The sequence below is a fragment of the Mesocricetus auratus genome, unplaced genomic scaffold, assembly GCF_017639785.1.
Source record: "Mesocricetus auratus isolate SY011 unplaced genomic scaffold, BCM_Maur_2.0 Super-Scaffold_15014, whole genome shotgun sequence".
NCBI lineage: Eukaryota > Metazoa > Chordata > Mammalia > Rodentia > Cricetidae > Mesocricetus > Mesocricetus auratus.
Genome location: NW_024429186.1, coordinates 31,507,151 through 31,650,063, shown reverse-complemented (window position 1 = coordinate 31,650,063; position 142,913 = coordinate 31,507,151). Strand labels below are relative to the sequence as shown.

The following is a 142,913-nucleotide window of genomic DNA, read 5'->3' as shown; positions in this document are numbered from 1 at the left end:
CCTGCCTTCCTTGTACCATGACCTATTAACTGCACCGAGCATTCATCTCTCCAGGTCATTCAATGGATCTAGTGACGCCTCCCACTTTGAGAGAGAGAGTTCAGGACTAAAAGCAGCATGTATGAAAGCCAGCTCAGGGTCGCAGTCATATAATAAACACTGCATGTCAGGAGGCAGACCGCATGAGGCATGATCTAGAGCATAGGTTCTGAATTGGTACCTGGGCTAAGGTCTGGCTCTTCCATTCAGTGGCTCTGCCATGTTGAGCAGGTTAGTGGCTGTTCTAAGCTGACCTCACGGGGCTTGTAAGGACTGAGCGGTGACGTATGCAGAACGTGGCGCAGAGTAGACCAGCATCCCCACAGCAGACACCACATCCATTCGAGAGTCTCTAATTCTCAACACCCTTTCCCCCTTTTATACTTTGTAGTCTGAACTGGGTAACCCAGCACCTACCTTGTGTTGTCTTAATTAATTCATTTACCGACAGCACCTCATGTAGCTCAGGCTGGCCTCAAACTCACTAGCCAGCCCAGGTTGACCTCAGATTTTTGATCCTTCTGTTTCCTCTCCCTAAGTGCTAGGATCACAAGTGTGTTCCACCATGCCCAGATCTTAGTTTTCATTTTTCAGTGAGTTTTCCTGTGGGGTCCAGACTCCTGAAGGCTCCTCGTGGGATAGGAGCTTCTTTACTATTCAGTTTAGGGATTCACATTTGGGTTGTGCTTGGTAAATCATTGCTGCCTTGAACTGTGTTAATTTTGTCTCTCCTCTGACTTCCTAGGGATTTACCCAGATAGAGTTGAAACACTTGCAGAAAATTGCACTGGCCTGCCTGGATCCCCGGAGACCTGAGCTCCTGTCTCCACTGCAAATCACTAATGGGGAAGCTGAAGGGCCTGCCTGCTTCCACAGGCCTCTGACAGAGATGGAGAGGAGCTACGGGGCCCCCACTCCTGACTCCTCCCCAACTCCACTGCGGCTTTGTGGGACAGCTGTGGTCTTAGAGACACCCCGGCTTCAGATGCTGGCCTTGGTGACTACACTGCTGCTTTAGTGCCTAGTAAGAAGATGTGTTGTGGTCACAACAGGTGATAGCGGTGAAAACTTAAAGGGTACAGAGGGAGGGGGAGAGGAAGGACTTGGCTGCAGATTTTTCAACTCCCCTGGCTGAGTATAAGTCATTAAAAAGGGGAACTTCCTACTCTCCCAATTCTTCCGTTATTTTTATACTACCCTCAAAGGCCTTCAAGATGGAATAAATAGTTGGCTTTGGTGTCCAGCAGAGTACAGGCATGAGAATGCTAATCTGTGAATCTACAATTGTCCTTGAACATATCTTTGCTTTCTTCCTTCCTTCACTAAGTTTTTGTTGATAGTTTGAGATGGTTATCCTATCATGTAGCCCAGGCTGGCTTGGAACTTGCTATGAGGCTCAGCTTGGCCTCCAGCCCATAATCCCTTTGTCTCAGGCATGTTCCAGTAGTTCAAGCATCTGTTGAATGTCCTCCATGCAGACCCTGTGCCAGGTACCGTGGATGCAACCGTGAGTGAGAAAGGCCTGGACTCTGATTTCTAGACTGATAGAGAGTAAGGGCTCAGGAATGGCCGGCTATATAGTGCTAATAGGGATTTCACAGAGTGGTAAGGAGGTTCCTAAGAAGAACCCCAGACTCAGACTTGGCCATTCCGGAGGCTGAGCCTGCTAGACCAGCACAGGTGTCTAGGTAGGGAGGAGGGTGGTGGAGGGAAAACTGGGAAAGACAGGCTCAGCTGTGCTGCGGCCAAAGGGAGATGCTGGAGTAGTGCCTCACACCTGAGATCCCGGAATTCAGGACACCAGGGGAGGAGGATGGATGCGAGTTAGAGGCCAGTCTGGCCATAGCGTGGCCAAAGAAACCAATGACAACTGCAAAAAGAAAACCTGTAAGCCCTGAGCATCTCAGTAGTTTAATTCAAGAAAAGCTCATTTTTCGTTCCCATGAAGTTTGCTGCTGTCCTCCATGGGTGACTCAGTGACCCAGGCTAGCGATGACTCCTGGGTCACACATGGTGAGTCATATTGTCCGTGCCACACAGAGTGAGTGAGGCATGTGGGGGAAACAACTAGCAGCTTCAAGTGACTAGAACTTACTGTGTGTAGAGTCAATGTGGGACAGCTCAACAGAGAAATTACAGGGAACCAAATCAGGCTGAGGTCAGTCACATTGGGCCCGGGAAGCTACCTCAGATGCTGAGGAGTTTGAAGAGGACAGGAAAGACTTCTTAGGACACAAAAGAGGAAACATCTTAGAAAGATGATGTTCAGGGCTGGAGAGATGGCTCAGAGGTTAAGAGCACTGCTGCCCTTCCCAGAGGCCCTGAGTCCAATTCCCAGCAACCACATGGTGACTTACAATCATCTGTAATGATATCTGGTGCCCCCTTCTGGCCTGAAGGCAAACATGCAGACAGAACACTGTATACGTAGTAATAATAAGAAAAGACCACGCTCTTATTTGGGGGTAGAGATGGGCAAAGAAGATTACAGACCAGATCAGCAGGGGCTATGGAGATGGCTATGTTAGTGTGAAGACCAGAGTTCAGATCTCTGGAGCCTGTGTAAATGCTAAGTGTGCAAAGCTGAGAAGGCAGAGATAGGCGATTTCCAGAGGGAACTGGCTATCTAAGCCAGTCAATCGGAGAGCTCTGGGTTTGATTGAGAGATCCTGGCTCATTGACAGAGGTAGGGTCACCCATGGGGATTTTTCAGCATCAACCACAGGCCCCCACGTGCACTTGGGCACACACACATGCCACCACGAGCACATGTATCTCCACACGTGCACCTCACACACAGGAACATGGAAAAAGAAAAGAAGAGAACTTTTACAATTCATTAGGTGAGAAACAGTGGTCTCCTGAAGAAGGGAGGGGCTGTGGGGATGAAAGGGGCAGATGTCTCTGGAGTCTACGGAGGACATGGGGGGGTGAAGGAGGTAGGGCTCACATTTTGGGGGCTGAGCAACTAGACAAGGGTTCTGTTCACCTAGACAGGCATTGCAGAAATAAATTTAGGGGAGCAACAACGTGGTTTATTGATGACACCCCCAGAGGACATTTGGACCAAGGAGCTGAAACCCAAGAAGGCAGGCAGCTGATGTTATTTGCAAGTCATGAATATATGCGTGAAAGGTTCAGGCATTACACTGGCCTGCCCTGTTACCTGGCAAGATGCACTCAGGCAGCACTCTGGCCAGCCCAGAGTTCTGTGAGAACCACACAGGTGCAAAGGACCCCTTTAAAGGACTGACCCCTGCCCGCTTACACTCTCTCTTACTCTCCATCTCCTCTCCTCTCTTACTCTCATCTCTCTCTCTCTCTCTCTCTCTCTCTCTCTCTCTCTCTCTCTCTCTCTCTCTCTCTGTCTCCCTCTCTTTTACTCTCATCTTCCTCTCCATCTCATCTTCTCTCTTACTTTCATCTCTCTCTCTCTCTCATATCTTATCTCTCTCTCTCAGCTCTGAATAGTTACCTCTCACCCCTCTTTCCCTCCCTGTCTACCAATAAAACTCCACATGGGATCGTTGAGTCACATTTTGTGTCTCCTTACTGGGTACACCTAGACATTTTAACAACATTGGTTCCCTCACCGGGAACCTAGACATTTTAACAACAATGTGTGGATACTGAAGTCATGATGTTGCAAAGTTGAATGAAAAACTACCTGCTCCAGGGGAGTCAGGAGCCTGCTGTGGGGTGGGGCTAGACGCGTAAGCAACTGGAATTCAAGGTGAGTGGTCCGACACAGAGATTACACACAGTCCGAGAAGACCAGGTGAAGCTAGGCAGGAACCAAAGTGGAGTGAGAACCTGGCTGGTGGGTCCAGGAAAGGCAGCCCACACGGAGGGCACATGGGTGTGACGGCACAGAGGCGTGAGATTGCTATGCCCAGCCAAAGAAACCTGCTTCCTGGAGATCTCCATGTGCCTGTCTGTGAGAGGCAAGATCCGACCACCAGCAACTCCTTAACACGTGCTGGTCCCAGATCCCTCATTCTGGTTAGTTCTCAGTATAGTGACGTTGTCCTTTTCACACTAACTCATTTATTCATTCATGCATGCACGCGTGTGTAAGCCCATGTACATACAGCACATGTGTGAAGGTCAGAGCACATCTTGCAGGAGTCAGCTCTCTCCTGACTGAACTCAGATCCTCAAGCACCTCACCTGATGAGCCACCCTGCCAGCCCTAAAATTTTACACATGTGAAGCAATTATGGTTGCTTTCAAACATACTAAAAACATGGAGAAAATAGCAAACTTACATATGACTGTCACCCGGATTTAGCAGTTGCTCACAATCGACCAGCGTTTGTTCACGACTTCATCCCCCGCCCCTCGAAGGCCTGGGTACCATTTTGAAGTTTGTATTGTGAGGGGAGTAGGCAGAGGAATATAAAGAACTGTGGTGTCCCTTCCTAGTCACAAGAAATGTCACTCAGGGCCGTTGCTTCCCTCCCTGTGTTCCCATCTGCTTCCTGGCCTTCCACACTGTTCCTAAGCCAATTCCTGACATCGTATCATCTCCCTCTAATAGACATGCCCCAAACATGCACCACTTCAAAGGTGGGGCATTTCGAAATCCCCAGGGAAGTGTTTTGCAAATCCAGAAACTCCCGTAACTGTTCAAGAACTTCTGGAAATAAAAATATGGACATTTGGGTTAATTCAGATCTGAATCTTTTAACCAACTATACTGCATAAACCAAGAGTGGATTAGGAGCCAGGTCCCAATAGCTCTTACACCCCTGTGTCCTTCAAAGACGCTGTGCCCACCACATGGACTGTCCTCCCCTGGCTCACCCGACAGGCTCCTACTTAGCAGGGGCCCCTGTCAAACACCTCAAACAGCACTCATTAGGGACATGCAGAGTAGTGGGTGGAAGTTTCTTGTGGGGTTGGGAGAAGAAGATGTGCGTGCGTGTGTGTGCGTGTGTGTGCGTGTGTGTGTGCGTGTGCGTGCGTGTGTGTGTGCGCATGTGCGTGCGTGTGTGTGTGTGTGTGTGTGTGTGTGCGCGCGCGCGCGCGCGCGTCCTCAGCTCTACTGAGTGCCCTTGCTGTGTGGGAAGTTTCATCCAAAGGAGAGAAAGTGGGAGAAGGGATGAGGTGGGAGATGGGGGCAGGGCGAGGGTCGGGCATGGAGAAGAGAAAGATGATAAAGGGTAAACAGAAATAAATGATCATAGAAGATCCATGCACACCAGGTGCCAGGGACTCGGCTCCCGGGAAAGGATTTTCTCGGAGGCCCAGGACCTATCCTTCAGTTACTCCAATGATGAGGGCAGCTGGGGGCAGGTGCTGTGACTGCAGAGGGGCAGGTGCCACCAGCGTGCTTAGAGCGGCAATGTGCTGTGAGGCAGGCGACAGCAGTGTCGTCTGGTCCCCCCAGTCCCTCCCGGGACCGGGTACCAGGCATACCTCAGCACCCTGCAGGTCGAAAGTAGCTTTCCTGTTTGCCTGGGAGCAATACCAGGTGTGGGAGGGGCCCCTGAGGAGATGGAGTGGAGTAGTGGGGTCCCTAGGTTTTCGTAAATTCACAGGGGTTGTTTGTGGAGCTAGAGTTGGGGCAGGGTGGCCAAAGGCTTGGAACATGTGCCACCTCTGCTGAGGTTCGGTCTGACTTCCTCCAAGCTGGCAATCTGGGGGTGATATCACCCACGGGGAGGAGAAAGTTGAGGACAGAGAGACAAGGGTGTGGCAGCTCCCCCAGGGGCCACAAACCCCAAGTTACAGAGGAAGTCTAGAGCTTTCCTCCAAGGATCTTACTGTTCCCTCTCAGCCAAGTGCTCTAATCTGGGTGGAGCAGGCACGCCATGGATAGGATTGCCATTTGCCCGTTCAGCTGTGGCAGTTACTTATTACTTAACCGTCAGTTCAGCGACGGTTGGGAGTACAGAGTGAATCCTTCCAGCACGTGGTAGCATGGATTGATTGCAAAGTGGCCTTGGGGTCCACTGGGGATCTGACCCAGGGATGGAGCTCTTTCTTCCTAGAAAAGACACAGGCGGGGGCTTGGCTGGTCGATTAGAACAGACAGAATGACTAGTGGCCACAGGAGACAAGGAGATGAGGTCACTGGTGGTGTGGTTACCACGACTTAGTGTGCTGGTGAGCTTGCAGTAAAAGGACATAGTTAACTCATACGGGGAACAGGGTTCCAGGCATTGTGCTAAGTCATCAAAGGTGGGCTCTAAACACATCATCTAATTCAAAAAGCACGAGATAATTCCCAGTTGCGGATGAAGCGTGAAATCACAGGGACGCAGAGGTGACATCACTGGGCTGAGGTCATGTAGCTTCTGGGCTAGGGTTGTGTTCTGCCTTTGTGAAGAAAAGGGAACATGCATTGCACTTTTCTGAGGGGAAAGACTCACTGATGTCAGGGCTTCTCTAAATAAAGCACATTTCAGGGCTGTTGCCGACATCACCATCCCCTCAGCCAAACACCCCAAGTGTTGAATTCACTCCCGTGTTCCTGGCTTCATTTTTCAGCACGTGGCACAAAAGACTCTCCTAAGGTAACATTCGACTATCAAGGAAAGATTAATCTACACTGGGCAAGCTGTTTAGCAGGCAGCAGGCTAAGGAACAAGTTCTAAAAATGTCTTGCTCAAAACCCAGTTATGAAACATGGGAATTTGCTTCTCTGTAGGTTTGTCTGTGCTGAAGCTGGGAGGATGGTCATGGCACTTGCCACTGAGCCTGAGGATCTGAATTTGATCTCTGGAACCCGTGTAGTGGGAAGAGAGAGCCAACTCCGCAGGTTGCCACCTGACCTCTACATAGGTGCTACCCTATGCGTTCACCCCTCCACTCTGCAAATAAATATTTGAGAACTTTTTGGGGGATTTTTCGAGACAGGATTTCTCTGTGTAGCTTTTTAGAGCAGGCTGGCCTTGAACTCACAGAGATCTGCTGCCTGCCTCTGCCTCCCGAGTGCTGGGATTAAAGGCGTGTGCCACTACCGCCTGGCCTTATTTGAGAATTTTTTAAAATAAGAAAGTTTGGTTACCTTGGAAACCCATACCAGGATATGCTTGGCTTGAAAAGTTCCTCTCTCTGTAGAACTTTGCTGTGATGTCGCCAGGGTCACTGTGGCATCTTCGAAGCAGGAAGGACAGATTCCCACCAGCGTTTGACTGACAATGACCCCAGGAGATGGTGGAGATCATGTGACAGTGTTTTCTTTCTTCCTATGGCCCAATTCTGAAATTCCCCAGACGTGGGGCCTCCCAGTGCTGGGCAGCTGCAGTTTCTCCGGCATCGCCTTGGCATCGTAACCCCTTCACACAAAGCAGATATTGTTGAAGAACGCAACCATCCTGTGAGTGCTTGGCATTGTCCCCCGCCTGGCGTGCGTGTGGAAGAAGGGATTTGCTCACTGAGAAGAGATCCTATCATCACTCAGGCCTGCTTGGAGACGGGACTCCCAGGAGAATGAGTTTGCTCAGAGGTGAGGATGGGGTGGGCCAGGTGATGTGATTTCCTGGGGAAACCTGGTAATGCCACCAGGATATTGCGAAAGCCCCTTCACCCTCACTGCCATCGACTCTCACCCAGCCTCTCTGCTATTTCCCTAGGTTCTTGAATTTGTGTTAAACGATGGCAGACCTGGCCCACAGTGTCGGGCATCCTGACGTTAGAGGTGTAGAATTGCAGTCTCACTTTTTTATTGTTGGCAGCTGTCTTAGTCAGTGTTCTATTGTTGTGAAGAAACACTATGACCATGGCAACTCATATGAAGGAAAGCATTTAACTGGAGCTTGCTTACGGTTTCAGAGGTTTAGTCCATCATCATCACAGCGGGAAGCATGGTGGCACACAGGTGACATGGTGCTGGAGAGGAACTGAGACTTCTACATCTGGATCCACAGGCAGCAGGAAGAGAAAAACCACTGGGCATGGCTTTAGCTTTGGAAACCTTAAAGGCCACTCCCCAGTGACACACTTCCTCTGACAAGGCCATGCTTCCTAATCATTTCTTTTTCTTTTCTTTTCTTTTTTGTTTTTCTGTTTTTCGAGACAGGGTTTCTCTGTATTGTCTTGGAGGCTGTCCTGGAACTTGCTCGGTAGACCAGGCTGGTCTTGAACTTACAGAGATCTGCCTGCCTCTGCCTCCTGAGTGCTGGGATTTAAGGCCTGTGCCACCACTGCCAGGCTCCACAGTAACTCTTATAGAGGAAAACCATTTAACTGGACTGGTTTATGGTTTCAGAGGTTCAGTTCATGATCATCATAGTGCGACATGGTAGCATGCAGGCAGACATGATGCTGGAAGTCCTATATGTTGCAGAGGCAACAGGAAGTAGTCTGTCTCACTGGGCACGGCTTGAGCATCTCAAAATCCGCCTCCACAATGACAGGCTTCCTCTAACAAGGCCGCCCTTCCTAATAGTGTCACTCCGATTGGGGGTCATTTTCTTTCAAACCACCATGGGGTGTGGGGAACATTGATTAAAGAAAATTAAAACAAAAATGATTAAAATTACAAATTTTATGTTGCATACTTTAAGGGGGTGGGAGTGTTGAGACGGGGGTCTCCCTTTGGAGTTCAGGCTGGTCAGGAAATGGTAACAGTCCTCCTTCTCTTGCTCCTTAAGTGCTGAGATTATAGGTGAGAGTTGCCATGTCTGGTTTTGCTTATTTTCCCACAGTAAAAACAGACAACAGCAATGTGACCAAATGTTCATGAGGGAGTTTGGGTGGAGAGTTTGTGAGGCATAATTATCTTTTTTTGTTGTTGACTTTTGTTGTTGTTGTTTTCTGAGACAGGGTGTCTCTTGGCTTTGGAGGCTGTCCTGGAACTAGCTCTTGTAGATCAGGCTGGTCTTGAACTCACAGAGATCCGCCTGCCTCTGCCTCCCATGTGCTGGGATTAAATGTGTGCTCCACCACCGCCCAGCAGTGGCATGATTGTCTTTTAAGTTCATTATAACACTCATTTTATTCTGAAACCTCTTCCTTTCTTTCTCTTAAAGGTATATTAATTAAAAAATTAATTTGTACACGCTTTTCCTGCACATATGTCTGTGTACCCACAGAGGACAGAAGAGGGCATCAGATCTCCTAGAAATGGAGTTACAGATGAAGCTGGGAATCAAACCTTGGTCCTCTGGAAGAGCAGCAAGTGCTTTTAACATCTCTCTAGTCCTGTTGAAACTTTTCCAAGTTACAAAAAAAATTGCTTAAGAAAATATCCAGTGAGGAGACACATGCTGTAGTTAGTCTGATGTCCCGAATTTGATTCCTGGAGCCCACTTAAATGGTGTAGGGGACTGAATGCACAAAGTTGTCCCCTGACCTCTACCTGTGTGCTGTGACACATGTGTTCCCCCACAGTAACAATCAATAAAGATTTTAAAAAGAAAAGTAACAGAAGAAGGTTCTGTTAGTTAAAAAAGAGAGAGAAAAGAAACGAACACCTACACTGACTCGTCTATAGTTTGGATCCAGAATGTTCCTCAAAGGCTAGTGTGGCACAGGCTTGCTCCCCAGCATGGGGTGCTGTTGGGAAGAGCATTGTCAAACCACAACCTGTTTCTCTTCCTCCCTTTTACTGGTTCCTAGCCATGAAGGGGCTTCTGTTACATATCCCTGCCATATTGCTGCCTTGACTACAGGTCCCAAGCAAGGTATCTTGGGCTGAAACCTTGAACTAAAACACACCCTTTCTCTTTGTAACTTGGTCATCTCAGGTACTTGCTATAGTCCTGGGAAGCTGGAAAACTCAGCACAATGTTATTAACCAGACTACAGGCTACACTTAGGTTTCTCCTCTTCTTTGTGCTATTGTTCTGATTCAAGGTCTCACTGTGTAGCCCTGGCTGTCCTAGAACTCACTCTGTAGACCAGACTGGCCTGGATCTCACAGAGATCCACCTGCCTCTGCCTTCCGAGTGTTGGGACTAGAGGTGCACACTACTATGCCTGACATTTTTTAAATTACATGTTTCCATATGTGTTATGCATCCATGTGTGTATGAGTGTTTGCACGTGTGTATGTGTGTGTGAGGGTGCACATAGACATGTGCACACATACATGTGGAGACCTGAGGCTGACTTTGATAGCCTCCTGGGATCCCTCTCCAGCTTATTCACTGAAGGCCCTGTCTCCCAGTTGAACCCGGAGCTCGCTGACTTGGTGGGTCTAATCTGCTTTCTGAGTCCTGGAATTGCAGGTGTGGGCCCATGAGTCCTGGCTTTTTACCTGCGTGCAGGGAGCATGGACTTCAGTCTTCGAGCTTGTGCCTTGTCCTCTGAACCATCTTCCAGCTTCAGTTTCTATATAAATCTCTTTTTCCTGTCCCAGGATCAGATCCAGCCACACTGCATATAGTTGCCACATCTCTTCTGGGCTGTGAAAGTTCCTCATTTTTCATGACCTTGACATTTGACTGGATGTCATTCACTTTGGGTTGTCAGTTTTCTCATGATTAGACCGTGGCTGTGGATTCAGGGGAAGAACACCACAGAAGTAAAACGTTGCTTTCCTTTGAATTGTGGTAGGAAGTATGTATGCTGGGAACCACGATGCATGCTCTGCAAGAGCAGAAAGTGCTCTTAACTATTGAGCCTTCCCTCCAGTCCCCAGGATGGCATTTAGAAACAAGTTCTGAGTGCTGGGAGGTCTCCTTGCTGATTGTACAGTCACTTCTAGGGGATGGAGACAGGAATTATGTGAATAGATATTAATCCATATATACATATATTTCTGTGTCTCTGTGTATGTATATATATGTACATTAGTATATATGTATATATAAGTGTATGTATATATACATGCATACATATATACATATATATAAATTAAAATAAATTCATACTGGCCACTCTGAATTTGATCAGCGCCCTGCAAGATTCATATGCACTTCCTTCCCCTTGGACAGTAGAAACCTACCTATTATCTACAATTTCTTCAACTCTTGTAGGCATGGAGAATATTTGTGGAGTTACCCAGCCATATCTGTGTGAGAGCCTAATCTATCCTTTTGTCTTTAGCCTTACAGATTCCAATCCAAACACCATTTCCAAAGTTACTTGGGCCAGTTCCCTTTTCCCGTCACAACTGGCCCATCTTCATCTCTTCAAAGCATCTCCATATCCGGCTTCCTCTGTGTTGCTGCTTTGTGACGACGAGAGAAGCAGATTGAACTGTTTGGCTCTGGTCACATGATCAATGAGATCTACGATGAGAGCTGATTTCTGTTGCCACCCACATAGTACCTAAAATGCTGACTTACACTGCCTGCCTGGCTTGGGACATGGTCTCTTTATATCAAGCAGACAGCTTGATGTAAAGAAGGGATTGAAACTTTTATTTTTTTCCTTTAAAAAAGTTCTCTCCTTGCTTACTAGTTACTGTTTTCATAGTCTTCAGCACAGTTCTTGGAATGCAACAAAATTCTATTAGTATTTTCTGAGTGAGTGAAGGAAGGCTCCTACGAGAGACTTCACATACAAGTTCTTTGCCGTCTGCAGAGAAGTACACAGCGTGAGGGACTGCTCATGGCATTTGCTAGCTGGTGTTCTGGCCCTGGGCAACTCGCTTAACCTCCCCACGCCTTAGTTTCTCCATGCAATAGTTAATCTTGACTGTTGACTCTCGAAGTTGATGGCACTTTGAATCAATCACTTTAAAGACGATGGTACCATTCCATGGACTGAATAAAAAGGGAGAAAATGAGCATAAGAACTTGCTGCTCTCTTTCCTAGTTGTAGACACAATGTGACTAATCACCTTCTGGTCTCACTGTACCTTCCTTACCACGATGGACTGTATCCTTTGGAACCATGAGCCCAACAGACCTTTCCTACCCTTAAGCTGCCTTGGTCAGGTGTTTTTACTGCAGCAATGAGACTAACATAGCCCATCTGCAACACCAGATGATCTTTGACTTGTTTTGAATTTAACTGGGTGGTTTCTAAAGCCCATTTGCAATCTGTAATTCTCTAATTCCAATACTCCCTGATCACTATTTAAAAAAAAAAAGAAGTCTTAGGAAGATCTCTAGATTGATTCAGGTGACAAAAGTATCAAAGGCCACCATGTACCAGAGCTAGGCCATGAGCTTACATGTTCATATGACTGAAACCCAGTTGATTGCCACCGGCCACTGGGATGCTGGGAAACCTCTGAGGGTTGGTGGTGTAAAGTCACAAGATGCTTGTCACAGACAGAGTGAGAAATAGTGGCAAGCATGCCACTATTTGCCATCACCAATTTAGACACTCAAAAAAATGTCCCCTGGAACTTCTAGAGAAACCACTTGCATGGGCTACAACTTCTGAGCAGTAAGCACCAGGTTAGACAGGCTTATGGTAACCATGATCACCCTCCTGCCTTTTTTCTCTACCAGGAAAGCACAGACCACTAATTAATTGATTGATTGGTTGTTGGATCTGTGAGAAGTGAAAAATGGACTCAGAATTGTTCTAGTTCCCTAAGACTCAAACAGCATATATTCTTGAGGAAAATGAGGCCACAGTGATGTGTAAGCATTTTCTAAGTAAAATGAATCCATTTATCCAAGAATTTGACAAATACCTCCAACATGCCAGGCAGTTCAACTAAACAGCATGGACCTGAGAACATAAATGATCTCTTCTTTCCCAAAGATTTATTTCTATTTATTTCACGTGTATGCGTATTTTACTTTCAGCATAAGTGCTCTGTGTACTTGCAGTGCCCATGGAGGCCAGAAGAAGGCGTCAGTTCCCTGGAACTGGAGTTAGAGACAGTTGTGACCCTCCATGGCCAAGCTGGGAACTGAATCCCAGTCTTTTGCAAGAGCAGCAAGTGCTCTTAAAGGCTGAACAATCTCTCTAGCCCCACAGATGATCTTTTCATAATAAAAGCCCCCTGCCAACCACCTCTTATGTCCTTAAGAAAGGTGAACAAACCATCTCCGAGTCAGTGTGTGGGTCTCTGAGCCTTCTGGATAAACCCTTGCTTCCACTGGTCTCAAGTAGTGAGCAAATGGTAAGTTTGTTTCCCAGAATCCTTGGAGGAAACATGTGAGTAATGCTTATTAGATCTCTTTGTACTCAAGGAAAGCCAGCCAGTCATGGAGAGACCTTCACATCTCTCACAATCTCCCTCAAGGGTACACCCCAATGATTTGACAACCCCCTACTAAATCCCATGCCTTAAAAGTTCTAGAACCTCCCAATGGTACCAAGAACTGGAGATAAGACCTTTAACACTTGGGACTCTGGGAGACACTCCAGATCCAGCAGGAACCAACTGTGTCATGTGTGGGGGTATGACCCTTTCCTGACTGTTGGGTGTATGCCAAGGTCTCTACAACACGGTGCAAGGTGTGCATGTATGGATGCTCCCATCATGCATGCATCCCATGCATGCATCGTGCATGACAGTCCAGAAATATTTACCCCAGAACCAAAATGGCAAACCTTGTCCTTTCCCCCAGCAGTTGGTCCTCCTGGATTGACAACACAGTCTCCCATCATTTCCTACAGGGCTGGCCTTTTCTCTGCTGTCCAGGCAGTTCTTGAAAAGGCTGAGCTAACTCAGAGTGATTGCTTTGGGACTGGAAATAGATGTTTTTCCTGTCCCACATATGACACAGTGACTTCCTCAATAGAAACATCACTTCGAGAGGAACAGGACGTCCTTGCAGCAGAGCCAAGAAGGTCACATGACTAGACAGTTGGGGGCCTCCTGGGACCTTGTTTCCCCTTAAGCTGTTGGCAAAGACGTGGCCATAAAAGACAGTCAGTGATAGATGCTGGCGAGCCATCGTGGACTATTCCCTCCCAGGGTTTCTGCCCAGAGAAGTTTCTGAACTTCACCAGATGGCTGATGAATGAATGCTGGTAATGGATGTTGGAGAGAATGTGTAGAACATCTCTGATGATCACAGGTTGATGAGCCTGGCAGGCAGGAGCTTCCACATGTGACAGACGACCAGGGAATCCCCATGACTCTTTTATCTCTGATCTCATGACACCCTTAAAGGAGGTCGTAAGGTTTGGACAAGCAGCCCAATATGCTGACTGGGGAATTCCTTGGCCTCGTCTGGGGCCAGCTGGAATGCAGAATGGGAAGCGGAGGAAAGCATCCAGGGTCAGCCAGAAGATAAAGGCATGTATGCAGGATGAGGCTGACACTGCTTCCAGATCCCCCGACCTCAGGGACACGTGGTCAGGGGAGAATGTGGCTTTGACATCTGTGCGGCCCTGGGGCTTGGGGAACTGAGGAAGGTCTTCAAGAGGCCCCAAAGCAAGGGGAAATTAGCTGAGTCAGAAGCCGACCAGAGGAACCTGAGCAGGGGAACTTGGGCTGTTGAGTTCAGGGAAGCTTCATACTGAAGAAATAGTTGGGTGTTTTTAAATCATGACTTCCTAGTCCTGTGAAAACCTAGTAGGCACTGGGTGATTTCACATTTGTTTAGTGAAATCTTCCAACAGAATACAGGGTGAATCCCCAGGTAGATTAAGAAAACCCTCCAGGGGGCCAGCAATTTTCTGTGGCTACCTGTTCTGTCTGCTCACACTGGAAGCATAGTCGACCCTCACACCCAACGCTCCCCAGGGGAAGACAGTCAGTTATTCAGTCAAAAAGTGGTGTATTCCATAAGAGAACAGTAACAAACGGATAAACCCAGAGGACCCATGCTTTTGTCTCATGGAAGAATAAGAGCTGACCATCAGTCAGGTGAGGTCACAGGACTTCAGCCTATGCCCAGGACACAGCAAAGATCGCATAACCTACGAAAGGGCATCAGTTGTGTGGGTTAGAAGGCGCAGTAGCTGACCGCGGAGCCCACACCAGCTAAGCAAGGAAAGGGTTTGTTTAGGGTTGTTGGGGAGACCATAGAAGAGTGGGCCCTTGGCAGAACTCCTATGTCCCCACAGCCACACAGCAGCCTGGATTTGCAGGGAGCTGCTGTCACTGCCAACTGTGACTAGTGTTCGTCTTTGCTGAAGATGAGGTGCCACTGTCCTCTCCAACCAGAACCCTGCCATATCTGCTATGACCTAGACCCACAAAATGTGTCTCCTCATGTAGCTCGCTTCCATTTCAAAGTCTCATGTGGACGTGTGGCAGTGGCGAAGTCTAAGCTATATGGCCTGCATCCAGGAGCAGGAGAAGCAGGAGATGATAAGAAATGCGCATGCAACTCTGTGTGTGTGTGTGTGTGTGTGTGTGCACTCATGAATGTCCTGTCAAGACACAGAGACTACTAAAGGCTTTTGGGAAGTCAAGAATGACTGTAAGGGGTGTATGCCGTAGCCTGGGATACTCAAGAGAATGCAGGCTGTAGAAGCACCCAGTTGGGTGGGTGAGTGAAGGAGTCCTGGTGGAGCCTCCCTCAAAAACATGAACTAGTTAATTTCAGGCAAAATGGAAAAATTAGAAATGCCTGTGTTCTAGGTTCATTACCAGCTGAAACAATTATTGTTTTAAATAATATTTTATTTTTTAATTTTTAAATAATTTTTATTATAAAAAGCATTGCAAATTTAAAAAAAATCACACCGGGTGGTGATGGTGCACGCCTTTAATGCCAGCACTCGGGAGGCAGAGGCAGGTGGATCTCTGTGGGTTTGAGACTAGCCTGGTCTACAAGAGCTAGTTCTAGGACAGGCTCCAAAGCCACAGAGAAACACTGTCTCGAAAAAACAAACAAAAAACAAACAAACAAACAAATCACATGTGTTAAAGAAGCTTTCCTTGAGAGGAGCCTTCCCGCCAGCCTGGCTCCAGAGCCGCTTTCCCGCCAGCCTGGTTCTAGAGCCGTATCAGTCCCAAATAAACACACAGGAGGCTATATGAATTATGAAGCTGTTGGCCTTGCTTGTTTCTTACTGGCTAGCTCTGACTTAAGTAATTACCCCATAATTGTTAATCTAAGTATGTCTCTTACCGGAGAGGTTTCCGGGCTTCCTACCCCAATGGCGTTACATCTCGACTCCCTGTGTTTCTCCTTCCCAGAGTTCTCCTGGACTCCTAGTCCCTCCTATCTTGGTTCCCTATAGGCTCAACAGTACTTTATTGACAAATGCATAGGACTTCCCCCAACATCTCCTCTTTTCTGTTTAAACAAAAAGAAAGGTCTTAACTTTAACACAGTCAAATTGTGTATAACAGAACAGTTATCAAATAAGAACATAGTTACAATATTTTAGCAAGATTTAAAGAAAATATCATCCATCCCATCCTTGTGAGTCCAAAGTTCTATATGTATCTTTTATCATAACTAAGGAAAACTATAATTATAACTATCTATCTTCAACTCCATCAAAGACCACAGAAGGATAATATATAAACACTAGGATTGACAGAGGTATCTTACTGCCTGGACAGTCACCCGAAGTTCCTCTGTAACGTTGGGGCATCCATCTTCAGCCCATAGGCCACAATGTGTCTGGAACACTTCTCAGCAAAGCAGGAAATTTTAAACTGTCCATCTGCGCTGGCAGTCTGTCAGTCATTTTTCTTTGTCCTGTAGAAAGTCTCTTAGACTCTTTCATGAAGCAGGAACCCTATAAGACTGAGTTCAGCAGTCACTTTTCTGTGGGTCCTGCATGTCCAGATTATACAACAACAGTCAAGCAGTACAGACAAGAGCAGTTTCTTGCCTAAATGGCTAATCTTGCCATGTTGAAAGCAAACTCCATAACAAGTTTCTTCGATGCCCATTTTCCTCTCAGACATAATTGGTGCTGCCAGGAGCAGACATTTCTCATTGTCAAGAAAAACCCTAAACCATTTTAAATGCCATTTTCTGAAGGTCTTTGAAAGGTTTGAAGACTATCTATCTCAAATACATCTCTATATATCTAGAAAACCTAACTTACCTAACTATAAATTCTATTATAAGTAACTATCTATAGTCTGTATTCAATTATGTATTATGTTTTAAAAGAACAGTATAAGCACAATACTTAATCAAGAGGAGAAATATAAGCATCACAAAATTGACCTTGAATTTGTATCAATAAATGAAAAACAATACCCATACCATAATTCCCCTTTTTACCATTAAAAGGAGATTGGCTGTGATCATTAACCAATTATAAACAACCCCATTTAAATGAAAACAAAGATTTATAAACAAGATGGGAATTGGGACGTCGCTCATTCCAAACTGCTTCCTGCTGGAAGGGGGCGCTGTTCATACCATGGGGATCATGACAAAACTCAGAAACCTGTATAAGTCCGTATTTTGGGGGTCTGTAAAACTGCATCATCTTAGTTGTTTCAATTGTTGGAACATCTGATCCACTGCTTCTGGGGGGTCTTGGTTTGTCAAACCACAGAAGACTGGAAGGAATCCTCAGCTTTTCATTTTCTGTGGAAACATAAGTAAAATCTCCTTTTCTGAGTAACATATCCTTATACTTAAATTTTGAAGTCAAGGCATTTTCAAAAGATATAAGTTGAATTAATTCAGAAGCATTTATAATCAAGTGTACTTTAGCATTTGTTACTTCCTTAGCAATGAAAAAACTGAAAAACATAATAGCGTACAGTATCCAGACTCTCTGTGTATTTTCCATCTTTACGTGGCTTATTTATTTATATATTATTACTTTATTTATTTTAATTTATTTTTCTCTGAGACAGGGTTTCTCTTTGGAAATCTGCCTGCCTCTGCCTCTGGAGCAATTCCTACCGGCGTGCGTGTGCCACCACAGCCGGCTTCTTTATTTTCTCTCTCATCTTACGTATATTTTTAAACACACTATAAACCTTTAGAGATTTTCTTCATCCAAGTCTGACTTTACTGTAAATCTTTATGTTTTTCTGGCCACGTGTCTTATTTGTAAAACCGAGGCTGTTTTAAACTGCCGGTTTTTTGTCAAGATGGCGGGCGTAAGCGTGACTCCAGCTTACCGCCTCAGTCCATGCTGACCTCCAGCAAAAGCTGCCACTTCCAGCTGTACGTACACACCTTTTAATCGTTAGCAGAGTCTCTTAAAAGAACCTTGCTGGTTTTTTTTTTCTTTTTCTTTTTCTTTTTATGCTGAGTCAGGAAGACTCCAGTAAGCGAGCCGCATGAATCTCGGCTTGTGGCTAGCAAAATAGAGCACACCTGAGAAAAATGCTGCTACCAAAAATCTGTGCTTCTCTCTATTCTTCTGTTTCTAAAATTCCTTTAAAGCTTTTGTCATTCTGCGTGGAAATTCATGATCCCACTCCTGATCACCATTTTGTTAAAAGAAGCTTTCCTTGAGAGGAGCCTTCCCACCAGCCTGGTTCCAGAGCCGCTTTCCCGCCAGCCTGGTTCTAGAGCCGTATCAGTCCCAAATAAACACACAGGAGGCTATATGAATTATGAAGCTGTTGGCCTTGCTTGTTTCTTACTGGCTAGCTCTGACTTAAGTAATTACCCCATAATTGTTAATCTAAGTATGTCTCTTACCGGAGAGGTTTCTGGGCTTCCTACCCCAATGGCGTTACATCTCGACTCCCTGTGTTTCTCTTTCCCAGAGTTCTCCTGGACTCCTAGTCCCTCCTATCTTGGTTCCCTATAGGGTCAACAGTACTTTATTGACAAATGCACAGGACTTCCCCCAATACACATGCCAAAATGTAACCAGACCCTAAGTCCATACAACTCCATAAGCCATAAGCGGTGGATGCCACCACTTGCTTTGTTTTCCATTTTAAAATTTTATTTTAATTTTTATTATTTGTGTGTGTGTGTGTGTGTGTGTGTGTGTGTGTGTGTGTGTGTGTGTGTGTCTGCACATGAGTGCAGGTCAGAGGATAATTTGTGTGAGCTGTTTTTCTCCCACCGTGTGGTTTCTGGGAGACTGAACTCAGGATGTCAGTCTTGGCTGCAGTCACCTTCACCCACCCAGCCACCCCACAGGCTTTATCACCACTTGTTTATCTTGAAGATAGCCCAAAGAGATGTGAGTGGCCCCGAGTGTTGTTTTACACTCGGTAGTTCTAGCCCCTTCTGAACATTGTGAGCAGTGAGGACAGTTAGCCACGGGACTGCTAGTCCTGACGGTGTGCGGATCTCGGACTGTGATTGGGAGGAACATAAGCACAATGTGAACAGCACCGGCAAGTGACCTGGGAGCTCAGAGGTGCCCTGGGGCTTGGGGTAGCCAGGGTGGCTTTTGGAGAAGGCAGGAGAGAGCTGGGTCTTGAGCAGTGAGTAGGATTTAAACAAGTATTGAAGAGGGACAAGTGGATTTAGAGGCCAGAGTGAGGTCGGAGAACAAGGCTTTGAGTGTGTGGAGGTAGGTTTAGAGAGGATCCTGGGAAGATAGTCAGTGCTAAGACGGGGTGGGGGTGGGGCAGACATGACAGGGCTGGCTTTGAATAGCACTGAAGTTGATTAGTGACAGAAACTTGAATTTCGACCATACGCACTTTGGAGATTCTTGATGGTGTCATGGATTAGTCAGGACTATTTTGGTTTAGGGTGATTGACACATAACTTAAACTAACTTAAGATAAAAGAACTTATCTTTTCATCTCCTCACAGAGCCCGAGGGCGTAAATTCGATACATGGCTACATCCTGGTTCTCAGAAGAGCTTGGGAGGATTCGGTCTTTCTCTCTGTACTGGTTTGTCTGTACTAGTTGCTCTCCCCGCAGGCTGTCTCCACGTGATGGTTCCTGGTGACTCCAGGCTATTCTATCACAGTGTTTGCCTAGTGTTTCCAGCATCATTTTGAAGACTGAGATTTCCCCTCCTGTTCTGCAGAACTGTAACCATGGCAAAGAGAATGTAGGGTTTCTCACCGGCCACGATTGGCATGTGGCCCAGGAGGACAAACACAGCTGACCGCAAGAGAGACCATCACTGCTATGGTGTGACTATGGCTGCATGTCCCCTCAACTACACTTGTGTGTAATGCCAAAAATGTTACGTTAATAGTACTAAGTGGGTAGAGACAGGTGGAAACACATTCCCATCTCTTAGAATGTGATGCTCTGAACTGCCTCAGGAACAAACTTCTCTTCTTTGTAAAGGCACCTGCCCAGGTATTTTGTCATTATAAATAAAGACTAGTACGGTCACTGTGTCTGATATTATTGGTTCCCAAAATGTCTTCAAAACTCACGTTATGGCTGGGCGTAGTGGCACACATCTTTAATTCCAGCACTCAGGAGGCAGAGGCAGGCATATCTCTGTTCAAGGTCAGCCTGGTCTACAAAGTGAGTTCCAGGACAGTGAGGGACTCAACCATCCATCCATCCATCCATCCATCCATCCATCCATCCATCCATCCATGTGTTGTGTGTGTTGGTAAATGAATTCATGTGCACATACAAGGAGGACATAGTAAAAAGTATGGTGTCTTCCTTAGTGACTCTCTACATCATTTGCTTGAGACGGTCTCTCATTGAACTGTGAAGCTCAGCCAGCCAGGGAGTTCTCAGGATCCACCATTCTCTGCCATCACTCTTCAATACTAAGGTTACAGGCAAGTGCAGCTGTTCTCAGTGTCTTAGTCACTGTTCTATCACTATGAGGAGACACCATGGCCAAGGAAACTCTTATAAAAAAAGCATTTAATTGGGGCTTGCTTACCGTTTTAGTGGGTTAATCCATGATCATCCTGGCAGGAAGCAGGCAGGTATAGTGTTGGAGCTTTACATGCTAATCTGTAGGCAGCAGGCAGAGAGAGACGGGAACAGGCATGGGCTTTTGAACCTTCATGCTCACCCCAAGTGACACATCTCCTCTAACAAGGCTGCATCTCCTAGTCCATCCTAAACAGTTCACCTGTCAGGGATCAAACATTCAAATTTATGTGGGTTAGTTTCGTTTAAGCCACCACACCAGCTTTATATGTGGGTGCTGGGGATCTAAGCTCAGATGCTAAGCTCCCACAGCAAGTTATTTTACCTACGGAGACACAGCTACAGCTCTCCTGTTTTTGTTTTACTGAGACAGGGTCTCACACTGTAGCCCAGGTTGGCCTATAATTTGGTGATTATCCTGCCTCAGCTTCTTGAGTAGCTGGGGTTACAGGGTTGTGCCACCCGGCTCATGGTGAAATGGAACAGTCAAGTAACAGTACTAAGGAGAGGGGACTTCCACAGGCAGCCTGGTCAGGAGGGCTCTGCCTTTATGAATGGATTAATGGATCAGTCTGGGAAGAATTTTCTAAGAAAAGAGGATGTTCATGCAATGTCCCCTGTCATACACAGGCTCATTTGCCCTCTGCCATGTTATGTCACACAGCACAGAGTCTCTTTCTGGATACCAGTGTCATGCTATTAGACTTCCCAAGCTCCAGAGCCATGGTCAAAATGGATATGTATTGCTTTGTATTGGTGGTAGATTATCCAGACTCAGGCATTCTATTATACACCCCACACACAATGGTCTAAGCCAATGCTCTATCCTCATGCCCTTGGCTGCTCCCTGAGTGTTGGGATTAAAGGTGTGCGCTACCACTGCCTGGCTAGGTGTCTGCCTTCTTGTGGGGCAGGTCCTGTGTCCTCTCGGTGAGAAGGCACAATTTGTTCACTGAGGTATCTCAGAAAGCACAACAGATGTTAACTGATACTTGTGCCAATTAGGTTTTGTAGGTAATGAACAACTAACTGTATGAGCTTGTGTTCTGTTGCTATAACAAGACAGGTGTTTACGTAATCTTGGAGGATGAGAGTCTGAGACATAATCGCGAGGTTCTCATAGACTTAGAGGCACCTAACTCATTTCAGAAAGAAAGGCAGATTTCAAAAAGTGAAAACATAGTGAATGTTTTCCTTATGTCTGAGTGAAATCCTGAAGTTGGGTGTGTCTCCAGAGCAGGGACTCTTTTTATAAAGATTTGCCTTTGTACCTAAGAAGTGTTTGTTGATTGATGAAGGCTAGCATTGATCAGGTAAGATCAATGTCATTCGAACCTGTGACTTTGGACTGCTCCTGGGGAGTTCCTTGGAGTTTGGGGCTTGCTGAGGGAGGACAGGCTGAGTGAGTATCCAGGCACACAGCCCACAGGTCATTGCTATGTGTCCAGCAATCCTTCCTTCTCCTGCAGGACTCATTACCATGAGGCCTGGCTCCTAACCCCACCCCGGTGATCTATTATTCTCTCTCTTGCCTTTCGCCTGATGGCTGGATGTTGAGATGCAGGTGTGGAGGACCCCAGGTCCTAGCTGAAGGCACATACCGTCATCTTGAAGGGGATTGAGTCCCTGACCACCACCTTAAAGGACACTGGGTCCCTGAATGACTGTGTTTTTCACTGGCCTATCACAGGAGTGAGAAATAAATCTGTGCCAAAATCGGGGTGAACACAGAGTGGTCATTAGCTGCCATATTAATGGGGAATATGTTTCAACATGGGCAGGGAGAGCAGACCTGAACATTTCCCAGTAGGGCAGAATAGAGCTGCCTTTTCTCTCCACAGAATGAAAACAAAGAGAGGTGCTCACAGTCAGTGAAACGGGAGAGCGCTGATTGCCTGGAAGGACTCAGGTCCCTGATTAGCATGAATATTTTGTGGTGACAGGGAAATCTAAGGGGACAAATGCAAAGAGGTCAGGCCTGGGGTTTGTTTAGAATCTGTTCTTACAGAATCGGCTACCAAAATCAGGAAGTACAGGCTGACTTGAGGAAGAGTTTCTGAGGGGATCGTGGCGGGGGTCCAGGACATAGTCTCCATCACCTTCTGGACTTGGAAGATGATAGGATGAATTGGGGAAGATGAGGCTGACTGAGCTGGAGAGAGGCCACGGACCGGAAGCCATGATGGGAGAAGAGGCGAGGGCCGAACACTGAAGAGGTTACTTCCTAAAATGAAGAGAGCCGGAAAGGATCCGTTTCCCTCAAGCGTCGTGTTGTTGATGTTTTAATACATGCTGCTGCATTTGGATCACGGTCCTCTGCACCCAAGGCCTAGACCCCGCTCTGACTGGTTCAAGTGCAGCAGCGACAATCCTGCCCTTGACCAATCTCCGTGCGGAAGAGAACGTGCTGATGCTCTACGGGGAAGCCAGGAAAACGTTCCCCCTGAAACTTTAGGACTGGTGGCGGAGGGAGTGAGAGAGGCCTCTAAGGGGAGATCAGAGAGTTGTTGCTGAGCACAGCGGGAAAGGGAGCCAGGAAAGGGAGCCAGGCGGCACAGCAGAAGGTGTTCTGAGAGCCGGTCTCTCGCAGGAGGATGGTTCTGGCAGGTTCTCCGGTTGTACGTTTTACCGTTTCTCCACTCCAGATGTGTGCTGTGAATGGTCTTTGGATTTCAGCTTCTTGGGTGGGAACTGGGAAATCTCCAGGCTACAGCCATCTTGGCACCAGAGAGGTTAAATGGTGGAACCTAGTTTACAGAAAGGGTAAGAATGTGGCCTGGGGTTCTGGCAATCTCCTTTGTGTACCAGGCTCTGTGCTAAGTGCCCTCCTGGCTCCTCTCTCTCTATTATCTCCGATCATCACCAAGGTTGGTGCTAGTTCCAATTTCTGCATTGCTGAGGAGGAAACGGAGGCTCCTAGGAGTGAGGGAACCGTCCCACTCCAGGATACATGCCAATAAATACCAAATCAGGAACTTCATCTGGGTGGCCTGATATATAGGCTTCCAAAGACTATCCATCTTGGAGAAACCGAGGCAGCACCTGAGAAGTACTTCATTTGAGAGAGAGAGAGTGGAACTCCATAAAAGCACACCCCATGAGGGCTGCCATAGGGACTTGGGTTCTGGAAGCTGTATCTTCAGTAGACAGACCAACGACTGGCTGTTGACAGGAGATATTCAGATTAATGTAGAGACGTGGTTAATGATGACCTGGTCCTTCTGTCAGGCACAGTCAAGTTTCCTGCTGAGGCTATCCCCTTACCTCAGAGTGTGCTAATGGCAGCCTCTCACTCTCCTCAGCTCTCCCCAGCATGTGGAGAGTGGTGAGGGAGGTCTTATGTAGCTCAGGTTGACTTTGAACTAATTCGGCCACCTCCTGAATGCTGGGGTGCAGGGTGCACCGCCACAGCCACCTCCTGAATGCCGGGGTGCAGGGGTGCACCACCACAGCCACCTCCTGAATGCTGGGGTGCAGGATGCACCGCCACAGCCACCTCCTGAATTCTGGGGTACAGGGGTGTACCACCACAGCCACCTCCTGAATGATGGGGTACAGGGGTGCAGCACCACAGCCACCTCCTGAATTCTGGGGTGCAGGGTGCACCACCACAGCCACCTCCTGAATGCCAGGGTACAGGGGTGCAGCACCACAGCCACCTCCTGAATGCTGGGGTACTGGGGTGCAGCACCACAGCCACCTCCTGAATTCTGGGGTACTGGGGTGCAGCACCACAGCCACCTCCTGAATTCTGGGGTACTGGGGTGCAGCACCACAGCCACTTCCTGAATGCTGGGGTACTGGGGTGTACCACCACAGCCACCTCCCGAATGCCAGGGTACAGGGGTGCAGCACCACAGCCACCTCCTGAATGCTGGGGTGCAGGGTGCACCACCACAGCCACCTCCTGAATGCTGGGGTGCAGGGTGCACCACCACAGCCACCTACTTACCTTTTCACAGCATCTGATTTGTTTGTATATTTTCCTGCCTCTCTCAGCAGAAGAGAAACTCCAGAAGAACAGCGCTCCCTTTTTGCTTTGAGTCTGATTGACAGTGCCTGGGACCAATAGCATGTAAGTAACTGCCGAGTGCATTCTGTTTTCCAGGCACTGTGCTGGATTCGATTCTGGGGTCATCTCCTGGGCCCTCTGAAGCCCACACTGGTTTGCCCACAATAGGCCCTGGAACCAACTTCGGTTGGTAAGAAAAGCAGAGAGTGGAGGCCAGAAGTACCCTGTCCCCATTTCTCCCGGCAGGTCCTGGGTGTTAGAAGCCCTGAGGATAGACAAAGTTAGCAGGCCACAGAATTCACAAGGTCAGGTGTTGTGTGTGTGTGTGTGGGGGGGGGGTGTCCACCCCCAGGCTGCTGATAATGGCACCACCTGATGCCAGCACCTCACACCTCTCTTGGTGTAAACGTCTTTGGGGTGTAGGACAATCACAGCCCCCAGAGTTCAGAAGTTACCAACAAGACAAAGAGGAACTGCGGCTCTGTAGCGGTTTGTTTGCTTGGCTCTCCTCTCGGGATCAGAGATGGAGAATGCAATGGGGTGTGGCCTCAAGGAGAACCAGAGTTCGGTGTCCAGCTTCTAGCCGAAGGCAGTCTCTTCCTAGCTGTGTGCATCCTAGAGGTCAGATAGACAGAGCTACAAAGGATGCACACAGCTCTGGCGATCAAGAGTGGCTTAGACCGGCTCATGAGGCTGTAGTTTCTAGGTGGATGCTCCCTGTCCAGTTTTGACCTTTGACCTGACACGCAGGGTGCCCCTTTCCACATTCTTCCCAATTTGTGGTTTTCCCTCCTTGGTCTGAACCAATCAACCCTCCAACCTTCCTTTTCTTCTTTCTTCCTTTCCCCCTCTTTCTTTGCTTTTGTGATGTGTATTTCTTTGTTTCGCTTTTTTGGTGCTGGGTTTAGAACCCAGGGTCTCGAGCTTGCTAGGACTGACCTGTGAGTACATCCATTGGGGCATTTTGTTGTTGACGCTGATTGCTGTGTAAGGGCACAGCCCACTGTGGGTGGTGCCATCCCTTGGCAGATCCATGGCCGAGCCTTATTCCAAGCCCTTCACTATTCACTTAAAATAAATACCTTATCCCTTAATATCTGCTTGTCTCTTTTGGCAATTAGCAAGCATGTGATGCATGCACATAGAAGACCTGTGATGCAACACCCACACGGATAAGCCGGACAAAGTCCCAGACCTTTTGAGTCTTAGAGTCAGTCAGGAGACAGAGTAAAGCATTCAGCCCAGGGTGGGACCTGTTTCTGAGTTCTTAGTGTACCCTCACTTAGCCTCTAGACATATGTGTTAGAAGCCCATGTAGGACTTGTTAGAATTATAAAAATGTAACACAGGTGTCTGGAGGCCCTCCTGTGGTAATCCCCTAGGCTCCTCCCATATGGTGTCAGCGTTACTCCACTCCCCTCGCTATGTGGTTTTGGACACCCTTGCCAAGCGCTCTGCTTTTGTTATGAAACCATCAGCTATTTCCTCATACCTTCAGCGTCCTAACGTCAGGGTTTGTGCTCGGCAGCCTGTAGGCCTGTGTGTCCCGGAGGTGGCCAAGTGTTAGGAGCGAGAGGAGGTGGTGAGATGAGAGTGTATGCACTTTTGTCCTCATGAAGGCTGGGGTCACTTCTGGCCTTAGAAGCATGGCAAAGCTTCTCAGTTGGGGTTGGTGGACACCAAAGCCTGAACGGACACCATGACAACCTAGAGTGACTCCGGACTGGCTGAAGGGACACAGCCCTGAACACTGACTTAGAAGAAGGGGTGTGCCATATGAATCTGGTTTGACCTTTTCATTCTGAGGTTCAGAGAGGTGAGGTAACTTAGTCTCAGGATCTTAGTCCTGTCCCTTAAATTACTGTGCTTTCAGCTGCAGTCTCCTCTTCTTGTTTGACTTTAGAGACAGGCTTTCTCTGTCCAGCCCCTGATGTCCTGGAGCTCACTCTGTAGACCAGGCTGGCCTTGAACTCACCGAGATCCACCTGCCTCTGCCTTCCAAGTGCTGGGATAAAGGGAATAAGCCACCACAGCACACACACATAAAGTCAGTTTACTCTTTTTTTTAAAGATTTTATTTATTTATTACATATACACCAGCTTGAATTGTAGATGGTTGTCAGCCACCATGTGGTTGCTGGGAATTGAACTCGGGTCCTCTGGAAGAGCAGTCAGTGCTCTTAACCTCTGAGCCATCTCTCCAGCCCCCGTCAGTTTACTCTTTTATTGCTGTAACAAAACAACATGTCCAAAAAAGTCTGGGGAGGGAGTGTTTTTTTTTTTTTTTTTTTTGGCATATAGACTTCAGTCCATCAAGAAGGAAGCCAAGGCAGGGACTGAAGACAGGAACCAGGAAGCAGGAACTAAAGCAGAGACCATGGAAGAATGCTACTTACTGGCTTTCTTCAAGGCTCATGTCAGCTACCTTTCTTCCATAGCACGGGCAGGACAATGCCCACAGACATGACCACAGGCCAATCCAATAGAGGGAGGCAATCTCTCACTCTCCTTCTTTCCTTCCTTCCTTCCTTTCTTATTCCTTTTTTCTTTTGCTCTTTCTATTTTAATGATTTATATGTGCATTAGTGTTTTGCCTGCATATATATCTGTGTGAGGGTGTCAGATCCCCTGGAACTGGAATTACAGACAGTTGTGAACCACCATGTGGGCGCCGGATTGAACCCAGGTCTTCTGGAAGAACAGCCAGTGCTCCTGACAGCTGAGGCGTCTCTCCAGCTCCTAGAGGCAGTTTCTTAACTGAGGTCCCCTCTTTGTAGGTATGCCAAGTTGACAACTGAAGCTGTGACGGGCCAACAGGGCCCTGGTGACAGGTGGGGTCTGTGGTTAGTTTTGTCAACTTGACACAAACTAGAGTTACTTGAAGAGAAGAACTCAATCGAGGAACTGTCGTCATCAGATTGGACATGTCTGTGGGGTATTGTCTTGATTGATGATTGACGCGGGAGGACAGAGTGCACTGTGGGCAGTGGGTGTCGCCCCTGAGCAGGTGACCCTGGGTTGTATAAGAAAGTAGGTTGAGTAAGCAATGGAGAACCAGCCAGCAAGCAGGGCTCCTGCTCAGCTCCCATGTAGTTCCTGCATAGTTTCTCCTGAGCTCCTGCTCTCGTCAGCTGTGATCAGGACATGTAAGACAAAACAAAGACAACACAACAAAACGAAACTTTCCTTCCCAAGTTGCTTTTGCTCACAGGGTTTATCACACCAGTAGAAAGCAAAGATAGTGGGAAAAGGAATGAATTTGACACGAGGACTTTTTTCCCAAAGAAAAGAACATGGGGTAGGGAGGAGCATGGTCAATCCCCTGCTTTGCCCACGAGGACGCTGAGCCTCTCTGTGACCTTGACAAAGTTAAAGCAGATGGAGTGGTGCTCACCTGGCATCCCAGGCTAAGGGACAACTGCCACAAACTCAGGCATGTGCTTCCTCAAATGTGCTTTGGGAAAAGGAAGCTTGCCAAGGGGACCCTGCCGAGGGGACCCTGAAGGTCACAGACCTCCTACCACTTCAGTTCCAAAGTGTCACATCAGCTGCTGATCTGAACCCTGTCCTTTGGTCTCCTGTGGAAACGCTTTCATGAAAGTCACTCTGTTAGGACATCATCAGCCCCCATTGAGGGGTGTTTTAAGAGACAACCAATGGGATGCCTGTTACAGCTACTGTGAGCACATTGCTTTCTGTTTGCTTTGTTTTTGTAAGGGCCAATGCAAGAAACATCTCTCAGGTCTTCACTCCAGGGGTTGTTGTATTTCTAAACACTTGGCGTTTATTTTCTGGATGATATAAATCCCCCTACCCTTTTTGCCTAACTTGGTAGGACGCACATGTTCAAACCTACAGCTTCATCTTGAGCAAGTACATAGACTCTCTCAACCTCGGAACAGAAATTTCTCCCTCAGCTTCTTCACCTGGTTCCCCCCCTTATTTCCTCATTTACCTATGCCTTTGTTTTCATTAAATTGTGTGCATTTCTTGAAAGCCATCCCTAAGTTATTTCTGGAACGAGGTGGTTGAACAAACACAGAGGTGGCGATGGGCACGGACTCTGGAGATCCTGGTTGGTGAGTGTAGTTGGGTGGCTTTTGGACAACAGGCTATTCATAAGTACAGGGGATTTGCAAGGGGCTCCGGAAGTACCTGCGCTATTTATAGTTGCATTTTTAACAGATTCTTGAATCTGCTGAGTGGTGAATATGTGCCATTCTAACTGGAAAGGCAATTATCAAATTCCTTAGGAGTCCATTTGGCCAAGGCAGGGAGGCACCCCCCCCCCCACTCAGTAGCAAGGGGCTCTGAGCGGAGCTGTTTTCTGTTAAGATTAATACCTTCACGTGCTCATTCAAACACCAAAGCTCAGACACACAGTCAAAACCACCAATTTTGCAAATCCACAGTAACACTGAATGGGATCAGCAAACCACCAAGCACCGAAGAAAGCGGAGAGAAATGGAACCAAACGCTTATAAAAGACAGAGCGCTCACATGTGGTATTTGTCCTGCTCGGTGCTCAACACTGAGCCTGGCTGCCTTCATGGTATTTCTTTAAATCAATAAAAAGAGGCTGCAAATGACCTGAATGGGGAAAAGTTTGCAGTCTGAATGTTACTTGATGGAGGAGCTTCCTGTTCTCTTCAGATGGGCATTACAAATAGGCAAATGCAGCCCACTGATGGTACTGATTGGCAGCTGTGAGTGCCAGCAGCTCTCAGCAATTAGTGGCTTTGAGCGCTGGCAGTCCTGTACCAGGCAGCGAATGCTAGCAGTGGCTCGCACAGGCTCTTGGTGACAACTCAGTGTGGATTCTGTGAGCTCTTCATTCGGTCAGGGTCCATCACTTCTATAGTTGTACAGTCCCTCCTCTTCCATCCTTCATCTTCCACAGGCTCTCGGCTTTCTGGAGGCCCTTGTCCTCTGCATTCTCTCTGCAATCCATAGTGCTCACCTTCTCAGTGCTTTTGGTCTTTCTCAGCCTCAGTTTTCTTTAAACTTATTTTTATTTTTAAAAGATATATTTATGGGACTGGAGAGATGGCTTAGCAGTTAAGAGCACTGACTGCTCTTCCAGAGGACCTGGGTTCAGTTCCCAGCACCCATATGACAGCTCACAACTGTCTGTAGTTTCAGTTCCAGAGGATCCAACGCTCTCATACAGACATGCAGGCAGGCAAAACACCAATGCACATAAAATGAAAATAAAATCATTTTTTAAAAGTTGTATTTATTGCTGGGCATGGTAGCACACGCCTTTAATCCCAATATTAGAGAGGCAGAGGCAGGTAGATCTCTGAGTTCCAGGCTAGCCTGGTCTATAGAGAGAGTTCCAGGACAGCAGGGCTACACAGAAAAACCCTGTCTTGAAAAACAAAACAAGAAAAAAACGCGTATTTGTTTGTGTATTTTATGAATATTGGTGTTTTATCTGCATATATTTCTGTACACCAGAAGAGGGAATTGGATCCATGGGACTATAGTTACTGATGGTTGTGAGCTGCCATATGGGTGCTGGGAATTGAACTCAGGACCTCTGGAAGAGCAACCTTAACTGCTGAGTTATCCCTCTTAGCCCCATCATCCTCAGTTTTTTTAAGTCTTTGGTAGCAGCCACTATCTGGAACTCTTCAGTCACCCTCTACCTGCTGGGTGTCCCTGGGCTGGAACTGTCCATGCAGGTGAGGTTGGCCTTGAACTCATAGAGATCTGCCTGCTTCCTGAGTACTGGGATTAAAGTCATGTGCAACAAGGCCTAGTAAAAATTATCTGTTTGCCGGGCGTTGGTGGCACACACCTGCAATCCCAGCACTCAGGAGGTAGAGGCAGGTGGAATCTCTGTGAGTTCGAGGCCAGCCTGATCTATAGAGTGAGTTCCAGGCTACACAGAGAGAAACCCTGTCTCGAAAAAACAAAACCAACCAAACAAACAAACCAAACAAAAACAGATTATCTGTTTATTATGCTAAGGGATCAGCCCACTTTACCTGTGCTAAAAAACAAAAAACAAAACAAAACAAAACAAAAAAACACCATAAGTAGGCAACCACCAGGGATGAGGCTTTAATGGAACCCAGACTGCAGCACCGGGAAGTCACAGGAGGGAGAATAAAAGCCTGACTTAAATAGTCACACATGCACACGGCCTTCTCTCCCCTGACTACAAACTTTTTAACTTAGTACTGGGCCTGCCTGTCACAGCTGTCATGGGTGGCGGAAGTGCTTCTGTCAACCTGACTGAGGACACCTGCAAGATGGTGTGAACATCTGGGGAGCAGCTGAAGCTGTCACTGCCCAAGTGTCCTCCTTGGAGTCATTTCAGTGTGCCTGGGGCAGTTGTGACTGAGACAGAGCCACCTGAGTAAGAGCTGTCAACAGGACATGCCTTCAGACAGAAGCAGCAGCTTTTGCAGCAGAGGTGACAGAGATGGCAGTCTCTGCAGCTGGACTGAAGTCTCCCTGGGCATCAGTGACTGGGTCAGAATCTCCCTGAGCAGCCATGAGGTACTCAAAGCAGACTCTGCTATTACAATGGCAAGCTTCCCTGACTGCAGAAGTTGATAGACAGCCTTGGGGCTTCCAAGAATGCCCGGCGATGCTGTGATTACTGCTTTCCCTCTGGAACATCCCAGCCAGGTGGTGAGACCAGGGAGACAACAGTGGCAGTCTCCAATCTGGCTCTGTCCCTTCTAGACCTGGATCGTTGCCTCGTAGCATTCCAGACAGTTGCCACTGTGTCCTGGTGTGAGAGAAAGATCCCATACCTGTGTTGCTGAGGCTGTCCTTGAACTCCTAATCTTCCTGACTCTACTTCCAGAGTTCTGGAACCACAGGTATGAACCACCATGTCCTATTTCCTCCTCCTCCCCCTTCTTCATTATTATTATTGTTGTTGTTGTTATTATATTTATGAAAAAGGGAGCAACACAATAGAATACACCCCACAGGGAAGTTGGGGGCTTGAGCAAGCATGCCACTCAGAAGCCTTACTTTTTATTTTGAGACAGGCTCTCACTAAGTTGCTCAAACTGGCCTTGAACTTGTGATTCTTTTGTTTTAGGATCTTGAGTAGCTGGGATTACAGGCCTATGTCACCAAGCCTGCTAATTGCGTATTTCAAAGGCGCTAACTGAGAGGATTATTTTAAAAATTATATATTCCTGCAGATATGTACGTGTACCATGGATGGTACCCAGGAGGGTACCCACAGGGGTCAGAAGAGGATGTTAGATCCCCTGAATCCAGAGTTACAGATAGGTACGATGTGGTTGCTGGGAACTGAACCTGGGTCCTCTGCAAGAGCAACAATATTCTTAAGTGCTTAACCATCTCTCCAGCCCCCAGAAGGGATCTCAAACATTTCTAGCTCAGAGAAATGAGAAACCATGGAAGTGATGGTTAAGCCCAGCACACCCTGATCTTATCACCACACACTGTGTGTTTGCACTGAAATATCACACTGCCCCAAACTATTTATGGCAATTATGTGTCAATTATATTTTTAAATAAAATTTTAGAGTTCATAATGGTTATTTCTGAATTGTATAGTATCAGATTGTTTTTATTCTGCTTGGCTCTATGGACTGATTCTCCTGCCATGGATACAAGTACAAAATGATTGGATGCTAAGGGGACGGAGGTAACACCATAAAAGAAGAAAATCCTGCCCAGTGAAATTACTCTCAAAATTAGCTTCCCTGTTATAAGAGGGGGTTGTTGGGTAAGGAGGCTTATGTGTATAAGCCCAGCACTCAAGGATGGGCAGAGGCAAGAGAATAAAAATCTGGGCTACACAGTGAGTTCTAGATCAGTAAACTGCACATATGAATGTGCATATGTATATACACACATATATTGTATGAAATAAGATGTGTATAGCTTTGTGTATTACAAAGTTGTTGCCTTGAGTTTAGGGCCAGGGTATATAGGAAGATACACCTTAAGTCTTACAATCCACTTAAAGGATCTGATCTTGTGGTTTTGTGACCAGAGGTGGAGACATCACTCACCTGATCATTCCTATAGGGGAGGGACCCTGTCCCCAAGGAAACATCTCCATTCTCCCAATTTCTCTCTTTCCCCAAGATGTGGTGTGGAAGCTTGTATCGGGCTGGGTTGCCAGGCACTGTTTTAACTGAGTGTTGGAAGCTCATCAAGCTTGACAATGCCGCCTAAGGAGTAAGTCACTCCACTCAGTGTAAGATTGATAGACTTACAGTAAGGGAAGGTGGGGTATCTGCGGATAATTGCGAGGCCTTTCAGGGTGTCCTTAGTGCCTCCCCTCGGTTACTCAGAAACCCAGACTGACACCTCTGGGCGACTGTGGGAAGGGTCCCCTGTGAGGGGAAACTTGTCAGTTAAACATCAGTGACTTTCCTTTTTGAGGTCCTTCTCTGGTTAGGAGGGGCACAGAGGGGAGATTAGTTGGTGGAATGAAGTGATATCCTTTCTTTATCCTCCCTTTATCCCCCCAGACTGGCATGTCCTGGCAGGCGCTTGGGGTCCTAGACAGAGGAGCACACAGTTCATGAGTATCTGTTAGGTGCGAGCCACAGTTCATGAGTATCTGTTAGGTGTGAGCCACCTGTCCTGGCTTCTGGCCCCTGCCCCAGGACCTCATAGGCTCCGGGGAAGACTGGCATTGGTATTTGTAAGTACAAACAGTGCTCGGTTGTCCAAAGGGAAAAATCAGAATCCTACCAGACCTGAGGCCTAGTTCATGCTGCTCTGGAGAGAATGGCTATCTGACGAGCTACCACTGAAGTTGGAAACTGTGGCGTGAGGAGGTGTGCGCCAGAGTCAGAGTGTGGGAGAGAGCATTCCAGCTGAGGGGAGAGGATTTGTCTCACCTCCAGCCACGAGACACAGCCTCACACAAAGAGCCAAAGGAGCCTTTCTTAGCTAAAAATAAGTTGTCCCTGCCAGGAGAGGGTCCCCAGAGAGAGACCCCAGAGAAGAGTGTATGGCTCTACCTCTGTGAGCCACCCCACAGGATGTGCAGGCCTGGTGGTCCTCACACTGAGTCTCCAGACCTTCCCAGCTAATTTCACCTCCCTGGAGCGTGTCTCCGGCGTGGCGCAGCTCCCAAGCTGGGCGCCCGCCAGTCAGTCTGGCCAGGGAAGGAACTATTTTGGGAATTTTTATGATGGAACAATATTTTTTGGGTAAACAAACCGAGAGCTGTTAAGCAGGGATGCTCACCCCTGGCTCCGGGTTCACCTTTCTCCAGGCAGAGGTGTCACAGAGGCGGCACTGTCAAGCAGGGACAGTATCCCCTGGGCTGCCTATTGCTGGGCACACACCCCATCATTCCTCCAGGGTAAATATTCATAGAAATCAATCAGTTCCATGCCTTGTATTCCTTGGAAATAACATCCTTGGTGTAGCCTGGGGTGATGGTGGGTTGGTCCCGATCCCATTAACCCCTTAGGGCCTTAGGCTCAACTGGACTCCGCATGCTAGCCCTGGAGGAGACCTTGGAAGACACATGTCTCTTCCTTTCCTACTTGAGGGGACCAAGAGCAGAAGGCTCTGAGTCCCTGGGTAGAGACCCACCCCCCACCTCACCTCCTAAGTACCAGTCCTTTGTCACGGTCTTGACCAGACCCAGCAGCCTGGCCTCTCTGGGATGGACCCTCAGACTGACCAGGAACTTGCTTCCGGTTGCTGCCCAGGAGGCCAGGACTCCCTTACTTCTGAGAGTCAGTCCCTACTCAAGTCTCTATAGTATTTTATCACCTCCCATTCTTCTCCGTGGTCCCCATCCCCCAGCAGGGCAGCCCTGGGCCTGATCTCAAGAAGGAAAGGTGGTTAAGGTCCCCAACTGAAAAAAATAGTAATTTTAAGGCCCATGGCTGGGCTCAGTTGGTAAACTGCTGGTGTAGTGAAGTCCTCTCCTCTCTCTTTCTCTTTCTTACAGCAGAGGATGAGGACCACTGCAGAAGCACCTTGGATGCAGCACAGGGAGCCCTGCTGGCCTGCACAGTATGACAGTGTGCTTTAAGCCTTGTCATTGCAGCAGCAAAGCCTATTGAAATTCATTCCGTAGACATAACAGGATTGATTAATTTTCTGTTAGGGGTCTTCGGCAAAGCCACTTTATCTTTCCAGGCCTCAGTTGCCACATCTGTAGAATGGGATACCTGTACTTCCTTTCCTAGCTGTGTGGGAAGCCTCTAAGTGCTGCAGAGGTGACTTGGATTAGGAAAACGAACTTGAAGAGCAAGATCAAGGTGTGTGGGGAGCATCTTCAGTGTCGTTTACACTGTGAGGATATGCCACTGTGATTGGTCTAATAAAGAGCTGGATGGCCAATAGCTAGGCAGAAGAGGTAGGCAGGATTTCTGGAGAGAGAGGAGGAAGAGGAGGAGTAATCTAGGTGTGCAAATTATGCTACAGAGACACCGAAGAGGTTGGACATACAGTACAGAGTAAAGGAGCCAAGTGGCAGAACGTAGATTAAAAAAAATATGGGTTAATGCAGTTATAAGAGCTAGTTGGGAAGAAGCCTAAGCTAAGGCCAAGCTTGCATGATTGAAAAAGAAGTCTCCATGTTGTTACTTGGGGGCTGGAGATTCGAAGAAAGCCTGGTGAGAGAACTTACTACAGTTTCCCAACACCACACTGCTTCCTCCTCCAGAGCTTGTGAGGACCCAGGTTTTTCTGAAGGTCCAGTTAATCAGAGCTAGGGCAGGCCCTGTGGCCATTCACTATCTCCCCAGACACAATCCTCCACTACCTTCCACACGCCCAGAAACTCTAGTTTCTTTTGGCTGGGATGGGCCAAGGAAGTCGTCCTGATAGAAAGCTTTCGTGCAATTGTAAGTATGGAATGTGCGGAACCCAGTTGAGTCTCATTAAAATGCTGCACAGGGCGACCGTTTGAATTTCACATTCATGATGCTTGAATGTTTTAATTCACACGAAAGACATAAGCAGTGAGGTGCAGTAACTGGCGGGCCCTGGGCCACTAATTCAGGACGAGTGTGCTGGATGGTGACAGCAACGTTGACAGGACACATCGGCTCTGCAGTCTGTGGGGGGTGCAGCTCAGGAGGGACCCCACCAGGCCCGTGAAAGCCCCCCATCCTGCTGACTCTACATGAATGCTGCTTGGTTTTTCTCAGGGAACCGATACTGGGCTGCTGTGGGACACATGGAGGACTTGGGGGAGGCCAGTAGAGAGTGGAGGTTAGGGATGTCTTGGGGCATGGGAAAGAAAGAGGACAACCTGTCTGAAAACTGGGAAGCACTTTCTCAAATATCTCACACTTGAAAAATAATAAGGCAAGTTATGGCCAATCCAATTCATTTCCTAATTTACAATGTGATGCATACTCATGGAACTTCGTCTAAAATAGATGTGTGTTAGGCACAAAGCAAATCATAGCTAATATATGAAAGTTGAAATAATTCTTTATATTCTTTTAAAATTGCTCATTTTCATTATTTTTAATTATGTGTATGTGTGTGTGCCTATGCGTGCAGGTGCCCATAGAAGCCAGAGGTGACTGAACTTCCTGGAGCTGAAGTTACAGGCAGTTATGAACTACCCAGTATGGATACTAAAAAATCAAAATTGGGTCCTCTGGAAGATCAATCTCATTCCCTTAACTGCTGAGCCATCTCTCCAACCCAATTTCTTATATTCTATCTGATCATAATGAATTAAAAACAAAGCAAGAGAAATTATAGACCATGCACAAATCCATAAAGATTAAGCAAGGCATTACCAAATTGATAGTTGAAGAAATCAGGAAGAGAGTAAGAAATCCTGGAATTGAATGATAATGGGAAACAAAATATACCAAAACCCATGCGGTGCAATGAAACAGTCCTAAGAGCAAAGTTGTTGCTGGTTGGTTTTAGCTGTCAATTTGACACAACCTAGAATTACTTGGAAAGAAAGTCTTAGTGAGGACTTGTCTAGATCAGGCTGGCCTGCTGGCATACCTGTGACGAATTCTCTTAATTGTTACTTGATGTAGGAAGACCCAGCCCTTGTGAGTAGCAGAGAACCCTGAGCGGTGTAAGAGAAGGGAAGCTAGCTGAGAGAAAGCGCCCATGCATTTACTTTCTCTCCGCCTTCGGCTGCGGATGTAGTGCTTAAGGTTCCAGCTTGACTTCCCCTCCAGTGATAGACTGAAATCCAGAATTGTGAGCCAAACAAACCCTTTCTTCCCTAAGTTGCTCATAGTGTTGAGACAAAGCTATGGCCTACTCAAAGTTCTCCATATTGTAGAAGACGGTTTTCCAGACTGTGCATCACTCTGGGAGACTCCATTTTGCAAGCCGCCTTTGACTCCATTTTGAGGAAGAAGAATATGGCTGAAGACATATCTGGGAAGAGAGAGTCTTAATTGACAAAATGCTTCCTTAAGATTTGGGGTATTATCTTGATTAGTGATTAATGTTCATGAGACCAACTCACAGAGGGCGGTGCCATCCCAGGGTATACGAAAGCAGGCTGAGCAAGCCATGGAGAGCAGGTAAATAAGCAGTACTCTTCCATGGCCTCTGTTTCAATTCCCGACTCTGGGTGCCTGCCTTTGGTTCCTGCCCTGACTTCCCTCAGTGATGGTTTGAGACCTGAGAGCTGTAAGCAGAAATAAACTCTTTCCTCGCCCAGTTGCTTCTGATAGCAGGGTTTTATCGCAGCAATACAAACGCTAACTAAGGCCTTATTATTCACTAAATTCTGACACTGTGGAAAGATGTTTTTTGTCTATGTTTCTGGCATAGTGCAATCAGGACACTTTTCTTGCTAGGGTGTTTTATCAGAGCAACAGGAAGAAAACAAGGACAGGGTTTATAGCCCTAAGTGCATAATTAAGAAATCATAAGGAAGCTGGAGCAATGGCTCAGTTTAGAGCACTTGCTACTCCTGCAAAAGACCTGGGTTCAGTTCTTAGCACCCAAAGAGGGCTCCAACCATCTGTAACTCCAGTCTCAGAGGATCCGATACCCTCTTCAGGCCTCCACAGGTATCAGGCACACATAATGGTGCACAGACATACATGTAGGCAACACACACACACACACACACACACACACACACACACAATTAATCTTTAATATAAAAAAGAATAACTTAATGATATATCCCAGAGCCTTGGAAAAAACAAGAACCCGAGTCCCACATCAGTAGATGTAAAGAAATAATTACTATCAGGGCAGAAGTCAATGAAATAGACACACACATGATTAATGAAATGAAAGAGTTTGTTCTATAAACAAGACGATGATAACTCATAGCCAAAATAAGTGAAAGAAAGAGAAGGCCCTAATGAATAAAATTAAAGATAAAGGGCTAGACAGGTAGTTCGGTGGCTAAGATCTCTTGTTCTTGCACAGGATCTGGGTTCAGTTCCAAGCACCCACATGGAAACTCACAACTCTCTGTGACTTGGGTGCTGCTGTGTCTCCCATGAGTGTCTCTAACATACTTGTAGCTCACCCTGCAGACATGCTTGCTGCCCTTGGCTCCTCCAGCCTCTCCCCCTCCTCCTCCTCCAGTGACGCTGAGTCCTGGGCCAGATGCACGGCCAGGTCCATGATGGGGCATCAGCTTGTATACAAGGTCTCCTCCTCATGGGGACTGGGAGCAGAGAGACAGGTGTGGGCTCCTGCTTCTCCGTATGCATTTCAAGCCCTCCCTCCTCTTCCCCTGTTTCATCTTTTCTTCCAAGCTGCCAGTTCTGCTGATCTCAGGCCCGATACCAGAAGTGGAGGCAATCATTTTCTGTAGAAATTTAACCAGGTTCCATAACCAATGAAATCTAATCCCAACAACAGTTCCTTTCTGGCCCATCAGTTCTGGCTGGTACTGTCATTAATTCAGTCCCTTTGGTGATAATGTGTCACCAGCCATCAGTGGTACTTGGCTTCTTATTCTGTAAGGTAGGATATTGATGTCAGCATCCACACTCTCCACTCTCTCTTTCTTATCTCTTCTATCAACTCTTTATGTTTACATCGTCAAGTGTGGTAACATACAAAGCCACAGTGAATTTTCCCCTTCTTGCCTATGGTCCATGACAGAAACTGTCAAAAACATTTGAAGTGGTGAATTGTGTGTGGGTAGGCACAGAGCCTGGAAATGGGCTCTGGTTGGTGTTCCTTGTATATCAAAGGCAGATACATCTGTCTGTCACAGCAAGGACAATCTCCTTAGCCTCGGGATCAAGGGGATTTCATTGTTTTATGTATCAACAGCAAGTAAAACACGTCTTATCTCTGATACTGTTCATTTGGATCAGGACTTTCCTGTTTAATGATTGGTTTTGTCCACGAGTTTTTGGTTGGTTTCTTTCTTCTTCTTCTTAGGAATAGGATAAAGATGGGAAAGACTACCTCTGTCCACAAGGAAATTATAACCAGCTTAGGTTGCTTTCCAGTCAAGAAGTTGGATATATGAATTGGAACGGTGTAGGAGGTTCCAAAGGTTCTGGTGTGTGGAAGAAGACCCACAGAACAGTGAGGAGACAGAATTTCTTCTGCCTCATGGGTTAGACTTCTGGCACAATAGATCATGGTCAGCAACTAAGTTAGGCAAGGAGTGGAAGGCGGCATGATGCAAGCTTGGAATACACAGTTCTGTCTCTCCCAATTCACTTGCCGTGCTCTCCTGACTAGGAGAGAGCCTGGGCAGCACCTCAGAGTGTTCCTGAGGTAACCACAGAGAAAGACCAGTACTGCTCAAAGTTTGGGTTCCTAGTAACTTCCGTTCATTTCCAGAGTGAGCATGGGAGGTATGGGAGGGGGATAGCCTCAGCCAGTGCTCATGCCAGGCCCTCCTCTTCAGAGTCACCAGTCTGGGGAAGGAGTCCACAGCCCTGGGATCATCTAGCATTCTTTAGCAGATACTGCAGCCTGTTAAAGGGTGATTCTGTCTGGTGGTTACATCCTGGACTGACTGCCCCACACCATTAAGCTCCTGTTGTAGCCACTGGGATGTCAGGAAGGGGGAAGTAGTATTCTTAATGTGGCCAACCAACTTCCGGCTTATATCAATAAATTTCTTTCTGGAACTTTTCAAAACAAAGCTTCACTAATGTGGACCCATGGTCGAGTGCCACCCACCAGTTCTGGCCTTTTTGCCCTTGGCCAGAGCCAGTTCAGGGTAGACTGGGGCTCCAGGAATGGGTCTTGCAGCCTCAGCATTCCAGTTAGGCCTCTGAAGTAACTAACAGCTTTATCCCAGAGGAAGGACATCAGGGGAGGCCATCCACCCAAATAAGAGGCTACACATTCTCACAACAGAAGTATCCTTGGAGACAGCCAAGACTTTTATTGCACTAGGGTGCATGGAGAAGTGACTGCTGAGGCTCTTATCTATAGGCACAGTGCCACACTGGGGCCAGACTCCACATCTCCTCATTCCTCACTGGGAGATCGTCTGGTGTACGCTTCAAGGAAAAGTTCCAGAGCAAGAGGGCGGGAGGACAATTAGCCCCACAGACCCAACTGATGGAGACTCTTAGAGCAAACAAAATGAGCAGCCTACAGGACAGGCCACCTGGGACTTGCATCCCACCACAGGCATTGCTGTGTGGGTCCCAGAGAACCTTTTCCTCCTCAGCTTGGACCTGATTCCGGTCAGATGTCCTGTGCATGTGTAATATGTGAACCCTTATGAAGATCATGTGGGACTCAGAAGAACCTCAAGAGAGCTTTGCTAGCTCGTGTGTGTGTGTGTGTGTGTGTGTGTGTGTGTGTGTGTGTGTAGTGGATTCTCGGCACTTTGGGCAGTATATAAGTTAAAAGAAAGCAGGCTTGGGTACTGCCATAAGGGCTTTCAGTTTTGAAGAAGAGGGAAGACTCTAATGTCAGCTGTGAGGAACGCCATGCCAGCAAGAGCAAGAGAAAAACCAAACAAACCTGAATGCGGAGAAAGAAGGTCGGTCCCAGAGACAGAAGAACAGAAACCAGGCCAGACTCTGAACATCCTGAGATCTCAGGGAAAATTCCCTGGCTATTTAGGGCAGCGTGGTGTTGTGTATGTGTGCATAGACTCGCCCATAAAAAGAAAGGGTGACTTTTTTAAGAGGAGAAGAAGGAACTTCTCCATCACCTCCCTAGCGCCTCATTTCGCTAGGCAGCTCTGTGAATTCATTAGCACATCAGGTACGGAACCTTGGCTTCAGCAACCCCGCTGAGCCGAAATAATCCCAAGGGTGGGGGAGGAACTCTGTCAGCCAGATAAAGAGAGTTCCAGGTCACAGCAGAGCAGGGTGAATTTCCTCTGTACGTGAACTAGGGACTCCAGGAGTCTCTGGAGGAATCCAGAAGGAATCCCTGGGGCATGTCCATGGAGGCTGATTTATGTGTTTTCCTAATGTGTAGCTGTTCTTACATAATCAACGAGAGGGCATCTGCCTGACCGAGCACCTCATCCTCAGTACTGAGTCTGTGTGGTGAGCCCTTACCACAGAAGGATGAAAGGTTCTAAGGGTTAGAGGTTGAGTCCTAGGGGAATGGAGGTGGGTCGGGCAGGGCTGGCAAAGCTTAATGATTATTCTGATGGCTGAAGTCTTTGTTCTTTGCTTTGTTTGGTGGGGGTTTTAGAATGCAACTTGGGCTTTTCTTGATGATGTAGGATGCTTATCATAGTACTCCATTATCTTTAAGATTTTATGTATAGGATGCACTGACCTTCCCTAAGTAGGTCCAGAATGTTATGCATAGCCACCTTTTGGTATCTACTCATGGAGACTGACTCCAGGGCTTCCCCCGTCCCTGCCCCAAACAGGGTACCAAAATCTGCTGATGCTCAGTTCCCTCATATAAAACATCACAGTATTTGTATATAATCTACTCCCATCCTTTAGCAGACCTTAAGCCACCTCAAGATTGCTTATGTTGCCCATATATGATGGAAACACTATGCAAACAGTGGTTCTTACATTTTATTTGGAAATACTGACAAAAAGGAACTGAACACGCGCAGTTCAGATGCAATTAAAGTATATTTCAACCTGTGTGTATTAGTTACTTTTCTATTGCTGTGATGAAACACCATGACCAAGGCAATGTAAAGAAAGGGTTTATTTGGCTTATGGTCCCACAGGGAGAAGAGTCCGTGACGGCAGGGAAGCATGGCAGCAAGCTACAGACATGGCGGCTAGAACAGAGGCTGGGATCTTGTTCGCACCTTAAAAACCACAAGCGGGAAGCAAAACGCACACTGGGAATGGCATGAGGCTTTGAAATGTCAAGGCCCACCCGCCGTGATATACTTCCTCCAGCAAGTATACCCCCATCCTAAACTTACCCAAGCACCACCACCAACTGGGGAGCAAATATTCAGCCATCTGAGCTTATGAGGGACATTGTTAAGCAAACCACCACACTATGGTTGCCTGAATTCAGAGGCTTACAAACCATGGTTGTTGCAGAGAACTGACTATATTTTGAATTTTATGATTTTATTAGAAAAAACCAACAGATTTCTGGATTCAGTTTAGTCATGGAAGACTTTGGAAGTTAGAGGGTATCACACTTGTCTGTATAAAAAGAAAAAGTTGGGAAAACGTAAGATCATTGAATTTTCTTGGACTTATCTTGGAATTGAAGTTGCAGTGCAATGAAAACCCTCAAATGCATTTAGACAGGCAATGCCAAAGAACCCAACCAAGATCAGCCTGCCTGCCTGCAGCTGGAGCTCCGAATCAGGGAATGGCTGGAGGGTGAATGTGAGCAATTGTGAAGGTCCTGGAACCTGCAAGGTGGGAGCCCCACACTGTTGTGAGCCTTACCCCCAGGAGTTCAGCCAAGTTCTCACCAGAAAGAGCCAAGAACGAGCCCCTTCTGGCTTTGGCAGCAAAGTGAGGAAAATGCTCATTATGAAATATATTCAGAGTGGTCCCTGCAACAAAGGCAGCTAGAATAGCAGCCTACTTGGAGGACAGATGTCTTCCCAGAGCTGGCGTGTTAGCCTTCTTGTTCACACAAAGGGAGGCAGACGCTAAGATACATTTGTGACAATCACAGTCCAGTGACACAAGTCCACTGAAATACTGAGGTTAAACAATGAAAGTTACAACATGCCCTTCCATACCTTATCACCATAGCAACAGGGCTCCAGTATAGATTAGAGTCAAGAGCTGCAAGGTCCAGAATCTATGTAAGGAGGAGTTCCTAGGAATTCCCCCAACACAGAGAAGACCAGGAATTACAACCATTATAGATAAACAGTAAATACAACCTCGCTAGCCAGAATATGCAACCTCACACTTAGACTATTACCTCAGTTTCTAAGACCCTATAGCAATGCAAATGGGGGCTGGAGAGATGGCTTAGCTGTTAAAAGCACTGACTGTTCTTCCAGAGGTCCCCAGTTCAATTCTCCGCACCCACATGGAGGCTCACATCTGTCTGTAGCTCCAATTCCAGAGCTTCTGATACCCTCACACAGACATCCATGCAGGCAAAACACCAGTGGACATAAAGTAAACATAAAATATGCATTTTAAAAACAATGCAAATGGTTTGTATGAACAAAGAGAGCACCATGAGCTCTGGAGTCAGATATGACAGATTTTGGAAAGAAATGTTTTTAAGGATTTACTTTATTTTAGCCATGTGTAAATATGGATGTAATTGTGTATGGGTACCCGAAGAGTCCAGAGGCATCCATCATATCGACCTGGAGCTGGCGTTACAGCCAGTTGCGAGCTGCCTGATATGTGTGCTGGAAGTCAAACTCGGGTCCTCTGCAAAATCGGTTCCTACACAACTGCTGAGCCATGTCTTCAGGCCCCAGACAAAGAACTCAGAGCAACTAAAATATGAAGAACTGCAATGAAAAAGCAGGCAACATGGAAGGAGAGAAGGGTAAAAATAATCAGAAGGTGGGAAATCTAAGAATAAGAAACAAGAATAAATAGGGCACATACATGCCTTTAATGCCAGCACTCGGGAGGCAGAGGCAGGCAAATCTCTGTGTGCGTGAGTTCCAGGCCCAGGCTGGTCTGGTCTACAGAGTGAGTTCCAGGACAGCCAAGGCTACACAAAAGAAACCCTGTCTTGAAAAACCAAACCAAACAAACAAAACAAAACAAACAAGAAGGAAATAAAATACGTTGTAATAGAAATGAAGAATGCCTTTGATGGGCTCACAAGAAGACCTTGTTCGCTGACAGAGCAACCAGTGAATTTGAAAGCATGTCAATAGAAAATCCCCAAACCGGGACTTTAAAACCTCTCTAGGGGGCTGGAGAGATGGCTCAGCGGTTAAGAGCACTGACTGCTCTTCCAGAGGTCCTGAGTTCAGTTCCCAGCAACCATATGGTGGCTTACAACCACCTGTAATGAGATCTGGTGCCCTCTTCTGGCCTGCCGGCAAACATGCAGACAGAATACTATATACATAATAAATAAAAACATAGCTATTGAGCTAAGTGACTTTGGAAATGAGAGGAATTCATGAGAATAAAGGCTTGGGTGCAGCATAAGAAGACTACATGAAGGTCAGCCCCTGAGGAAGTTCAGATGAAAGATCCTGACTTCAATGTTCATACACAGAGGACCTGAAACATTAATGAACCATATGACCGTTTGGGGCAGGCAGGCCTCCTGAGCTGGGGTAAGATTGTAAGAAGGTTATAACAGTCTTCATAGTAAAGGACAAGAGCTGCCTGAGCTTCTGCTTAAGTCAATATTGACAACGGTGTACCTCCGGAATAATTCATCGATATCTGCACATGCAGAGGTAGACAGACATGTTTTTTCAGCCTTAAGCCCAGTCACAACCTCATAGTAATGAGGGAACTTCGTAGCTTCCACACCCGACTTCTGATACCTTCTCCAGTGAAAGGACGCAGGAGCCCTTGAAGAAAGGACTGCTGTAAGACTTGGGCAGGAAACATACAAAATGAGCCTGGAGAATTTTCCAGAAAGGAAGGGAATGCTTGGAACAGAACAACAGCAACAATGACACCAAACTGTACGATGAAAGGGATCTGGGTAAAGGACACGGGGCACAGGAACCAACTGGAAGAACTCACGGTGACCAAAGCTGGGGTGATGTGAACAATCTTAACCCCCAAGTAGAAAGTAAATATCCATAAGGACACGTGGATATAAATAAATGATGAGGTAAATAAGTCTTTGAAGAAGACAAAATCTTCTGCATAGAAAAATTCCAAATAATTTATGGAGACATTTCCCCTTCGTGGGGTTGGGGTTGTGCTGTGAATTCCTTCCAAAGAGCACAGCATGGAAAGGTGACCCAAGGACGCAGGGCAATTAAAAGTACTGCGACACCCTTAATGAAATCCTGGAATCATAAAATGATATTAAGTAAATATGGAAAATGTGAAGGAAGCACAGGTTTTAACTACTCAGATATACATATTTATATGGATGCACGCATGTGCTATATTCTGCATTCAGTCTTTGGGCAGTTTTTACTTCAAATTGCTATCTGGGTGTCTCAGGCAACCTCTCTCTCCTCTGTAATTGGTCTGCCAACTTAGAAATCGAGTTTGTTCAAATCATGTACAAATCCAGAAAAAAGGACTCAAAGAGAGGGTCTGGATGTCCTCCTGTAAGTGATATACATAAACATATGGCATTTGTGACAACCATTTGGCTTTTCATAGGACTGTAGGATGGGTTAAGTCTTTACCCTCGGATATGTCAGGCTTAAAATAATCACAATTTACATTTAGGAGCTCTTCTGGGTTCAGAGAGCCGCTGACTGTCAGATGAAGGTAATGATTCTCAGACAGTGGCTCAGCTCACTGGGACCTGGGGCGTGGCCAGATGGCTGACTTCCCCAGAACTGAGGTGTGGCATGGTGGCTCCCATCCATAATCTCCAGCAGTATAGAGGTTGAGGGTCACAATCTAGAAGCCAGGCTGACTGCCATAGTGGGTCTCAAAACACCCCCGAATAAATGACGAACAACGACAGGGTCTTTTGAATATCCGATGACAGGTTTGGGGGTGGGGCTTGTTGGGGGTGGGGCTTGTCTCAGAATCACAATGATTGGTGTCTTCTCTCCACCGTAGACACTGACAATCCGGGGTTCCTTCTGGAGCGCGGAGAGCCTTGCTCCTGTCACCACCTTCCAGAGAGGCTTCCTTCTGACCACAGCAGGTTCACCTCTTGCCCTTTGAGATCAATGGAGCCCCTGGCGGAGAGGGTGCGGGGTAGGGGACCTCTACCCTCTGCTTGGCTGTCCTTCCTGGCACTGTTCCCCAAGCAAACAACCCGCCCCCATCCACAAAGAGGACCAAGATCCTCAAAACTCCTGCTTTACCCATTTCACTCCAGGTCTCCAGCGACTCTCCACAGAGGGCACAGACTGAGTCCCCAGGCGGCGTAGGCCCAGGAGGGCTTGGGAATTATTTGGCGTGACCTTTTCTCAGTCACTTCAGCAGCAGAAGCTGCAGGTGGGGGCGGTTGGTGGGGGGGGGGTTTGTAGAGTTCTGCTGTGTAGCCCAGTAATGAGAAGCTTCTGCTTGTGACTCGGAAAACGGGACAGCAAAGGGGCCCACTCGCTATTTCTGGACTACTTGTGTGCATTGTTTGTCCTGTTATGAGTCTAAGAAATGATAAGGAAATTGTGTCCAATGTTTAAAAATCAGTACACTCACATAAAGTCTGGATGAACACCATCATTTCTGCAGCTTTCCTCCTATTTTTTAAAAAACTTGGTGTGTGTAGTGAGACAGGGTCTCTCTAGGTAACCTAGCTTGGCTAGAACTTAATAGGTAGAGCAGCCAGCGTGGTCTTGAACTCAAGGCCCTCTTGTCTCAGGCTCGCTAGTGTGGGATTACAGTCTCCAGCCTCAGAGCCCACCTCTCTCTGACCTTGAGGAGCAATGATCTCGCCTTCCACCTCTGTCACCTGCTTACCTGTTACCACACCTGAGCTCCGATTCTGCCAGGCAGGCCCAGGTTGAAGGCTCAGGGGGCTGCTGACCCTGAGGTGGCTGACGGGCTTCCTCAGGTGCTGGGCTTCTGTCTGTGTGTGCTCTGCTCTCCAGGGCCTAGGAATGTGTTCACAAGTGGGCAGCCTCTGCTTCCGGTTGCGACTCATCTGGAGGGGAACAGATCCTTCCTGACCCTCCTTTGCTTGTCTTGCTGAGACAACTAGGTATTGGCAGCATCCAGTAGCCAGGGTGCCCTGGGGCTGTTTGTCAGTTTTTCTGACAGCTTTTACCCATGCGCACTTGCGCAGGGAGACGCAGTTCCTCAGCAGAACAGCCAGCACTCACACTTCTGAATCAGAATGCTGACTCAGCCACCTGCGTGTCTATCCTAATCCCTCGCTGTTTGAGCAACCGGGTAAGGCGGTAATAATTACAGATATTTATTCTGCTTGGGCTTGGATTCCAAATCCACTAGCCACCAGCTGTGTGACACTGGGTAAATTCCTTGTCACCTCTGGGTCTTGGTTCTACCTCTGTGACTGGTGTCACGCATGCAAAGGGCTTGGCATGGGGCAGGTGAGGCAGTAGATGGCACAGAGTAAGAGGTGACGCGTCTAAGGACTGAGTTCGAGGACTGCCACATCTCAGTAGAATGACCCCAGGATGCCTAACTGCTAGCCCTCGGGCTACACGTGTCCTTGTGGTCTAACACACTTGTAGACATCAGTGTCAAAAGGTTGGACAGCCCTGGCCACTTTAACCCTAAAGTGAGGCAAACAGTCCCAGTGTAGACTAATCAGCAAATCCTTCTTGTCTAAGGGTGACATGTGATTCATTCTGACCTAAGAAAATGAAGAAGGAAGTCTTGGGAAATGAAGCGCTCTCTCTCTCTCTCTCTCTCTCTCCCCCCATTCCTATGATAGTGGAAGGGCAGGAATCCTGCTGCCATTTTGGCACCATGAGAAAAGCCTGTCTGAGCATTAAGACATGACAAAGGGGACCAGAAGACAATACCTAGACAGAAGAGGGCCTTGGGTGAACCCTCTCGCCAAACCTACACCGAATCCCACTCTGCTTCTAAACCTTGGGCCGCTTGGAACTACAGAGTGCTGAACATTGGGGCTTCATGTTTATTCTGGGGGCTGTGGGGCATCACAGGGGGTTTTCAAAGAGAGGAGTGAGGCGGCTGGAGCTGAGCCGTAGGGCGCTGCCTGGGGCACTGAGTGCAGAGAGTCTGGTCCATGGCTTAAAATGAGGGCTGGAACCAGGAGGAGACACACAGAGAGACGTGGAGACCACAAAGATCCCAGAAGCTAGGCTGACTGGATCAGGAGACGTGGGGAAGAAGGAGTTCTTGCTGGAGAAGTGGTGATGCAGATGGAAAATTTCCTCTTTCTGCCTCCATCCCAGTCGCCCTGGGAAGTCATCACTCTCAGATTGCTTTCTCGCTCTTCGGTAGATTTGCACCTCTGACTGTAGTTCCTATGGTTCTGCCTGGTTCTTCACAGCAAGGACCATACCCTACCATCTTCACATCCTGGGGGCCTGGGCCAGCATCAGGTTGGCAGCCAGCCCACGCTGACTTGGACCAACTTGGTAGTGTACTCATTCTTGCTGAACTAGGCAAGTGCTGTCCCCTTCTCCCGCCCTGGGGGCTTAGTCATCGGTTTCATAAGCAGCTTCAAAAGCTGCAGTCCCAGGGCACCGCTTCCTTGTGGCTGGCAGGTGCTGGCGGCTGCAGAGCAGAACAGGGAGACTGAGCTGAGGTGGGGAATCCAGCCAGATCATCAGGGTCACAGGCATCTATGAGACGCACAGTGTGCGTGCATGCGTGCGTGCGTGCGTGCGTGTGTATGTGTGTGTGTCTGTGTGTGTGTGTGTGTGTCTGTGTGTTCCCTGGGAAAGCCACATGACCATTCCTTTTCCTCCCTGGAGACAGACAGACACCAAGCCTCTTTCCTTGCTTCCTTTCACCTGTCCTGTATGAGTTCCAGAAATACATCTATGAGTGTTCTGTTTCTAAAATAAACCAATCCTGGGTCCCACCCCTGTTGGCTACCTCAGATTCATTCCCTGAAAGTATTAACCCCTAAGCATCCTTCCAGGCCTGTAAGATGCATGGGGCCTATAGTCCTGACGTAGCAATCTTTCAGTTTCTCTCAAAAGCGAGAGTTGCCCGTTGTCCCCACTTCCAAATTCCTCCCTCTGTACACACTCATCCGAGGATGCTAAGCACTTTGGGGAATATTCAAGGGCCAGACACCACCAGGGTGACAGGAGCGTTAACTGCCTCCCACCTCGACAGGGTCCCTCCTCCATCTTATTTTCCCAGCAGCCTCTTGGTCTTTGGAAGGTCTTTCTTCCTCCCACCCTGAAGCTACGTTTTCCTGATCTGCAATCCAAGATGCCAAGGTTTCCCTCTGGGCTGTGTCGTCACGGAAATTCCTGGTTCTAACGCTTCTCAGAAGGGCTCTGCCACTGGGCTCTCCTCTGCCCCAGTGTTGTGTTGTTTTTCCTGTAGCCATGGCAGGGATTAAGACTTGAGCCAAGCAGGGCGGGCAGAGGGAAGGAGTGAACTGGGAGTTGGAGAAGGGAGCCGGATTGGAGGGCATTCGCAGGAGTAGGCCAGAGGCAGCTGGCTCAGTGTCTGGAGGGATGACGGCTCTCTGTTTTGCTTTGTTCTAATCTTGTTTTGGTTTGTTGTTGGGAATGAGAAATACATTAGGAGTTGAGTCCTTCCCCAGTGCAGAGTCACAGCTAAAGAAATCTGTCTCTAGTGGTCAGAAATATGAGGCCATCTGCAGGTCCCCGGTCTAATAGGGGGAACTCTTGAGGCTAGTGGTATAATTCAGCGGTAGGGCACTTGGCTGGCATGCAGGAAGCCCTGGGTTTAATCCTGGCACTGCAAGCAAAACTTCTCAAAAACTGTTACTACTTAGCCCCAATTCAAATCGTGGACAAGCCTGCTGGCTTGGTGGAGAATATAAGCCTGCACCCACGGGTGAGATGCTGCTGCTGCTGCTGCTGTTTGAACCTCTGTCCTGTCCTCCCTTTGTCTCTGGCATGAGCAGTCCTTGGATGCAGGGAGGCACCTGAACAGTACACACGGTCACCGCTGCTGCTTCCTGATGCTCTCATAGCACTCGGGACCCCAGCATCTGCCTGAATGGTCCAAGCTCATTTCCAGGTCTCATTTGGGCTTGTTCCCTCTGCCCTCTCTCATTGGCTCCAGGGATGGTGGCTGCTTTCTGGGAAGCACACAGAACAGGGAGATACAGGCTGGCCTTAGGCATGGCCAGAGTAGAAGGTGGTAGAGACAGGCCCTGAGCTAGGGCTGTGTCCCGGTGATACCATGTGAGCAGTCAGAAAAATCCTGACTTCACTTTGACCTTCCAGAAGGTCATGGAGTTCCATTTTTGATACCCAGAGTGTGTGGTGGGACAAAGCTGGGGGTCCCTACAGCTTTCAAGGACACCCCCAATGATCTAAAATCTTTCTTTTAGGCCCCACCTCCTAAAGGTTTTAGAGATTATCACACGTTGCTACGTGCAGAGAGTGTCACAGGAGTTGGTGACTATGGGCCTCTGAAGGCCATTTAAGATCCAAACCAAAATGTTTAGTAACTACATGTTAGCAAATCATTTCCTGTTTGGAGAGTGTCCTGCCCCCATACTTATGCTTTCCTGATCCCTGATGAGCATTAGAGCTCAAACCCCACAACCAAAGGCAAAAATGCTAACCTCACAGGACAGGCCATCCTCTGATGGCCATTCTCCCATTCTTCCTTTCCTCTACAATTGTCTAAATTTCATTGGGGATTATGATGTTATTATAACATCTCTCCCTTCCCTTTTCTGCCTCTCAACCCTTCCCTATATCCATCCCCAATGGTCTCCAAATTCATGGCCTCTTTTTTCATTATTGCATGCAATATGTTTTCTTAAATATAACTAGCTCAGTCCCTGTCATATTACTTGCATGCATGTTTTCAGAGCTGACCATTTGGTACCAGACAGCCAATTGCTATGCTTTTCCCCGGGGAGGACCACCTCTCCTGCTGCTACCATTTCTTGGTTGCCCAGAGTTCTTTGTGTAGGATTGAGGTCTCATGGGCTTTCCCACATCTACTTTGACTTGCCCATTGGTGTCATACTTGTTCAGCTCACATTCGGGCAGTCATGCTGGTGAGACTCTGTGGGTTATAGCTTCTGATGTTAATAAGAGACACAGTCTCACAGCAAACTCCATGATCCTCTGACTCTTACAATCTTTTTGACTCCTCTTTTGCAATGTTCCCTGAGTCTTATGTGCAGGAGTGTTTTGTAGATGTATGTATTGGGACTGGGCTCCACAACTCTGCATTTTGGTTGGTTGTGGTTTTCTGCAGTGGTCTCCATCTGTTGCAAAGAGAAATTTCCTTGACGAGGGTGAAGACTAACACTTATCTGGGGGCACAAGGACAAATGTTTATAGATTGTTGTTAGGGACTTAGTAAATAGTGGTTGTAGCTTCCTTTCCAATAACCATGACTGCACTAGTACTGAGTAGTTAGCTAGTTTTCCAGTATCAGGCATGACCTCCCTCTTGCTAAGCAAGTCTTAAGTCCGATTAGAGGGCTGTTGGTTACCATCAAGGTTATGTGTGTTACTATTGTGTTATCAGGCATGCTGGTCACTGGTATGGGCTGGTTGCTTTCTTCCTTTGGTGCTTTCTGGGATTATGAAAGCTGATCCTCAGGGAGGGAGCATTCAGCTTTCCTATTTTAATTTCATAAAAGAATCTCCAATTTAGCTGGGCAGTGGTGGCACACGCCTTTAATCCCAGCACTGGAGAGGCAGAGGCAAGCAGATCTCTGAGAGTTCAGGCCAGCCTGGTCTACAAAGTATGTTCCAGAATACCCAGGGCTACACAGAGAAACACTGTCTTGAAAAACAAAAACAAACAGACAAACAAGCAAACAAAACAGTTTCCAATTTATAGTTGTGTGCTTGGCTACCCGGATCAAAGCTTACATTGCTCAGACCCCTTCTCTGTAAGATGTGGCTAAGTGACCAATTCAACCGCTGATCTGGAAGTGGCATGTACACTTTCCAGGAAGTAGACAGGAGATGAATTCATTACTCAAATCTTCACCGTGACCAAAGACCTGAAAGTTTATCTTAAGGGAGGAAGGGTTAGTGTGGCTTTGGTTTCAGACGTCGGAGTTCATCGTGATGGGAAAGGTGTGCTCACTGGGGTAAGAGCAGGCGACGGGTGCTTCTTACATCCTGGCAAGCCAGAAGCGGGCCTGAATCTAACCCTTAAGACCTGTCCCTTAGCAACTCTGCCATTCAGGCCTCACCTTTCCAAAGTTCTACAACCTCCCAAAACACATGGTGTTCAAACACATGAGTCTGTGGGGCACATTTCCCATCCAACCCTGTTCTCTTGCCTAATGGCAGGAACACGTGTGGCGTGATGGCAGATCTCAAACATGTACTAGGCAGCATGCAAGAGCATAGCTCAGTAAAGGAGTGGATTATAGTCACCTTGTACTGTTATCACTTTTTCTTTTAGCACAGGCAAAATAAATGTGTATTCTGTTTACACCACAATTATTTTACTTTTTCTGTCACAGAGTAAAATCCAAACTTGAATGACGTATTTGTTTTCCCAGCCTCCCTTACTGCTAGGAAAGGGCATGCTACAATGCGTATCTAAAGGAAGCCTTCTTGTCAAGGGCAGTCTTAGCAGGAAGCCCAAGTTCCTGAGACAGCCGCGGTAACATCCAGCATGCAGTGTGGGTGAGGAAGGATGAAGAATTCGAGGCTTGTTGGCAGCGCTAGGGCCTCACTGGGTGCTATTTTTGGCTGCCTGGCTCCCACCCTGTCCTCCAGCTCACCCAAGGATTCTGTGGGTGACCCAACGTCCTGCTAATAAATTCTGCCAGACTCAGTCACCCATGTAGCCTTAGCCCCTGTCAAAATGCTTCTCAATAAAAATTCTCAAGGCAGTTCTGTTGGCTCTGCCATCAAATTAGTCACTGAATAATCTGTTAAAAGTCTTATGTGCGGCATGAGTCCCATTTAAAAGTCAGAATTTTCTCACACCTTTGTTTCTATAGATACTTCTGGGACAGAATGGGGTTCTTTGAATAGCTGGTATCTCTTGTTGTAGGGGGTGTGCCATCTGCTAGCAGGAGCCCTGACATTTGGGGACCCACCGGAACAAAGTTGAATGCAGCACGGGAGTCTGTCAGAGGGGCAGTGGAACTTCATTTATCCCCAAGCCCTCTGTACAAAAACCTCACCTATTTGGAACGCTGTCAGGAACGAGGAAAAGGACAAAAATAAACAAAAACCAGGGTGGGGTGGAAAAGAAAAAAAAATCAACAACAAAAAAAGAAACCCCAAACCAAATGAACATGCAACGGTCCTGAAAGAAAAACAAAATCCAGAAAGGTTGTTCATGGCCAATACAAACGCTACAGAACCCACACCCTGGTTTATGGGCTTACTCATAGGCAGGCCACTCTGAGCTCACGTACAGCCTCAGAGGGACTTTGTGGTCCACAACGCAAAAGAACAGTCCCCTTAGAAGGAGAGAGGGCAAAAGCTGCTGCAGCCTCCTCCACCAGGAGCCAGAAAGCTCTTAGTTTGTGCCAAAGGTGGGGATGGGATTAGAATGGAGGAATTATAATGGCCAGCAGACAGGAGAGGTGGTGTCCCACAGAAGCTAGTACGATGGGAAGAGCACTGTGTGCTATAGCATGGAGAGAGGAATGTGTGGTTTCAGATACCCCTGGGGAACTTGAAAAGCTGAGGGAAACTAGCCAGCAGAATAGTCTCCCCTGCTGGTGAGCATGTAGGACAATGGGGAGCAACCACTTGGGAAAGTTTCAGCAGCTGAACACCCAACAACATGGTGCAGAGGCAGCTTCTACAGTAACTGTGGGAACTGTGCCAGAAAATCCGCAGCAGTGCTCAAAATCCTCTGAACATGCATGGTACTATCATCCACAATGGAACATTATACAGTAGAGAAAATGAATATACAAAAGCCATGGTCAACATGGATAAATCTCTTTTTTTTAAGCTTTTAAAAGAAGCTTTTATTTTGTAGAATTTGCATTACAGGAAACAAAACACAAGAAGTTAAGAACAGTCTCCCAGTCACAAGCAGTTCAGCTTGATGTGTCCTTCCAGATGCTGCAAATGTACATACATTTAGGTAATTGAGATTATACAGTATGTACTAAGCTTTCCCCCAACATGGATAAATCTTAACATGAAAGAAATGAGTCACAGGAAAGTACATTGATTGAGAGCTCACTGGCATGCATGAAGCCCTAGGTGTGATCCCTAGAGTTATATAAACCAGGCCTGATGATACATGCCTATAACCTCATCACTCAGGAGGCAGAAGCAGGAGGAGCAGGAGTTTGGTGTCATTGTCATCTATGGAACGAATTTGAGGCCAACTTCAGATAAATGAGACCCTGTCTGGGAGGGCATGCCCCTGCATTTGTATAAAATCCAAGAACAAGTAAGGTTGGGGCTATATTCATACATGGCAAATCAATGAAGAATGGCAAAGATACAATCAGTGTATAGTTTGGGGAAGGCAGTTTGCAAGGTACCATTAGGATATTTGTTTTCTTTTTTCTTTTTGGTTTTTTTGAGACAGAATTTCTCTGTGTAACAGCCCTGGCTGTCCTGGAACTCTCTCTGTGGATCAGGTTGATGTGAAACTCAGAAATCCGCCTGCCTCTGCCTCCCAAGAGCTAGGATTAAAGGTGTGCACCCCCCCCAGGTCTTTTGGGATGGGCGGGTTGCTGAACCTGGAGCTCAGTGATTGGCTAAGACGGACAATGAGCTGCAGGACCCACCCCCTCAAAGCCTCTGATGCTGGGGTTACGGGTGTGCACTGGTATCCCTGGGCTTTAGAGGAACTGGAGATCAGAACTCAGGCCTTCATTAGAGGAACTGGAGATCAGAACTCAGGCCTTCATTAGAGGAACTGGAGATCAGAACTCAGGCCTTCATTAGAGGAACTGGAGATCAGAACTCAGGCCTTCATTAGAGGAACTGGAGATCAGAACTCAGGCCTTCATTCTACTGTGGCCGGTATTTTACTGTAGGAGCCGTCTCCTCAGGTCCCTTGGCTTGTCATGTTTGTATTAAACTATTTTACATTTACCTATCTTTCTCCTGCCTAGTGGCAGAGCGGCCAGAGGCACTGGTTAGCCTTGAGAGCAGGGATAACAGGGCCAGACAGCAGCCTGCACAATGCTGGAACCAGCAGTATCTGTCCCTAGACTTGTTCTTATTTGACAAAAATGAACACCTAATTAGGCCACTGTTGGATGGATTTCCTATTGTTTTGCTTGATACAATCTGTCCCTGGATCGCCATCAGGGGTGTTGGGAGTGATAACAGGGAAGAATCTATTTTTTTGCTTTCCAAAAAAGGACGCTATTTCTTGAGCGCCTGTGAGTCTCCGGTTGCTTCATAAGCAGGACCCATTTAGCTTCCAGGTCTGCCCAAGAGGAGTTAACCTGTCCTGACAGACAGATACTTGAGGCCTGACTGATGACTGTAGTCAAGCAGCTAACAGAGCCAGGTTGGATAAGCCTTGTTCTCTCTGAGATGGGCAGATTCATCTGGCTCAGCACCCTTTGTGACTGTCCACAACACTAGCTATTTGGTAGATTGATTGGCAGGCTTGTTTGTTTCAAAAAAGGATTTCACTCTATAGCCCAAGCTAGTGCAGAACTTACCATGTAGCCCAGGCTACCCTTGAGCTTGTGGCGGTTCTCCTGCTATAGCCTCTCTAGTGCTGGGATTGCAAGTGTGAACCACTGTGCCAGGCTTTATAGATGAGCTATAGATGTGTAGCCTAGGGTGATCTCAACTCTTCATCTTCCTGCCTCAGGCTCCTGAGTGCTGGGATTACAGGTGTGTTCCAACGAGCCAGGCGTGGTTTGTGCAGTAGCAGAGGATAGCTCTCCTACCAAGGCTCATACGGCATCAATACTAAAACACTGCCACCCAAGAGCCGCCCAGCCAGGCGTGGTTTGTGCAGTAGCAGAGGATAGCTCTCCTACCAAGGCTCATACGGCATCAATACTAAAACACTGCCACCCAAGAGCCGCCCTGCTGGGAAAGCAAGTCCTCCTCTGTCTTCCTTTCCTTAGCAGGTGGAACTCTGCCAGCCGTGTGTTTGTTGGGAGTCTCCAGTCTTTACTCCTCTTTCTTTCTGACTCCAAATACCCAGTGTGCCTTCAACTTCTGTCTCCCCACTGGGAGGACTCTTTTCCCCCAACCCCATGATTTTAAGCACAACCACACCCAAGCATAGCCTCTGTAATTTAGTCCTTCTCTCCAGCCTTTCTATGGCCATCTAATCATCATAGCCAGGCATTGTTTGGCTGATAAACATCCTAGCCTCACCCAGATGGCCAGAACCAGCCCTGGCTCCTGGCTCCCTCGAATATACTCTTCTTGGCCGGTCCTACTTTGAGACATTGCCCCAGACTGTGTGTCTACAGCTATGAACACTAAGCGCTAGGATTCTGTTTTATAGACATGGGCACTGAGGCTCCCACCCAAGGGCACACAAGACAGCCCAGCCCTAGATCTGCTCGACTTTAAACCTGAGCTCTAGATGGCCTTCTTGGTAAAGAGCATTACTCATTCATGCTCTGGAGCTACTGATCATACCCATATTCCCCAGGATCTAAGGAGTTCCCCTATTAAGAGATTTATTTCTGCCTGGGTCTGGTGGCTCCCATCTTTGAGTCTAGCACTTGGGAGGCAGAGGCAGGTTGGATATTCTGAGTTTGTGACCAGACTGGTCTACAGAGGGAGTTCCAGGACAGCCAGAGTTACACAGAGAAACCCTGTCTCAAATACACACACAGAGAGAGAGAGAGAGAGAGAGAGAGAGAGAGAGAGAGAGAGAGAGAGAGAGAGAGAGAGAGAGAGAGAGAGAGATTTTTTTCTTGCCCAGAACTCAGGATCTATAGTCTCCCTTGTGAACCTTCAACTCTGACTTTAGTGTTTCAATTTAGGGAAAGGCTACACTAGGCTTCAAATTTCGGAAACAAAGTCGTATATAGAAGAGTCCTGAGTCAGGACGCTTGGGTGGGTGAGAAAGAGACAGCAGGAAGGTGCTTCATCCCTAGGGGCTTTCCCCTGGTGCTTTGGGGAACCCAGCCTTAGCTTCCTGCCTGGCTCTCAGAGGCCCTACAGGGATGGATCATTTATGCGAGCGATTTTGGGAGGACAGTTACCCCGAGTGCTTTCACCCCTTGAGCACTGCCCAGAAGCCTTCTGGGGAGCCATGAGAAGAATGGGTGAGCCTTGTGCTCCCTCTCCTACCCAGGGGACCCCACTGCTGCCATTGCCAGAGTCGGGCTCCTTATCAGCTAAGTCTGAGTGTGTGGTGTGTGGGTGGGGGTGGGGGTGGCTTCAGATCCTATCAGCCACTGGCTCCTGGTTGTCATGGTGACCTCTCCTGGAGCCACTCTCACATTGATTTGAGTGTTTCCAAAGACAAGTAACTTCCTGGCTGACTGTTGACTTCAGCTGTGTGGAAAGAGCCCCATGAGGGAACCACCCTACCACTAGCTTGGACACTGCAGGGTTTGTTGTTGTTATTGTTATTTATTGTTATTCCTGGCGTGGAGGACCCACAGGAGCAAACCTGCCCCTCCACATTCCGGAGCTTCTGTGCTGCAGAATCCTCCAGAATCACAGCCTGAAGGCAAGTGGTGATGGCTGGCTGCCTGCAGGACCTTTCCAGATTCCCCGGCCTCATCTCCCTTCCTCCCTGTCTTGAAAATGGGTCTGAATTGACCGCTCTGTCTTCCTGCCTGTGTTCCAGGAGGGAGGATGCTATCTAGTCATGATAACCAAGGAACAGACCTTCAACACGGCAGGCATTATGATAAGCACTTGACACGCCCCATTTCCCTCTGATATGATCACATCCCATACAGAGTAGGACTCATTTTACACCTGACGGCTCTGGTGTTTAAGGAAATAAGTGGCTTGCCCAGGGTCACTGAGCGAGGCTATGATGGAACTTGGATTGGAGCCCAGGTTGTCTGAGGGTTGAGCCTGTGCTAGAATTAGACACTGCCTCTCCCGCTGACCCCCACGGTGGAGCTGCCTAGATATCAAGCCGTGTATGCACTGAGCCGCAGGGAACACGAAGGTGGCCAAGGACGGAGGGCCCACCCCTTCACTGTCACTTTTGCACTAAATGCCCCAGGGAGAAAGCCAACCTGTCTAAATGTGAAGATGAGCCCCTTACGGGGTTTAATGAACTGGAATAAATAGCAGCCTGCCTCCTAGAAGGTTTGCATTGTATTTAAAATAGCAACGGGTGATTTCCAGTATATAATGTACTGTGGCTTTCTTGTTTGTTTTTGTAGTTTCTCCTTTGTAAAAGGACATCTATCTACCTGCGATGTAAAAGTCGGTGTAAGTAATGTTAGCTTTGAAGTCTCCAGTGGAATTCTGGGGACATTTAAATATGCCCCCCAATCATCAAAATAGCATTGGTACCCAGAAGAAATGGAGCTCAGTCCTGGAAGCTGTTTTTCTGTCCCCTCTTCTCACCATCCACACATCCAGATCCTCACCCACACTGGCAGTGTTAGGGGATGAAGCTTCGAGGAGGGTGGTGTTCTCATGACCAAGGCTACTTCCTTTAACAAGTGGCTTGGGAACAATTTGGACCCTCTGCTTCGGAAAAGGCAGGTGTATGGATCATAGAGCCTTCGCTAGACACGCAATCTGCTGACCACGGATTTCCTAGCCTCCAGCACTCCATTAGAAATAACCCTGTTGTTTATCAGCCTGCAATCTATGGCAATGTTTTACAGCAGCCAGAAGGACTGCACCCATGCACCAGGGTGTTGGCTTTGTGAGAATCTAGTGAGCCGTGCAATGAATGCTTGTGCACTTTCTTGTTAGTATGTTATATCAATAAAAATTCCACCTGAAAGTCAGGCCAGCCGGGCCAGCCAGGCCAGCCAGGCCAGCCAGGCCTGGTGGTGCACTCCTGTAACCCCAGTACTTGGGAGGCCGAAGCAGAAAGATCAGCATAAGTTTGAGACTAGCCTGGTCTATACACCAAGCCGGGAATCAGTAGTAAAGACTGTGAGAAAGACAAAGGGAGAGGGAGGAGAGGGAGGAGAGAGAGAGAACACAACAAAACAAAAAAGAGATCAAAATCCATGACATTTCCTGTAGTCCCAGCCACTCAAAAGACTGAGGCTGGGGGATTGCTCAAGCCTGGGTACTGGAGGCCAGCTGAGCTCTCTCTGCATGGTGTTTACAATAGAAGAAATGCAAAGGGACCCAATCGCTTCTGTCTGCTTTTAGGTGGAGCCAAAGAGCTCTGACACTGGCCTTCCAGCAGAGCTGTCAGCATCCCTCAGGGGCTGCCCCTGTGGGCACACCTCTATGGTGAGCTTTGCTTCTCAGGGTCTGGTGCTTCTTGCCATCAGCTCCTAGGGGCTTACCAAATATGGTTTGCATAGGCTGGGTGGAAAGACTTCACTGTGGGGCTCAGACTTCACTGGTGGAAAGCTTGCCTAGCATGCACAAGGCCCTAGGTGCAATCCTCAGCACTGTGGAATTTAAAGTAAAATCAAATAAATTATGTGCACAAAAAAGAGGGGAAGGGAGAAAGAGATGTTCTTGGTGTGTGCTTACCTATGTGCAGGGCCCAGGCCAGCTCTCAGATCAGAAGGCAATCAAACTGCCTTTAATGGCATCTTGGCTCTAGCATCCATTAACTGTGTGACCCTGAGTGACTTTGTTGAGCTCTGTTTTCTCATTTGCAGAAGAAGGTGATGATGAGGTCCACATCACAGCCTGGCATGAGGAAGGACTAAATCTGATCACGTGTGTAAAGGGCTGATCCTAGGACCAGGTACACAGCAAACACAAACGCAATTCGAATGCCCTAGAGATAGGCTCTGGCATCCGGTGGGTGATGTAGTGTAGAGCCAAGGCTAAGAGTTATGGTCTGACTTGGCCTTTGCCCTGATGATTGCACCATGGAGGATCTGGAATGTTAATTCCCTTCCTTTCCTCTGCTACAGATAGGAGCAGAGGTCAGAGGTCAGAGGTCAGCTCTCTGGAAAGGAGCAGAAATGTCAGAGGAAGGTCATTCCTTCTTCTCACCAGGCAGTCATGGATAATGTGCTCAACACTGTGCGGTAGATAACAAATGGTCAGGTGTGACTTCTCTCCATGGGAGCCAACTCCCCACAAAGAAAATGGCCTAACGGGGTGCCCTCTGATGGAGGGCACGGGACTTTGCCCCATTTGTCTGTGTGCTTTTTCACATGTATAAGATGGGTGATTTGAAGCCTTCCCATCCTTGATGCTGTGAAGGCCCATGGTGTCTCTTCACAGCAATAGAAAACCTAACAAAGACAGATGCTTACAGCTGCCGTTCATAATTGCCCAATCTCACAAGCAACAAAAAGAGTAAAGAAATAAATTGTTGTATGTTCAGTTGCTGGATTTTTAGTCAGTGATGAAAAGTATCAAGCTACCAAGCCAAACATCATGGGGAGCCTTGAAGTCATGAGTGAGTGTTAGAAGCCACTCTCTGAATCATCCCGGCCGCTGTCTGAAGCCCCACAGCAGGCAGAAGTCTCAAGACGCCAGATGTTGGAGGGGAAGACACAGCTGGCAAAAAGCAGAGGGTGCTCATGGCAGACAACTATTTGGGGTGACGCTCTAAGAGAGGCCATGTGCCATTAGATATGGTTCAAAGCTTAGAGCAACTTCGAGTGTTGGTGCAGGCTCCTCCATCGCAGTAACTTATACCATCATGCTTGGAGGTGTTGATAGGGGTGGAGGTTCAATAGACTTTGAAAAGCTAAGTCTGTTGAAAACAAAACCAAATAATAACAGCAACAAAACTCCCTGTGCCAAGTGTGGTCAAGAGCGTGGGTTTTGGCTATAGAGTCTGAGTTGGAATTGTGGCTCTGTCCCCTAGGCAACTGTGACTGCCAGCAAAGTTAGCTACTTGCTCTGCACTCCGAGTCCTTTTCTATAAAATGGGCATGGTAAAAGTGCCTGCTTTGTGGGTTTCTGCGTAGACTGGGAGAATTAATGGATCTAAGACATCTAGCGAAGTGCTTGGAACCTGTAGGAGCTCAACCAATGTCAGCTACTATTTAAAAATGAGTGTTTCGCAGAGCTGATTCCCATCGATTGACTGCCACTACCTTTTAGTGCTGCAATCCTTTGCTGTCGGGATACACCATAGCATGCATGAAAAAAAATGACTTCTCTCCACTGTGACAGAGAGGAAGAGTCCTCAAGTCTGTACATGCTCCGGGGCCCAGAAAATGTACCTGACAGAACTACTCCAACATCCCCAGCAGCAAAAACAGACATACTCCCCACCTGAGTATCTTTTGCCTGAGTGACCTGGCAGATGCCCAGCCCGCATCCTGCCCTTCATCAGCCAAGCATTGTTCTGTGTCTGCTGTGACTCTGGGGAGGAAGGTCTGGCTCTGGGTTGAGTTAGGTTCACGTTCTGCCACAAGGTCGTTTGGTCTTCTCCTGACCAGAACAGCCACCTTGAGCATTGAGACAGAAGGTGCCCTCTAGGCTGCACACACACACATACACACACACACACACACACACACACACACACACACACACACACAGAGTGACCTTGTTGGAATCTCATAAAAATCCTGTAGCCAATCCAGAGCTCTGTGCTTATAAAGTACTCAAAGACTTTATAAGGTGCAATTTGGACCCAACTGGCAGATTTCAAAACCACCTTCAATTTGCAACCTATTTTTTGTTTTTTTGAGACAGGGTTTCTCTGTGTAACAGCCCTAGCTGTCCTGGAACTTGCTCTGTAGACCAGGCTGGCTTCAAACTCAGAGGGATCCACCTGCCTCTGCCTCCCAGGTGCTGGGATTAAAGGTGTATGCCACCGCTGCCTGGCCTTAATCTGTGATGTTTTCATGTTCTCCCATTGCAAACAAGAATGAGTCTCTGGGGTCAAGGGTAGTCTGGTCCATTGCTAAGAGTCAACTTTCCCCTTCCCTACTACACAGTCCTCAAGTGTCTAGGAGGTTTTGGGGATTTGGCCCCCATTAGATGTCTAGGGTCTACACCAATCAGGATCGGTTCAGAAGTGTGCATGTCTACAGAAGATGGTTTTCCAAACTGTGAGCACACACTGTCTCCTATTTAGTAGTGCTCCAATCTCTCTTAAACAGCACCTGGCTCACTTCCTTGACTCTGGGTCTGGCATCTCAGGATGATGACACAATTGAATCTTAAAACGCTTGAATGCATTTTCACCTTGGCTTGACAGAGGGTGCCACTGTCCCTGTTTACGTGACCTGAGGTCCAGAACAGCAGTGACATTTGTGGACTCAACCACATTTGCTTTCGGAGAAGACTGAGAACCAAGCCTTAGGCCCAGGCAAGCTCCTCCTTACCTTAATGATTCAACCTCACAGTAGAAGTATGTTGGCAGAGAGACTTCCCATGGGCAACTGTGCCCTGGAGACCATGCTAGACTGTGCTTATAGGCAGGGACTTGGGAAAGGCTCTCCTTCTCTGAGAAGCCCTATCCCAAGTGCTATCAAGAACCGGAAACTAAAAATTCATATATAAATGTTAGCCCTTTAGCTCCTGGTACACTGCCTGACTGGCTTCCCAAATGGATTTCGTGGATCTCAAGTGGTCAGTTAATATTGATGGCACAGAAGGGTCATCTGGTAGTTCTATCTTTAGAGCCCTGCTGCTGCTTCAATTTATTTTATTTTATATGTAAGGGTATTTTAAATGCAAGCATGACTGTGCCCTATGTGTGTACAGTTCCCATAGAGGCCAAAAGAGGATGTTGTGTCTCCTGGAACTGGAGTTACAGAGGGTTGCAAGCCAGCAAGTACATGCTAGGTATTGAACCCTGGTCCTCTGAAGAGTAGCAATTGCTCTGAACTTCTGAACTTTTTCTCCAGACCCTCCCCTGCTTTTCTCTCCCGTGACCCAGTGAAGAGGGGCATCAAGAAATGTCCTCATTGAGTGCTCATACAACATGTAGGCCTGTCAGGTGCATAGCACACGTGGTCAGCCTGGTCCTCAAGGTGGCCCAGTGACTATGGATTATTCCTTGGTTTTATCGGAGAAGTTACTGAGTCTTGGAGAGCCAGGTTGGGTTGTGAGGCTAGAGACTGACTCTGGCTCTTTCCAATCTTTTCACCACCCCAGGCTGCCTGGGACAGGACACATGGCTTTCCTGAGCCTTAGTTCCCTTAGAGGGGAAATTAGGAAGAGCACAATATGGAATCACTAAGGTCAGTATTAGTCCAATGGCACTATCCTAAGAATATTATCCTCCGTTACTAAAGAATGGGATCAAGATAGAAAATGGTCATCACTGAGAGCCACATAAATGATGGATAGGGGAGCCCCGCTCACAAGCCCCTGTGTTCCTGAGCAATGGACAGGTGACTGCTGATTTTAGAGAACTACCTTCCTTCCGTGTCTCTTTACCTCTGGAGCATCCTTCATTGCCGTCAGTGACTGGTCCCTTTGATAAGTTTTCCAGCCCCTCCTCCAAGACTAGCAGCATCCTGAGCCTTGGCTGACTCTGAGCAGCTAGATACCACGTTGCTGTGGAGGTCCAGACGGAACATCCCACAGCTGCCTCCAGCCCTTATTACACAATGAGCATTGTTCCAAATGGGAAGTAGCGTCTCACAGCTCTACAGTACTCCTGGGGGCTGGGCATTGTCGAACAGACCCTGTTTATTAATGGTGGGGGAACCTAGCACGGGGTGCTTATAGCTTGTCAAAGGCCACATAACTTGAGTGGGTCACAGAGTCATACGCAAATGGGCAGCTCCAGAACCCACCCCTTTCCCCCGCCATGCCTGACTGTTCTGCTTTATGTACTAATCTTGACAGATGAGGCTATTAGTTAAAAAGTGCAGACATGGCTTGAGACGCTAAGGTGGCCAGCGGATCCGGAGGAATCACCACTGGGCGAGAGTCTGTAGAGGTATTCTGTAGCATGGAAACTGAGCTGTGGGAGGAGGCAGAGAATGGAGACAGCTCCTGGAGAGATTTTTTTTTTCATTTTAGCCATGCCCAGTGAGGGGCCTGGGGCACCACGCTGGTTTCAGTGAGAATCTCTGCTTTTGTTTTGTTGTTAGCTAAGATCTCTTTATGTAGCCCAGCGTGTGGTGGAACTCACCTTAGAGTTCAGGCTGTTCAGATTCATGATCCTCCTGTTTGTTCTAGAATTTTAGGTGTGTGCTACTGAGCATGGATAGCAATTTCTGATAAACGGGAGAAGTTGGTGGCAGCGACTTTTCTGTCTTGTGACACTTCTTAATTCTCCCGCTCACTCTTGTAGTTATTTAGTTAATTGGCTAATTATTTATTCACCAAACAACTGGACTAGGCTTGTTCATTGATTTCTGACAATAACGACCTTACTCGTGCAGCTAATCAAATATTTGCAGAATGAATGGCCACTCCGTGAAGGGATGAATGAAACCGGGGCCTGCGGTCTGAAACCCGCCTTCAGCCAGAGCTCTCTGGGGAAAGCCTTGAAGGGCTAAGCACAAAAATAACAAGCCCGAGTCTAAGGAAGCATTTGAAAGGAAACGCAGGTTTTTAGAAGGAGGAAGGGGAGGATTAAGAAGGTGTGTTTAGGAGATACGAAAGGCCAGGTGGGAGGGCAGAGGAATTGTGGGTATGAACCTGAAAAGGCGCCTGTGAACCAGCCTGGGGTACCAAGGAGGCCTTGTCCCCAAGGCCTCCCTGAGGTGGGTTGGGTCTGTCTTGTGTGAGATCCTTGAGGCCTGCCGGGGAGCTGCCCCTCACGGGGTGCATTGATTACAACCCCACCGAGGATGACAGCAGATTCCCCAGGCGGCACGTGTAGGAAGCTTCTCTTGTCTCTGAGGACGCGTTCCCATCCACGACCCCAAAGTGGGGCCTCCGCAGCTGAGCTGGGGGAGTGCCGTTCTGGAGAGCACACACTGGCTGACTCAGGGCAGAGTGCTTAGAAAACCCAGGCGACAAACCTGGCTGCCTTGCCCGGAGCGGAAGAGCCTTCCTCGAAGTGGCAATCCCACCCCGCCCCCACCGGAGCCCACACACCAGCCCAGTCACTGCCCCTGGAGCGCCTGCCCACACTTCTCTCCCCCACACCGAGACTGACGAGTGTCGGAGGAAACGCCACCTCACGCAGAAAACCTGGGGGATGCCCCCCCTTCCATAAACATTCACTGAAATAACTTTTTATTGAAAGTTGTTTTAAGACACGCAGCAGAAAGAGAGGCCGGAGAATTATCCCCACCGTAACTTTTGTTAGCTGGATCTGTGTCATCGGTGTGGGTCCCAGTTCCCTCCACGATGAAATACAGCCCTATCCTCATGGGCTAGAGGGTGTGCTCTGTGAGCTATGACTGATAATTCTGTGTCTGCCAGCCCCTGCCCTTGACGATTCTTAACCACCAGAACCCAGATTGTCTTCTGCCTCTGCTTAGATTCAGAATTAATTATCCCCTAGGCCCTGCCCATTGTTTATTAAAATATCCGTCAAGTGCCACATCTGAAGCTCAGCACATGGTTGGTGTAACGCCCGTTGAAAAAATTTTACCCGGTGCTGGTGGTGTACACCCTTAATCCCAGCACTCGGGAGGCAGAAGCAGGCGGGTCTCGGAGTTGGAGGCCAGCCTGGTCTAAAGAGTGAGTTCCAGATCAGCCAGGGCTACACAGAGAAACCCTGTCTCCATCAAAATACAAAAACAAACAGCGGAAGAATGTAAGTCTCTGCCTCTACAGCAGGTCTAAACAGATGGTAGGGGTGGCGCCTGTTGTTAAGTTTCAAACCCTGGACAAGCAGCTGAGGGGCCACTGGCCCAGGTTTTCCCTGCATCCCTGGGTCCCAACTCATTACAGGGACCTCCTGGCTCACATACCCCACCCCTTATTCTGCAGCCCAAGGGCAGGGCGGCTCTTATCTCTATAATCCAGCCATTTTGGTTACCCACTCTCGTGTGCCTTCGTGCCTCTTGGCTGCTGCTTCTGGTTCTCCTCTCTCTCCTTCCCCTCCCTTCCCACATGGCCTGGCTGAGGATCATGTCCACTCTGGACTCTCCCAGATGTCTCTAACTCTGGCTATGCTCTCCCACATGTCTACAATAAACCTCCTCCACCATACAGAGGAGCAGCCATGTTTTCTTTTCCTATTGATTTTTCTTTCGTATATGAAATAAGGAACAGAGTTTCAATTTGAAGACCATCAGATGTTGGAGGGGAAGAGCTGGCTACTCAGCGCAGGAGAAGGAGGAATCACCCTGCGTCTGCTCCATCTGAGAAGGCTACATAGCAATGGGGTCTGTGTTGGATGAAACATCATGTTATACTTGGGATGACGATTGCGGTGGCTCATCTCAATTGTCAACTTGAGATCTAAAATCGCCCGGGAGGTGGGCCTTTAGACATACCTGTAGCAGAGTATCTTGTCAGGTTGGGGTCCGGAGACTCCCCCACAGTGGGTGGCACCATTCCCTGGGCTGAGACCACGAGCTGGGTAGAAAGGAGGAGAACTGAGAGACAGCATTCGTTACTTCCTTCTTCCTGACTGTGGATGTCAAGCGATCCTCCGATAGTTCATGTTCCCGCTGCTTTGACTTCCCCACCATGATGGACTGTACCCTTGGTCTATGAGCCAACACAAACTCTTGTCTCTCTAAAGTTGCTTTTGTCAGGGACATTTCATCGAATAACAAGAAGAGTAACTAAGACAATGGTGGTGTTCAGGAAAACTGTAAAATTCATTGAGCTCTTAGCACATGGTAGATACTGATGTTTTATACCCTCATTTTTCAAACGAGGAAAAAAAGATCCAGCTGTTTTATTCTCTTTCTTTAAAAAAAAAGTCTCAGGTGGCCTGGTTGGCCTCTAACTCAGTAACTATGTAGCTGAGGCTGGTCTCCAACTCCTTATCTTGACTCTACTGCCTAAGAGCTGGAATTACAGGTGCCAACCACCATGTCTGGTACGAGGTCCAGACTGCTTATGTTAAATCTGGATCAATCTGCCCCAACACTTCCTTGGAGTGGGAAGCAGGAATAAATAAGAAAGAAGTAGGAGAGCCTTTAATGCTTCTAGAAGCAGCATTGTATGTGGCGAAGTGGAAACATCGTTAAACCCCCCTCTTGTAAAACAACTGGTCTTTCTTCACTGTACATCTCTAAGGTTACAACGTGCCCTCCAGATCTAGGCAAACGCACCAAGCTCATCTCAGGTCTTATTTCTGTGTTATACTTGTCTTCCTTCCTTCCTTCCCTCCTTCCTTCCTGCCTGCCTTCCTCTTTCCTTACCCCCCCTCCCTCCCTCCCTTCCTCCCTTCCTTCATTCCTTCCTTCATTTTGCTTGTTTACTTTTGAGACAAGATCTTGGTATGCACCCACCCACGTTGGCTTTGAATTCAACATGTATTCCGGACTGATTTCAAGTTCACAACCCTCCTGCCTCAGCTTCCTGAGTGCTAGGATTGCAGGTGTGTGCCACCACCCCTGACTTGTGTACGTTTTTTATTTGCCTCATGCTGAATGATCATTGGGCCCTAAGACCTGGTCCTATCCAGAATCTGTTACTTCATTCACTTATTTGTTAATAACTCATGGTTTGAAACTTAATGTGCCTGAAACATCATTTTTGATCTAACAGAGTTCAGAGAGTTTATGTACAATCCTAGTATTGTCTTCGGGGACCACTTCCATTCTGGGAACAGAATGTATCAGGTTTTCCTTGGATCCCAGTCATTCGCTGCCTCAATTCCACTCATCTTCCTGCACCCTGAGGCTGGTTTTGATTTATTTGTTTTGTTAATTAAATTAATCAAGTATTTATTTATTTATTTATTTTTAGAGACAGTGTCCCCTATAGGCCAAATTGACCTCCAACTTGCTATGTAACTTAGAATGGCTTTGAATTCCTTATCCTCCTGTCTCCAACTCTTGAGTGGTTAGAATTACAGGTAGGCCAACACAATTGGTTTCTATGATGCTGGGGATCAAATCCAGGGCTTGGTGCGTGGCAAGCAAGCACTGTACCACCTGACCTATAGTCCCAGCCTAGAGGGAGTATAGGTCATTCTTTATGGTCAGGAAGTAATACTATTCTTTTTGCTTTGCTTCCTTTATAAGGTTGATACCAGCTCCAAGCAGATATTCAAATGAAGTTGTCTGACTAAATTATTTGAATAACTAACTCAACTGTGAACCATGAGAAAGCAGTTTCTACGGTTCTGTATTTAGTCACTCTGAGGCTGAGTGGCATTTGATGGATGAGCAATAATAGAAACAGATAAAATTCCAGGGAGTCAATTCAGCATTCCTTTAGAAGCTGAACTTTGGGTATCTTCTGTATGTATTCTTCAACATTCTTTTAGTGGCAAGTGTCAGAAAACCTGACTCAAGCTATCTTACCAAGAAAGGAAGAGGGGTTTGACTCCATCGCTACAGTGTCTAAAACTGGTCCAGCATGTCCACATGACATGTTAGACTCAGCGATTCAAATGATGAACTCATGGCTAGTTCTCTTCTTGTATGTCTGAACTTTTCCTCTATGCAGTGGTTCCTCTCTAGGCTCAACTCTCGTCACATGATAGGAAAATGACTGCCAATAGATGCACTCTATATGCCTCCAATAATACTTTAATAATTTATTTATTTTATGTGCATTGTGTTTTGCCTACATGAGTGTCTGTGTGAGGGTTCTGGGTCCCCTGGAACTGGAGTTATAGACAGTTGTGAGCTGTCGTGTGGTGCTGGAAATTGAACCTGGGTCCTCTGAAAGAACAGCCAGTGCTCCTAACTTCTGAGTCGTCTCTCCATCCCCCCAATGATATTTTAAAGAAACTACTCTTCCTTAGCATTCACATACCAAGTCTCAGGGAAGGCTCTGGCTGTCTGGATCATGACACTATCCCTGAACCCATCACTATAGCTTGGGAAGTGAACTATTGTGACTGGACAATTCAGAACACATCCTGTATTTGTTATTTTGGGCTTGCTGTGATCACAGTCCCTCAAAAAAGCAATGTGAGGGAGGAAAGATTTGTTTGGGCTCATGGTTTCATAGAGTTTCAGTCCACCATGACAGGGAAGGTGTGACAGCCATCATGTGTGACAGAGGCTGTTCACATCAAGACAGCTTCGGAAGCAGTGAGACAGGAAGTAGGCACACGCCCAAGAACTTATCCCCAGTGACTTCCTGCAGCTACAACCCACCTCCCAATTAATACTACCAGCTGGAGACGGAGACTCAAAAGGTGAGCCTGTGGGGGAAGGGAAATGATGATAATGCCATAGATCATTAGGGATGTACAACAGTCTGATACTGAGACTGGCTTTGTCTATACCAGGACTTGTCAAAACAAGCATCCTGTGAATCCAGACAGGCAGTGGAAATGACTGAAAGAGGATGTAACTGTGTCCAACCGTAGTGTTTACATGCCATGTCCAGGGAGCGTTTCAAGTGGATTCCAGTCTATCATTTGTCATGAGAGAGTGCATGCTGTGGTAGACATTAATCGCTTACTAATTCCTGGTTCTCTTCTCTGTGAACTTTGAAATCAAGGACCACCTTACTTTGGCCAATGAAATGAAGCTGAAGTGATGCACTCTAAGAGGGATAACTGGACTGCTGGTGCGTGGTCCTCTCTTCTCTCTTTGCCACGGTGACCTTGCTGACACAAAGGTACAATACCAAGCCCTCACCTATATGATAACTGCCCTGGTCAGTGATCTAGATCCATAGCTGTCTTTTGTGAGGGTTGTATAACAGGCTCCCAAGGTTGAAACACTACACTTTGTAGGGAAGCTCCTCAAGCAGGAAGGTAAACAACTCAAGGGAACTTTAGGAAGTCCCTGAAACTGACCAGATTCACTAGACCTCTCCCTGACAGAAGTAAGAAATAAAAAAAGCTGAGAACACAGCTGCAAAGAACATGGAGAGTAGACCCCCTGCCTGGGAGAAGCAGAAACCAGCAGAGCTGTCTGGAAGAGGTTTAGACCAATTGAGGCACCTGGAAAGGGCACTCTCCAACCTGCTGAGCTGCCTGCAGGCTGTGTAGTGGGCTCCAGGATCCCAGCTTGTGTGAGCGGTCATCCATGGTGGGGTGGGCTTTGGTGACAAAGCTATCTTTGAGTCATTTCTGCTCCTATAAATAACCTCAGTAAAACTCAGGGATCACCAAATTGGACTTGGGTGGTATCTGTATGTTGATCTGTTGTGGGCTCCCTATCTAGGGTGAGTGGATGTTTATATTGTGTTTCCCTAGGAAAAAATTTGTTACACAACAGTGAGGAGTAACTCTTCTTGTGTCAAGACAACGGATTGGGGGATGTGTGCTATTTCTAGAAAGCCTAGCCTGCCCTCACTTCTGGATGCATACCCAAAGTTGCCTGGTTTTGAGTTTTTCGGTTTTGATCTTTAGCCTTTAATAGCTGAGCCATCTCTACAGCCCTGGCTTTGCTTTTTTAAAAGAAGGTAGACATATAAACTTTGGGTGAAATATTTGGTACAAAGAGGACAAGAAAGAGGAGGCAGAGGAAGAGAAGGAGGAGCAGAAGGAGAGGTTTAACTCAAGGGAGGGCTGACGGAGGGAACAACACCTACTTGGATAGACGTGGCACCATCCCATATCTAGGGCCCTGGACAAAATAAAGAGGAAAACAGGAGAAAGCAAGCCAGTAGGTGCAGGATGGCTCCCCTCTCAGCTCCTGATGTTCACAGATATGACCAAGACACTCTGGCTATCCCCAGAACATGAGGCGAAATAAACCCTTCCCTTCCTGACGGGTATTTGATCACAGCAATGAAAAAGAAACTAATACAAAGCCTGATCTAGAAGTCCATCAGCTTGTTCCTGTGATCCTTGACTTCCAGTGATTGACTATCTTTCGACTTTATAGTGGTGTTAGCATACCTTCATACAACCGCTCTGCTTTTTTTCCTTTCAGTCTGGCTGTGGATAAACTGCATGGACTATGAACACATGGAGTAAGCTATGTGTTTGAAGACTTGCCTCAAGTGTTTTGAGCAACGCTAAAGGTAGGTTGGACTAAGCCCTGGTATTTTAGTAAGTTAGATGAGTTAAATGCATCTTTGACTTACAGAATTTCAGGTCACAGTGACCACAGCATAACGCCATCATGTGTGAAGATGCTTCAGTAGTTTATAATCTTGGTGGACACAGTTGGAATGGAGACTGAAGCAGGAATTCTGCCTGGATCCCTGCAGTACCTGTGGTTCATGTCATGTAATTACCTTTCAGCTACACTTGACCTTGTTGCTTATTTTTTGCCTTTAATTCCTTTCTCCTAACTAGATGAGGGTGGGGACAGGTGAGGAGCCACTTCTCTGTGCACGTCACAGGTTACAGGCACATAACAGATTTTCAGTAAATACCGAGTGCAATGGTGAGCTGACTGGTGGGTTAGTCAGAACTATCGCTTCCCCTTTTGATGTTGAGGGACAGTTCTGGGGAACTGTTTTACCTCGTTAACTCACTTTTCCTCTTCAAAGAGCCTGGGATTTATCAATATCCATTAACCTTTAAAACAGGATAGTCCAAGCAAGAGATAGGACAGTCAGTGTATATTTATTTATTTAGCCATGGTCTCATGTATACCAGGTTGGCCTGAAACTCTTGTGGCTGAGGGTGAACTTGGGCTCCAGATCCTCCTGGCCCTACCACACAAACACAGAGTTTATAGGTATGCTCCACCATGCCCAGTGTATGCTGGTATAGGGACTATGCATGCTAGGAAATCATTCTACTGACCTATCTTTATCAACACCCCCCAACACAAACTCCACTGATGAGGACTTCAGCAGCAAATACTAGAAATCTAAACCCAAGCTGCTTCAGACAAGCCACAGTTTACAGATTCCTAGCTGAAATCTCCAGCGGTAGGGAGGAGAGCAGGCCTGGCAGGATGTAGGGACTCCATTGTTAGTTACTCCATTGTAGCACTCCATTGTTAGTTACTCCCACCTTTGCTGAGGTGGGACCTACTAATTTCAGGTCAGCTTCTGGTAGCCTCTCTTTCCAGCCAGTTTCATCAATTTGACCTGGACTACGTGACTTAATCTTTGAATCAGCCCACTGGCCATGGCAGTGTATCTTAATCAGGACCTTTTTAGTTGCAAGAGACAAGGCACCTAAACTCAGATTGCTTTAGGCTAGACCATTGTTTCCCTAAGAGCCTGAGGTAGATCAGTTACATCAGGAGACTGCAAATCTGCCCAAAGAAGCCCCGCTCTGGCCTCTCCCTCTCGCCTCTCCAGGAGGCAACCACTGCACAGAGAGGTCTGGTGGGAAGCAGTACGCTATGCTAGAAGGGAGGTCTTGAGCTGTGTTTGCATATAAAACTGGAGAACATCTGTATCAAAGAAGGGAGGCCTAGTGGATATTATGGGAGGTGAGGGGGAATAAAGACTCCTTAGTGCCCCCCTCCCCAGTGCTTTCCTTATAGCATGTTTAATCTCTGTAGGAAGTAAAGGCCCAGTAGGACTACCAGTCACCCAGCCACGATCCGAAGTACGCCCCAGAGAGTACCAGCTTTAACCACACATGTTAATTATTAGTCCCTGCACAGAGATCAGTTTAGCTTTTTCAAAGTCCCAACAGAGGATACATAAAGTAATGCTTCCCGTGTTCAGTGTTTCTTTCACATAAATGTCCAGACCCTCATCTTGGGGGAGAAACATCATGTAAACCAGTTTCACACTGTCCAGCTTTGATCTTTGTGCTGGGGTAAAGGTGTTGCTGGCTTTCCTGGGACAGAGAGTCATGTTCTTCTACAAGACTATCCCATTAGTACTGAGTTGGCAGAGTGTGTTCTTCTGGGGTTATACTTTCTTTTTTCTTGTGTCAGTGTTGTATGGGAAGTTGCTGATGGTGACTTTGAAGATGGACAGGCGATGTCACTGGGACTTGGTCTGTCTCTTTCTATTCAACCTGCCCTCCCCTGCAGGGAGGTTTAAGGCAAACATGGAGATAATGCCTCTCTTTGGGCAGGCGCATGGAGATGTGTTGTTGGGCATGGCTCCACGTTGAAGTCTCACTCTGAGCATTTGTACTCTACGAAGGCATGAGTTTTTTCTTTCACTTCCTTTCTTCTATGGGCGATGACCTGCCTTCTCTCTGAGAAGGAGTCTGAAGGTCACTGAGTGTCAACATTGCCAGCCCTCTCTGGCTTAGAAAGAAAGGTACAGGGGTGAGGGGCAGCGCTGGCTGGTCACCCAAGGGTCTGGAGACCCCGGATGACAGCAATAGTTCTCAGGTGCCACATGTATTTCTGCCTGAGGGCTCTGTGTACCAGCCTTCGAAGGACTGTCATATTTTCTCTGGAGTGTCCTTTACCATCTACCTCTGTAGGAGGTTAGGAGGAGGTGGACGCTAGCCCTGGGGGTTCTTGAGGAAGAAGGCCTTTAGAGGTCTTGCAGAAGTCAGGTCCTCTCACTGCTGCGTCCTGTCAAAGGGAGGAGAAAGCCTGCGGGAGTTGGGCAAAGAGCCTTGGGTCAAGCTGGGCCAGTCACAGACACAACGGTGGCCTCAGGCTGCAGCTCCAGTCTGGGTTTCCGTCCACTCACAGCATGGCTTCAGGACCTCAGGGCGCTTGGGTGGACAGTGGGTAGGGACAGAGGCTCGCAAACGCCTTAATCTCCCCGCCCATGCTCCTCCACGGAAGAAAACAAAACAGGCTTGCGGGATCCTGCAGCGTCCGAAGACATCACTACGCGGAACGTCACCCTCGCTCTGGGCTTTGCGGGAGAGCGCACCGGACGGAGGAGGATGGTTCAGCGCGGGCTGAGCTGGAAGGGGTTCTCTGCTCGTCCGGCCGCCGCCTTCGTGTCGCTGCCTCCCTGGCTCTGCAGCGTCTCGGGGGTGGCGGCCGCGCGGCCGAGCAGGGGATGCGCTTACATAACCGCTCGCCGGGTCTTGCTGCCTCGCGCGCTCGGGAGCCGCGGGCGGGGCGCGCCGCGGGACCGCGATGCTGCCGGGACGAGCGCGGCTGGGTCCCGGCCGGCCGGGCAGGCGGAGGAGCGCGAGCCGCGGCTGGAGGAGGGCGCCGGCAGCGGGGGAGGTGAAGGTCAGTGGGTGTGAAGCGCGCGATCCACACCCCCTCCTCCCGGTCCCCTCCTTCTCTTCCTCTCCGTCCCCCTCTGACGTGTGGAGCTGGCAGCTCGGCCGGTTCCGCATTCCCGACCCCTCCCCGCCGCGACTCAGGGCCCGCTATATAGCCGGGGCTGATGCAACCCGTCCCGCCGCCCGCCACAGCCTGCGGGAGGGACGCTCGGCGGCCGCGACGGGGGGCGCTGGCGGCGACAGAGGCTGCAGCGGCGGCGGCGGCGGGGCTGGCGCCGCGGCGGCTCCCGGGCCGGGACGGGCCTGGGCAGCGGGCGGCAGCGGCACGGAGTGGGCACGGCGCCTGCAGCCGGGTTCTGGGCCCGGGGGCGCCGCCTCCGCCAGCGGCTTCTGCACGGTGGGTCCCCGGGGGGTGGGGGTGTAGGCGGGGCGCGCGGCCGCGGGCACCTGGGGCGGCCACCGTCGTAGTAGCTGCCGCTGGGGACTCGCACCGCCCCGGGGCCCCGAGCTCCCTACGGGGAGAGCTGCAGCCGCCGCCCACCCGTGGCTTCTCGGGCTGGACCGGGCAGTCCTGTCTGCGGCCGGGACAGCCGGGCGCTCCCTCCTCGTTCTCCTCCCCCAGTGCGTGTGCTGGGAGGTGCTGTGCACGGACGGCGGAGAGGGCGGGGTGAGCGGGAGAAAACTGTCCTGGGCACTGCGGGGGAACTCGGGGGATAAGCACGCCCCAGACCTGATGTCAGGTCGCGCCCCAGTCTCCTCCAAAGCGCAGGACCGAGAGGGTATTGGGAAACGTATCTAAACCAACAGTGCTTCCTTTGCTAAGGACCATTGCTGCAGGCTCTGGCTGGGTTAGGAGGGAACCACGGGGTAGTCCCGGGTCCCCTTGGGATCCCGTCCTGCACATCAGGTTACATAAGAAGGTAAGCAGGCTTCTTTAGGTAACCTCCCAGTTTTAGAAGGAACTCATCTGTCTCTCTTCTCCAAGAAGTCTAGGCCTTCCATCTGGACTCCTGGATCCTGGAGTGGCAGGGACAGACTTTGCCTGTGTCTCCGCGGGAGTGGGCAAGCCTGGGAAGCCTTGGCTCATTTGCAGAAATGGATGGGCCATTTGGGGATAGAGGTGGAGAGACTGGTGCAAAGAGGGAATCAATGGACTGAAACAGCTCCAGCTAGATTGCCCAGCCCTTGTGCGGTGGAGTGGCACCTCCCCGATGGTACTCCCCCATCCCCAAGTATCCCTTCCCCTAGAGGTTTAAAAATCTTTGCTTTCACTGCTTTTCAACAAATCTGGCTGCAGGGTGAATGGCAGGCTTATCTTCCTCTGCAGGTTTCTAGGGGAGAGTTTAATCAGGGATCAGGTGTGAACCGGACTCTTGGTTTTTGCAGAAAGCTGAGGTTCAGGGGAATGGAAACAAGGACTATTCTTATGCCTCGGGGTGCTCGAGGTTTCGCTTTGCTTAAAGCAGGGAGGATGGATTTCTCAAAGAATCTTCTGTTTCCCCTCCGTGTTGGCTTCAGTTCAGAGGAGCAGTCGGCTCCAGAATCTTCCTGAAGAGCTGGGTGCTGGGTGGTTTGAAAGTCTGCAGGAAGGACTGGGGAGAAGGCCTCTGATCTCTTTCTTTCTTTCTTTCTTTCTTTCTTTCTTTCTTTCTTTCTTTCTTTCTTTCTTTCTCTCTCTTTCTTCCTTTCTTTGTCAATAAATTGGTTGCAGCCATCTCCAAGGAGACGTGTCTATCACGGTGACTGTGTCACTTAGGAAAAGCTTGAGTGCATGTCTCCCTTACTCTGCAGCCACCAGGGAACTCCCCTGTGCCCTGGACCTGCTGTTTCTCCCACCTGTTTGCAGGGTGTCCTCTCTCCTACCCCCTTCAGCCTGCAGAGTGAGGTCCTCTGGGCCTTGTCTGTTAATGGAGGGAGTTACTACTGGGTTTCAGTCCATATGCCCACTCCCTCTCCCCATCCCCCTCTTCCTCTCTCCTCCCCTCCCTGTCTCTCCATTCTGGAAATGAAGGAGTCAGCACAGATTCCAGGCTGGTCTGCTCTGTATTCATTCAGCTCTACCTCTCCTTGGCCCCTCTAACCCCCCAGGGCTGAGGACAACTTATATTCTTTAACACTGCAGAATGCGGTGGACTTTTCTTTCCATGGGAATGAGTTACGTTTGAAGCCCAAAGTTGAAGGAAGAGAAGCAGAGCGTGTGCAGGGCACTGTGTGCGAATACCTCTATAGGCAGGGGGAGAGCAACAGGCACACTATTTTTCCATTCTCCTTTAATTAAGGCTCTGTGGAGGTGTGTTTGAAAACAGAGGGTCTCCTATGCTGTTGAGGAGGGTGAGAACACTGTTTTGGCTTCGTCCCGGGCCATATGCAACGTATGGTGGCCAATGAAACTTGGTCTGGCTCATTCTATTGCTTGTCTTGGCAGTCACTTCCACGGCTTGTGTTACCAGCTCTCGGAGCTCTGGGGCTGCCAAGCTCAGTGTGCCTGTGTGTGCGCGCGTGTGCATGCGTGCGTGGGTGTGTGTGTGTGTGTGTGTGTGTGTGTTGTTTGTTGAGATTCAGCAGAGACAAATGCTGTAGTGACCCAGGCTTTGAATTTCCAGTCTTTCTTTGCACTCTAGAGGTGGGAATGCTGGCCAGAGCCTACCATCAAGCCTTTTTTTCTGGATATAGTCCATGAGGTTGGGGTTTCCAAAACTTTAGGTGGCTGATGTCTTTTTTTAATTTTGTTTTAGGACCAAAGATATCATACCCCATGGTCTGTCCCCAGCATTGTGCTATTTAGCCTTGTCACTAAGGGACAGGACTGAGGGAAGGCAGAGGAGAGAGGCTGTCTAGTGGCAGGACTTCTTGGTTTCCTTTGGCCTTCCTCGGCATGGGCTCCGGCAGGAGGGATTTGGTGCCATTTATTGATCCTCTGCATTGTGTTTTCAGGCAGAGCTTTGGGAAAGACATTTTTCAGGTCTCCAGGGAAGGGCAGGAGTCTGCTGGGGGACAGTTCCAGCTTCTTCCATGACTGGGACAGCCCTGCGAAAGTCACTCCTACCAGCATGCTGTGGCTTCTCCTGACCCAAGCCGCCCCTCTCCATCTTCCCGTGATAGCCCAAGAGCGATCCCTAATAACCAGCCAAAGAGGTCTGGGGCAGGGCCAGAGTCCTAGCCCATCAGTAGCACCTGTGGCGGAGAATGCAGGCCACTGCGCTTTGGCCTGCAAGTTTCAGAACACCCGAGGCAGGTTGAAGGTTCCAGGCCTCATTCCTGTTCTTTTTTTTTTACCCAGCCCTGACTCAACATCTTTCCTTCCTATGCTGTAGTTTACTGTCAGGGTGCAACAAGGCCCCACCTTCTTGGGGCTTAGAGGTGAGAAGAGGGAGAGCAGGGGATCCCCTGAGGAGAAGCCTTTTTATGACTATGAGAAGAGAGATCATTGCTAGGTAGGGACAATCTAGAGGTGGTCTTGAGGGGCCATCTGGCGCTGCTGCCTCCAAAGGAAGGAATACTGGGCCACGCCGACTTCACATTCGTCAAGTGAAGGGCTGTTCCAGATGCTTCGCAAATGCTAAATAATCTAATTTTCTCTACTGCCTTATGAGGCAAATGATGTCATTACCACTTTATAGTGCAGAAAGTGATGCACAGAGGGACCTTAGCTCACATAGATAGCAAGGTTTCGTAGACTTGTCGTCATCCAGGTGCTTTCCCTCCCCTTAGCTCCTTGCCCTCTGGGTCTCTAGGTTTTGGAGGCTGCTTGGCAACAGCATTCAGATTATTGGAAATAAATCGTCGCCCAGTTGTATAGCTCCAAGAAGAGGCTTGGCCTTGTTTCCTGGCTATGAGACTGATCAGATTCCCTAATCCCCTACCATGCCTCACTTTCCTGAGATTCCTAACCATCGGTCCTGTGCTCTGTGGTCACTGACCTGCCACCTCCCTGTCCCCTTCCGTAGACATCCCCAACCCTCCTGGGAACCTTCCAGAGTCCAGCTCCCAAGTCTTCCTGATTTTTGAGCATTGCTCCCTGCCTGTGTCTTTGGCTCCATGCTTGCTTTTGGGGTTATACCTGCAATCTCATTCCTTGCTCTCTTCTTTCTGTTCTACTTTCCCTCAGCCCGGAGCCTCAAACTGGAGGCCATCTTGCACCCATTTGCACTCCATTCCCTATGCCAGGCCAGGTTAGCTGCTTATGTGGAGAGTGGCTGCATGTATGGGGCCCAGGGAGTTCACGCTTTTTCTGATGTTCTAAGAGTTAGGTTTTGTGTTCCTTTCAACTAGCCTTTTTAAAAATTTACAAACCTATTTCTGGTATTCTAGAGGAAGGTGCTGATTATTTAAAGAGAGGCCTCCACGTGTGTAGCTTGCCAAAGTGAGACCATGACTTACAGGCATACGAAAAGACTCAGGGTATTGTGTGGCTGTCTGTATGGTAAACAAGACAGGCAGTGGGGAAGCTGAATGAGTAACCGCTACCTTTGTTCTCCCGAGTGGAAGGACTCTGCGTGTTAGTATCTACCACTGGCTATTTTGGGCCTGGAAAAGCTCTGTGGGCTTTTATTCTGCTCATCCAATGCAGCACCCTACTGTGTTCTTCCAAGTCCCCAAGGAAGTCAGCACAGACAATAAATACTAGATATTTCCTCCAGTTCTTTTCCTGTTGAGCCCATCTGGCCCGTTTCTCCAAGCTGGCTTTCAGGGGCTGGGTCAGTTTGTCCCATTATCTTAGTGCCACGACAGCTTAGGGTCTCTGTGACCTTTTGAGCCTTTTTTTTTCTCTAAAAGCCTTATTTGTACTGAACTTGTCATCTTGGCTTTGGTCGTGTCCCAGATTTTCTTTTTGCTTTTTTTTTTTTAAAGTATTTTGTTTTTACATGCAAAATTGCAGGTGATGCTTTGATACATACCTGATAGATTTCCTTCTTTGGCCAACTTTCAAATTATCCCTGGTCATTGTCCCAGGTGCCATACTCACTCTATTTTTAGGCAAAACACCCAGATGGGGAAAATTGGGAGCTTGGTCTGTAGTATTCTTGATCATGGTTACTCATGGAGACATGGAGGGTGTCTGTCTTCACTGCAGACCTCCTAGGTCCTAAAGGGAAGAAAAATCCAGGTCTTTCTTCGAGGACATCCAGTGTGTGCTGCTTTCCCACTGAATTGTTTCTGTCTGGAGCAAGTCCTGTGGGGGGTGGCTTTGCCTCATGTCTTTTTTGAAGTGGTAAGCGCATCTTAGCTGCTAAGAGTTCCTTCTGTTTCCAACCTTTCTGCTTTTACAGATTCCCTAAATCAACGTGTGATTGTTTTGTTTTCCAAAACACCAAAGCTGCCTTTTGGCCTCCGCTAGCCAACCAGTGGCTTTGCAGTGAATGGGTTTCCATTTTGCTGCAGCTCCTCTGCCCTCCCCTCCCCTGAGACAGGCGGGATGACTCCTCCCCTGTGAATGTCAGTGCTGTGGCTGTCTCCTAGGAATGGCATGTGGTGTTAGGGACTTTGTGGTTTCCGTCTGAGCAGCTAGAGCTCCCAAGCAGGGGAAGGAGAGGGTGATTTTTGCCTGGTGCCTGGTCCCCTGACCAAGATTTGTCTTTGGGATGGATTCATGGGAGCAGGAATGGCAAGAATTTGGGGGGCAAATATTCCCAGGGGGGTTCCTTGGTAGCAGAAAGTTCATTATTCGTTGGGAGCATTTGTTAGTGTCTCGTGTATACCATCTGTATGAACATAAACAGAAGCTGCAAACACAGCCTGCCGTTCCAGGAACAGAATGAGGTCTGGCTTCCATCTCCATGATGAAACATGGGCCAAGGCCCTTGGGGCTTTCTCTTGGGCTCTTCTATGGGAAAGAATGGCCTGGAGGTAAAAGTGTGGCTTAGCAGGGAGCCTGTAAGATTCCAGAGAGATCCGTACCCTACATACTGAAGTTTGCTGCTGTGATTTGCTATTGTTCATTTCTTTACACACTCACTCATTTATTCAGTATGCTTTGTGTGCCAGAAAAGATCATAGGCCGTGGGGTCGCCTGGAAAACAAGCAGCATGACCTGTTCCAGAGAGGGTGGACTAGCTGGGCCTTGCAAAGCTTTGCCACAGGGGAGGAAGGCTTGGCACCTGCCCCTTCCCTGTTCTCCTAGGGAGAGGGCAGCTTGCCCAAGGTGCTCTGAGGAGGCCTCTTCCTGTGCTAGCTTTAGAAACCCACTCTGTCACTCTGGATAACACCTTGGGGCTAAGGTATGTCCATGTGGGAGGGGCCTCAGGGCTGTTTTGCATGAGATCCTCCTACTCAAGCTGCTTTGGAGCTGTTAGGGGGAACTTCCTAGAACTGGGTCTCTTTAGGAAACAGAGGATCCTATACTGTGGCTCTTAGGTTAGAGTTTGTCAGTTGGAATCACTGCCTATTACTGAAGACATTAGCGCCTCTTGAACCTTGAAGGGAGATGAAAAAAAAAAAAGGCAGGGTCCTAAAACTAGGGACCAGAGTCTAGTCTTGGTTCTGTCCTTATCTAGCTGTGTGACCTTGGGCAAGTCATTTAGCTTCTCTGAGCTTCACCTCATCGTGCAAAAAGAGGATGTGGTTGGGATGAATTCAGGGCCTTCCCCAGCTGTGAGACTGCCACTCAGTGTGAACCAGGCTCAGGTCCTTTTCTGCAGTAGCCCAGGGCACACTGGGTGCTCAGGAGGTGTGGGGGAGGGCATTGCGAGCAGGGAGAAGCAGGTATTGAGGGTAGAGTAGGCGGGGCTCAGGTGAAAGGTCCCTACATGACAGGGACTCTGTTGGCAATGCGATGGTACTTCAGGAATGGCCAGCTCACCAGCCAATGAAGTCTGTGTTTGTAGGTGCAAATCGCTCATGTGTTTTTAAGAGGCAGGCCCAGAGGGCTTGAGAGATGCCTCAGAAGTTAAGAGCACAGGCTTCTCTTCCAAAGGCCTTGGGTTTGAGTCTTAGCATTCATGTGGTAGCTCACAACTGTTGTGGAATATTAGCTTCAGATGTGCTACATTCGTTTATATGTTTAAGGATGCAAAGATGTGTTGCATTCTTTTATGTTGCATTTGTCTAATTCTGTGAAGCTGTGTTACTCTGCCTGTGTAAAACACCTGACTGGGCTAATAAAGAACCGAGTGGCCAATAGCAAGGCAGGAGAAAGGAATGGCGGGGCTGGAATGCAGAGAGAATAACTAGGAGGAGAGAAAAGGAGAGAGAAAGGAGAAAAGGAAAAGGAAAGGAGGAAGCCAGGGGCCTGCCACCCAGTCACACAACCAGCCATGGAGTAAGAAGGAGAGAGAGGTACACAGAATAGAGAAAGGTCAAAGCTCAGAGGCAAAAGGTGGATAGGACAGTTTAAGAAAAGCTGGCTAGAAACTAGCCAAGCTAAGGCCCAGCATTCATAAGTAAGAATAGGTCTTCATGTGTTTATTTGGGAGCTGGGTAGCGGGTACCTCAAAGAGTGAAAAAGGAAAAAACCAACCACACACTACCCATGTAGTGAACAGGCATACGTGCAGGCGAAATGCCTTTACACACCATGTAAAATGAAAAATAAAAATAAGTAGGCCCAAGACTTAGACAGGGAAGCAGATTTCGAGCTGAAATGGAGAATGTGTTTTGTTTTCATGGATAAAATGGGCTGTGGGTGTACTCTTCTCTTGATTTTAGATCTGAGAAATTGAATGAGGACAGGTGGTAAGGGTCACTTATGTATGAAGACAGATAACCCCCCAAATCATAGCCTTATGGGTACTTGAACTCTGACAGTGGAGAAGCCTGGCCCAGCTGTTGTCTGTCTCCCCTGTCCTGACCTATGTGTCCTTGTCCCCAAAGAGACAGATGAAGACGAAAGGAGAGAACACATGTCCATTGCTTGCCCACTACCCTTGATTTCTTTTTTTTTTTTTTTTTTTTTTTTGGTTTTTACGAGACAGGGTTTCTTTGTATTGTTTCGGAGGCTATCCGTCCAGCCCGGCCTCGAACTCACAAAGATCCGCCTGCCTCTGCCTCCCGAGTGCTGGGATTAAAGGCGTGCGCCACCACCGCCCGGCTACCCTTGATTTCTAAGACCGTAGAAATTGGATTTTATGGACCTAGGCAGAGAGGTGGGAAAAATAAGAACTTACTTCCCTTATCACACTGGAATGTGTGGACGGCTTTGTTTCATACAAGGCTGCTTCGAGGCTATGAACCTCTGACCTCCGTGCTGTAGTGTCTGCTGGCTCATAATAGCTGCTCAGTAATTGGATGGATGGAAGGATGATGAGTGGATAGACGGATGGGTGGGCTGGAGGACTAGATATGTCTGGATGTTTAGATATGTTTATTGACAGACAGACTTTCTTCCCTTATATCTATGCCTGGAAATGACTGTCTTGCCCATGAGATTCCCTCAGTAAAGGGAAGGAAGAAATAAGAATTTCCTGGGTGTTCATCCCCTTTTATGTCCTTTCAAGTTTGCTTCTGTCTTTCCTTGTATGGGGCTCTGAGAATAGAGAGATCTTGGAGGACTTTTCTGGTGGTGCACGGAGAAGGGAGAAAGTACATGCAAATTAATTCCGTCTTCTCTACCCCAGTCTCTTCCCTGGGCATCGGACACGTACACGGTCACCTTTAACTTTGCTTAGTTTCATCTTGTATTCATGGTGTCTTAGCGAGTGTGCAGAGTAGGATGTGTGATTTGAGGGGAGGCACCATGCCAGACCGAAAATAGCTGGCCTCTTGAACAGGTGTGAAGGTGCCTGAGATTCCACTGCTGCCTGTGCGCAGTCTCCTCAGAGGCTGCCACTGCTGTTTAAGCCCAGCCCACCAGCTTTTGTGCAGGGCCCAGAGGAGCTACCTTTCTGATTTTGCAGGGGATTCTGACCAGGTCTGCTGTGGCGGGCGGGACGACTATGGGCAGCCTGGTGCCAAGCCAGTGCCAGGCCAGCGCTGCCCACAGTTGGGCTAAGCATTGCCCTTTAGAAAGGGCTAACTCGTCCCTGTGTGCCAGAGATGGATGGCTTTAGTGTGAGTCAATTGGCTCAGGTCCCTGCACCACCAGGACTTGGGGCTTACAGGCAGGGAGAACACCCAAGAGGAGAAAGGATTCAGGGGAACCCTGTTGAGGAAAGGATGGGTCCTGGCAGCTCACACAGCCTTTTCTCTTCAAGCTAACCTACCCATCCTGCTTTCTCCAACCCCTCCAGGCCGGCCTGCCACTCCTGCTATGATGCCTGGGCAGATCCCAGACCCTTCAGTGACCGCAGGCTCTCTGCCAGGGCTCGGCCCCCTCACCGGACTTCCCAGCTCTGCTCTGACCACAGAGGAGCTGAAATACGCTGACATCCGCAACATTGGGGCCATGATTGCGCCCTTGCACTTCCTGGAGGTGAAACTGGGCAAGAGGCCCCAACCCGTGAAGAGCGAGGTGAGATCCTTATTCTCCAGACAAAGCCCAGGCTTCCAGGTTTGGTTCTAAACACACCTTGGAACCTCAGCCATGCTCTTGGGTGCGTGGTCTGAGAACCGGCAGGAGGAACGGGAGAGCTTAGGCTTCACCCCAACCCTGCTGAGTCAGAACCTGTGTTTTTACCAAGCTCTGGGGGACTCAGACATGCTTTCATGCACTGGGCTAGGGCAGGAGGCTTGCCCTGCCTGTGGGTCTAGAAGGTGAGAGGAGAGTGATGTATACTGAGCCGAATCTCTTAGTAGTCTCTATGGGGTCTGGCAGGATCAATGGAGGTCATGTTTTGAAAAGCATAGAGGGTATTGAGTTCTTTTCAAAAGTTCATGTCAATGGTCACACCACAGCTTTTACCCTTTTTGGCTCCTATCTGGGGTTGAACAAGAGAAGTTAGGAAAAAGGAGAGTGTGGCCTTCCTCTTTATGCTGCTGCAAAGATAGGTATGACTTCAGTCCCCAGCACCATCTGCCTGAGATGGGTTTGCAGGGGACTGACTCATGGAAGCACCCCCCCTCCTGAGGTCTCCTGCACCTGCTGTTCTCAGGACCTCCTGTGTCAGCACAGCTGTTCCCCAGTGACTAGTGAGAGGCAACTGTCCCTAGCTTGGGTCCTGGGGTACCAGTGTAGTGCACGCCTCACACATTTACCCAGAGCTGGTGGCTTGGTTTGTGCAAAGGCCTAACCTGGTGAGGGTTCCTGCAGGGCTGTTTCTTCTAAAAATCCACCACCTGGAAGGAGCCACGGGCAGGAGGTAGAGGTAGGAGTGGGCTAAGAGCAGTCAGTAGCCGAGCATTGTGTGTGTGTGTGCGTACGTGCGTGCGTGCGTGCGTGCGTGCGTGCGTGTGTGTGTGTGTGTGTGTGTGTGTGTGTGTCTGTGTGTCCTGCCTGGAGAAAGTGCTCACATGCAAAGGTGAGCTTTACTGGAGACTCAGAGCTTGGAGGCTGCAAGCTGTGGAGAGGGGCTTTGGGATGGAGAAAGGTGTCAGGCTGTGTTCTGCTCGCCCCCTCTTTCCATGTGAGTACCTTGAAAGTCACGGAGAAGGGCTTCTGGGGGCTTGCCCTGAGTAGCAAGCTCACTCCTTGCAGACCGGAGTTGGCTTTCAGATGTGTTTAGTTTGGCCCACTCAGTGTTGTAAGAGCAACCCAACCCGATATTTCATTTAAAAATTTCAACAAAAATTTTGGAAAGTCTGGTTGCACACTGCTGTCTGGTCAGGCATCAGAGGCTAAATGGATGGAGAGATTTGTCTCGGTCTTGATTATCATAGACTTGATTGATGCCTTCCTGGAACCTTGACCCTGCCTTTTCTGCTGTTTTACCTATCTTATCACTAGCTGCTTTCCCTGCCACTGCATGGTTTCTCCTGGAGCCTCTGGGCTTGAGACACCTGGGTTGAGGGTATCCCTGGTGTCTACTAAAGACTGCCGATTCCAGGATGAGAACTGAGTGACTATATTCCTCTGTCACAGAAGACCCTGGCCTTTTGTCCTCTGCTTCTCCCCTTCCTAGACCCACTGCCTGAAAGTGGTCCCTTTTGGGTTTTTCTGTTCTGAGAGCCACTAACTGAACAGTGTCATTGAACTTTGAGGCCATGAGTAGCTTGAGGAAACCAGCCACTTTGGGTAAGCATTGGCCCAGCTGTGACCTGCCTGGGTACAACGTTTTCCACATCTCGCCTCCCCCAAAGACCTTGGAGGAGCTTCCTTTTTTTGGAGGAAAAAAAACCATTTTGGGGTTGGTATTTTTACATTTCACAGCCACCCCCAGACTGGTGGCATATGCCCTGTACTTGATAGTGACGATCTGTCCTCACAGGCACCCACAGACATGTACCATCCAGGCCGTGAAGATGACAAGCTGTTTTTAGGGCGTATTTGCATGTCCTCTCGAGCTCCCTGCTCACCATCAGGGTGCGGCACAGCGGGGGCTGAGGCCGTTGGAGCAGCTGAATTGAGCCTCTGGGGGAAGGCCGCCATGCCCCTAGAACTGGCTCTCAAATGTCCAGGTCAGACAGAGGGAAACTATTTCTTGGAGCTGGTGGAGGCCCTTGCAGCTGATGGGGCTGCGCGGAAGGCCTATTGTGTGCGACAAACAGCCTTTGCGGATTTCCCCGTTGGCATTTTAGGCTCGCACGACTTCCCGCAATGGTGCTAAGGTGCCGGCTGACACTGAGGAACGGTACCAGTCTCTGTGCGGAGCTCTGGAAACCCTTGATGTTTTGCTCTTTACCTAGTCCTGGTGGCCATGTCCTCCCTGTAGCAGAGAACAGGAATTTGAGGTCTAGGAAGCAGGCGAGTGACTGGAGTTGGTGCTGCTGTGCAGTGGCCTGCATGGTCCTGGAAAGGGATGGCTTGTGGCTGTCATACTTTGTCTCGCTTGCCCCGAGTCGGGCAGCAGGTGTAGTGTCGGTCATTCCGGGAGCCTCCTGGTTTGTCTCACAGACCTCTAGGAAGTCATTCTCTGTCGTCCCCCCCCCCCATGCATTCCTGTGTGTGTGACTGTGTGCTTTCGTGTCGCAGCTTGCCTGCAGAGGTTACGGGACATCCTCAGGTGTCAGTCCCTCACATTCCATCTTGAAACAGGGTCTCTGTTGTTTTCCCCCTGTGTCTGTCAGGCTAGCTGGCTCCAAAGCTTTGGAAGATTCTCCGGTCTCCGTTTCTCATCTCCCCAGAGGAGCAATAGGATGGCAGACACTCAGACTGTGTGTCCAGAGTTACAAGAGTTCGAGGGATTCCATCTCAGGTCCCTGCACTTGGAGAAAGTGCTTTACCCAGCCATCTCCCGATCCCTGAAGTCATGATTGCTATTATATACTTGTTACAGGTGAGGTCCTCAGGACTAAGTGAGGTCAAAGGTCACCAGCGAGGAGAAGATAAAAGCAGTGAGACTTTAGAGCTAAAGAATTTAACCTTAGGCAGCACTGTTCCCACGCCCCATTTTTCTGTGAGGCTTTGGTGCTCTCTTGGCCTGAGGATACCAGATACACTGAGCCCTAATACACTCATCCGTTCAAAGACATGGCGGTTCAGCAGTGGCTGCGTCTCAGGGTCCCAACGGAGCAAGGGCTACGCCGCTGTGTAGGCAGCTCGTCAGAGTTGGCTCTTGGGCGGTCTGTCTTGTAAAGACCAGTGGTCTCCTGGGACCCATCCAAACACACATAGCAGTTCAGTTAGAGAAAGTCAGAGGAATTAAGCAACAGGTTGTGGATTACAAAGCGCTTTGTGCTGATTTTGCTGCTATTAATGGCTGACGTGATAGTAAAATGGTTTGTCTGCCAGTGACTTGTCTGCGATCCATCCACTAAGTATCTACTAACTTGCCCAACTCGTGCTGTGCCCCGAGGCTGGAACTATCAACAAAGGAAATAGACTTCTTCCTTCCCTCGGAGCTATTATCATGAGCTCAGCCAAAAAGGAAAGACAATTTGTAGTATTAAAGGCTAGGCTGTGGTCAAGTCAGCCCTATCTGATGAGATGGCAGGGTCATCATTCTGATGACTGGCCAGGGCCTCTAGGGACATTCTGTCCTGTTGAGGACCCCTCCCCCTCTGTGTGTGTGTGTGTGTGTGTGTGTGTGTGTGTGTGTGTAAGAGCCAATGCTTCATTCTTGTCCCTCCCTTCTCTTTAAGGAAGCATCCTTCTAGAAGACTCCAGGCTTTTTCTCCCGTTATGCATCCCCTCATGATAGTACCCCTTGGCCATCTAGTCTCTTCTGACCCAGAGATCTCAAACCCATTACATTGGGCAGCTGTGGTCTGGTGACCTGGAATTTATTTTTAGTTGGGAGGGAAGGAGGCCAGAAGCTTGGTCCTCGAACACCCAGCCACACACCAGGCATTCCGTCACCGTAGTGGACAGGGCCTCCACACCCCACCCCATGCGCTGCAGTGTTTGGGGGAAGTTTAAAGGTTCAGAGGGAGACAGGTGACCTCCCAGAACAGAGGCTGTAAACCCGTCAGGCTGGGCTGCTCAATGTCAGTCTGCAGACTGAGTCTTGTTGGTGCTGTGAACTATCTAAACAGTCAGCGGTCTCCCTCCCTCCTCTACCCTTCCCTTCCCTCTTCTTTCTCCTCCTTTTTTTGTTATTTTTTTCTAAGCTAGGGTCTTCCAAAGTAGCCCAGGCTTGAACTCATGAACCTCCTGTCTCAGCCTCCTGAGCCTCTCCCTTCTCAGCCGTGTGTGTATGTGTGTGTGTGTGTGTGTGTGTGTGTGTGTGTGTGCACTGCAGGCCTATAGCCTTCTATGTGCAGGCACTTTCTGTGTCACCGTGTCACACTGCCCTCTCTACTGTCTTGTGTGTGTGTGTGTGTGTGTGTGTGTGTGTGTGTGTGTGTGTGCACACTGCAGGCCTATAGCCTTCTATGTACGGGCACTTTCTGTGTCACTGTGTCACACTGCCCTCTCTACTGTCTTGCACTTCTCGCTCTGCTCACCGGGTGGGTTTTCCAGTTGGTGCTCTGGGTTCAGGTGCTGGGGCCGGGTCTTAACTTCCATTGTGAGAGTGTTGTGTTCCACACCTGCTTATTGGGCTGGCCGTTAATAACTCTCAGCTTGGAAAGGTACTTAAATCTCTTCTCTCTCATTTGCTCTTTCTTCCAAGCCTTGCCTTCCTTGGCTTTCCTATTTCTGAATTTAAATGCGGGGTGGGGGGGTGGGGGGAGTGAAAGAGAGAATATGAGTCAAACTAAGCATTCTCAAACTTGGTGGATCATCCGCATAGCTTGGGAAGCTTTTTTCAAGACCCGGTTTTCCGTGCCTTGCCCGTGCCCCTGGAATGCCCTGGGTGTAGAATTTAGGGGCTCTGCCTACTTAGCAGGCTCTATGTGCCCTCAGATCTCTGGGGGTGTGTGTGTGACTCTCAGGCATCTGTACCTCCAACATCCACATGTCCTTCCCAACTTGAGTGCAGAGTCTGTTCCTTGCCACTTTTAGAGCAAGAGAGGAAATCTACTGCTGGCAGATCTCACTGGTGACTTCCCACCTTCTCCAGGGCCCTATGGGCCATCTCAAAGCTTTCACCCACTGGATGAAGGTGAATTGGGACCCATGGGCCCAGGGTGACCTCAGAAGACAGTTCATTCCCCGGCACAAGTGGTGTGCCCGGGGTGTGTTCACAAAAGGGACCAAGACATACACCCTTGTTTTAGCCTGAGCATGCGAAGCTGCGTCAAGCCAGCACTGTGCTGGGTAAACATTGGCCCGAGTTTGCTTGTGTTTTTAGAGACTTGAAACGTAAAGGCAGTCCGTTGACATTTTTAGCAAGCCTTGCATAATTGGTTTTTAATTTGTGGCTCTTTGGAATAGGCTTGGCCTTCTTCCCCCTGGCTTGGATGCAATTTTTTTCATTTTCTTTTTCTTTCTTTCTTTTTTTTTTTTTTTGGTCTCATGCTTTGTTGGCAGAGAAATCCAGTTTGTCCTTTCTGGGAACAGCTCATCTTTGAAATCTTGAATTCCCACTTAGACTCCATTGCTTTGTGAGCCTGTTTCAGAAAGTGGTTGGCTATTTAAAATGTGAGTGTGTATGCTCATGGGTGTGCAGGCACACACACATGCACATGTGTGTTTGTGGAAGCCAGAGGATGACCTCAGATATCGTTCTTCCTGGGTCATGATCTATTTTGATTTTTAAGACCAAGTCTAGCTCCTCAGCTACGGCCAGGTTGACTGGCCAGTGAGCTGCTCCACGGATTCTCATGACACTGGCATTTCAAGTTTGTGCTACTGTGCCCAAATTTTTAGGTAGGCTCTGGGGGTGGAGCTCAGGTCCTCATCTTTGCATGGCAAGCACTTTACTGACAGAACTATCCCCACAGTCCTGGGTTTTTTGTTTTTAAGCAAATAAATTGAAGGAGGAGCGAGTGATAGTGAACTTGCAGTGATGAGTAGGTTTGATGTTGGCCCCTGTGGTCCTGAGTCTAAGTTGATACTAAACCCTGGGCATGTACAGGGCTTCAGGAATTTTCTCTGAAAATGATGTTTGGGGGATGGAGATGTAGAGTACTTGCCTATGACATTCAGGGTGCTAGGTTTGATCTTAGCACAAACATGTGGGTCATAGCTGTTGTCCTGGCACAGGGTCCTTTGAGGAGATGATGGGAGACATCTGTGTCTTCATGGGTAAATCTGTATGTTCGTGGTGGAAATGGAACAGGTTTGAAAAATTTTGGGAATCTTCATATTCCTGCAGGAAGAAGGGCATGATACCAGTATCTCCTTCTTAGAGTTGATATGATACAGTGAGTTAATGTAGGTAATGATTTCCCACGTCAGAGCGTTGATTGTGCACGTTCAGTTTTGTGATTGATTAAGGAGCTTGCTCCATGGGCTCTCATTTCCTAGAAAGTTCTTTGTCCCTGAAAATACTGAACAGCCTGAGTGTTTAGAGGTGCCCACGGGTAGGATGCCGTCCTGGTTTCCTAACCATGGGAGCCACTCCTGGGATCCGGGAAGAGCACGAGGCTTGAGTTTATACTTCTGGGTTTAAAAAGGAATGCCACTCATTCCCAGTGTGACTTTGGGCAAGCCATTGGCCATACTGACTGGTAGAACAAGGAAACTCAGACTCAGAAATTTTAATGCAAAGATTAAGGGAGACATTGTGTATAAAGACGACCTTGACCGAAGAGCACACCGCACTGGGGAGTTAGCTCTCCTGGGAATGAGTGTATCTGCTGTGACTCAACTGTCCTGATGGCGCTGGTCTCATGATGTGTGGGACTTGTGACTTGAACTGCAGAGAAGCAGTGGACCTTCCCGTTTCTAGTTGTTCTTGCAGTAGGGAAGCAGCTGGAGTCTGCTATCTTCAGACGCTACGGGCGGGGAGGTACTCTAGCCCTATCCTGCCTTGTAGGACATCTCATTTTGTTTCCTGTGGTGTTCAGGTCACGCTGGATGCCACTAGCCATTGGATTTGTTGTTTGTTTTTTAGCAGCCCTGTAAAATGGCCTCTTCAGGCATGGTTGTCCATCCCCTTTGCTGTCCCCAGATTCATGGCAACATGGATTGGGAAATCGACATCTTTCCCAGGTAAAATTCATCTGACTAAACGATGTGGAGCCATTTAAGGCTCTCTCACCTCTACTGTCCCAATACTTGGCTTGAGGTTGAGCAGCAAGCTCTGGAGAGATGTGTAGATGAACTGAGGCAGGCTGTGTGGTCCCGCATCTCCTCTGGGTTAGGCACCCTGCATGCTGGCTGTGCTTTATAGCATCAGTGTCTCACTTTACTGAGCCCAGGGTATGTGTGCACGCTGTGGGTGGCGTGGCCTCCCCAGCCTTCGCTGTTGGCCACCACCCAACCTCAGTGAAGACTTAGTTCTGTGGCAGTGGTGCGGCCAAGCCCACGCTGCTGCCTGTTGCTCAAGGGCCTGGGCTCTATCGAAGTCAAGATACACCCTTGTAGAAGAGGCAGACTCAGCAAGGCTGAACAAGCAACCGTTCCGGTTGGTGCAACCTGAGACTAGGATGCGATGGCAACCCAAGTGCAGATTTGTCACAGTGACAGGGCTGCTTTTCTAAGTTTGATGTCTTATTCATCAGCCCGACTCATTTTATACTTCAGTACCAACAAGATTTTTGTTTTCAAAAAGAAAATAATTATATTGTCAGAAGAAACAAAATAAATTTTTTATGTCCTTGGACTAGCTAGGCATTGGTTAGACACACACACACACACACACACACACACACACACACACACGACATCTCACCCACAGATGAGAGCGTTTTGCAAATTATACATTTGATAATGCACTGGTGTCCAAAGAAGGAAGACTGGTCACAGGGCTGGGGGATGGCTCAGTTCGTTAAGTGCTTGTGTTGCAAGCCTGGGAACCTGAGTTGGATCCTGACGCCCAGGCACCATGATGCGCATCCCAACACTGGGGGCCAAGAGATCCTGTCCTCCCCCCAAAAGCATGGAGAATGATCAAGGAAGACACATGATGCCAACCTCTGTCTTCTGCATGTATGCACGCATGCATGTGCACCCCTACACATAGGTGAATGAATGCACACATGAACATGTGTGCACACACACCAAAGGATGATTACACCTCAATATTAAAAAGTAACCCAGTTTAAAAAACAGACAGGAATTCTTCCAATAAAATGTCTATTCTTGATTTTTACAATCTTTCAATTGAAATAAAGGAATGATCAGTTATGACATTCCCCTCATTTTCTGCTCTCACACGCACCCCTCCTATTATCCCGTGCTGTTCCCTTTTTGCTGGCTCCCTTCCTCCCTCCTCCCCACTTTACCTTTGTTATCATATTTATGTATACTTCTAGATCTTACATATGAAAGTAAACATGGAATATTTGTCAAAGAAAAAGTTAAATGGCTAATAAAGCCACGGAGACGCTGAGCAATGGAAACCACATGTGTGATCTGCCACGTTGCGCCCATTCACTGTGGAATAGCTGTAATTAAAAGACAATGCAAAGCTGGGAGGTGCAGACCATCGGAAGCTTCTAGTGGGAGTAGAACTGGGAACAGTCTGGCACTTTCTAACAGACAAAAGAGCTGTCTAGGTCCCGAGATCCCACTCCTATAGCTAATAGAAAGGAAGCCACGTGGGACTGAGAGACCAGTAGGTGGACAAAGTGGAATTCGCAGGCAGGGTGGAGGCCGCTTGCGATCCCAGCCCTTGAGACACAGAGACCTGAGATCACCAGGGCCGAGGGGCTAGAAGACACCTGACGTCAGCCTTGCGCGTCCTCACGCACAGGTACACACCTGAGCAAGCCATGGCCTAACTGTGCAGCAGAATGTTATTTGTCCTCGAAAAGGGTGACATGCTGACGCATGTGACAACACATATGACACTGAAATCAGTGTCCTGAGGAGCAACACAGGATCAAATATTCCATGACTCCGTATACCCGGGATGCTCAGAACAGGCAAACAGACATGGAACTGTTCCCCTGGTTGCCTTAGGGAGATAGGAGGAACAGAGAGTATGGCAGGGCTGAGGGTGGGGGGGGCTTCGTAGAGAGGGAATATAAAATGTTTTAAAGTTGGTTATGGTTATGCAAGTTACCTGACTCAATGTACTAAGAGCTGTTGAATCATGTAGTTCAGTAGGTGAGTTGTATATGTGAATTTTATCTCAATACTACTCATGAACTGGAGAAAGCATGATACCTGCCTCACAGGGGTCTGAGGGGGTTCAATATAACAGTTCTCCCAGCATGCAGCGGTGTTACAGAGTTTGTGTCTATGGCTATTAAATACCTCCTTGGTACTGGGGAGAGCTAAGTGGTTAAGAGCACTTCCTGCTTTGCAGAGGACCCAAGTTCAATTCCCAGCATCCACTTGGTTCACAGCTGTCTGTAGCCCCAAGTTCCAGGAGAACCAACAGGCACATACATGGTGCATGTATTGGCATTCAGGCACAGCATTCATACACATAAAAGTGGAATACATAAATCTAAAAGACAATCAAATAAATCCCTTTCTGGTGCCAACAGCTGTACAAAATCCCGGATCTGGTGAGGCTCAGCTTTCCCTCTTTCCTTTCTGTTGCTAGTGGCCATCTGGGAGCAGACAGCATGGACAGGATTTTGTGCAGGACTCTAGGAAATGGAATATACTGGAGTGACCACTAACTCTGGCTACACATCTTGATCCCCAGTTCTGACTCATTTGTGCATGAGACCGGCAGGCAGCAGTAACCTGTGTCTACTGTTTGAAACCCTCAGCACAGTAGAGAGCAGCTAGGGTCTCCTAGTGCTTAGGGTAGGAGGCTCGTCTGAATACTGCCCTCGATGGTCAGCAAGCTGCATTTGCGACTGTCAACTCTCATCTGCTGCAACCTCCACATGAGGTAGGTGGGAGGACCATTAGCAGTCAGAGGGTAGAGATTCAGCAAGACCAAGCCACCAGCAAACTTGTAAACATGACTTTCCTCTGTTTAAAAGAAAGCTGTCTTTTGGTATGAGACCTTTTGGTATGAGATCTGTTGGACAGGTAGCATATCTTATTTACCTAATTTAATGACCCCTGGTGCCAAGATGATCTATTCTGCATAGATTTCAGAACAGGGGCCTTCCTGCGAATTAACTGATGAGCAGCCAACACATCATTTTCTGTCTATTCACCTACTTAGCCGCCAGCTGCCTGACCCACTACTGTTTGTAAGTTTGGATGCCGAGGCTTTCTGAACCCTGCTACTGTCCCAGCTAATTCTGAGTCATTCCTGTTGCATGGCTATAAGTATCGACATAGTTGTAGGCCTTTGAGTGAAAAATTCCACCATTTTCTAGATTTAACGTTTGTGGTCTCAAATGGACAGAAGGCTTTTGTCGCTAGAACCAGGCTGGAATCCACTGGTTTGCAGTGATGTTCTCCACTGTGGGGCCCACAGGCCGATGGTGCTGGCAGCCAGGAGTATGTTAGAAGTGCCGTGTTGGGTTTTGCCCAGGCTGACTCTGTGGGTGGTGGGGTCCTGGACTCCTTTACACATGAAGCCCTCTGGAAATTTGGATGCTGTGAGATTTGCTGCCTGGCAAGCTCCTGTCTGAGAACAGGGATCTAAAACCATACTTTTCTTCAAACTTATCTCCTGTTTCTTGTGTGAATCTGCCTGCCCTTGGGTGTCCATTAAAGCACATGGAGCCTGGATCTGTTCAACCAGAGCTTGGTCTGAGTCAGCATCCAAACCCCTTATTTCCATGTCCTGAGATCTCTGGCCTGACTTCAGCAGGGTCCATGCCCTGAGGGACTTTACCCAATTGATTAAGCTGGCTCCTTTGTTGATGTAAGAGGGACAATCAGATAAACTGTCTCCATGCCCAAGGAGCCTGCCTTTGCTGTGGCTGTCCTTCAGTTCTTAACCGTTCTGGCTTAAGGGCTAGGAAGGGTGTCACTCCATCATCATCCCTCTGGCCAGAGACAGCTGTCTGCCACACTTCATCTGCCTCTGTGTGGCCAGGCTCTTCCTCATCCATCCCAACTCTCATCCTTGTGGCGAAATTCTCCTTCCATTCCGTAGGCCAGGCATCCCCCGGCTGTGACCTTATTTGACCTTGTCACCAGTGCAGGGTTTTTATTAGCCAGCCTTCAGTTCCCTTGATGGAGAGGTGGCCGTTCTGCTTAGTGATTTGTCAGTTATCTATTTCTTGCGCCTGAGAGAAATTGGCTGAAACCTGTGGTTTGGCTGCACGGCCTGCATACAGATGAAACAGAGCTGCCTTGGTGGGGAATAATTAAGCCCAGGACCTTGTTTTCACCTTCACAATGAAAGACAAACGGCTTCCAGAGGCTTTAATGGGTTGGCACTTGAAAAGGGCGACTTTGGCCAACTGGGTCTTTCGGAGCAGCCCTGTTCATAAATATTCTGTACAGTGGCTGAGCCTGCCTCTAACTGTTGGTAGAGTCCACGTGCCAGAGCTTATCTCTCCTTTGTTGATCAGTGTCTCCCAGGCATTTCATACCACACACTGCTGTTAGAGAGTCCGGGGAGATAGTTCAGTTAATAAAGCGCTTGCTGCCTAAGCAAGAGGCCCTGAGTTCGAGCCCCAGCACCGACATAAAAGCCAGACGTGGTAGCACACGTCTGTTATCCCACTGCTGAGGAGGCAGAGACTGGAAGGTCCTCAGTGGTCAACCAGCTTAGTAAATTGGCAAGCTGAAGGTCTGATGAGAGGCTTGGTCTCAAAAATAAAATTAATAAGGTGGGGAGCTATTGAAGTGGACAGCTAATGTTAGCCTCTGGCCTGTGCATGGACACACACAGCAAAAAATCAGTTTCTACTGGGTTATTAACTTTTTGAGGAGAAAATAGTTTTTTTTCCCTGCCATTTGCTTCTTTGTGCCTGCCTTTTGGTGGTATTGAGAGTCCTTTCTCGAAAAAGATCGATGGCTTAGCAGTGGGAAACCAGACCCCACTAAGCTGTTAGTATGAACCAAGCCTGAAATAGACACATCTCAATAAAAGTCATCACTCTCCAAACAGCTCCTTCCTCACTGGAGGTTTCCTGGCCGGTGTCCTCCCTCTTCCTCTTGGTTGCTAGAACTGATCCCTGATTGTGCCAAGACAGTTGTCCCTGTGTCCCTCCATTCCCACCCGCAGGAGCGCTGTTTGCTCTTTCTCTAGCGGGGTTGTCAGCGAATGGGTGTCACCCCGCTCAGCCTGGTTTGGAGGCTTTGTTCCAAACACAATGCTGTCTTTTCTTAGCCTTGGAAACGGGCTGTTCTGCGTGGCTTTTTGCGAAAATGGCCCTTCCCTATGTGTGCTGTAAATCAGCCCACGCCTAGAGCAGCCTTTTGTTTTATAGGCTCTCTTGACCCAGAAGATTTTTTTCCCCTGTGTACTAGGTGGGTGGAAGGCCAGGGTCGGAGAGGTCCGTCTTTTTGGTGAGGGGTGGTGGGACACAGGAGTTGGTTTAATGGGTGAGCCTGCTGAGCGGGGCACCAATTCATAAAGGACTACGGGTTCATAAAGATGGCCTCCGTGCCTCTTCCCGGAAGACGGCGACCTCCTGCCTGGCCTGCCAGTGTCTGACCTGGGGACCTGGGCATGCTCACTCCCCTCTGTCATCTTTTGACCCCACCGATGCTCAGGGATCTAGAATCATAGGGTCTTGTCTGTTCTGGAACCTCCGGCTGGGGTTTAGTTTCCGTCTCTGTTCCTCCCTACCACTGCCTGCATGTGCTGGGAGGACGCCTCATCTACCCGCTGAGCCTAGGAGCTGAGGAACCACTGCAGCAGGGGAGCTGGGGCCTCCATCAATGCTCCCACGGAGCCTTCTCCTGGGGTTTTCCAAGCGGCCTTGAGGGAGCAGGGACTGGTGCTTGCAGTTGTCATGGTTACACGCTGGCCCTGCTGGCAGCAGAGTGCAGTAGCAAAGCTCTAGACGGGCGGGGCGTCAGAAATCTTGGGCTCTTGTGCTGCGGCCACAGGCTGGTCCCCGCCCGCACTGTAAAGGGGACCAGCCCTATAGGGCTGCAGTTCAAGTCGACTAGATGGAGCCTCCTTTCCTCTTAGCAAACGTTTAGCCATCTACTGGACACACAAAAAGCCAACAAGACACAGGCTTTGTTTTCACAGGGTTCCCACTCTGATGGAGATAGCAACAGGGGGTGGGAAACAGGACAGAGGGGGCAAAGACAAGCTCAGAGTTGAATGGGAGCTCAGAGCGTGGAGATGGCTCTCAGCTGAGGACTTACAGTCAAGGGGGACTTCCTGATGGAGGTGATACTCCCATTGAGTGCACAGGAGACCTGAGAAGTGAGCCAGCGGAGCAGAGGAATGCAGGCCGGGGAAGCCTGGGGCAGACAGACACCGGGTGACTGAGACGCACAGAGGGGCAGAGTTGGCGTGAGGCAGCAAGTGTGGCCACAGGTGGGTGCGTCCAGGTCACCGGAACTTTGTGGGATGGGGTAAGCAGCTTGGCATTTAGAGCAAGGGAAGCCGCTAGCACCATCAAAGGGCATTCCAGGAGGATTCAGTGGCTGGGAGGATGGGGAGGGATAATCATTGCAGGACCAGGAGTCCTCCCAGGAGGCCTTTGAGCGTTCAAGCTGTGAAGCAGAGTCCAGGAAGAGGGTGGTGGAAATGTAAGATGGAGACGATCTGAGAGCCACGCAGGGCGGGCATGTCCAGCCTGCGCTGCCTGGGCCACGCGCATCTCAGGTCAGCACATTTGTAGACGACAGTGTGTGAGGCTGGGCACTCCTGGCGTAGGGCGTGGACCTGGGCGTCTAGTAGGATCAAACCTGGAGGTAACGAGGAAGACAGGAGAACGGGTAGCTCTGGGGAACGGGTATGTGTCGATGCCAGCCAGGGTGGAGAGCGGAGGTGAAGGAGCCAGGGGGGGAGACCGTGATTGGGGGCGGGAGCACATCGCAGTGAGTGTCCAGGCGTCAGGTGGATATCCGGGTGTGGAAGCAGTGGCCACGTGCAGGAAGCAGTGAAGCCATAGCATGGTGACATGGCACTCTCGGTGGTGCTGGTGAAATGACAGGATAGTAAGCCAAGGGCAGGCTAGAGCATGGTGTGGAAAGGCCACGAGGAGCCTACCAGGCGTAGTGACAGGGTCAGGCGACAGACAGGTAAAGTGGCTTGGACCATGGTGGAGAGAATACAAGAACAGAGGTGACACAGACAGTGTAGTGACCCAAGAGGAGGAACCCAAGTGTCCTCTGGAACCCAGTCCCTACCCCCGAGTGTCAACCTGGAACCAGTCTCAGTTTCCCAGCTGTAGAATCTCGGGACGGGTCTTGGTGTTTGCCATTTGGTCTGCGAATACAGAAACTTCTTAAAGGGGACCTGGGAAATATCATTGTCCTTCCTGTACCTCACTCTCGCTCCCTGCCACGTAACCATTACTGCCAGGAGGATAACTGAACCAAGGGAAGTCAGCGGGGAGGAGGGTTAGTCCAGTCAACCACCAGGGAGGCGGCCTGTCATCAGAATCCAGTTGTTTCCCTGCCAGTGGAGTGACAGGCTGACCTTTACCCTTCCAAACTGCAATGTATTCTCTGATAAAACAAGAGAACAAGGCTCCTCAGCCTCCCTTGCAGACAGATGTACCTGAAGGTCAGAGAGAAGTGGAAACCATTGTGTTGGTAGAGTGTTTAGATGATCCAGAGAGGTAAGCTGATGAGCTCAAGGTCTCAATAGGACACTGATGCTGATGATGAGACCCCAGACTTCTGAGGGCAGACTCCACTGGAGTCGGATGCCAGCCGGGAGGCGGTGCAGCCCATGGATGTGGATGTTTTTGTTTGTTTGGTTGGTTGGTTTTAGGCACAAATGGCTTCAAGGTGGAATTAGTTGGCAACTTTAAGAATTGAGAGGTCTTGGCTTTTAAAAATTCATATTTTCAGCTGGTCCTGAAACTTTGGAAGACTGTGTGGCATTGAGACTGCTTTGCTGGTGTTAACCTGGGTGTTCCTTCTGCAGATACAGCCCAATCCAGATAGCCCTCCTCTTTATTAACCATTCATTGACTGGCCAGAAGGTGGCTTGGGTTTGCCGCACCAGTCTTTGAGTACCGTTTGTGTGAATTTGCTGGTAAAGCCCTGGCCAGGAGGAGCAGAGCCTCAGCCCTTGGTTACTTGCATCAGGAGGCTTGGCCAGGGAAGAGGATTGGCCAAGGGCAGATGATTCTGAGCAGCTGAGCCTTCGGAAGAGCAGGCCAGAGGCATGGCCCCTGAAGGCTTCAGAGGGACAGACCCTGGGGTTTCCTCAGCCCTGTAGGAGAGGCGATGGGCCAGCCCAGCTGGCCTGGCCGAGATTTCACCTCTGAACTGTCCTCCTTTGTTAATGGGGGGCAGGGGAACCCCTGGCTCAGTTCAGTCTGTTTATGTGGGGGAATGTCTGGTATGTTTGGCATTTGGGTGTTTACTTCCCAGGGTGCTCATGGGTCCCTGGTGTTGAAATGCGGCTTCTTCATATTGGGGGGGGGGCTCCTTGTGGGCCTGGCTAGTGGCTTTAAGCCCAGAGCTACGTTTGGATGCTGCAAGGCTGTTTCGCTCTTTCTGTCTTTCCTCTCTCCCCTTGCCATGCCAAGGAGGGAGGCTGACTGTGCCTCTGGGCAGTGGGGAGAATTAGCTGCCTTGCTGCTTGCAGAGGAGGACGTTTGCAGAGCCATCCCTGTGCTCCAGGCTCTGGGCTGGGGCTGCATCCGTCCCTTGCACTCTGTGCCATCCGTGTGCGTTGAGGAATGGAAACTGAGAGAGGGGCCACAGCATTACCAACAGAGTGTCTCAGGAACTCAGACTGTGAAGAACAGTACGGCTTATGCCGTCACCCACACGCCCAGGCCTGGCTCTCTCTGCGCGTGCTTTGGTTCCTGGCACTTCCCGTCTCTACTCTAACAATACTGTTTGTCTCTGCTTTTCACTGTCTACCCGCCTGCTTGCTCTTAGGTTCCTTTATTGCTTTGTCCTTGTGATGTAGTGAGAGAGAGAGTTTCTGTATGTCCTACACCTTGGGTTAAACGTGTCATCTTTCTTGTTCTCCCTTGGTGGCCTCACAAAAGAACCCCCCCCACCCCCCCCACCCCCCCGCCACACACACACACAGAGTTTTGTGCGGCCCAAGCTGGCTTTGACCTAGATAATGTAGCCAGTGCTGAGTTGGAACTTTTGGTCCTCCTGCCTCCACCTCACGCCTTCCCAGGAGCGCACCAGCATTCCCAGTTTATGCAGGGCTGACGATGGAGTCCAGGGCCTTGGGCACAGTAGGTGAACGCTGTCTACTGAGTCACATCCCCAGCCTTCAAAAGACATAATTTTGAAACTGCTTTTGAAATGTCAGATGTCACACATCAGTCTCGTGTGAACTCCTGTAGCCACCGAGGCAAAGTTGTGTGGCTTGAGGAACATGACCCAGGGTGAAGATTAAGTTGAAGACAACAGCAGAGGTCTCTCCATTAGCTACTGGTTCCTGTTCATTGTGCGGTCAATATTTTTTTTTACTTTAAAAAGACCCAAAGAGGGTGGGGCATTGGTGACACACACCTTTAATCCCAGCACTCCGGAGGCAGAGGCAGGTGGATCTCTGTGAGTTCAAGGCCAGCCTGGTCTACAGATCGAGTTCCAGGACAAAACAATACAGAGAAACCCTGTCTCGAAAAACAAAACAAAACAAACAAACAAACAAAAGACCCAAAGAGGAAAAGAGCAAAGTGAACATTGCTATCGGAACTAGAAGTTTTGTTGTGGATCTGTGTCCCCATCGTGAGGACACAGGCGAAAAGACGTGGGTGGCGGTGGCAGGGGTGGGGTGGGGGTGTTGTATGCATGTAGAATACATGTGGACCACTGGCCTTTCAAAAAAGCAGGAGTGCTTGGGCTCTGGGGGGCAAAAGACCTGGATTAGAACCCTGAGCAGTCACCAATCATACCAACAGCCTTATCTGTACAAGGGTGGCAGGGGAGCTGAGAGAGAGCCCTGCTGGATGCCTAACAAGATGGGAAGTAAATATCCTTGATTTAATTCATAAACATCCACTGAAGGGCCTTTCCATAGGATTCTCAGCTCTGATGTCTGGGTGATGGCAGTAGACTAACTATAAATAGGTTAATCCCTCAGGGGAAACTGACAAACGGCAGGCAGATGTCTATATGGAAACGGTAAATGCAATTCATGAAAAGCCCCTGGAAAGAAACAGACAGGGATGATTTAAAAAAAAAGGCACCTTCCATTGAGGTGAAGTGAAATCTAGAATAAGAAGTTCCAGCAGAGGGGACAGCACTGTAGAGCCCAGAGATGGGGAAGAACTTGGCGTTCCAATGATGAAATGGGAGGCCCCGTTGCTGGAGTTGAAGGTGGAGAAAAGCCAGGTTATAGAAGCAGCAGTCAGGCCCAGGTCTTCTCCCCCTGGGTCCTGCCCAACAGACCAGGGTTTGTTCCATAAGTGATGGAGACTGTGGAGAGTTGGAGGCAGAGGAGACACTGACATTTTAGCCAGGAGAGCCGCCCTGGGGGCCATTGCCTTGTCACAGGGCTCAGCGGTGAGAGTTTGACTGGGAGGGGCTTGAGTGATGATGCAATCTGATGGCATTTGTAAGTGTGATCCTTGCAGGCTGTTAAATGGCTGTTGGTGGGGGTGGGGGTGGGATTAAGGTGATTTCAGGCTTGTTTCTGACTGAACCGTCAGGTAGATGGTGGTATTTATGAAAAGAGTACAATCACGGGAGAAGTATATTTATAGAGAGAACAGCCAAGGACTCATCATGCCCTCCTGTGCACGCTAGTCCCCTGGGACTCAGATTACAGACAAGTTCCAGTTCGGAAGGTATGGTGTGGGGTTCAGTTGATAGGCGGACCACTGCCCATAGACCTTCACTCTGAGTCTCAGGGTGCTGGAGCCCCCAGAAAGAGCTAACTGTGGGGGTGACCCCAATCCCTGTCATTGTGTCCTCTCTGACAGCTCTGACTGGTGCTGCTGCTGCAAGCGGGCTTTTATGGGGTCATAGAAAGCCATGTTTGGGATATTTTCACTCCCCTAGCAGATCCATGTATATCCTGTCTGCTGCCTGCCTCTTGTGGCGTATCATAGCAGGTACCATTACCCGCATCCCTTGGTTTGAGCTTAGCTAATAGGAGGCACCAGCAGGGAGAGAGGGAGAATATTTTTAAGCTAATTTTAGTGTATTTTAAATATGATTTTTTTGGGGGGTAGTATTTCACACATGCACCCAGTGTGTTTTGATCAGGCAAACCCTCATTTCCTCCGCTCAGTTCCTCTCTCACCGCTCTACAACAATTTCCTCCCAGCTTCGTGAGTTTGGTGTCTGGCAGCTGAGTGAACCGTGGGCCGCCCGAATGTGTGTGCATATAGGGCTGTCTACTCAGTAAGGGTGGCCTCTCAAGGGCTGCAACCTTTCTGAGCAGCCATCAGATGCTAATGGCTCCTCGGCTGGGGTGGAGCTCCATGTCCACCCCCCTTTCCCTGCTGGGATCTTGTCTGTCTTGAGCTTGCTGAGGTCTCACACGTGCAGTCCCTGCTGTTCTGAGTTCACGTGCACAGCTGCCCAGATGTGTCCTGAAAACAGATTCGCTGTAGTCCCCCACCCCCTCGGGCACTTACACGTCTTCCATTCTCTCTTCTACGATGATCCCTGGGCCTTGGGAGGGGACGGGTCAGGTAGCCGTCCCATTTGTCCCATTTAGGCCGAGAGCTCCACGCTCTCATTCTTTGCGTGCCGACCAGGTGTGGGTCTCTGCTAACCATTGTCTGCTACACATAGAAGCTTCTCCGATGAGGGCTGAGAGATGCGTTAATCTGTGAGTAAAATGGTAAATTGTCCACTCGGTTTAACACTGTGTCCATTTAGCAGAATAGTAGTGGTAGGGAGGGAGAGAGAATTTTAGAAATTAATCTTCCCAAGGCTGGCACCATTTGCTTGCTCTCTGTAAGTGCCCTCTGCATCCATGCTCTGCCACGCTGCCATGGCTGGTTCTAGAGCCATCGGTGCCGGGTAGTTCTTCCTGAGATCACTGGGGACCATCTTCTGCTCTTCCCTTATCACCTGGCGCCCCTGACTACGTGAGGGGGGAGCCTAATGTCCCAGGTGTCCTTCGGTAGCAAGTGCTAGAAACCTCAAACTCACTCCATGCCAAAGGAAAAAAAAATCTCAGGATTTGTGGGTCCATCGTGAACTCCAAAGACAAGCTGCATAGTCAGGCCCTGCTAGGTACAATCAAGAGGACCAAGGTATTTCTTTTCGGTCTGTGTGCCTCTGTTTGCTACTGTCCGTCTGTCTGTGTCTCCCATTCATCTCTACAAGCCCCACCTCTCTTCATTCATCTTTGTCTCTTCATTCTACACGTGTCTGCTTCTGCCCGGGACTGTCTCTCAGGGCCATCATCAGGGAGAGCAGGCCGAGGGTCTACATATGACACTGAAGGGTATACGCCCTCCCTGGCGCCCGCTTCGCTCTTACAGGGGCCCCAGGGTGAGGGCCTCCTCCAGTGAGTGCCTTGGGTATCCTGCTCCCCCACCTTGGTCCCCACGTTCCCCTGTGACTCCCTCCTGCAGCTGAGTGTTTCCGTCAGATTTCTTTTTAGTCCTGTGGACTTCAACCACCGGTCTGTCCACCTCCAGCAATGGTGGAAGTTGTGCTCATCTCTTGTGTGCAGCCCTCAGAATCTTCCAGTCACAGCACAGCCCATCCCCTTCAGCCATCCTTACCTTGTCCCATCAGCTGAGGTCAGAGACGGGATGGGGTGGGGAGGGACCTTTTAGATCTCTGCTCCCTGAAGAGCCCTTCCCTTCTATGCAGAGTACGGTGCAGACACACTGCTCACCGACACTGCAGACTTCTTTGCCCTTGGGGCTTCTGGGAATCGGGCAGAACACAGACAGAGCTCAGGGTGGTGGCTGGGAAGGACAGACTCCCCGGCCGCCAGCTCTATCGCACCGTTCTCTAAAGCCTTCTGCCATAAGCTGCCTCCCCCTCAGGCACCGCAGTTCTAGCTGCCTTGGAAGGAGCTCTGCCACCACCCATTTGGGGTTCTGGGTTTAGGTGGCTGTGTGGTGTGCGGTGAGAACATTCTGTCAGATGTTTTGGAGAACTCAGGAGGTATCAGGGAGGGGGAGGTCCAGCTTCCTTTCTGGAGATGCCAGAGGAGGCTGGGGGAGTCTCTGTCTAGTGAGGCCCTGATATAGTGTGAGGAGCCCAGTGGCTGTGGGGGTGGAGGAGGCAGAGGCCCCGTGAGCCCCTGCCTTGTGTCTGGAAGGGCCTTGCCAGCCTTGCTACCCCTAGGCAGCTCCAAAACAGCAGTTGGGGGGGCAGGTAGGGCGGGCGAGAAACGCATCCCCATTCTAATGGGGAAGATGTGGTAAGTGGCATCTTGGGCTACATCTCAATTTCATGAGATGTCATTTAGTGAGAAAGGCTGCTCAGGGTGGGCATGGGTGAGGAATGGCCTCGGGTGAGCATATGCAGTGGGAGCTGCAGAACGGGGGACTCTAGACCTAAATTCACACCCCGACTCCTGCCAGGATTGCATAGGGCTTCTACACATCTGCCCCAGTCATCAGTGCCCTGCACCCCAAATCTGGATACTGCTTTCAGTCACTGTGTTTCTGGGGGAGACAGGTGCCACACTGTCAAGCCCCTTTAGACAGGCAAGAGGCACCCCAGCGGAACAGGTTTCCTCCTGAGTGCTGGGTGAAGGCCTCATGGATGACAACTCAGCCACAGAAGTCTGTATAGTGAGTCCATCCATCTGCACCGCTCTCCACACTCTGGTGTTCCATTCATTCAGCTGAGCCCATTATCATTGACTGAGTGCCATGCATAGGTACCCATTCTCCAGAGTAGCAGAGAAGGCAGGTGGCCACTTTAACTAGGGTTGGGGTGGAATTCTGTGGTAGCACAGGGCTACTATCAGGGACCTTCCTAAGGGACCTTCCTAGTGGAAGTGGGAAAAGTATGTCCCCTTAGCTGGAGTGGATGATCTGACTGGCATGGAGGAGGGCGTGGCATCCAGAGTGATAAGTATTGACAGAAGGGATTGATGGGCTCAGAGAGTAGACAGAATGGTCCACTGATCTGGTGTCAAACTGGCCCAGGCAACCTATTAACCCTGCGGCCACAGCCTCTGAAATATGCCGCTCCCATCTCAGGGCCAGGCCTTGCAGGGGTAGGAGTGGGATCTAGGTTCTGGGGACAGGGCTGTGAATCCTCGGGCCGCTTAGGGAAAGGCTTGAGGCCCTGGAGTCCGGCAGGGGCAGGCTGCACCCATCGCTATGGCAGTTTGTGGGCAAAGCCTCTTGGCAGAGGGGAGATTGCACTGCCAGCCACTTCCTGCAGTTCCTTCCCTTCGCCTGATGTCACAGTTACCTCTGCCGGCTCTGGGGTGAGGCTGAGGTTGGGCGGAATCTGTTTCAGCCAGGTTTCTGTGTCCTAGAAGCAGGTCAGCCAGAGGAGCTGTCACTTCTGGTTCCGTTTCAAAGGAGGCCAGGGGCCCGGGAGGTGTCGGGTGTGGTGGCATTGGCCAGTCAGCTCTCCATCGGCCTCCCGGGGGGCCAGTTTGGCTTAGAGAGGAGTCTGAAGGTGTTGATGATGGAGGTAGGCAGCTCTGCCAGAATCTGTTTCGTGGGCCAGAGTGCTGGTCTGGGTCCTCTGCCGGTGCTCTTGACCACGCCAGAAGGGCATGGGGAGAGGATCCTTATTTTCCTGGCTGATGTCCCTTTGGGCTGAGACCTTGTCACAGGCTGTGGACTGCCAGAGTCACCCTCTAACCTTATCCCACTCAAGAAGTGACAGAGTTGGCAAGCCCAGAGCGGCACCACAGCTTGAGGCCTCTGACTTGGAGCTGCCCCTGGCCCAGCTGGCCCTCTGAGGCCCCTAGATTTCCCTGCTTGGCAAGGACAGCACAAGCCACCCCAACAGAGTACCCCTGAAGGAATGTGGCCCGGCGGGCAGAGTGTTTAATGCACAGGCCCTAGGTTTAATCCCCCAGTTTCTAATGCATTGATCTGTGGTAGCCTACAGCTATAATCTTAGCACCCAGGAAGTGGAGACAGGCCGATTATAAATTCAAGGTCATCTTGACTACATAGTGAGCTGGAGAACAGCCTTGGCTACACGAGACTCTGCCTCGATATTTATTTATTTGTTTATTTTTAGAGCAGAAAGGTTGCAACTGGCAAAGCCCGACTGGCTCTGCCGTGTCTTTGTTGAGTGGCCTTGGATGAAGTGACCTTTTAAGCCTCAGACTTGCTGTCTGCAAAATGGGACAGTAGCAGCACCTTCCCAGTGCTGTTCCTTGATCTTGAGGATAGAGTGGTTTATGTTGAAAGACTTTGCCAAAGCAGGCAAGAGGCGGCTCCTGCCATTACTGCTAGTGAAACGCTAGCGTCTGCCAGGCAGGGAGGCTGTGTGGTGAGCTTTTGCTCCTCCTGGGTTATGGGCCTTTCTTCATGCATCCTGAATTTCTTGCCAGAGACAGGCTAGCTGGTAATCTCAGGGGACTCTGGGATGTGTCCTGGCACAACCCCCCCCCCAGCTGTCTCATAGCTGAAGTCTTGGGGGGGCGGGCCAGGCTAGCTGGTAATCTCAGGGGACTCTGGGGTGTGTCCTGGCACACCCCCCAGCTGCCTCATAGCTGAAGTCTTGGGGGGGGCTACAAAGAAGGGAAAGAGGATTCTAGCCAGGTGAGGGGACAGAGTCACTGTGACAGCCTGGGGAAAATAGATCACAAGTTTGGAGGACCAACAAAAGGAGCCTCATTAGTAGGAAGGGGAGGCATGGGTTTGAAATCCCAGCAAAGACTGGGCAGGGCGTGTGCACAGTGGGAACCTGGGTCTCTGCCCAAGGTGTTTTTAAGGAAGTGCCTGGGAGCTGCTGGCCTGGAAAAAAATCACACCCAGAGGGCTGGAGCCAGGCAGAACAGGTTGCCCAACTCCCTTGTGGGGAGCCGCCTGCCTCCTATGAGTGGACTGCCCAGGCTCCCAGCCCCAGAAACTCTGTCTGAGCCAGGTAGCCCTGCCCTTAGGGGACACTGGCCCCTCCCCAGGATACCCACCCGCTCCCAAGGTATAGCCTCCTACCACCAGGAGACCTATCCTTCTCAGCAGCCAGAGGTGTTTGCTGAGATGTGGGTGCCAAAGGGGGCTCTGTCCCCCTGTCTGTCCGTGTGTCAGGTGGGAAGCTGTGCCCAGGGCCACCCGGGGTGTCTAATCCGTGGCTCTGTGCCCTCACAGCTAGACGAGGAAGAAGAGCGAAGGAAAAGGCGCCGAGAGAAGAACAAAGTCGCCGCGGCCAGATGCCGGAACAAGAAGAAGGAGCGCACGGAGTTTCTGCAGAGGGTGAGCGGGGCAGCTGTGCTGAGGAGGCACCTGCCCTTTACAAGGGGCCTGATGTGCTCCGCAGGCGGGGACATCATCATCGGAGCAGGGCAGCTGTGGTGGGGGGCACCTGCCCTTTACAGGGACCGATGTGCTCCGCAGGCGGGGACATCATCAGACACAGCAACCCAGAGACGGTAGAAAGATCCATGTTTTCCTCCCCTGTGCCTAGATCCTGGGTACCGACTCATCCAGTTGGTCCAAACCTGGCATTATCCCCTTTGGCCCCTGTGGCCACCACAGTGTTAGGGTGCATACTAATAAAGTAGGACGTTGGGGCAATGTCATGCAGTTACATCTGGCAGTGGATGTAGCTCCTGGGCTGGCTCCCAGGAAAAACTCCATTTATTGCAATGTCTCATCCATCCTGCATTCCCACTGGCCAGCGCTTAGCCCCACTGAAGATGACTCTGAACTCGTTGTTGCTGGTCTGTATGTGGAGGTCAGCCTCCGGTTGCTGCCTCTTGCCTTCCGCTGTCATCTGCCTTCTTACTTTTGATACGCCTAGCAGGGTGCATGTTCTTTCTTCCCCTGGGTCCTGCATCTCGGCCCGCGATGGTGACACTGAAGAGGAGTGAGCCGAAAGCTGAATAGTCTGTTCCCCAGCGATGCCCCCGCAACCCTGTCATTGGTTTGTTACTGACCAGCAAGCATTTTTATTCTTACGAGCCACCACAACCGTGAGCCGTAGTCGTGAACATTTGCAAAGCCAGGCACCGTACTAAGAGCTGCGTGTGCGGTCTCATTTTGTTGGCAGAGTAGCCATGAAGTTAGGAACTTTCTGCAGGTGAGGAAGGCACAGGGGAGATAGTGACCCACCCAGGTCTGTCAGCCACCAAAGGGTAGGACTGATGCCAAAGCCTACTGCTGGCCTCAAAGCCTCTGCTATTCACGCTCCTGTTCCTGCTGTGATTCTCAGCCCCTTGGCTGGTTCATTCATAAATTCATTTATCAATTCAGCTAGCGCAGGAAACGTCCAGTGGGGCACTAGGTACCTATTGGGGGACACAGCAAGAGTGGACATCGTCCTCCTTGCTGTGAAGAGTAAGGGAGGATTGGCCTCATGTTCTCCAACACTGGGGTTTGTGGTCCCTTCTCTTTCCAGAAGCAGAGAGCTGTTCTGGGGGGGTCACAGGTGTGAGCAGTGTGAGCTATGTGCAGGCCTCGCTAGCTGTGGGCACCTGGGCAGGGCAGGACTTATCACCAGGGCTGAATCTCCTACTGCTGGGAGGTCTTAAAGTAAGGGTACGCAACACTAGGCTTGGGATTGTTCAGCAGTTTCTAAGGCACAGGCCTTAAAGACGAGGGAGTGTTCTGTGTCTCACATCCATCATCGAGCACTTGGTGGGCAGAGGTGGGAGGCGCAGCCAGGCTTCTCAGGAGAAGCTTCCCATGTGACTCCAGCTTCCTGGAGCTCGTGAGGCAGTTAGCAGGCAGGGCGTGCCCACACCAGAGGCCCTCAGCAGCACAGCGGTACACTAGGTAGCCAGTGCCAGATGGACGACTCTTCATTCTGCTAATACTTGCTAAGCACCTACTGTGTGCCTATAGGTGATGCCAGGTGAACTTGTCAAACACCAGCCATTTCATGTGGCTACAACAGTTCAATGAGATAACCTTAATTAATTCCCATTTTAGAGATTGGTCTGTAGTTCAGAGAGATCAAGTTGTTTTCCCAAGGTCACACCGCTAGCGGGCGGAGGGCCGGGACTCAGCCATCTTTTTGTCTAACGGGATAACCAAGGGCCAGCTGCACTGTGGGTCAGTGGGTCCTGCTCTCTGTGGGTAGCAGATGGAGAAAGAGGAACTGCCACCCAGAGTGCTGTGGGAATACAGTGCAGCTGCAGGCAGGGCCCCACCTGAGGGCGGGCTGAGTAAACTGTTGCATTTGTGTGATAAAATAGGGGGAAGCAGGAAGAAGATGAAGTCTGTGGGATGGGGGGTCGTCAGGAGCAGCTCATAAAGAAGTGCTGTGTAAGGGTGTGCTCAGGGCATTAAAAAGAACATTGGATTCCCACACGGAAGGACAGAGGAGCACGAAGACCCTGAGCCTACACGCTGGCTTGTCTGAAACAGACCAGTGCGTCCCTCTTGTCCTGGCCGGTTATTAAGACACCTTCCTCCAGTCTCATGAGTGTCCCCTTTACATGGTAATATCTGTGGCCCTGGGGAGCCATGACAGGATTCAGGAGGAGAAAGGCGTCAGTCAATCAGAGGAGTTCATTGGCCTGGGGCAGCTGAAATACTGGGACACATTGTCCCAGTAAGAGATGTGGCTGCCAAATCGGAGAAAACTATGTGACCTTGGGTCTGGAGAGCAGCACCACGTGGGCTCCAGCCCAGTCCCCTCTTCCCTGGACACAGCCCCCCACCAGAGGCCTTGGGAGCAGAAGGCTGGATATGAAGCAGGCCCCTGTGCTGGCAGTGCCTGCAGACCTGAGGAATGTAGCTTTTAACCCTCACCCAACCTGACCTCTGGACACTCACATGCAACCAAAGAGACAACCTCTCAGAGTCCTCTCTAGGTCAGCCTTGGGTGGCACAGGCCTTTGCGTGGGTCAGTTCACAGCCCACAGATCTTGGGCCTACCCCAGAGCCTCCATCTGCAGCCCAAGGTGTCTCTCTCTATAACGCTGGCTACTGCCGTGACACTGCACCCAACACAGGGTTCTCTGGGCCCTGGAGGCAATGAGACCATTTTACATTCCCCAGATACTCTGTACTCTCTCCCCCTAGGCTCACTCCACCTGGTGGTCATGCTGGCCCTGGAAGGATGGGCAGGGTCCCCTCTGCTGGCAGGTTTCTGAGGGGCGAGTGGGTGGGGCCTCCTCTGTTGCCCAGCTCTCTACTCAGGTTGCTCAGACTCCAAGAAATGGGGAAAGCTGTTCCCAGAAGCATAGGTAGCAAGCAGCCAGCATTTAGCCCAGGCATAAGCTGTTTCCCAACTTAGAAAAGTTGATGGGACTCAACTTTTAAAAATGTCCCCTAGGACATTTTTAAATATAAAGTCAGGGCCAGACTTGGCGGCACATGCCTTTAATCCCAGCAGAGGCAGGCCGATCTCTGAGTTCAAGGCCAGCCTGGTCTACAGGGTGAGCTCCAGGACAGCTGGGACTACACAGAGAAACCCTGTCTCGAAAAACAAAAACAAAAAGAAGAGGTTAGTGATGCCAGACCAAGTTGTCCCAAACGTTACCTGTGTTTGTGACACAGATGTCCACAGCAGGGGTTGACTCTCCTCTGCTGGGGTGGAGGAGGTAGCTCTGTGTGGTGTTAAGTGCTGTGTTGTATTCCTCCCTCAGGGGTTTGGTATTATTATTATTATTACTGTTTGGGGTTTGGGAGACAGTCTTGTATAGGCCAAGCTGGCTTCAAGCTTACTGTGTAGCCAAGGCTGGTCTTGAACTCCAACTTCTGAGGGTTTGAATTACAAGCTTGTGCCACTATGTTCAGCTAGCCATGTCCAGCTCGAACTTAGGCTCACTGTAACAAAGGCCAAACTCCTTCCGACCCCACTTAGCACTCTCCAGGCCAGCTCCCCTCTCAGACTCCATTCTAGTGTCCACGCACCTTCCCCCTCTGCCCTGCCCCCTTCATTTTCCAAACCGGGGACCTGCCAAGTTGTCCTCGAAGCGTCTTTCTTTTTCTGACTCTCTTCTTGCTCAGAGGCTAAAGGAAGGCTCCTGAAGTCCCTCTAGCCCTTCAGCGTGCACAGTGCTTTCCCTGTGGGAACTCTTCTAATCCCAGGGATCGTCACCTCTAGACAGACAAGATAACTTGCTCTAGACTCAATTCTAAACCTCCAGTGTTTGCATAGCTGCCGCTGTCTCTGCTCTCTCCACCGTGTCCTAGAGGGCAGAGCACTGTGGTCCCTGGTTATCTCCTCACGCATGGCAGCTTCTTCCCTTCCCCCCTCAAGCATCTGGAGCCAGCTCCTCACCCTGCAGTCTCCTTGCTAGTCTCCTGCACTCAGAATGGCTGGTCGTTAGCGGGGCCCTTGGCGTGTGCTGGGTGGATACTCGTCACAAGCCACGGGAGGGCTGTTCATAGGCTTCGGATTCCCCAAAGTATTCATGGCCGTGGCGTGCTGAGGCACGTCCTCAGAGGTGGGTAGATGGCCCTGAGGCTTCTCCACACAAAGGCCTGCCGAGGACAATCTGAAGATTGTGTCGGCAGCTTGGGCTGGGGGAGGTGGGGAGCATGGGGGAAACCCTAGCCATCTCTCAGGGTTCTGAGAAGTGTGGACCCGGCCAGCACTCCAGGCTTGTCTCAGCCTGTCCCATTAAAGGCCACCGTAGACACGTCGTTTTGGTAGTTTTCCCCTTAGCTTTTCTTTTCTCCTTTTTGAAGCTGTTGCTCTGAGTGTCTGGTTCTAAGCTTGCCTACCTCAGCCATTCTGAGCTCTTTGGGAGCCTGTGCGGCCACCTCAGAGATGTGTACTAGGAACAATCCCGACTGTCACTGGCGGGGCCAGCAGTGTGAGGAAGAGGCTCTCTCACTGGAGTTGTGGGGACTCCACCGAAGGCCCCAGAGTCTCAGAGGGAGGCTGCCCCAACTGCACCCCACAGGGCAGAAGGACCTGTCACACAGACAGTTGCGAGCTCAGGCTGCTCTGTGACTAACTCATCATCTTCGCCATTGGCGTTCTGGACTGGAAGGTCCTTGTGAGGGCTGTCACAATCACCGCATCTTTCTTCTCCACGCTGCCTTAGCTGTGAGAGCCAAACACTTCTCCATGCCTGGGGACAAGGTCACTCCCAGTGAGGACTGGCCTGAGGTTCCTCAGTTCACGCGTGTGGAGAACTTTCAGTGACAGACCCCCTGCTGTGCGAGCCTCAGGCCTTGACCAGGTCTTGACCGGGCATGCGGAGTCCCTTGTCCCCACTGTGAACACAGCCCCACAGCCCATCACACCCTCAGCATCCCTTCCTCTCCTCAAGGCCGGGAGTGTGCAGGAGTTTCCTCCAAGACCAGTTTAAAACCTCCTCCTGATGATTGTGGACGGAACTCCTAGACTGTGGGGGGGACTGGGGGGGATGGGGAAAGTTCTAAGTAATTACAGGCTGGTGGCCAGGAGACCCTGTTTCAGCAGGGGTGGCCCTCACTAGGATTATTCGACTATCCCGGCACACAGTTGCCACATAGTAGGTCACTTGGTTTTGTGCTGCCACCTGTGGGCCAACGTGGACTCCCCTCCACTCACCTGCTCCAGATCCACCTGGCCTCCTTTCTTGGCCTTCCTCCCCCCTTTTTTTTTGGTGCAAAAATCTTGTTGCAGGGGAGCCTTTGGGTGTGTTGTTTAGTGAACAGCAGGGAGAGGGAAGGGGTACGAATTGGACTATTCCCCACATACCAATCCTACGGTGGCAGAGGTCATTACTGTGACAGGGCCCTGCCTGCCAAAGTCGCTTACCCCAGATGCTCAGCCTTCCGTGGGACCTGGCAAGCAGAGAGCCACACCAGCGGGACAGGAGCCAGGCAGAGTGCATGGGACTTCAAAGGAGCAGGCTGGCAGTGACGGCTGATGGCGTGTCTCTGTCTGCACAGGAGTCCGAGCGGCTGGAGCTCATGAATGCAGAGCTGAAGACCCAGATCGAGGAGCTGAAGCTGGAGCGGCAACAGCTCATCCTGATGCTCAACCGCCACCGCCCCACCTGCATCGTGCGCACGGACAGCGTCAGGACGCCTGAGTCCGAGGGCAACCCGCTGCTGGAGCAGCTGGACAAGAAGTGACCCAAGGGCCTGGAGGACGCATCGGAGGAAGAGGGGAGGGGGGCGGAGCAGCCAAAGGAGAAGAGGAGCGAGGTGATGGAGGCCCCCCTGGGTGCATGACAAACTCTGTGATGAGGCGCAGCATAACTGGCCTCCAGTCTGCTCTTTTCTGAAACTCAGCCCAGCCACGTGAGAGCAGACTGAAGAAACCAGAGGGACCAAGCGATGAGACCAAAGTTGACCCGCAGGTGGGGGCTGTCCCACTCCAAGGCCCAGCTAGAAGGGCACCTCAGTCAGAGAGATGCCCAACCAGGTAGCCTCCTCAGGCGCTCCTCTGGCCTCTCCGCCAAGACCCCCCACCCAAAGGACTACCGAGCAGCCAAGAAAAGCCATGCGTCACGAGCACAGTGTGGCCGAGGATGAAACTTAGCGTGGACCGCAATCCACTTCCCCAGCCCTGCCCAAGCCCGATGGAAAGGGGTGCCCTGTGGGGCTGTGATGGCCCTGCCCGGGTGGCGCAGCCTGGTGGCCCTGCTGGAGTTTGCTGTGGCACTGAGGCGCGGGCGCCCTTCCAAAGCACACACTCAGTCGATGAATGTTTACAGACTGGCTGTCCTGGCGGGGCTTCCAACTGCACACTTTTTTTTTAATACTTTCTTTTTTTTAAATATTTTTTACAAAAAAAAGATTTTATACGAGCAATATATATATGGATTTCTATAATCACTCGATGTGACACAGTACAAATATGCTATGGTCTGTTGTTACGGACATCCACCCACCAGTTACAGCCATTGTAATTCCTAAGTACTGTAGACTCTGGGTGTTGGGGGGTGGTGGCCAGGCGGGTGGGGTGCATTTCCATCCTTGTAAACCCTTCCTAGTACTCAGTCCTGTATCGCTCAGTAAACATTGCTCTAATTACCCAGCTGCCTCGAGTGGTGTCTGCCCAGGGAGAGGGCATGCCCAGGGCAGGAATGGTTTGAAGTAGTTTCCATAGCTGCCCTCCCAGGTAAGCCTCAATGTGTCCATTTTTCAGATGAGAAGACCAAGACCTAGAGATGTTCAAGAACTCCGTAGTACCATTTTGAGAGTACTGTTTCATTTATAGGCCACAAATGTTTTATATTTATTTTTTATTATTTTTAATTGTGTGTGTGTGTCTTTGTATAGATATGTACAAAGGTTAGAGGATTTGGATCCCTCTGGAGCTGGAGTTATAGGTTCTTGTGAGCACCTGATGTACTTGCAGGGGATACAAACTTGGGTCCTCTGAATGCACCCGAGTGCACCAGGCACTGCAGCGAACCGAGCCTTTGCTGGGGATAAACAAACCTTGGTTTTGCCCCATGGAGTCCACAATGGCTTCATCTCATGCTTGCTTGCTTACTCAAACACATCTCCCTTCATCTGCACGGCAGCTTTGTCAAAGGGGCAGCCATTGGATGGGGATTTGGAGGCCCAGGGGGATAAAATGAAGCCATCACTCGTTGAAGTCATACTGCATGGTAAGTGTGAGGTCCCATTTACTCCCTACGATAGCACAAAGCAGGTCCTCCTCTCGCCCAGAAAGCTTAACTAAGGCTCGGAGAGAGCACATGACTTACCCAAGGTCACTCAGCTAGAGCATGGCTTTTCCCATCACCAGCTGTCTCTGATTGTCCCTTTGGATGAATGTCACACTCTGGGAAGTGTAGACTCTAGAGAGTTCTAGGTTGGCCCGTGATGATGTAGTGGACCAGCTCTCTCAGCAAAGGCGTTCATGACCCAGGGACACATAGCTCTGGTCTCCACAGTGAAATTTTCTGTCCTGTAGAGGCCGGCAGCTCAGTGCCGTTCATACAGCCACGGCCATTCACTCAGCGTGTCACAGTTTGCAAGGCACAGCTAGGCGTGTCGCCTGTTTCTGTTAGGGTTCTGTGAGGCAGGCAAGGTGGTTTGTCATTAGCTCCCTTCTACCCGGAGGCTTACCAAGCTTAAAGTTCACCCAGCTACAGAGAGGCGAGGCGGGAGCAGACTCCATTATGCTCCTTCCTGGGGATGCATTTCCTCTGGGGCCAGGTAACTTCTTGATGTTGAAACTGTGTGCCAGTGACCTCTGGGAGGGGTGGAGATGGAAAATAGATCACTAGAAAGCAGTCGGTCCCTCTCTTTGCATTCCCTCCATCTGACTTGCTTGGTGTGGTCTATGTACCCGGAACCCCAGCCTGGAGACAGAGCCTGGCCAGCGCACACTGTCTGCCACGGCAGCAGGCAGTAATAACCTGAGTTTCTTTAACTCTGTCCAGCCAGGAGAAAGAGGACAGTGAGAATTTGTGAGAGCCCATCTAGAGGCCTGTAGATGCCCCGGCAGGGTTCCTGTCCACCTGGGATGTGGACAGTAAAAGGATTCAGTCCTTTTTAGGCTATGTGGATGGTTGCCTACCCAGACCAGCGGCCTGAACCTCTGTTCTCACTCACTGACGTCACCATCAGAGCCGGCTCTGTAGTTACACTCACTGACTTCACCATCAGAGCCGGCTCTGTAGTTACACTCACTGACGTCACCATCAGAGCCGGCTCTGTAGTTACACTCACTGACGTCACCATCAGAGCTGTTCTATAGTTACACTCACTGACGTCACCATCAGAGCCGGCTCTAGGGTATTTCCTGTGTGTCACACACTGCGTGCGTTTCAGCTGCTTCGCATGGCCTTTCCTGGAGGTCCATGCTACTGTCTCAGATAGATGGACAAGGCAGAGAGAGGAGGGACCTCTCCCAAGGTCACAGACCTGTCAGGTGGCAGTGTCGGGATGCTATTCTAGGCCTCTCTGGTGGGTAGCAGCTGGGTCTGTCCCTCTCTAAAATGATCTGAGCTTGATTTGTCTGTGCTGAGCCCTGAGATGCCAGAGGATCGTGGCGGGAGGCAGAAGTGGTGGTCCAGAGCCTCGTGCGTTCACAGCACACACTGAGTCTGCAGCTCTAATGCCCGCCTACAAATGAGAGCTTTGTGTTTTCTTGCCTGTAAAGGGGGACGGTAGGATCCTAGTCTTTCTTATGGGGATGTTATCAGGCTCAAACAAGGAATGGAGGTAAGTGAGCATTATCCTGCCCTCTGTTAGAGAGGTTAGTTGATATTTATCACATAAAATTACTTGAATAGCTTTTAGTCTCTAAAGACAGGCTGCAGAGTTTACATTCCGACCATGCCTTGTCACCTGATGTGACAGATGCCTGGGACCCAAGACTTCTGGGCTCCCACAGCTGTGTTGGGTTCATCATTCCCTCCCTGGATGTCCAGGATGACGCAACTGAGTTGTGTGCATTCGTAGCCTGAAAAAGACAGGTGAGACACATTCGCCACCACTACATAGGCAGGTGTAAGACCTGCAGGATGATGGCAGGAGGCTTCCATTCCCCGAAAGTGGGACTCTGGGGAGAGTCTATAGCAGTGCGGTGACCAGTGGTGGCAGGGCACTTCCTCTGACATGGCGGTTTCCTGCCTGAGACTGTACTTGGGAGGAGCTCTGTCACAGGCTCCCCCAAATGCCCAAGGATCACCACTGACACTGTTTCGCTAAAGGGAAACTGGAGGTGATCTAATTGCCTGTGTACGCAAGTATAGACAAATCAACTATGGTGCCTCACAAAATCAAGTGTTAACCCTTAGAAATGAGCCTCGGCTACGTCTGTCAGCAGCCATGTATTCGTTGGGATGAATCTCAGAAGCAGTGGGGAGCTGAAGGACAGGACAGCAAAATACGGAAGGATGTAACGTATGGAACGTTTCTCAACACGTACATCGATAGGTTATTAAGGACACACAGAGATCCAGGTAACAGGCAGAACAGCAAATGCAAGAATGCTATAGATACCAAAACCAGTGGCTGGGACTGACATTGGGGGTGGGCAGGGACCAGCAGTGGCTTCTACAAGGGTAAGCGGAACACTAGGTTTTACTGTACCTGTGACTGTTTCTTCACTTTTCAGCATGGTCATCAGATCTAGAGTAACTCCAGGCTCATCAGGGGTGGTGTGTGTGCTCAGAGGCACTGTTTATATTCTTTTCCTCCTCTGTCTGCTTCAAGTTTTCTGATAAAAAGAGAGCAAATCCCAATTCAAATAGAAGGTTTGGGTTTGGTTTTTCCCCTATTATTTCCTTAGCAAACTCAGGAAATAAGAGCCACTCTGAAATTACAACGATTGCAACACTTGGCTCTGACTTTGTGCAAGCTCAGTTGCATGCCTAGAGGAACAGAGGAGCACTTCAGAATGTGAATCCAGTTGGCCTTGCCCTGGGGAGGCTGCTCTGCCAGTTGTTACCCTGGAGAGCTCCCCCTGCCCTGGCTCAGCAGCTCCCGGTGCCTGAGCACTGGGCTGGGTTAAGTGCACTCAGAGTTAATTCCCACTCCTTATACTCTCTCCTTTCCTGCTGACTTTGCAACCCCGTCACCTGGGCAAAGACTCCACTGTGCCCGGGCCCCTTCAGCAGAGAAAGCAGAGGGTGGGGGCGGCTTTTGAAAGACAAGAACTAGTGGGTTCTGCTGCACTGCTTCCTGTCATTGCTGGGACTTTACAACGGGTGAAATGCCTTCAAGCCACACATATTTTATTGTCTCACAGCTCTGGATTTTAGAAGTGTAAAATGCTTCTCACTGGGCTAATGCCAAGACGTTGTTTGACAGACTGTCCCTTCTGGAGACTAGGGGAGAATCTGTGTTCTTGGTTTTTCAAGAATCATAGTCCTTGATTCACACCCTCTTCCATCTCCAAAGCCAGCAATAACAGCTATCCAAGCCCTTTCATGCCCTGTTCCCCTAATATTGACTTTTTCTTTTCACATCTGTCTTTGTTTGGTTTTGTGTGTGTGTGTGTGTGTACATATTTGTGTATACATATTTGTGTGTGTATATGTTTGTGGGTGTACATGTTCATGTGCATAGTATGTGCATGTTCGTGTGTGTACATATTCATGTGTGCATATGTTCACGTGTGTATACATGTTCATGTATGTGTATGTTCATGTGCATGTACATGTTCATGTGTGTAGTGTGTATGTCCATGTATGTGTACTCGTTCATGTGTATACACGTTCATGTGTGTGTACATGTTCATGCATGTATACATGTTCATGTGTGTACATGTTCACATGTGTGTACATGCTCATGTGTAGTATGTACATGTTCGTGTATACAGGTTCAGGTGTGTGTACATGTTGGTGTGTGTGCACATGTTCGTGTGTACACATTCATGTGTGTGTACATTAGGAGGTCAAAGGTCTATATTGGATGTCTTCCTCAGTCACTCTCCATCTTACTCTTTGAGACTCAATCTCTCACCAGACTGATAGAGTGGTTCGGCCTGCAAGGCCCAAGGATTCTCCTGTCTCCGCCACCCAATGCTGGGATTATAGGCATGCACCTGTCTTTACGTGGGTGCTAAGGATTGAACTCAGGTTCTCATGTTTGCACAGCAATCAGTTCATAAACTGAGCCATCCCAAGCCCTTCTGTCTTTCAAGGACCCTTGTGATAAGGTTGTCCCCACCTAGATCATCAAGGACAATCTCTTTATTTTTAAGGCTATCTTAAAAAACCAGAACCAAAACCCGCACCACCTTACCTTCACATGCAACCTGAGTTCCCCCTGGTTTATGACAACAGGTTCCAAGGATTAGAATGTGGCATTCTCTGGGGTGGTCATTCTTCTGCCTACAGCCCAGGAAATGAAGACTTGGAAGACTATGAACCCTCCTGCTACCTGGAAAGATAGGCTCCAATCCCTGTGATGTGTGGTGTACCTCACTCACCCATCCTGGTGCCTGGCACACAGACCTGTGAAACAATACAAACACAGGGGCATGGCCCAACACAGAGATAAATGCACAGGCTGCCCAGACTCACATCTATTCACAGAAATGCATAGACACACACACATTAAATACAAAATAGTGAGCTTCTTCACCATACTGGCATAGCTTGGTCATTTGGGACTGCCCAAGTATGGTTAAAAGGGAGGCTAACAGCTGGGCATTGGTGGCACATGCACGCCTTTAATCCCAGCACTCAGGAGGCAGAGGTAGGTGGATCTCTCTAAGTTTGAGGCCAGCCTGGTCAACAGAGTGAGTTCCAGGCCAGCCTCCAAAGCCACACAGAGAAACCCTGTCTCGAAAAAAAGAAACAAACAAACAAAAAAGGGAGGTTAATTGAGCTGGACATGCTGATTCAGATTAAAATCTGTGTGAGACACAAAACGAATCTGCTCAACATTCCTGCACAGAGCAGGGAGGCTCCAGATGACTAGCCGAGGAGCTGTGACAGTTGCTTTGATGGAAGAAGGTCGTTTTTGTTTAGGCATGTGGGCACTAGTAAGCTGACTACACTCCAGGGGATGCCCCACACCCACGCGTGTTTGGACAGCACAAATTGGACTCAACAGAGCATTTTTTAAATGAAAGGACTTGGAGTTGGCAGTGGGTGGGAAGTGGATCCAGGAGGAATTGGGGGGGGGAACAGAGGGCTGCATATGCTCAATATACATTATATGAATGGATGAATTCCCAAAGAACAAATATAAACATTAACTGTTGGGGAGACCGATTTCTTCCTAGGCTTTCTAATTCAGCAAGATGACGCATAACCTTCCCCGCTCTAAAGGGACAGTACTCGCTGTCCTGCACACCCGTTGTGCTCGCTTCCAGTCCTGTGACTCTGCTTTTCCTACTGACCTGCTCTGAGCGGGTATGAGCAACTCCACACACGCACCACCAGAGGGAGCCTCCTCACAGGTGGAGGGAGGCCCTGAAGGTTCCGCTTCCTCCAGGAATTCATCTGTGCTCTACACCAAGGCCTGGGAACTCGGGGGCGTCCGTGCTTCCAGAGCCTTCTGTGGTCCCTAGTGGGGAGGAGCCTGTGGAGAACGCCGTTCCCTTTGTCCTCCAGGCGCGTGGTTCTGAGACCTGTCCCACGGTCCAGGAGGTCTTAGGGGGTTAGAGGAGGCCTGTGGAGGGGGGGAGCGGTGGTAAGGGCTGTGGAAGGGGGAGCGGTGGTAAGGGCTGTGGAGGGGGGAGCGGTGGGGAGGGCTGTGGAGGGAGCTGCTGGGTTGGGGGCCGTGGAGGTGGCCTGTAGAAGTGATTTGGCACTTGGTCCTTGATCCACGTACTGGTTGTCTCTCTCTCCTGGTCCTACTGTGTCCTTCCCACCCTACCCCTAACTAAGCACTGGAGTAGAGGCTTTGCTTCAAGTGTGCTTTACAGGAGCCAGGCAAAGCCAGGCGCTGCCGAGGTGGACGGTGGAGCAGGGTTGCTCAGATCTTCTATGTGGACTGAGATGTGTGGGTCCCAGGATCACATCCAGGTGGTAAGCTTTGGCAGCAAGCTCCCTCACCTGCCAAGCCATCTTGCCAGCCCCCTTGACAAATTTCTTTTTTTTACATCAAATTCGAGGCCCTAAAAGAGAACACCTTAGGACAACAGACCCTAATACCAGAAATGGGGGTGGAGTTTGGGTGACTGAGAATTATGAACCTCCGGAAATCTGTTGAATGTTGTGAGGAAGCAGAGGTGATCAGGGCCCCTGCACAGGTTGCAGAAGCAGGACCTACCACATGGTGTTTGTCCCCAAGCCCACCTCTGTCACACTCACCTCCAGGGAGACAAGCAAGGCCATGTGTCAGCACAGATCAGAGAAATGCAGTTCCTGCTTGAAGAGGCAATTGCTCACTTCTTGGAGGATACCCAAACCCTGGCTGACAGGGGTCTGTTGGATCCAGAAGACATGTGGGAATGGTTACATCTGGACAGTGCTGAGCCACAGCCTGGAAAAGTGGGAGCGCTCACCAGTGACCCAAGCATCAGCATCTGGGATATATCCTGCTCCGCCGTCTGTGTGGCTGCTCAAAGTATACAGACGGGCAGGGGAGGAGGGCAGCGAGAGGGAACTGGGGTTGACACGTGAAACAAGCTGGTTTCTAATTTACATAAGAAAATCAGAACAACAGCAATAACAAAAAGCCTACAGATGGTGCTAGCCTGTAGGTGGGCTGGAGATATGCTAGCAGCGTCTCCTTGGGGAGTTAGGGAAGGGCCCGGAAGGTCCCTGAGAATTTGACATGTGAGATGGGAAGATTATCATCTGACAGTGCTCCCTAGATACCTGGAGGCATCCCCCAGGTGACAGGCACATTCTGGTGAGGGACATCAGTGTTTCAGAGAAGCCTGGCATTGGCAAGGGTTGCCCATAGGGAAAGCTACCCGAAGACTGGAGCTTCCCCGCATCGACGGTGATTGCGGAGTTGCAGAATGGGAGAGGCCTGCTAGAGACATGAAGGATATCATTACATTACACTGTGGGTGTCAAAGTCCTCGTCTGTGTCTGGACAGACGTCAGCTCAGAGACCCAGACTGCAGTGGTGAAGGGTCACTAGGTTACCCTGCTGAGGGATCCCTACATCCCCAGACACTCTACAGTAGGGGAATGGGTTTCTCAGCTCTCTGAGGGCTGCTGAATCTCTCCGTGCCCATCAATATAAAGACTGTGAGATGACAATAGCACGGGGTACCTGTGCTGGCCAGATTTATGTCAGCTTGACACAGCTTGGGTCGCCTTGGAAGAGGGAACCTCAACTGAGAAAATGCCCCCACTAGATTGGCCTGTGGGCAAGCGTATGGTGCATTTTCTCAATCTGTGATTGATGTGGGAGGGCCCAGATCACTATGAGCAGTGCCACTCATGGGCTGGTGGTCCTGGGCGCTATAATAAAGCCAGCCGAGCAAGTCACAGAGCAAGCCAGGAGGCAGCACCCTCCATGGCCTCTACATCAGCCACTGCCTCCAGGTTCCTGCGCTGTTTGAGTTCCTGCCCTGACTTCCCTCCGCGATGGACAGCACTGTGGAATTATAACCTGAAATAAACACTTTTCTCCTCAAGTTGCTTTTGGTCATGGTGTTTCGTCCCAGTGATAGAAACTTAACTAAGACAGTGCCAGAAAGCTGTCACCGTCTGTGGATGGCGCCACAGAGATGGATAGTAACTGGCCCTAGCCTGCCCCACAGTGTCTCCCGTGGTGAGTTACAGTCACAGCCTTCCTGTTGGCGTTTGCCTAACCGGAACGTGTGCATTTGGGATGAAGCCGCTTGGGGGCTGTAGAATCCTCACATTCACTCTTGGCATTCAGTGGCTTTGGGTGGGAACAGCTGAGCAGATTCATTTGAAACTGTTTCATCCCCACAAGAAATCAGAAGGGATAGCTCTCCCTTTATGCAATGCAGAGGGAAAACTCCCGCTGCAATGGCCCAGGGGATGTAGGTGGCTGTGGTCCTCACCGGACCACTGCTGCAGCCACTTGTTGACCCCTGTGAAAGGTGGCTGCAGAGGGTGATGGCAGACTACAGCAAACCTAGATGATTGCGGCCAGCGTGCTGGATGTGCTATCATCAGAACAGATAACACCACTCGGTCACTCAGGCAATGCATGCTTAATTTTCATCAAGTAGGATAAAAAGTAGCTCACTTTAGTTGGCACCATGGCTTGGATGTTGAATGCTGCCCCCAAAGGTCCATGCGTTGGTGACTTGGTCCTCAGCCAGTGGCGCTGTTAGAAGATTGGATTTTTAAGAAGTATAGCTATGAGCGGGGTGTTGGTGGCGCACGCCTTTAATCCCAGCCCTTGGGAGGCAGAGGCAGGTGGATCTCTGTGAGTTTGAGATCAGCCTGGTCTACAACAGCTACTTTCAGGACAGCCTCCAAAACCACAGAGAAACCCTGTCTTAAAAAAACAAAACAAAACAAAAAAGAAAGAAAATAGAAAAGGGTAGCTATGTAGGAGGAAGTTAGGTCACCAGTGAGGTGCCCTTGAAGAGGATATTGGTACCCTAGGTACTTCCTCCCTCTCTTTGGGTTTCCTGGCTGCTAGGAGGTGAGTGGCTTCCTCAACCATGCGTTTGGTGCCATGATACTCTACCTCATCACAGGCCCAAGCAACAGGGCTAAGCAATTGGAACTGAAGCCTCAGAAATAACGCTCTAAGATTAATCCCTTATTGCATGATTACCTCAGGCATTCTGTTATAGTGACAGAAAGCCAACAATACAAAAGGCAATTGTTTGCAAACCTACTAATATTCTTCTCAAGTTTCACCCATAGGGGAAAAGAATCAAAATCAGCTCACCTTTCACACAGGAAAGGCAGCAGTGCCCATTCACTATCTAGCATGAGGCTTACTTGGACTCTTTCTTCTCCATCCTTGTATGATCCATTAGATGTCTGAGTCTCTGGATGCTCCACGGTGTCCCAAAGCTCCCACTGAACGAATGTCATTATGCTCGTGAGACCCACAGAGCAAGAAATGGCAATGACTGGATGCCTAGTAAGCCACAGAGGCGGTAGACAGTGGGAAAGAAACCCTAGATGGACTTGTAGGCCTGCCAGATTGATGGCGTTCCCACTGGTCCATTGGTCTGAAGCGTCCTGAAGCACGGCCTTCAAAATGAAGCGTAAGTTATTGCATGTTACAGCTGCCACAGAGAGAGGGAGAGGCATAGGGCCTTTGCAGACCTGCGGATTTGGAGACAACATACATAATGTATTGGGGACAGTGCTCTAACTAACCCACATGGCAGTGGCTTGGAAGGCTGCTAACTATGAGGCTCTGCAGCTGGTCTAGACTGCAGTTGTAGTTGCTGTTTGCCATCCTACACTGTGTAACTCAAGATACAGCAGAGGTAAAGGAGGCCGTGGAAATCTGGCCTACTCTAGATGGCGCCACTAAACAGAGCCCAAGGTAGTCCACACTAACCTACACTGGGTGCTGAGGAGTCCTGTGCAGTCCCTTGCCCAGAGACACTCAGGGTGTATGGACTCCACTCAACCCAAGAGTTTCTTGAAATGGCCTCCTCCTCCTTTGACTTGGAGGCTGCGGAGGGTGTAGCAGCCCCTCCCTCATGCTAGGGCATGAGAGGATTTGATTCCGTGGGATGCTTTTTATTTGTTTTGCAAAGCTAGCTCCATCTCGCCATGATCAGATCTCAAACCAGGAAAGGGTACAGCCGTCCTAGAAACAGTTCTGCACATGGATTCAGATCTCCTGTGCCTTGCTATCTCTGTTAAAGCTTTAATTTTAAAAACGTTCCTTTTTGTTTTTATTTTATGTGTATGGATGTTTTGCCTGTATGTATGTCTAGGTACCACATATGTGCAGTACTTTCAAATGCCACAAGGGGGCGTCATATCCAGTATGCCTATGTGAGTCCATGTTAGAACTTTTACATAGCTCTTACAAGCTCTGGTCTTGATCCCCAGCACTCCCACCCCCCCACACACGAGAGCACAATTACAGCAGGTCACGTGACTACCTTAATCGCGCATGTCAGACACCTGCTGGGTTCTTGTGAGACTGGTTGAATTACCTAAACTCATCCTGTGGCTGAAGAGACTGAGGCTTGGCTGAGGGATTTGTCCAGTATCACACAAGTACCTGCTGCATTCAGTCAGCCAGTGTCAGCTGAGCTGTGCTATGCTTTAGGTGTGACTCGTACCACCGTAAAGACCAAGTCCCCAAAGCAATGGGGTTTAGGGGGTCATGGAGTGATGCTCATGAGGGCGACAGACCATCAGTGGAGTAATCTGGTAGATTGCTGAAGAGATAAAGAGGAGGGGCTTAGTTGGAGGAGGTAGGTCAGTGGAGACATGTCCTGGATCATCAACTTTGTCCCTGTGCCCTTTCCGTCTCTCCTGCTTCCAAGCCACCCTGGGAAGAACACCTCTCCCTACCTTGTTGCTCTGCCTCACAATAGCCTAGAAAAAGGGAAGGAGACAGGAGCCACGGACTAAGGCCTCTGAAACTGCTCCAAAACAAGTCACTGCTCATTTTAAGTCGATTCTGCTCTGAAAAGCTAGCACAAGTGTCCTCCAGGCTGGAGAGCAAGTAAGGACCCAATAAAATCCTCATCTTCAGGGAGGCCACGGGTTCTTGGGCTGAGGGCAGGCCTGTGTGGTAATGGCTAGGCTTCAGTGTGAAGTAACTACAAACCACATTCTTTCCTATGGAAAACAAACCCCTCCTCCCACTGAGCATGTGCAGTAGTTTGGGGGTTTTGTTGCTTTTGTGCATAAGCATAAATAACCATCAGGTCCTTAAATAACCATCAGGTCCTTAGGGAAGGACCAATAGGTCATGGTCTGCTTGGTGCGAGGCTGTGAAAGGGTAGGCAGCCATTACAACTGACTCCATCCCCACCTGAACCCCTCCACCAATGAGCAGGTGACCCGTGGGGTCTCTGTTCCCATCCCTCCCACACTCAGGAAGTTGGGACTTGTGAAAGGAGATTGGTTTCAATCATAGACTCATAAGATTCCACAGTGGCTGGGATTTATGAAGTGGTTTGTGTAAGTATGAAAACTGCTTATGAGTCTTAGGCATGGGAAACTCAACAGAAGAATTGCCCAGATCAGACTGGCCTGTGGCTGAGTTTGGAAGGTATTTTGTATAATGCCTTCCCCATCATGATGGACTGTACCTTCAAACTGGGTGCCAGAATAAATCCTTCCTTTTTCAAGTTACTTTTGACAGGCATTTTGTTGCAGTAATGAAGAAAGTAGCTTACATTATATGCATGTATAAACACATGCATGTATGCGTAACACACACATGCACATACATACTATGCAAATCAGGTCTTTCATTGCTGTGAACAAATCCCAGAGATAATCAATGTAAGAGGAAAAGTTCATCAAGCTCACAGCTGCAGCGGTTTTTAGTCTGTGGTTATCAGTGTCCAATGCTGTGGATCTGACTGTCATGTGATGACCTGGAATGCTGTCCCTCCAGACCTGGTCAAGTCTTCAGACACCACATTTTGGACCCTGACCCAGAGTCATCTGGATAAGCTACCCCTGAATTCCAGGCTCTCAGCACCCCAGGAGAGAATACTGATTCCTGTTTTAAATTTTGAATCTGGGGATATTTGTTATGAGGAAATGCACATTTTCATTCAGTCACAAGGTCACACCTAACCTCAACAGAGAAGTGTAGCCCAGTTTTATGCCCAGGGGGAGGGAAATGGATTTGCCGAGTAGTTGACTGTTGTCTATGGAGGTTTTGTGATTCCCTTCTCCATGGGTAGATGCTGCGGTCAAATTCATCAGTTCCTGGGATACAAGAACCACAGGTCTCACTTCTGACAGCCCGATGCCCATGCTGTGTGCACTACAGTAGGCTTGGGTATCTAGAAGGAAGTAAGGAGTGGTATGGTATGGAAACGAGTACTTTGTATCAATACATGAAAAACCATACTAATACAAAGTACTCATTTCGCAAATCTACAATGCAAGCAGGTACTTTGGCCATTAAAAATAAGATCAGCGCCATTGGAGGAATGGGTCCTATATACAGCGAATCTTGAATGTAAAAGTCAGGATACAGGAGCTTGGGTACGTGAAGCTATTTTTACAGGCGTGAGGAGGCACCAGGATGCCAAATACCATACCCGTGATGATATAGAGGCCTGGGTAGAGGAGGCAATCTCCAAAAATTTTAACAGACATAAAGATGCCACGTGCTGCTGGGCGGTGGTGGCGCACGCCTTTAATCCCAGCACTCGGAAGGCAGAGGCAGGCGGATCTCTGTGAGTTCGAGGCTGGGCTGGACCGACAGCCTCCAAAACAATACAGAGAAACCCTGTCTCGTAAAAAAAAAAAACCGATGCCACGTGCTTTAACTGTGGTAAAATAGGACATCTGAGTAGGAACTGTAGACAATGCATTCCTAGAAATAATGCTTTTACCAGGAATGCATCAAACAGAAGGCCTCAGCCTCCTGGTCTCTGCAGGAGGTGTGGAAAGGGAAAACATTGGACCAAGGAATGCTGGTCGACTACAGATAGACAAGGTAGACCTTTACAGCCAGGAAACTTAACCAGGGGCCTCAGGAAGGCCCCCAAAAGCAAGATTATCCGGCCATTCCCAGAGACAGTGGAGGACAGCCTCTCCCAGGACAATTAGAAGATCCACTGCCCATTGTAAATAATATGGCACTGGATAATACATTAGCTCCAGAGGATGAATCAATTATATCAGGAGAAAATAAAAAACGTATATTTTGGCAAACTTCTATACAATATCATACACCCAAGTTACCAGTTAAAGTAAATAATATGGTAATTAACTGCATTTTGGACACCGGAAGTGACGTCAGCATTATTACTCAGAAGTCTTGGCCCCCAATTTGGCCTTTAAAAGAGGTTAATGTTCAATTCTTAGGGATTGGAACCCTATCTCAAGTTAAACAGAGCGTTAGATAGATTGGCTTTATTGGGCCAGAAGGACAGAGAGGAAGGTTAAAGCCATATGTTGCAGATATTGCTATAAACCTCTGGAGTCATAATCTATTACAGCAATGGACTACGCAGATTAACATTCCTCCTGTATCAGCTAGGAATTATAGACAAGCTCTTGGTGGTAGAAAGAATATAGTAAGGCAGTACAGAAAACAGATGCCAAACGTACAGGCTGTACAGAAACAGGATGCTAGTGTCAAACCTACAGAGCAACCAAAAGCTCTACCCTTAAAATAGCTAACAGATGAACCTGTCTGGGTGGGTCAATGGCCTATGACATCTGGGAAGTTAGAGGCTTTGGAGAAGTTAGCTCAGGAACAGCTAGATGCTGGACATATTGAGGAATCAACTAGTGCATGGAATTCACCTGTTTTTGTTATCAAGGAGAAGTCTGGTAAGTGGAGAATGGTTACTGATCTTAGAGCCATCAACAAGGTAATTCAGCCTATGGGATCTCTACAACCTGAGATGCCGTTACCTTCTCTAATTCCTAAGGATTGGCCAATTATAGTTATAGACTTAAAAGATTGCTTCTTCACCATACCATAATTAAATGCTGCTGAATTATAATTCAACTTATATCTTTTGAAAATGCCTTAACTTCAAAATTTAAGTATAAGGATATGTTACTTTGGAAAAGAGTTTTAGTTTATGTTTCCACAGAGGATGAAAATCTGAGGATTCCTTCCAGGCTTCTGTGGTTTGATGAACTAAGACCCCCGGAAGCAGTGGTCCAAGTGATTCAACATCTAAAACAGCTAAGATAATGGAGCCTTACAGATCCCGAAAATAAGGACTTATACAGGTTTCTGAGTTTTGTCATGATCCCCATGGTATGAACAGTGCCCCCTTCCAACACGAAGCAGTTTGGAATGAGCGACGTCCTAATTCCCATCTTGTTTATAAATCTTTGCTTTCATTTGAATGGGGTGGCTTATAATTGGTTAATGATCCCAACCAATTTCTTCTTAATGGTAAAAAGGGAATCATGGTATGGAAATGAGTACTTTGTATTAGTATGGTTTTTCATTTATTGATACAAATTCAAGGTCAATTTTGTGATGTGTATATTTCTCCTCTTGATTAAGTATTGTGCTTATACTGATCTTTTAAAATGTAATGCATAATTGAATACAGACTATAGATAGTTACTTATAATAATAAGAATTTATAGTTAGGTAAGTTAGGTTTTCTAGATATACAGGGATATATTTGAGATAGATAGACAGTCTTCAAACCTTTCAAAAACCTTCAGAAAATGACATTTAAAAAGTTTTAGGGTTTTTCTTGACAATGAGAAATGTATGCTCCTGGCATCACCAATTACGTCTGAGAGAAAGATGGGCATCGAAGAAACTCATTATGGAGTTTGCTTTCAACATGGCAAGATTAGCCATTTGGGCAAGAAACCGCTCTTGCCTAGACTGTTTGACTGTTGTTGTATAATCTGGACATGCAGGACCCACAGGAAGGTGACTGCTGAACTCAAACAGTCCTACAGGGTTCCTGCTTCATGGAAGAGTCTACGAGACTTTCTGCAGTACACAGAAAAATGACTGACAGACTGCCAGTGCAGATGGACAGTTTGAAATTCCTGCTTTGCTGAAAAGTCTTCCAGACACATTGTGGAGCACAGAGGAACTTCGGGTGACTCTCCAGACAATAAGATGTCTCTGTCAATCCTATTGTTTATATATTATCCTTCTGTGGTCTTTGATAGAGTTGAAGGCAGATAGTTATAATTTTCCTTAGTTATGATAAAAGATAAGCTACATATAGAACTTTGGACTCACAAGGATGGGATGGATGATATTTTCTTTAAATCTTGCTGAATGTTGATAGACAAAATATTGTAACTGTGTTCTTACTTGATAACTGTTCTGTTATATATAATTTGACTTTGTTAAAGTTAAGACCTTTCTTTTTGTTTAGACAGAAAAGTGCATATGATAGGGGATAGTCCTGTGTATATGTCAATAAAGCACTGTTGGCCAATAGAGAAGCAAGGTAGGTGGGACTAGGAGTCGAGGAGGACTCTGGGAAGGAGAAACACAGGGAGTCACCATGTAGCCCACCAGAGAAGTGAGATGTCTGGAAGTATTCTCCAGTAAGAGAAATACTTAAGATTAACAATTATGGGATAAATATTGAAGTCAGAGCTAGCCAGAAGGCCAACAGCTTCATAATTAATATAGCCTCCTGTGTGTTTATTTGGGACTGATGCGGCTCTAGAACCAGGCTGGTGGGAAGGCTTTCCCTTTACAGAGTGGAGTCCAGATTTAAGTTTTATTTTATATATTTTAATAATTCTAGTTTTAATTGTACCTTTAAGCTTTTGCTTTTTTAATGTTAGGTGCGGGGACTCTGATATTTTACTAACTCTGCCCCCTGACCACCGGTGGGGGCACACACAGTGACGTGGCTACATCATCACCACATCACTCATCGCGGGACTCAGTGTGCTGGTATAACATCCCACTCACCCCCCCCCCACACAGCTCTATAAGATTGGTTATCTTTTACCCCTCTTTTCCTTCCCTGTCCACCAATAAAACTCCACATGGGACCGTTGACTCACGGTTTGTGTCTCGTTACTGGGTAAATTTAGACATTTTAACAACATTAGGTTTCTAATTTATTCTGAGGGTGTGTGGTGTGGACCACAGTACACTCGTAGAGGTCAGGGGACAACCTGTGGCAGTTAGCTCTGTCCACCTGCTATGATGGTTCTGGGGCTTGAACTCGGGTCTTCAGTCTTGGGGATAGGTGCTTTTATCCAGAACCATGTTGCAGGCCCTGGACTTTGCATAATAGTTTATAAAAAGCTCTATTATGTGACCACACAAGGCAAATAAATGTTCATATGAAGTGAAAAAAAAAGACTAAAAAAGATATGTAGTGGAAGATGAAATACTCCTAGTGGTGAGATTATGGGTTACTTTCTCGTGTTCATTTTTATGTACATTTACTTTATTTTAAAATTTCTTTTTGTATTATTTTTAGTTAGAAAAGATGTCTTTTTTTAAAAAAAAAAAAACAGGGTCTCACTATGTAGTCCAGGCTAGCCTGGAACTCACTCCTGGCTTTGAACTCTGTGGTGATTTGAAAGGAAATGGCTCCAAAGAAATAGTACTCTTAGGAGGTGTGGCCTGGTTGGAGGAATTGTGTCACTGTGGGGGTGGGCTTTGAGATCTCTCTCGCTCAGGCTTCACGCAGGGTGGCACTCAGATCACTTCCTGTTGCCTGAGAGATGCAGAACTCTGAGCTGCATCTCCAGCACCACGTCTGTCTGCACACCAGCATGTCCCACCCTGATGATAATGGATTGAACATGTAAACCACTACTACATGTTTTCCTTTATAAGAGTTGTCATGGTCATGTGTCTCTTCACAGCAATAGAAGCCCAAAGACAAACTCAAAGAGATCCTCAACATCCCAAGGACAGAGATGAAAGATGTAGAAAAAGATCACCTTGGTAAAAAAAAATCAATTTAGAAACCATAAAGTCAAGTCCTCTTACACAAGAGATGCTGCAGTAGAGTTGGGAGGGGTAGTTTGGGAAGCTGTGTCCTGTTCAGGCTGAGGCTGTGCTATTCTGTGGCTCAAAGGGCTGCCTTGGGATTCTCAGATGACTGGTTGGTCACTGTGCTCAGAGCATTCTCACACCTGAGATTTTCCCCCCTCAAACATTCCACCAGCCCCCTTGATGTCTCAGCACCCACAGACAGGTCTTATTTCTGTTTATTAAAGTGGCAGAGAGGGGTGTCATCCTCTGGAACATGCCCCGGCCCCTCCATTTCCATCTCGGCTAAGCCTCATGGTGGCAGGTCATGGCAGAGTGGAGGTTCCAGGGCTCCAATCCTGGGCTCTTAAACTCCCTACTGTGTGATCTGGGGACAGTCACTGGATTGCAGATCTGTAAAGTGAGCCAAAAGTAGCCCCTGACAGATGCCATCTGTTGAAGACGTTCAGTTCAGCACACGGCACACAGTATGACAGTCACCACCATGGGGGTGAAAAGCAGACAAAGTCCTTGCCTTCAAGGAGCGCAGGGAAAATGAGGAGTTAATACTGTTACAGAGTGAGCAGTGGAGAAAAGCAGGGCGGCGGGGGGGGGGGAATGGTCTGAGAGGTAGGATTTTCTTTTTTCGTTTCTTTAAATTAGAAACAAGCTTGTTTTACATGTCAATCCCACTTCCCTCTCCCTCCCCTCCTCCCCTGTCCCTCACTGAACCCCTTTCTGTTCCCCAGGGAGGGTGAGGCCTTCCATGGGGGATCTTCAAAGTCTGTCATATCATTTGGAGGCCTAGGCCCTCCCCTGTGTGTCTAGGCTGAGAGAGCATCCCTCTGTGTGGAGTGGGCTCCCAAAGTGCATTCGTATACTAGGGATAAATTCTGATCCACCACCAGAGGCCCCATAGATTGCCCAGGCCACCCAACTGACACCCACCTTCAGGGGGTCCTATGCTGGTTTCCAAGCTGTCAGTCTGGGGTCCATGAGCTCCCCCTTGTTCAGGTCAGCTGTTTCTGTGGGCTTCTCCAGTCTGGTCTTGACCCCTTTGCTCATCACTCCTGGAGAGACAGGATTTTCAAAGGACCCTTTCTTCAGATGAGCTAATGATTTGGTACCACCCTCCAGGTCTTGCTCTTATGTGGTGTGGAGCTGGATCTCTCCTGATTACCTCCTACCCTGCTTGTCCCCGGACCTTCATTAAGCCATAGGCATTTTCCCCAAAGGCCCCTTCTGCCTTAAAAAAGTAATATGTTAACAGAATCGGGCTAGCTTACAGTGAGTGTTCCTCCTACTTTTACAGAAATTATGGGCTGGAGAGATGGCTCAGTAGGTGAAGTCCTTGCTGCATAGGCACGAGGACCCAAGTTCTGAGCCCCAGCTCCCACGAAAAGCTGCACGTGACAGCGTGTGTCTCTAATCCTTGCACTCCTACAGTGAGATGGGAGCTGAAGAGATTGCCTGGAAGCTGGAGGGCCAGCTGGCCCAGCTGACACAGCCACAGACAACAGAGTCTGCCTCAGACAGGGTAGGAGGTGAGGGGGTGAAGACAGACACCTGGGGTTGTCCCCTGACCTCCACATACATGTCATGGCATGTCCTCCCCTAGGTCCCCACCCCAAGACTGCAGATCATGTGTCCCACAGAGAAAGAAATAAAACATTTTTCATGTGCCCCTAAAATATTGAAAACCTCATGCACTACTTCCATAGGGCCTAATGAATCAGTCAACGTGGCTTGTCATGGAAGGTGAGCATAGAGCAGGTAGGTATTCAACCTCCTGGGCGATTTCAGTCCAGTAGCAGAGGCATGAAAACAACACTTCATTTTATTAATGAAGAGTCTCACTTGGATGTATTGCGTCTTTTTTTTTAAAGATTTATTTATTTATTACATATACACCAGAACGAATTGTAGATGGTTGTGAGCCACCATGTGGTTGCTGGGAATTGAACCCAAGACCTCTGGAAGAGCAGTCAGTGCTCTTAACCTCTGAGCCATCTCTCTAGCCCCGGATGTACTGCGTCTTAGTTAGGGTTTTCATTGCTGTGAGGAGACACCATAATCGTGGCAACTCTTAGAAATGAAAACATTTAATTCAGGCGGTGGCTCACAGCTTCAGAGGTTTAGTGACACACTTCCTCCAGCAAGGTCATACCCACTCCAACAAAGCCACACCTCCTAATAGTGCCACTCCCTATGAGATTATGGGGGCCAATTATATTCAAACTACCACATACTAAGTACATACAGCACTTTCAATGACCAAGGGGGTTCATAGATAATTTATTTATTTTAATTTTGGACACTGGGTCTCATTTGTACTACAGTCCAGTCTGGCCTCACACCCACAGAGATCCTCCGGCCTCCGTTTTCTGGATTATAGGCGCATACCACCTCGCCCAACCTGATGACTGAAGTACATATATTTCAACTGGACAAGCAATGAAACGGAGTCCCAGAGAGTTCTCCTCACTGGTCTAGGTGATAAGCCCGTCAGGGACAGAGAAGGATTTCAACCAAGGTCTATTATGGTACCTTCAGGCTGGGGACCCTGACATTCTGTTCCTTGCCTGCTACTGGAGCAGAAAGGCAGAGTGAAGTTAGCTGCGTGTATACCTGTTGTAACAACTTGGGCTCCTGCATGTTGTCGGCTATGCCTATGAAGGTCACCCCTCTGCCGCTGCCCAGGAGTCCTCAGCTGCTAGAAATGCCTCTTTCCCTCTGCCTCGTCCCCCCATCTGTCCCCCACTAACCCCACTTGGCTAGGCTGCAGTTTAAGTGTCACCATCTGAACAGGACTGCAACCCATCTAAGAAGGCAGGGATGACACACCCTGAAGCTATCTTGTGGGCATGGCTTGAGTGGAGAGGAGGACTGGGAAGCCTGCCCGGTTGCTATGGAGACAGGATAGGCATCCAAAGAGAAGAAAGACAGTGACATGTGTGTCTAGCTTACAGAGCACTTCCTTCCCTGTCCTTTGTTCGTTAACCCTTATACGATGGGCAAAGCTGCTGCTGTTATTACGCCGTGGACAGGGGTGATAGTTCAGTCTGTAGAGGGTGACATTTATGAAGCTGTGGGTTTCGGTTGCTAGCATTGCATAAAGTGGACATGGCACACCCTATAGTTTCCGCACTTACCTTTGTAAAGCATATAAAACGTGTTTCCTAGCTCTGTTCACTGGAGGAGTTTGAGGATATCCTTGGCTACATAGTGAGTTCCAGGCCAGCTTAGGGTACATGAGTCCCTGCCTCAAACAAACAAATAAAACAATACACAGTACTGTGGTAGCTCCCGGTGGCCATCCCAGCTGCAGCCCTGGGGACCATCTTCCCCGTGTCCTTTGTCCTAACCTCCCTGCCCTGGCCCCAACTGAAATGCACAGCTGGTACTTCCTCATAAAACTTCCCGGTGTCAGTGTCTTCATTTGGCTCCGTCCAGCCTGCCAGTTCATGTGACTTACCGGAGAACAGAAAGTCAGAACCAGACGGGCTGCCTTCCAGGGCACAGGCAGTGAGTTCTGTTGGGGACAGTGGCGTCCCCCTGACTGTGAGATACGGAAGCGTGGCTCCAGCGTGCAGGTGGCGGGAGTCCCTTCACCCGTGCACCCTTGCCTGTCCGTTAGGGTATTCAGGCATGGCTGCGCTTTCTGTGGGTTTGAGCCTCGAAGCGTCCCTGGCAGTGAGCAGGGCAGCCGCTGAGTAAGGGTACCCAGGCTTTACTGGGGGGGGGGGAAGGCAAAGAAGTGTTTTGGAAAGCAAAAGCCTGAGGTCGCTGCTGCCTGATGGCCTGTGTGAGGGGTGCCTCACTCTGGGGTGCAGGATGTGTTGGCATGGGACCAGGAAGTGGTAACTCCTTAACCCTCGACGCTCCTTCACACCTCCAGTGACTCATTTTGACGAAACTCAACGAACTCAGAACACCTGCACACGCTGGAGCACTTTCGCATAGCAAGCCCCACACCTCCCCTCTTTACAGACCCCAGGAAGCTGAGACCCGGCAGAGGGACCAACAGCCGAAGAGAACTCTGCTCCTGCCTGTCACGCTCATTGCTCCAGTCCCTGCACTCTTGGATGCAGTGGGGACCGCCCTAAGGGGGTGGGGGAGGATGAGACACGCGTGGGTGAATACTTCATACACACACAGAGAGACACAAACACATATAAGGATATATATGGTTTTAAGACAGATCACTAATTTTGCGTATTGTGGCGGATACCAGTTTTATAAAATAAAAATCTGTATTATGGGCGTATGTAAACCTATGTCTCCCTGGGTTGTAGAAGCATAATAGTTTAATTTCATTTTCTTTAATCAGATGAATAATTTGACCCCCCCAATTTGTTTTCAGATCACACCTTGTTATGCAGTCTAGGCTGGCTTCTGATTCCCCACTGCTGGGGCTATGGGTATGCGCTATTCACCCAGTTTGATTCACTTATTTCTATATTTGCCAAGCTTTCTAAAACTTTCAGGCTTCTGTTACATGGCCTGAGGAAAGAGCCCAGAGCTGGGTCTGGAGAATGTCCCTTGAGCCCAGCGGGAGGCCCTCTGAGGATTCCCTTCTGAGCTGGGAACATGCTGCCCCCTCTAGTCAGTGTCTTTGCCGCCCTCTAGTGGTCATTTGTGGCCTTAACACGGCTCAGATTGGCTGTTTCTTCTGTTTCTGATTTGTTTCCCAGGAACCAGGTTTCTTAGAACTAGTTTGCTTTTCTGAAGTTGAGAGCCATTTATATTCAGTGAGGTGCTCAGGTGTGAATTTTCTAGATCCGGGGAAAGTGTTGATTTTATAAACCTCCAAAGCTCCCAGCTCATTGCAGAGCCAGAAAGGGCCTCAAGAGAGGAGCTGGGCGGGCCACTTTTGGGTGACAGAGGAGCAGAATTTGTTCTTGTTCAGTGTCCTTACTGCCAAGTCTACCAGCACACTTGTCCAAGTGCAGGAGATGGTGTTTCCCCTGCAGTAGGAAGAGACTTTGACTCTGAGCTACCACAGCTGGTTCTGGGCCTCACCCTCCCCAACTCCCAGATGCCCTTACTTCATGTGAATTAGTCCATCTCTCTGTATGTACCTCATCTGCAGCATGGACATTGTCAACCAGCCGTTGAGCCTGGATATATCACTGAACAACTCTGTGCCTCAGTTTCCTTACCTGCAAACTTGGAGCAGAACAGGGTCATTCCTAAGAGTGAAGAAGAGATCAATTTATACATGTCAGCAATTACAATGGTGCCTTGGCCATAATTAGTTCTTGATAAATGCTTGCCAAGTTTATAAACATTACCAGCTGTCAAAGCATATTAATAACTAGATGTTTCTGTGAGCATGCATCTATTTACAAATAGGGGAATTATGATGTGGTAAGCCCTCTATGCATTAGAAACCACCCTGGGTATTATTTACTCAATGCTGTCCAGAATCCATGCTGGGACTGGAACTCACGGCCTCATACACACGGGGCAAGTACCTCACCACCTCCAGCCTTTAGGAGAGGCGCAAGCTGCGTTTCCTGTGGCTGTGTTCAAAACTACTGTGCTGATGAAGGCTACTTAAGGGAAAAACAATCTTTTTCCTCACAGCTTGAGAGTACAGTCTGACATCGTGAGGATCACAGCTTGAGAGTACAGTCTGACATCGTGAGGATCACAGTTCGAGAGTACAGTCTGACATCGTGAGGATCACAGTTCGAGAGTACAGTCTGACATCGTGAGGATCACAGTTCGAGAGTACAGTCTGACATCGGGAGGATCACAGTTCGAGAGTACAGTCTGACATCGGGAGGAAGTCCAGGCTGCAGGAGGTTGCATCAGCAGTCAGGAAGCAGAGAGAGATGAACTCTGGTGCTCAGCTTATTTTCTCTGTTTTCATACAGTCCAGGACCCCAGTCTGTAGAGTCGTGCTACCATCTTCAATGAACACAATCTAGAGGCTCCCCAAGAAGCTGGTCTAATCTAGAGCCCCAAAGCTTGTCTTCTAGTTGTTTCTAGAGCTTGTCAAGTTGACAAGCAATGCTAACCATCCCAGAAGGGATGCCTTACCTTCATTTTACAACAAAAAAAGCAAGATTCAGACAGGCAGAGTTTCCAGTAACCACACAGCTGGGAAGTAGCGACAATTTGACTCCCGTTCATCCCCACCCATTCTTCTACTGCCTGATGTCAAGTTGTTCTGTTTTTGTTTTTGACTAACATATTTATTTTTTCTAGAATATTTTATTCCCCACTCCTACTTGGTTGAAATGAGAGCGATAGCAGCTGCTGTCCCAGATGGGCCCCAAGTCTCCATGGCTTTACACAATATCTTCTTTATCATGTATACAGTGACACATAGGGCACTCTCATCCTGTAAATGGTTTTACATGTGGTGATTTAGGAATCCAGGCTCTTTCTGCCATTGGTTCTGATTTCCTCTGGTCTTTGGTGTCCTCTGCCTTGGCTGGTGAGGGAGCCAAGATTACAGGCCACGGCCCCCAGTGGAGCTTCTGAATTGCCCATGCGGCTCTGACTTAAGCCTCCTTTACTGCCAAGGAGATCGGGAGCAGCAGACTGTGTGTGCGAGCAGCAGGCTGAGGCCACAGGACCCGAGGCCAAGTCTCCTTCATGTCTCCTGTAGCGTTGATGTCCTGCTTTGCATCTTGGTTCCTTGGGGACAGCCATGCCCTCTTCCTCTCTCTTGCCGTGGAATCCTAACACTGGTTTATTCATCTCTCCCATGATACCAGACTCCCGGACACTGGCTGTGGGTCCCTGCTGAATTCCCAGCTTACAAGGTAACAAGGGGTCTGGCAATTGTTACATGGAGGGACGAGTTGATGGAGGGTGGAGGAAGCAGTTGACAGTGGTCTCCTAGGCTCCTCCACCCCCACCGCAGTGAGTTTCAGAACCGTGGGACAGCGAGTCTAGGAACAGGGCTGGAAAGCCCTTTGAGGTTGATCTGGGACTTGCTGCTCGTTCAGAGTGGAACTGAGACCCCAAGTGTGGTCACAGGTCCTCAGTGCCTCCACACCTGGCCCCAACGAGGGCCTCACATGATTGAATCCCCTCTAGTCTGTTCTGAAGCTGTGACCACCAGCGCCCGGGTTTGAACTTGGGGAACAGATCACCATCATTATCCTAAAACAATTGACTGCATTTCTTTGTTTAGAGGTTGCGTACTGTTCAAATGGCAATGTCTTTGCGGCAGCTCACATGGGGACTTCCGTAAGAGAAAAAAACATCAGAATACACAGAAATCCAGGGAAGTCACATGGAATCACCGACACTCTGATGGCTCCGAAATAACAAAATAACTGGGGTTTAGTGTTTTTTGATGCGAGTCTTTATTGGGGGCAGTTTTCGATGTTTCTAAAACAATCCGTTTCTTCTTTCCCTGACATTCTCATCTGTGAATCTGTCCTTCACAAAGAGTGAGGACAGGGAGACTGGCTTATAGAGTCTCCCTTGGGGGTTCTGAGCTCCCCTAAGACCCCACTAACTCACCAGGCTGCTCCCTTTCCCTGGCTACAAACCCCTTCACAAACTGCTCAGGATACTAGGTTGTGACAAAATGATAGCCGTTTTCCTGCCAATGCCAGCCTCACACTCCTGGCTAGTGTTAGCAAGTCGCTTCATGATTCTGAGCCTCCATTGTCTCCTGTAGGAAGTGGGATGGTTGAGCCTGGATACACTGGGTGGATATGCCAATCCGTTGACACGCAATACCTTAGAGGGCTAGCAGATCATGTCAGGGTCCTTGGTGGGGGGGTCAGAGAGTCATGCTGCGACTCTAGATGTCTGCTTGGGAGGGTTGCTGTGCCTGGTCTGGGGTGGGGAGGGAGGCTTGCCTCCTTCAGGGGCCCTTGTAGGCCGCATGAATGTATGTACTGGGGGGCAGGCTGGCCTCTCAGCTTCATGATGGCATATAGAGTATGAGGACTCTTCAGATCATTTGGGATGGGACTCCTGGAGGGCTGGCTGGTGGAGGGCCCGGGCTGAAGTAAGCCCAGGTCTGTGTCCTCCTGAAGGGGCAGGAACCTGAGGGAGGAGGAGCCTGTAGGCCCAGGAACAGTGCACCCCAGTAATATCTGATTCTCAAAGAGGTTTTGTCCCATTGAGGTAAATTCTGTGCTGATTCATAAAAGAGAGAAGAAAACAAAACAAAAGGAGTAGGCTTGCAGTGGGCTTTACAGAGAACAAAGGCAGACCTGAACTGGAGGAGGGGTTTCCCCCAAATTCTCCCTCCTCAGCCTCTGCATTGGCAAAGAAGCTGAGAGAGTGCAGGGAGATGGCCTGGAGGGGAGGCGCACCGGGGAGATACTCTCTTCTTGGGCATTTATCACCGGGCTGGCAAGTCCATACCTCTCCAATAACCACCCGCTTCCCACTCTGTCACCCGAGTGGCTGCAGCACCTGTCTCCAGCTGGAAGGCAGGAAGTGGACAGCAACAGGAAGTGGAAGTCAATGTCACCCTGTACTATTCTGCCCCGGAGTATTTAGGCACCAGATCGTTTCCCAAGGTGAAAACACACAGAATTGCATTATGCTATCAACCTGACTCCCCCACCCCACCAGGCATCCTATCATCCCAGACATCCCAGGCTGTAATCCGCAGTATGCCAGTATTAAGTTTGCCTTCCTCGACACGGTGCAATGTTGGGCAAGCCCAGCTTCCACATACGGGAAATGGAGTCCTGTACCACCCAACCGACAGACAGGGTGCTGCGCGCCTCACACAAGACTCTGACTGTAAAGGGTTTGATCTGTAGTTGGAAGAGCAGATTCTCCATGAACGGTCGCTGACGCTGACGTGCCTTCTGGGGGCAGGCCTTTGATTTTCACGATCAGTTACGCAATATTGGAAATTTCCAATGTTCTAAAATCACGTATGTAAATGTGTGCACATGCACCATGATAAAATGGAGAAATCACAGGGAAGCACCTCCTGTAATTGTTCTTTACCCCTGCATGGTGTGTCCTGTTCTACACACAGCTAGGTGTGTGCACCTGTGGCCCTGCCGTTGGCACACACACAGATAAGGAGGATGTTGCCTAGCTGTCTACTAATAATAGCGGTAACTGTGGCTCACTACTGCACCCGTGTAGACTCATGGAATGCTCCAAACCATATGTACCTGCGACAACCGCATGTTCAGGTGAGAAGACTAAGACGATGGAAAATTCCATAAATTGCTAGGTCACAGAGTAGAAAATGATGGAGCCGTCATTCGATGCAGTCTGTCTGACACTAGATCTCCCATCCTTCCTTGCAGGCAGGGTGCTGTGGTTTGAATACGGTCCGTCTCCTCTGAGGTGAGTGTTACAACTTGATGTGGGTCACTAGAGTTGCTCTCATGGACCTGGGTTTCATTCTCACAGGAATGAATGAAGTTTTGCTCTTGGCACTGGATTAGTTGCCCAGAGAGTGGACTGTTTCAGAGCCCAGCTGCCGTTTGGCCTTGTCTCTTAGCATGCTTTCGCCAGCCCATTCCCTTTCCTGTAGGCTAGGAGGCAGCCGTCTTGTCTTGGACCCCCAGCCTCTAGAAAATAAGCTAAATAAACTTCTATATAAATCACCCAATGTTGGGTGTACTGTTACAGCTACAGAAAATGAACCAGATAGGGTTAAAACTTGACTCTACTCCACACAAGTTCAAATGATGCCTGTACATTCATGGGCATGAGAGGGTCCAACTTTCAGTGTGTCTTTCTCTTTTGGTTTACAAGACAGGGTTTCTCTGTGTAGTCCCAGTTGCAATAGAACTTGCTCCGTAGACCAGGCTAGCCTTGAACTCATAGAGATCTATCTGCCTCTGCCTCCTGAGTCCTGGGATTAAAGTCGTGCACCACCACTGCCCGGCTGCAGTGTATCTTTCTTTTAACACTGGTTCCTGCAAAGAGTTTCCAGGCCCTTCTAATTGCTGATATATGACCTCTGACACCTTGAGATTTTTGTCTGAGTCTAGAAAGTAGCAGCCTCATTAATTTGCAAAGATCCAGGGAGGTGAGTTTAGAGTCTGTTAGTTGCTACCTGTTCCAGAGAGGTTAAGAATTGGTTTATTGGGGCTGGAGAGATGGCCCATCCAACTAAGGGCACTTGGCAGCTTTTCCAGAGGACCAGGATTCAATTCCCAGCACCCACATGGCAGCTCACACCTGTCTGTAACATCAATTCCAGGGGATCTTGAAGAGGTCTAACTTAACATCAGTGCAGCCACAACAGGATGCAAGCTAACAATACTGGGACTAGGCCTGACCCTTACAATAACCAGGAAAAACTACAAACTGTACCCTGTGGAGACCAATCAAAATTGAGACAAACAAGTACCAGATGCTCCAGAACACCTAACTTGTATATAGGCTGCCAGTTTCCTTGTAGCAACGCCAGTACCAATCTCTGCTTGACAAGACTTCTGTTGGCCCACTCCTGCCCAATCAAGAGTTCAATCCCCATCTGTATCCAGAATTCCCCTGCCCCTCCCATCCTTTACTCCTTAAAAGCCCTGCTGTAGCCAAGCTCAATGCTCTCCCTGACCCAACCGCCGTGGTGGAGCCCATGGACAGTCCAAGCTCTAGCTTGCAATGAAGACTTTCGCAAATGAACGTGAACTCCTGGTGGTCTCTTGGGGGCTCATGATGTGGGTATAACACAGTCAAGATTGCAGATGGAAACATCCTGTGCTGATGAGCTCTAGAGTAGACAGAGGGACTGGAGAGAAGAGGTGTCTGCCTTTGCAAAGCCTGTGATAGCTCCAGAAGCAGCCAGGCAACCCCCAGTAACAGAGGCATACTGCCATCCCGTGGATGACGTCGATGGGTTATTTTAAGATCATATAGCTCATCTGGGTGATGGTGGTGTACACCTTTAATTCCAGCAATCAGGAGGCAGAGGTAGGTAGATTTCTGAGTTCAAGACCAACCTGGTCTACGGAGTAAATACCAGGACAGCCAGGGCTACACAGACAAACAAATAAAAAGACTATACACTGCAAATCAGTAGCCAGGTAGGACCAGGTCCCTGGCAGTGACTCTCAGAACCTGGCTCTCTGTGCCACCTCTTCCACACCCCATCTCCACTAAAGCTGGTCTGAAGGGAAAGTTTCACCAAGAATATGACTTGGTTTAAGCGTTGGACAAAGGATATGTGGGCCCAGGCCTTCCTTCCCTCGCCCAACGTATATTATACTGAGTACATAAAGTCATTTATGCAGTATGTAAATATTTTTAGACATGTGACTCCATACCTCCCTCCCTTTCCCTCTGATGCCACCTTAGTCTCCTTTGTGATCTTTCTAGCTGTTAACTTTTCATCTTCTGCCCTTTTTCAGAGTTCTCAGTGTGGGGCTGGCACAGCTAGACTGCTGGGCCCCCAAGAAGCTGGCTCCTTACTTTACTGTTTGTTTGTAGACAGGGTTCCTATGTATAGCTCAGACTGATCTGGAACTCACTATGTAGATCAGGCTGCCTTCGAACTCAGAGATCTGCCTGCCCCTGCCTCCTGAGTGCTGGGAATAAAGGTTCAAGCCACCACCTCCTGGCTCTGACTGCTTACTTTTAAGATTCTTTTTTTTAAAGCATGTGACCCTGCTTCTATTTCTTTTTTGCTTTCTTTACTTCCTCCAGACACTTTTGAGAACATGTGTTTTTGGATCTCTGAGGAGTCTCCCACTTCTCTGGAATGAGCTCTTGGCAGCCATGTTTGTAAGTCCCAAGAACGGAATGGGACGAGGCTGGATGCCTGACTCAGACTAGACTCACCAGAGTCTGGCATCTAAGATTGCCACTTTGAAATGTTTCTCCAGCAACTGCGATAGTTTGAACTCAAATGATAGCAGCACAGGACACGGAAGGCGGGTGAGCAACCAAGCTTTCGGAGAAAGAGGGGACCTCTGGCTCTTCAGTCACACAAGGACAGTCTGCTGCCTGGAAGCCTCTTGTTTTGATGCTATCAAGTTTCTGCAGAAGGAGCTGGCTCAACCCTGCCTCTGACAGAGCCACCAGGGGAAGTCCTTGGTTATGAATCGTGCTGGAGGACCCATGGCGCAGTCGCGGCCAGGAACCCCCTTCTCAGTCTCAAAAGGCAACCATAGACCAGGAGGGAGGTCATCATTTAACCCCAGCTCCAGAAGGAATGGGACTCTAGAAAATATGTTATTTACTTATTCTTTTTGGCAGAGGTTTTTCTTTTTCTTTTTTTGTTTTTGTTTTGTTGTTGTTGTTGTTTGTGACTGTCCTGGAACTCGCTCTGTAGATCAGGCTGGCTGCAAACCCACAGAGATCTGCCTGCCTCTGCCTCCTGAATGCTGGGATTAAAGGCATGCACCACGATCACCCAGCTGGCGAGGTTTTTCAGTCAACAGTTGCCCCACACTGTAATGAAAGTGAAGAAATCTCAGTGGTCTTTTCAGCGCTGGGCATTGTGTTAATGCTGGAGAACAGAGACAAACAAGACCTCCTGCTCATGGGAGAGGTGGACAGTATAGGACTTCACAGCAGTGAGGTGGACAAGCTGCATGCCTTCCTTTTCTATGACTGGGATAAGACACCATGACCAAGGCAACTTATAAAAGAGCATTTAATCTGGGGTTCACCATTCCAGAGGGTTAGGGTCCATGGCCACTATGGATTACGGCAGCAGGCAGGCAGACATGGGGCTGGAGCAGTAGCTGAGTATTCACATCTGACCCCAACCAGGAGACAGACAGACAAAGAACTGAGCATGTCATAGGCTTTTGAAACCTCAAAGCCCACCCCAGGTGACACACCTCCTCCAACAAGACCACACATCCTAATCCTTCCCAAATAGTTCCAGCAACTTCGAACCAAGCATTCAAACATGGGGACCCATCTCATCTGAACCACCACACCACGACAAAGGAATGCACATGCAGAGATGTTCTCTCTAGAACATCCAGCCTGGGACGCCTCAAAACGTTTGCTGGCAGAGATGGCAAATGAGTGGCAGTGTTGAGACTAAGAGTTGCTAGGTCTTGGGGAGTAGGGGAGAATCCAGAGGAAATTATTGGCGTAGAAGA

General features: G+C 49.0%; 1 protein-coding gene and 2 long non-coding RNA genes across 5 annotated transcripts; 2 read left to right on the top strand and 1 right to left on the bottom strand.

The window, feature by feature from the left end:
- Positions 1-72,879: 72,879 nt before the first annotated feature.
- On the top strand, positions 72,880-113,004 carry Jdp2 (Jun dimerization protein 2). Of its 3 annotated transcripts, none has more exons than XM_040742736.1 (4): positions 72,880-73,633; positions 82,794-83,014; positions 106,225-106,329; positions 111,916-113,004. In XM_040742736.1, exons 1-4 carry the CDS (start codon positions 73,336-73,338, stop codon positions 112,099-112,101), a joined length of 810 nt encoding a protein of 269 aa, XP_040598670.1. In that variant the 5' UTR covers positions 72,880-73,335; the 3' UTR covers positions 112,102-113,004. The 3 variants fall into 3 exon arrangements, with proteins under 3 accessions (XP_040598670.1, XP_040598672.1, XP_040598671.1); XM_040742738.1 differs by lacking the exon at positions 72,880-73,633 and adding an exon at positions 73,895-74,026; XM_040742737.1 differs by lacking the exon at positions 72,880-73,633 and adding an exon at positions 74,409-74,549.
- Positions 113,005-113,240: 236 nt separating this feature from the next.
- LOC110339344 lies at positions 113,241-118,076 on the bottom strand. The gene is made up of 3 exons (XR_002381465.2): positions 117,682-118,076; positions 116,026-116,152; positions 113,241-114,178 (listed from the first exon to the last, which is right to left on the bottom strand). It is a non-coding gene; the product is annotated as an uncharacterized LOC110339344 (long non-coding RNA).
- A 1,067-nt stretch (positions 118,077-119,143) lies between these two features.
- Positions 119,144-120,985, top strand: LOC121139290. Its single transcript, XR_005876206.1, has 2 exons — positions 119,144-119,417; positions 119,709-120,985. It is a non-coding gene; the product is annotated as an uncharacterized LOC121139290 (long non-coding RNA).
- Positions 120,986-142,913: the final 21,928 nt, after the last annotated feature.

Coding starts and splice junctions, on each gene's coding strand:
- Jdp2 (XM_040742736.1), top strand. CDS start 73,336: ATGGTTCAGCGCGGGCTGAGCTGGAAGGGGTTCTCTGCTCGTCCGGCC. Junction 73,634..82,793: donor CGGCAGCGGGGGAGGTGAAG/GTCAGTGGGTGT, acceptor CAACCCCTCCAG/GCCGGCCTGCCACTCCTGCT. Junction 106,330..111,915: donor GCACGGAGTTTCTGCAGAGG/GTGAGCGGGGCA, acceptor CTGTCTGCACAG/GAGTCCGAGCGGCTGGAGCT.